General features: G+C 35.1%; 2 protein-coding genes across 4 annotated transcripts; one reads left to right on the plus strand and one right to left on the minus strand.

Moving 5' to 3' along the window:
• Positions 1–26,555: 26,555 nt before the first annotated feature.
• Positions 26,556–33,345, minus strand: LOC149776798 (uncharacterized). The gene is made up of 2 exons (XM_089941497.1): positions 33,202–33,345; positions 26,556–28,698 (listed from the first exon to the last, which is right to left on the minus strand). The coding sequence occupies exon 2, from the start codon at positions 28,653–28,655 to the stop codon at positions 27,837–27,839; it is 819 nt and encodes a 272-aa protein (XP_089797623.1). The 5' UTR covers positions 28,656–28,698; positions 33,202–33,345; the 3' UTR covers positions 26,556–27,836.
• Positions 33,346–38,116: 4,771 nt separating this feature from the next.
• Positions 38,117–120,351, plus strand: LOC149776799 (rab GTPase-binding effector protein 1-like). 3 transcript variants are annotated; one of them, XM_089941494.1, is made up of 23 exons: positions 38,117–38,240; positions 40,387–40,524; positions 44,272–44,475; positions 53,018–53,144; positions 53,709–53,817; positions 56,831–56,956; positions 60,728–60,829; positions 66,328–66,463; positions 69,333–69,491; positions 71,317–71,424; positions 77,120–77,151; positions 78,570–78,882; positions 81,327–81,454; positions 86,201–86,422; positions 91,090–91,188; positions 94,255–94,293; positions 94,634–94,735; positions 97,502–97,691; positions 101,200–101,366; positions 105,394–105,510; positions 108,210–108,320; positions 109,502–109,670; positions 111,571–120,351. In XM_089941494.1, the coding sequence occupies exons 1-22, from the start codon at positions 38,219–38,221 to the stop codon at positions 109,667–109,669; spliced, it is 2,919 nt and encodes a 972-aa protein (XP_089797620.1). In that variant the 5' UTR covers positions 38,117–38,218; the 3' UTR covers position 109,670; positions 111,571–120,351. The 3 variants fall into 3 exon arrangements, with proteins under 3 accessions (XP_089797620.1, XP_089797621.1, XP_089797622.1); XM_089941495.1 differs by having other exon boundaries at positions 111,739–120,351; XM_089941496.1 differs by lacking the exon at positions 40,387–40,524 and having other exon boundaries at positions 38,135–38,240; positions 109,502–120,351.
• Positions 120,352–131,904: the final 11,553 nt, after the last annotated feature.

Genomic DNA, 131,904 nt, shown 5'->3' on the forward strand with positions numbered 1-131,904 from the left:
CTGCGTGATAAACTAAGTTTGACAATTCGATACGATCATCAACGATCCAAACGTGTGTATATATGTATATACAACTCCTTGTGACAAAGCGTGTGCGAACGGATTCTGCTGACATCATTTACAAAGTGCACAGAGAGGGAGTTTAGGACCAAAAACATGTCTGAAGTGTGCTGTTGGAGTTAGAGGAGAAACGCAGTTGTGTGTGCAATGTGGGGGTAAAAAATACAGAGAGCTGAAAGAGGTATTGTGATAAAAAACACTGATAATAGTGACAAGGTTATAAGAAACGCTGAAGAATATCTTGCTAGATTTTCAAATTAATAATTTAGGCAAATAATCATTTAAACAAATAACATTATATATAAATGGAACAAAACGATTTTGTGAGACATCCTTTCATTAAGAATTATGAAGAATCATGTGATTGTGTAATCAAGCTCTGTGGACTAAAAAAACCTGTTGGTTTTGTTAATAGTAATTCTGGTTATCTAATGTTGGGTGTTGATGGAAAGAAAAAGTATTACTCTCATAAATTTATTTGTGATTGTTATCACGGAGTAATCGAAGACGGTCTTGTGATCGATCATATTGATTCAGATAAGGAAAATAATGATTTGTGTAATAAGCGAGCTATCACACATAGCGAGAATTGTAAATTTGGTAACACTGGCTATAATGATATAAACTCAAAAGCTGCTAAATCTTTAAATGTAGAGACAGTTGAAGAAATAATATTTCAATCGACATATGCAGCTGGCTTATATTTTGATATTTGTAGGTATTCTATATACCAGATAATATTACCAGATCTGCTTTCTCTAAGAAATATAAACAAAAGATAACTTTTCATTATTGGTTAAGGGAGATAACTCTGTCAAGTTAAAGCTCTTTCCGGTAGAGTAGTTACTTTGCTTGTTACTACGAATTGAGCTCAAGAAGGGAGATAACTCTATAGCATACCTTTCTCCTGTATAGCTTAATATTGTTATTATCGTAACTGATTATACACAAATATTTAGTAATTTTAACAATCTGTGTGATAATTAGAAACAGTGAAATAATATAATTTTGTAATAGTTCAAATTAGTAGAAGGATATTTACGGTTTCTAACTTATCGACAAAATCAAAGCAGAAACAGAGGTTATATACGCCGTTACATGTACAATACAGCCAAGCTATTTTTAGATCTTTAGGTAAGTAGTATACAGACCTACATGGGGGTTGTGCCGTCCTTATAATTAAGATTATATGTTGTGCCATCCAAAAAAGATGGATGTTGGCTTAAAAAACAGCCAACGATGACCTAATACATTTTATTTTAAATATATAGTTATTACATAATGAATTGTGATAATATTAATGATAGTATTACTGCAATAAATTTAAAATTAAACTTGATCCAGAAAAAATTATTTGTGATTTTGAATCATTGCAAACACGTAAATTTGAAGATAGATATACACTACCAGCAGAAGACAGATTTATAAAACTCATCCAAAAGGTATGTTCCAATATTTGATTGCAGTAAACGATACGGAAGTACAGGGGATCTTGATAGTGAAGGTATTGACAATATCACATATGAAAATGAAAGTTGCGGCAATGACTTGCTCGAGTAACCTCTGACTTTTATTCTACGTGAGAGATATAAAAAATTCTGTTATACATTTTTATGTTTGTTATTTGCTTTGCCTTTGTCACCCAATCATAATTATAATATCTAATTGATTTTCATTATTTTAGTACTATTTACCCCATCAAATGAGGGGAAAAATCAGTAAAAACATAAATTCTTTTATAATATTTATTTCTTATTTGCTTTGATTTTGCCAATATTTATTTTCTAATAATTTTCTTCTGCTTTTTATGAGATTTTCATTTTTTAAATGTATCTATTACTCTATCAAAATCATAAAATCTAATTGATTTTCATTATTTTAGTACCATTTAACCCATCGTTTTGATGAAATTGTTTGATGATCTGAGTTCATTTTGGTAATATATCCATCAATTTGATGAAACTGTTTGATTATCTGAAAAATGATGAGTAATATATCCGATCAAATTATAAAATCCAACTAATGATCATTAAAAAAATAATTCTGTTAATATATTTATTTATTATTTACTTTGACTTTCTGAAGGAATCAAATGTAATATTTTATGTTTCTGTTTTCAGTGGGATTTGAACAATTTTGTGTATCATATACCCCATAGAATTCCATAATCTGACATATTTGCATTATTTTAAGAAACGTATAATCTATCATTATCGATAATCGGACTGATTTTCATTATTTTAAGTACCATTTACATGAAATCTGGACGAGAATCAGTAAAAAAAAATGTTGCGTTATAATATTTTTATTTGTTTCTTGAAAAAGTCAAGAATAAATATTATATTATTTTTTATTTTTTTATTTTCCATGTTATTTTTTATTATTTTGATTATATTTACCCCAACAATTTGATGAAATTGACTGATAATCAAAACATTTACGGGTAATGTACCCATCAATTTAATGAAATTTTTTGATAAGCTGAAAAAGTATAGGTAATGTGCCCATTAATTTGATGAAATCAGATTTCTTAAATTCAGAATTAGACAATATTTGTATAAGCTGATCGAATTCATTGCAAGAATGTGCATAATTCAAAATCTGATCTCTGTCACACGTAATGATAATAATATGTTCTCGCTGCAGTTCATTTAATTGTTCCTGCGTCATCAAATATTTTTCATTGCCGTACTCGTCAAGAATTATATTAACACTAAATTGTTTTGTATTGACTGGGGGCAGTGTCATTATTGTTCTGATGGCGTTTTCATGTACCTTTTTGTCGTGTATAAAAACTCTCATTTGTTGGTACATTACATAACACCTCTTGATTAAATAATTAATTGTAAAATACTCTACAAAAAATATCTTCATAATCAAATATCGTTAAGATCTTACGTAGTGATTTATATTCAAATTAAGTGTCCGGATTGGTCAGTAAGTTTGAAATGTATTCTTGATAATAACGGATTATGACAACTTAGATAAACAGGATTAATAGGCTCTTGCACAATCATATATTCAGGAGGTACTTGCAATTTAAATGTATATAAAATATATCCTTTTTTCAGCCTGACTAGATTTTCAAAATCTATTTGAAGTCTGTCATCAATTGCATCACATACAAGATTGACTGCGATCGTTAAAGTTATGTTTACAATTCCGCCACCGTACAGATCATTGTAATATTTGAGAAGAGATGCTGGTGGGGCAATATTTCTCCATGACTCAAAAATGGTAAGAAAACTTTCATTAATAATTTTTTTAGATCATCTTTATTAAATTTTGTGAATGTAAAATCAGCTGGTCCTTTATACTCTTTTTCTGTTATTTTATAATGATTGGAATTTTAGGGCGGTGAAAGTAAATAACATGTTTATATACTTCTTCAATAAATGTTTTATTGACATGATCATAATCTGATTCTACTTGATTTAGATATTGTATTGACTCAATGATCTGTTGTTTTATATCATCATTATAGTATTGTGATAACGACGAAAACAAATTTCGTATTTTGTTGATTGATTGATTGATCTCAGAATTAATGGGATCGAAATACATTTTATAAACGTCTATTTATCTTAACTCATCACGAAAAGCATAAATACTATATATATCAGCAGTTCCATACCACGGATAAATATTTCGATAATTTGGAACGTTCATCAATTTTATGTCATGTGTAAAATCAGCGAGTTTTGGTTCTTTCGGTCATTTGTACTCTTTTTGTAATTCAGGCGATCCTAACACACTTCTGATAGATGATTGATATATATCTACAACATAATCTTGCGAATATATTTCTATCGCAGCTGATAAAGTTGGTTCGTGAACTGTTATAGCTATTTTGGATTCTTTTGCAGTTATATATTTGTTTCTGCGCTGGAATTCATCATTGATTTGTTTGATTTGATTATTACCTGTGGGAATTCTGACAACTTGTCTATTGGGAGTTCCATCAACTTTATTTTTATTTGAAAATACAAGTGAATTATTCGCCTGTTGCTATTGTTGTTGTTGTAGAGTTTAACGCCATTTTTCAGCACATGATAGCCTATACATGGCGGCCAGAATTAATGGTGGAGGAAGAACCCGAGCAAACCCTAGAAAGAACCACCGACCCACGAGAAGCTACTGACAAGCTTTCTCACATATCCACATTAGCCGAATCCGAGACTGGAACCCACGCAGAGAGAGGTGGATGGCAGTGATTCGTAACGGAGAGCGCCTTAGACCACTCGGCCACTCGGGGCCCCTATTCGCCTTTAATCCATCAAATGATTTTGATCAGGTATTTGGCAAACGATGATATAGTCGTAATTGTGCTATCACTATGTCTTTCGCTGAAATTGCAGTTGGAAAGTTAACATTACTTTCTGGATAAGGTGAGCTCACTGATATCATCTTAGATTTTGTTGGAGTTGTATTAACGGCAATCTGCAGAAGTAGCTCGTTCAGAGTTGACATTCTTATTTAAATCATGATTTTCTAAATCAGATTTGGATTCTATCAAACTTGTTCCTTCGTTGTAAATTTTAATCATATTTGCAAATTCAAACTCTAATATTTGACCATAAATAAGACTTTGTTGATAATGACGATGATAATTTGGAATATGCTACCGTCGCTGTGTGTAATTTTATTATATGATCATGCAATTTTGTGTTTTTACACGTGCATATTGTTTTGCTATGATATTAAGAATACGTACAATAGTTGTTGCAGCTGAACACACAAGTTGTTACAGCTTCTGGTGATGTCATTGTTATTGTTGATAATACTACGCTGGTTTCAGCAATAACAGCAGACGCCTAATATACAATTATGTCAACAGCAACTACACGTCTGTGATATTTCTTACTTTTATTGTATATTCGTCAACGATATTTATTAGTTTTTTTTTGCCATTCATGAACTTAATTATGTCTAAAAAGTTGAACGTTGATTGGGAGCTCATTATATTAAGTGGGTGGGAATTTTTTTTCTTCGGGTTCCACAGTAAATGTTTCCTTGTCGTTTTGCTCCAACATCACTAACAGAGATCCAGAAGATACAATTAGTGGATAACGCAGTGAAATTGTGGTACATATTTTAAATGCTGTAACAGTACTGAGTCCCTGTATATATCGGTAACCTTAGCGCGATATTTAATGGTTTTATTGACAGGTGACCATAATGCTTGATCAGATGCTACTGCATCTGCTGAACGGTCGGTAATTTTTTTAATATCAGAGAGTTTAATATCAACTACTCGTGGACTTCCCAAAAATTCATTAATTGATCTATTTATGTTTCTACGAAAATTCATAAACAATTGAACTTGATTAGAATAATCAGTTCTAAATGAAGCCATTTCATTATTAACCAAAACTAACGAGTTCATCATTGGAAGGTTTTTATTAACGATATATTTCTTCGTTACAGCGTCGTTACCTGATTCTGGTTCTCCAAGACCATTAATTTTATTAGTAGACATATTAAGAGAACCCGTCATTGTATCGCCGTTTTTTTTTGTACTCGACCACGAATTTTATCTGGTATCGTTGACATAGTAACATCGGGTTTAATTTTTCCATTACTATCAGACACAGCTACGGCATTTTCAACTACTCCGTTAAGTCTAAAGAAACGATCTTGCAATGAAAGATTGCTTGTTTTTAAGTTTCCTTGCTTATCTTGAAATGCAGCCACTTCGTTTGGCTCTATATTTGCAAGATTTAATAATTCAGATATTTCATGATTAATCTATTTACTTATATTTTGATGAGTTATTTTATGTTTTTGTTTAGATAAAGATCTTCCGTAAATATCTACCATCATACTTTAAGATCTGTTTAAAACGATTTGCGGCTACTTGTATATTCGTGCACGACTTTATGAGGTGGTAATGTTGATGAAGATGTAGCGTCGAGTACAGCAATTGCTTCACGGCCGCATATTAGCAAATCGGTTATTGTTTGTGTTGGTAATGTTGAATACCAGACTGGAATTTTTATTGTGTTTTATTGTGCTTGGTGGAGCCAACCCCATACGAAGAAACAATTCCACAGGGATCAATCGCGTATGCAACCCAATGAGTACCAGGACCAGAACTATTACCAAGATTGATGATACCGGTTTCAATATTGTTAGATTTAAAAGATAACTGATCACGCATAAAAACACCTGAATATTTTATATTCAATTTTTAGCAGCATGAAGTAAATCAAAATTTGACATTGCACGGATTAACGAACTGTTCTAGGAAGTCTCAGACCTTTCCCGTATCGATAAGGAGTTTCTGGCAATCTTTTTTATTCCTTGTCCTGTTGTTTCCTTTAATGCCATCTCAGCAGCAGTTCCAACAGCACCAAGTGCAGCTGCTTTTGCAACAGCTGAAACTGGAGCGGCAATTAACGCTGGTAGAACTGGAAATATACCGCCTGTTTAAATTGAATCTTTAATAGCACCACCAAAAAGATTGAGTATAACGCCTGTTTTTGATTATTTGGCGCTATTGAAATGTCTGAGTTGACCTTCTGACAATGATCTTTTTAGTGATATTTTTATATCGCAGTTCTTTGCTGAATTTGATTGAAGCTTTTTAATCTGACCAGGAGTCAGAGTTACGCTAACATGATGGTATAACATTATAAATATCGAGCGATTTAATTACATGTTTTCTACTGGACCATCGATAACTCTCATTCGTCCACCAATACCTTCAGGTAACATTGCTTTATCGCCGAGTTAACAGCGATTGCTCTGTAATTAACATCATCACCTGGGTTCACACGAGCTCGAAAGTGAAGATCAACAACAGACTGTTTAAATAAATGTTCCAACGAGAAAAAAAATAGATCGGATACTGATTTCTAAAATCTAACTGTGATATTTGTAAAACGGTATCTACATTTTGGTCAGGTCCCATAAATGTCATTAATCGATTATATGCACTAGGTATATAGTTATTTTCAAAATTTAAAGTTAAATCTTCAGATGGTTCCTGATGTCCATTTATCCGTAAAAAACTTCACTAACTGCAAGGTTTTCAAATATTATATGACTACGTTCTTGATTATCTAATCGTTCCGCATTTTTTAAAGCAATAAATATATACCTCGGTGCAGAAACTCCCTGTTGTGATGCGACGTAAATAACCCAGCAACATTAATCTGAATGATATCTGTTGTTACTGTTAACCACGATAACAATGATTTTTCAGTCTGAATTCATAAAACTAATTAATTTTCTTCTTCAGCAATTGATAGAGTCATCACTGGCATCCACATGGAAAGTTTGAATAATATTACTTTACCAGCAGCAGTGGTGGCGGGCCGCCAAATAGCATCATTATCATTACCCTTACTCACATATACAACTGTATGTTTCGCTCCAAAGATAAATTTTTTGGCATTTCTACAAAATCCAAATATGTGTGTTAATGGAATTGTGTAATGAAAATCTTCTACGACAATCTTTCAACATTGATGTTCGTGTTTTAAATCCGAAATTGTAATTCTCGTTGGTACTCTCTAACACCAAAACATCAGCACTCGGTCTGTCTGTCGCTCCAGTTGGCTGTGAATCAGTCGCAGTATTTCGTGGTACCCGTACTTTTTATTATGGTCTAGAATCAGAATGATCCGCGTTATCTTTGTCGAACATAATTGACGGACCAGCTGATCTTGTATAATCATCTGAATCTCTTGCTAACTTTAGTATCGTTGTAGCAACGTGAACATCTTTTTGATTTCTTCCGTCAATCATGTACGAAGCGCTATCAAATAACGCCATAGTACCATTATTAACAAAACCAACTATGTCATTAGCTATAATAAGGTGTATTAAGAGGAACATATGTTACAAACCCTCCTCTACTTTAATAAATGCCTCAGAAGTTAAGAAATATCTGCTTTTAACTTGAACTTGTAGTTCGATTCTTCCCCATGCGTTAGATACACGTGTGTCATAAAAATAATGCTGATAATCACGTATAGATTCATCTTTGAGAATTGGTGCATCCATATCAACGCTGGATCGGATATACGTTTAAACATATTATTATAACTATTTTCGTCATACACGAAGACCACTTCCTGAAATAAAACTTGTATTTGTCGATATAATTTCATTAGTCAACTTTGTAGGAACAACTTCATTGAGGGCCAACTCTGATCACTTTGTATTTGCTGCTTGATTGATTATTTTACGGACATTTGCAGACATAACGTCAGTGCTGGGTAATTTTACTGGCGGTTGAGGTTTTCTTTGTATTAATCGAGCTAATCTTTCTTTAATTGTTTAAAATGCTTTATCAGTAAGATTACCTCAGCACTGATACCTTTATCGCGAATAAAATGTCCTTCATACCTTGTTCTTTTATAAATGGTATAAATGGTATTACGTTTGGAGCCGTTCTTTACAAAACAACTTGAATAACATCACCAAGTCCATCTCCGTAAGTCGCTTTGTAAGTTGGTAATCGTGAGTTTACTACCCTAACCATTATAGGTCCACGTTGAGCATTGTGTATACTAATTTTTTAAATTATACTGATTAATTAACTATTTTTAATCGCTGTAATAATCATCGACACTTTCATTAATAAGAGAATGATAAATGTTACGATCCATGACACCTCCTGTAAATAATCTTCGACAAATAACAGAGATTTCATTATTAATTTCTGGAGATTTATTTCCTGCGCGTTTACCTCCAATCAGAATTTCTAGTCGGTCAACATCGGCAAGAACACTGTCAGGACAGATTTGTAATCCACTTCCGGTTTTTGGTTCAGGTTTTCCCAACAGTTCAGTAACAAAATCTTCATCTTTTTATTGTTGTGATCGCTGTTTTTCTATTTTGCTTACTTCACTTTTCAATTTTTGAAAATTAGTGTCATAAGCTCTGAGAGAACTTTGATTAGTAAAGATGAGATAAACATCATTAACCCAATAATTTTTTTGTCAAAGATTTAGCATGTTTCGTTCTTACTTATTTCTCTGTATCATCATAATTTTCAGCATTATTATAAGCTTGTTCTGATCCTGCATTCGCGATAGTATCAAAACCCTTAATCGTAAATTCATCTTTAAGAGCAACTTCAGTTTCTCGTTGTTTTGGTTTTTCTTGTTTAGGTTCAGATTTAGGAGACTGAGGATGTTGTGTTTTTCGTTGTTGTCGTTCTAATTATTGATACGGTGAAGGAAGTTGATATGAAGATTCCGCCAGGCAAACTTCTTGTTTTAGTGCCTTATTATAAAGTCTTTTTATTTCACTAACAAAACTTTTATATTTTAGATCATTATGTTTAGCTTGTTTTTGTTGTAATATATACGATATACCCACCTGATGAAATTATCATCAGTTACAGTAGCATAATCATCTTTCCTTAGCCAATCTAGCTGTGTGAGACTCCGTACCCTGTGTCATTATTGATTTAATAATGATTTAATTACTCATACATTTATAGCAGCAGAGATGGTGCGACCTCAATGAAACGTCTGGCGGGTAAACGAACGCGCATACTAAAAAACAAAAAACACACTAACGACAAAAATAAAGTAAAATAAATAAATAACACTGTTAGAGAAACTCTCGGTAAGTTAGAGGCTTTGGATTGACGTTATCGATTTTTTTTTCTCGTTTTAGTAGGGAGATTTATTTTTTCATAAAATGATGTTCCAGCAAAAGGTATTTTCACCCTCTCTGCTGCTCGACGCAGATTCTTGTTATAAATGAGGAAGCTCTCAGTTTTCACCTTTAATTTGCATAACATCGGAGACCCATTGGAACGACTTTCAGTAATTGCAGTATTTTTGATTCCGCAGTTTCCAATACTACCTATCTGTAGTTAATGTGTTTAGTGTAAATTTTATACTTTAAAATTACTCCCTTGCTAATTTGTTTTCTCTAGTGCTTATCGTTTTGTGTTTAACAATAGGTTTCATTTTTTTTAATTCATGCTTTTAGTTTTCTTGCTATTTATTATAGATCCATTTTCATTTGTAAACCTGTATAATTTCAATGCTGTATGTTTTCGCTGATGCATGATGGAATCTATGTTTTAGGCTGGTTCGTCGGATTTATATTTAAATCCAAGTTTATATGTACATCTATGCTATGAATTATAACATTCTACAGACTTGCCTCATTTATTTGTTTTTTTAAAGTTTAGCTTATATAACATAATCTTGTATGTGCTTGCGACTTCTGTGTCATGTCTTTTTCTGTGTCATGTCTTTTTCTGCGTCATGTCTTTTATTAATATCGTCCATCAGATCTCACGTTCTAAAATCTAAATGTTTTGTTGTTGTTTCTTGTCGGTGAAAAAGCTCATGGAGCTAATATTGACTATTATTTTTCCAATGCTGACTTCGAATAAAGGTTATTCCTTTTGTTTTTACTTTGACTTCCTTATTCGATGACTGCCATGTTCGCTGCAATGAAAGAATTGGTTTAATCGTTTCGCCAACTTCGCTTAATTATGAAAGGATCATGTTACTTTACAACGTACATCATTATATTGTTCCTGTTGCTGTTTTGTTTATTTTTTAAATTAGTGTTTAACACTTGTAGAACATGTTATCAAAAAATTACATCTTTTGATTTGCATATTTGGATCCTTAATTTGACTGTCACGTGGATAAAATCCATGCTTTCACGTCAACCCTAATAAAGAAAAATACCGGAATTAAAGAGGTACCTATAACATATGTTTGGTACAGTTCTAACGATTTTTAAATCACATAAGACATATATTATTTTCAAATTCAGATTTTGAAAAATTGTTGGATATGTAAAGACCTGCTTTAATTTACTGGATCAGTCAGACTTGAGAGAATTATTTAATAAATTTGAATAAATAATAGACCACATATTGTTGTGTATGACTATTTCCAGCAGGGATACGAGAAAACTAAAAGTCATACTAAAAATCACTAGATAATCTATATTATGGCATGCTTTGGAAAATCATTTTCAAAACGTCGCATAGCCAGACTTTGTTTTATTTTGAAACTTATTAGAGTATTTATTTCTAGACAAATCAAACTCAATGATATCATTTTGCACAAAAAAACCCGCCCCAACAAAATAACAACTACAAAAAAAAGATAACCAAAACAGTCACACTTGGGTGTGTTAAAATCGTTAAAAATATCACTAGACATATGAGACAAAGAAGACACTAAATGTCAACGTTAAGTCAGCCTGCAAGTTTCACATTGTTTCTGCATCTGCTGCCTTACAGTTTGAATATTTTGCAACGGGGTGGAACACTGGTTAGTACGTTCACCACAGCAAGACCAGTCACCGAAAATGTTCTAGTCATTCGGAGTGGCCTATTGAATATGCTCCACAAACTGGGGTAGGTACCTAATCATCCGCGGATCTGACAAGCGTGTTGGCAGATGGATATTGTCATCGCAGCATCAAAGAGTTGGTAGGAATCTTTTATCTTTATTAGGTTTTAAACTTGAAGCGCCACACAACATTACATCTATAAATTCACGAGTGGCATTCCTCCGTCATCCCCCACCAAGAAAAAGCTGATATGAGTTTAACAAGAATTAGTTAAAATCTTGAATTGCTGTCAACAACCGACACTTTAAGAATATTTCTTCGACTTATATGAGTCCATGTTACCTTCGGCTAATGCTACAATTATCACACTGAAATGATGACTGAAATGAGATAGTTTGTATGTATGTGTGTGTGGGTTTTGGACTTTAAACGTAGCTTTAACAATTTTTCAGTCATATCGCTACGATGTCTGCAGTGTGACAGTTTATAGTGATGTCTATCACTGGGGCATCATACCGCAGGCATGTAGCATGATGTCCCACCCAGTCACATTATCCTGACACCAGGCCGACCAGTCCTAACACTAACCTATTAATGCTGAGCGCCAAGGGAGGCACCTGTTAGTAACATTTTTGTAGATGACTAAAATAAAACTATAGTTTTGATGTAAACTTACTATCATAAAACGTTATATAAAACACAAGCAATGTTATGAATCAAGTAGCAGAGTGTCTAGTTCATCCAAATCATCGAAAATAGTTACATCTTAACCGACCACTCCGGTAGCCTAAATTGTTACAGCGTCCGCCTGGGAACATTGACCCTGATCTGCTATTGCATAATGCACAAGCAGATAAAAGTCTATGCTGCTCATTCTACTCATTACTCATAACAAAGTTCAAAGACAAAGATCTGTTAACGCATTATGCAATGGCATATCTGGGTCATCAATTTACAAGTGTGTATATATAGTATTTTCACCATTCTAACACACCATCACTATTGACAAGCCATCCCTCTTACAAGGTCTCTTTTACATCGCCAAAACAATGTCTATTTGCATAAGAGGCACTGCTGATGTTATGAGGTAGAGAGAAGACATGTAGCTGGATGAACTAGAAAGTTACTTGTAGGGACTGTGAAAGTTTGACAAAGTCTCGCTGGACTGCTTCACAGTTCTCCAGATCAACCTGCAAGATAGACTTGACTTTCAAGTGTTGGTTATTAGTCTCCAGAAGAGTCTAAATGCAGAAAAGTAACCATTGGTAATTACCTGATATTGCTCCCATCCAAGAGGCACATTCTGTGAAATTTTGTCCTCTTACCTATTGAGGCGAGGTCAACAAACATAAATCAGTGAACTCAGACTATGACCACTGTGTCGAAAAAAAGCAGCAGGGATGGCGAACAGACCTTTTATTTTGCTGGAAGGTCCATTTTTGAAAAATGAAGCTTCCTACGAAAACTAAACATATAAGGCCAACAACATCGAACCGAGGCCTCTAACTCACTTTTAGATTGTCTAACTGAGTTTTTTTTGTTGTTACTTTATCTTTGTCGTTCGTGTTTTTCTAAATTTATATGTACGTTCGTTTACTCACCGGACGTTTCACTGAGGTCACATTCTCTCTGCTGCTGTAATTAAATCAATACTATATCAATAATGGAATCTTACACAAGTAGATTAGCTCGAGAAAGATTAGAAGCAATTATAACATATCTCCCTGTTCGTGACGCTCTCAAATAAAGCTGCAAGAATATCAAGAAGCTCAAGTTGAATATGAAGAAGAAAAATAACGATTTTTAAAGCCTGTTACAAAGACTACTGAGAAAGTTGCAGAAGTTACTGAGAGTCTTCTTCCGGCATTGAAACAAACTGCTGAACAAACTGAAAAAAGGCAAGAAGAACTAAACAGACAAAAAAGATTTATGAGATCTTCCAGCTGAAATAGCTGCTGCCCAACCACAACCTGCCCCGCAGCCACAACCAGAACTTGAAGATGAAGAAATACTTGAAGGTCCTGTTGGTGAAGAACTTAAACCAATAAAAGAAAAAGAAAAAGTTGAAATGTTTGATAAATTTACTTAAGATGCTATTAAGGCAATAAGAAAAAAGAAGATAAGCAGATTTAGCTGCATTTGCTGCTGCGAGGTATAGTAATAGGGAAATATATTTAAAACCTGAATATACAAATAAGCCGGTTTCAAGAGACACTTGACACAACTGGATATTTCCAATAAAAAGGAGTCAACCAAGTTAGGGCAGATGATTATATTTCATACAAAACTGAAATAAATAATTATTTAGCGATAGAGCAACAACACTAAAGACAACCTAACAAAGCTAAACCTGAAATTACTCTTCAAGAAAAATTGACGAAAAAGGTTCTAATGCTATCGCGAATGCAAAAGCAGAAGAACTTTATGATATTGCTGCAAAATATCAAAATACGGGTAAATATGTAAGAACGAAATGTGCTGAATCTTGGAAAAAAGATGACTGGGTTATAAATGTATATCTTATCTCTACTAAACAAGATTCTCTCAAAGCTGATGATCCCGATTTTCAAAAATTTAAAGAAGAAGAAAAGGAAAACAAATTAAACAACTACAAATTATATGTGATCAAACTCGATCTCCTGAAGCTCAACAAGAACAATTTGATGATCCTTTAGATGAAGATTTTTATATTCGAATGGTTGGAGAACCTGAACCCCAAACCGGAAGTGGATTATGACTGTGTGCTGACAGTGTTCTTGCCGATGTTGATCGCTTGGAAATTCTGATTGGAGGAATACGTGAGGGAAATAATTCTCCAGAAATTATTAATGAAATATCTAATATTTGCCGAAGATTATATACAGGCTGTGTTATGGATCGTAATGTTTATCATTCTCTCATTAAAGATATTGTTGATGATTATTACAGCGACTGAAAACAATTAATTAATCAGTATATCATTAAAAAAATTATTATACACAATGCTCAACGTGGGTCTGTAATAGTTAGGGTAGTAAACTCACAATAGCCATCGTACAACGGCATTTACGGATTTGGAATTGGTGATGTTGTTCTATATTGATGTAAGAGAATAGCTCCAAAAGCAATACCGATTGCAAAACAATTAGGAATGAAGGCTATTGATGCTATTCGCGATAAAGGTATTGGTGATGTTGGTAATGCTGCCTGTAAAGCATTTTCATCAATTAATGAAAGATTAGCTCGATTAGTACGAAGACAACCACAGCTAGTAAAATTGCTCAGCACTGAAGTTATGCTGAAGTTATGCTTGAAAATATCAGTAAAATAATAAATCAAGCTACAAATAAAAGACTAGCAGAGTTGGCTGATATATCCCAGTCAGAAAAAGGAAAAAAGAAAACGGTAAGTTTAATAGCAGGAAGTGGTCTTCGTGTTAGACGATAATAATTATAATAAGATGTTAAAACGTGGATCCGATCCAGCGTTCGATACAGATACAGCAATTCTTAAAGATGAATCTATAAGCGATCATCAATATTATTCTAACGATGCACGACAACCAAATCGGCGTGACCGAATTGAGCTGCAAGTTCAAGATATAAGCTACTATTTCTTACCTGCTGAAGCATTTATTGAAGTAGAAATTATAAAAGCAGATGATACTAAATATGCAGCTGATGTTAGAGGTGGTTTTGTTAGTAATGGTATTATGGCGTTGTTTGACAGCGCTACGTATATTATCGATGGAAGAAATATTGAAACAATTCAAAAAGACGTTGCTACAACGATATTGGGTCTAGCAAGATACTCATATGATTATTCACAATCAGCTGGTCCGTCAGTGATGTTTGCCAGAGACACTTCTGACCACCCTGATAAGAGACAGTATAGTATAAGACGACCAAGAAACTTTGCCGACAGCAATGACGCTGATGTGTGTCCGGTGGTTCATGGTACTAATCCAGAATTTAACTTAAGATTTGCTGCACGTAAATCAATGTTAAAAGGTGAACGTAGAAGATTTTCATGAGCAATTCCACTATCACATATTTTTGGATTTTGTAGAAATGTCAGAAAAGTTATTTTTGGGTCGAAACATACAATAGTATTTGTGAGAATAGCTACTGATGATGATGCACTCTGGCGTCCGATCGATGATACTGGTAAAGTACTAATAACAAAACCTTCGTTGTGGATGCGAGAATGACCCCATCGCTTGCTGAAGAAGAAAAATTAATTACTTTTATGAATTCATGTGGAAAATCTTTGTCATCCTAGTTGACAGTGAGAACAGATAGCGTTCGAAGTAATAATAACGGTTTATTTCCATGGCATATAGCATCACATTAAGGCGTTTCTGAACCACGACATATACGTATTGCTTTACAAGATGCTGCACGAGTAAATTCACAAACACATAGCCATATGATATTTGATAAATTTAATGTTAGTGAAGTTTCTTTAAGGATAAACGTACATCACGGACCATCTGAAGATATATTGTTCAATTTTCATCTGAATCATGTAGCGCGTTCATATCATCTTTTAATGACATTCATGGAACGTTATCAAAACATAGACACTGGTTTACAAATACCACATTTAGATTTTACAACGCTGTATCCAATCTATTGCTTTTCGCTGGAACACATAGAATTATTCAAACATTCTGTCGTTGATATTCATCTTAAAGCTTGTGTAAACCTTGAATGTGTTAATTACAGAGCAATTACAGTTATACACAGCGATAAAGCAATGATGCTTGAAGGTACTGGCGGACGAATGAGGGTTATTGACTCTCCTGTAGAAAAAAACATAATTGGATCGCTCACGATATTTATAAAGTCATAGTATCATGTTAGCGTTGCTCTGACCCCTGATCAGATTAGAAAGGTTCAATCAAGTTCAGCAAAGAAGTGCGGAATGAAAATGTCACTATAAAAGATCAGATCACAGGTGGTCAAAATACATTATCATTAAGTGAACGTTAACTCGGACATTGAATAACGCCAAACAATCAAAAACAGGTGTTAGACTCAATCTCTCTGAGGGTGCGGTTAAAGACTCAATTAAAACAGGTGGAATATTTCCACTTCTTGCAGCTATATACCAGAGTTAATAGCCGCTGAAGCAGCAGCTGTTGCAAAAGCAGCAGCACTTGATGATGTTGGAACTGCTGCTGAAATGGCAACAGGACAAAGAGTTGAAAAAAGGGGAAGGGGTATAAGATTACCAGGAACCCCTTATCGATACGGAAAAGATCTGAGACTTCCAGGAACACATCGTTAATCCGTCCAATGTAAAATTTCGATTTACTTGTTGCTGCTAAAAAAATTAATATAAATATTTTTAGAGGTGTTTTTATGCGTGATCAATAACCAAAACAAACAATATTGAAATCGGTATCATTAATCTCGATAAAAGTTCTGGTCCAGGTACACATTTGGTTGCAAACGAAATTGATCCGCGTGGAATTATTTATTTTGATTCCTTTGGCTTCGCTCCTCCAAGCGAATTTATAAGTTACGTAAACACAATAAAAAACTCCAGTCTGGTATTCAACATTACCAACACAAACAATAACCGATCCGCCAATATGTGGCCGTGAAGTAGTTGCTGTTCTCAATGATATATCGTCATTAACATTACCGCCTCATAAGGTCATGCACGAGTATACAAGTAGTCGCTAATTGTTTTGAACAGATCTTACAGTATAATGGTAGATATTTACGGAAGATCTTCTCTGATTAAGACTGAAGGCAAACTTCAAGGTGACTTATCTAAATATGCGACCCTTGATGAGGTCAAGGATGTACTCGCTAATCTTTTGAGTCTTGCAAATGTGGACCAAAATGAAGTCGTTGTTTTTCAGAATAAACAAGGACGATTAAAGACGAGTAATATTCCGTTGACATATATTATTCTACGGATTCCAGATGTGACAGAAGATAACTTAGTGGTGTTTACTAAAGACGGCAAAATTAAAAATGCAGATGAATCAATTCTATAAATCATGGGAGAAATTGCCAGACGTATCAGTAGAATTGGAAATATTATGTACGGCAATTACAGCTGTTAAAATACAGTTATTAATGTGAGAAAACCAAAATCAGATGACGATGTGGTAATAAAATATATGTAGACAGCAACAACGACATGATCAGAACAGAGATCAATGCTCGTTTATTAACCACAGGTGACACAATGACTGGTTCTCTCAATATGATTAATAATAAATTACTTGTCTCGGAGAACCAGAATCAAGCCATGATGCTGCAACAAAGAAATATGTCGATGATATCAACATTCAGATGATGAACTCGTTAATGACAATCAACAAATGACCCTATTTAGATCTGACTACTCTAATCATGTACAAACGTTTTTAAATTTTCGTAGAAATATAGATGATCCATTAACGATTTTTTTGTGTTGGAAATCCACCAGACATCGACATTAATCTCTCTGACATTAAAAAGGTCACCGTCAGTGTAGTATATACGGTAACATCTGGATCAGCATTATGGTCACCACTCAATAAATGTATTAAACATCGCGTTGATGTTACCGGGTTATACAGATTTTCAATACTCGGCAATACAACTTATACAATATCTAGTACAATTTCATGGCGTTTTCCACTAACTGGATCCTTTGGATGTATGTTAGTGATGTTAGATCAAAACGACGAAGTAACATTTGTGGTCAATTCTGAAGAAATGGGAAACCAGGTGTTGTGTTTTTGGTGTCTTGAATTAGTTGCTAAACTGCAACCTACTTAAAATATATTGAGCTCCCCAATCAACATTCAACTTGATGTTGCAGCGTAACATTACAGATACAATCAAATATGTGAATGACACACAAAAATAAGAATTATCGTTGACGAATATACAGTGAAAGTAAACAAATATCGCAGACGGACAGTTGTCGTTGACATAATTGTATATTCGGCGTCTGCTGTTATTGCTGAAACCGGCGTGGTATTATCAACAATAACAATGACATCACCAGACGTTGTAACAAGTTGTGTTTCAGCTGCAAAATTTCATGACTATGCAATAAAATTACATACAGCGACGTTGGCATTCTCCAAATTATCATCGTTATTATCAATAAGCCTTAGTGATGGAAAAATATCAGATTGTGAGTGCACGGAGATGATTAAGATCTACAATAAAGTAATGACTTTGATAGACTCCACGCCTGATTTAGAAAATCAGGATTTAAATAAGAATTTCTAATCCGAACGAGCTACTTCAGCAGATTGTCGTTAATACGACTCCGTCGAAAACAACGATGATAACAGTGAGATCAACTAATCCAGAATTTAATGTTAACTTTCCAACTGCAATATAGCGCTAGCACAATTGCTAGTATATTACACTGGCCAAATAATTAGATCAAAATCATTCGGTGGATTGCCAGCAAATAATTTGCTTATCTTTGCAAATAAAAATAAAGATGATAGAACCCCCGATTGGCATGTTGTCGTAATTCCTACAGGTAATTATCAGATTGAACAAATCGATTACGAAGTCCAGCGCAGAAATAATGAAAATCAGTTATGTTTTATAATTTTGATGGTATAAATGTTACTACAAGAATGTAAATCAAAAACAGAAAAAATAAAAAATTACATAATAATAATAAGTAAAATAAAGAAAATCTGAATAAATATTGACTTTCACTTTCACAATCGTAGCCACGACAGGGACCCCAGCTGCCATTAATTTTCATTTTCGTCACTACTTTCATTTTTGAAACCCCCTTTACTATTTTCATCAATAACTCTGACATAAACATTTTTCTTTTCGTATTCCTGAGCTAATTTTGTCTAATTTTCTCAATCACGCTTGAGAAATATACGCATTTTTTAACTTCTGTATCTTTTCAAGTAGCAAAAGATTGGAACATAGACTGTTGGATGAGCTTAATAAATCTGTACTCTGCTGGTAGTGTATATCTATCTTCAAATTTAGGTACCTGTAAAAATTCAAAATCACAAATAACATTTTCTGGATCATGTTTAATTTTTATGCCATCTGTTTAAAAAAATTTAATAGCAGAAATGATTTTAATAATTTCGTAATTAATAAAATAATATAGATATATGTAAATTGTATTCCTCAACCAGGACGATATAATAAAATTTTGTAATATAGCACAAACACAACCTACAGATTACTAAATAAATATTTAACTTACCTCCGTTTACTCCAGAATTCACTACCAGAGTGACTGAAATAGAGCGATTTTGTGTGTTTTTTAGTCCACGCAGAGCAATCATTCCGGAATGTTCTAGAAAATCACGTGAGTGAGTTATTTTGGAAACCTCCAAACAGAAATATGTAGTAGCGAGATATTTTTTGAAATCCATACACAGAAATACATACTAACGAGTTATCAGTCTGCAATTGTGCATTCTGGAGTGAGCAGAGGTAAGTGAAATATTTTCTTGAATTATGTTGTACTAACTATCACGCAGATTGTTAATTTATGATATATTTGTGTAATTAATTTACGATAATATCGCGGAATGTTCATTTCTTACCAAAATATCATCTCTCTTTACTGACACTCATTACATACAGATGATTAATTATTAAATATAATTGATTAGTGAATGATGACACAAAAAAATTAAATAAATAATTATATAATATTAGTAACAACAAGCGCGGTAACTACTTAATTACTCTACCGGAGTTATCTTAGCTTGACAGTTATCTTCCTTCAACAATACTGAAAAGTTACCCTTTGTTTATATTTTTTCGTAAACGCCAATTTAGTAATATTATTTGCGACAGAATGTATTGAAACAGAATAAATATCGAAATATTTAGCAGCTGCATAAATCGATGAAAATATTATATCTTCACATGTCTTTTTATTTACAGATTGAACAACTTTTGCGATTTTATCTTTACAGCCAGTCTTCCCGAATTTACAATTTTGACTTTGTGTGATAGCGCGCAAATTACATAAGCCATTATTTTTCTTACCTGAATCAATATGATCGATCACAAGACCCTCACTTATTAATCCATTGAAACACTCGTATACGAATTTATGAGAGTAATACTTATTCTTCCATAATACAAAATTTGAGATAGACAGTATTAGTGACATAATCGACTGTTTTTTCAGTCGACAGTTCCTAATTACACAATCACGAGATGCCTCGTAAACCTTGATGATAGGAAATTTCGCAGATTCGTTTTACTTCATTTATATCATAATATCATTTGCTTAAATCATTATTTTGATAATCTTATAACTTTGTCATTATTATCATTATTATCAGTGTTATTTTTTTTATCATGCTATCTTTTGAGTTCTCTGTATTTTTTACCACCACATTGCACACACAACTGCGTGTTTCTTCTAACTCCAACATCACACTTAAAACACGGTTTAGGTCCTACACCCACGTTCCGTACACTTTATAAATGATATTCGCAGAATTAATTTATGCAATATTTGTTACTGGGATTTGTTGAACCTATCATAAGCCATCTGCAATAATACTTTGTTTGAATATCTCAAGTGCAAGGTATTGTCATAGACTCCACAGAAAATAATGATCAAGTTCAAGTTAGCTGGCAATGGCGATAATATATTAAGATTTTTTTTTAGTTAGTTATAAAAAAATATTAAAAAAAATAAACGAGACTTTGATCTCGAATGTAATTTGCGTCGATGTGCTAGCTTACAAAAGTGAATGCGGTGGTAATTGTGTGTCTTCAGGAATTACTTCTTTTTGCTCGCGTACAAATCCACGTTGATGAGTTGATGAGTAGTTAAATCTAATATGGAGATTGCAGGTCTACCCGTAGATCTTACCACGCTGAAAATTGTGTGTCGTAATACTCCAAATAGGATCAGTCGCTCTTTTTTTACCACCTTCAAGTTCACCGAGTTCATATAAATACATGACAGTCACATTACCTAATACTGGTTGTTTTGAAAACTCATGTCGTTGCATTGGTATGTGCTTTTTTGTAATCGCATTGATCGGTTCATAACAGTTATTTCAGTACTTTCATTATTTAACGCAGCTATCACACTTGGTAATCTTGCATACCATTCACGAGATCTCATATCTTTCTGAATCAATTTCGTTGCTTATTGATATCCAAATAAACGCTCAGCAAGTGTTCGATTAAATCTTTCAACAATTGCCTGATGACGATGAATTGCGGTATCTCCTCGTCTAATTTTGACTTTATGTTTCATGATTAGAGATGATACTGCACCAAGAAATTCTTTATCAGGATCAACCTGTAGCAGATGTGGCCATCGCAAGGGTCCTCGCTGTTAAATTCGTTCAAAAGCAGAAGAAACTTCAGTTACTGTTTTAGTTGATTACGTCTCTGCTTCCTTATATCTACTTCCAACGTTAACGACAGTAAATGCGTATTTATATGTATGTGATTGTCGTCTACCAATTTTAATAGTATCGTGTGGTAAAATATCTGCTTGATGAACTTTATTAGGAATGCTGACATCAAAGTGTACATGCTGAATTATTTTAGGTGGTGGTATATACATTTGCCATATTGCCTGTCGTGCTAACCAATTTTGAAGCAACAGAACGTGTAATATTTACTGCGTCAGCGATTTTACTAATCGCTGCTCTACCCCTCCAATATCCTCTTGGGCTATAATAAATCGATTCCATTTTTTAATAATCGGTTGATTAATTACCGGCTCCTAATACTAGTTTACCTTTCATCGCGTATCTTATCAACCAATTAGCTAATGATTCTCTAAAAGATTTAATTTTTATGGAATTATTACGAGTGAATCAACTTCACATCTGCAATATGTCGTTGTTGTAAATCTTTACTATAATAAGCTACATTATGAACGTGACATCCTTGATCAACAGCATTTTATTGGATGCTCGCCATGTCTTGGCTGATCTCGCTCGTCAAGTTGGATATCAAGTCGGGTTCCAGGACCACAAGAATTATATCCAGGAAGATGTTTTTCTCCTGGATATGTAGCCCATGGAGTTCCTAGTAATTTTCCTAATGAAGTAGCGATATCAACACCAATTTTATTATTAGAAATAAATAAATAAATAAATAAATAAATAAATATATATATATATATATATATATATATATATATATATATATATATATATATATATATATATATATATATATATATATATATATATATATATATATAATGTACCACATTTTACACACTCGCCTGCAAGTGCAGATCTTTTATTTTTTATTTCTGTTGTTAATCAGATTGTGGGGGTGGATGCTCTACAATATAGATCCATATTATTTATTATATTTGTACAACATGGTTGTCATTGTTTTCTCAGCGACACGAAAACAAAAGCCAGTCAAACATATTTCAGCATTACCGAATTCCATCAGATAGATAATAATAGGTCCATCTGGGTCTGGTAAAATGCAATTATTACTTAATCTGATAATGAGATGGCCCAAATGGTATAAGTTGTATTTAGTAGCACCGTCAGAGATGTTACGATGTACTTAAAGATTTTAATGAAAACGCAAAATTGTTGGGCGAGGACGGCAATGATATTATTAATTTTATAACCGATATTGATGACGACCCATCTATAGATGACCTCGATGGATTTAAGAATAATTTACGTTGATGTGATGCTGAACAAGCAATCAAATCCAGCTAGAATATTTTTCGAGGCAGACATAAAATACTGATGTGATTTATGTTACTCAACGACATACACAAATTCCTAAAGTGATCAGAGATAAATGCAATATTTTAGTTGTGTTTAATGGAGTTGATACACATACTCTGCGAAATATTCATCATAATTGGTGTAGTGGGGATGGATATGAGTAGGTTCAAAAACTTCATTTCAAAAGCACAATCTACTCCACATGGATTTATAACAATAAATTTACATGATCCTCGATCACGATATCGTATAGGTCTTGATAAAACGTTTGGATAAATAAATAAAAAACAGCAGCAGAGAGGTTGGGACCACAAATAAGTGTCCCGAGAGGTAAACACAAACGACAATAAAACCTAACCCAATTAGAGGAACTATCAGTAAGTTAGAAGCTTTGGTGTGGCGTTATTGGCCTTTTCGCCCTCTATGCATGTCAGGCACAGGCAGACATCAAGAGCAAACCAAATAGCATGGCTCCATGTCTGCGGCATGATGCCCCAGTGCAAGACATCACTATAAACTGCCTCACTCCTGAATAATAGCGATATGACTGAAAATTGTTTAAAGCTACGTTAAAAGTTTAACAAACACATCACATCTTAACCTGTCTCCACACACGTAAGATACCATGTATACCAACAGGTGTTAGGTTGAATGAGTTTATGCCATCAATATATTTACCAAATCCACACAGTCATTCATTTATTCATCAATCCATCCTACCTTCCGGGGACGAAAATAAAGTACATGCGTGACAAAATAGCCGTTATTTAATGTAATTTCTAATCCTTATTACTACAAGACATTTGTAAAACACGGTAAATGTAAAAAAATAAATATAAATAGTGTTGTATTAGATTCTAGCCCCACTATTATTTTGCTTTAGAAAGGAAAATAATAGAAAGGAGTGAATAATTATAGGTTACTGCATTTTTATGGGAAAATATGAATGAGTTTTTCGAATGGAAATACTGCAGGACCTTGGGAGTGCAGTATATCCATCCGACAAAACAAGTTCATATTTGCCCATACAAATGCAGTAACCTTTTTATTATATGCTATTTTTTTAATATTCTACCTAATGCTTAGTTATATTAACAAAATACAGAACAAGAAACAAAGTAACTGAATGTATGCCGTATTCCAAACCAAATACACAAGCGCAGATTCATCATTACATAACAACATTATTACTTCGCACTGAACTCAGCCCAGATAAATTTGAATTTAATTGCGCGCTCGACATAACTTTCGAAAGAAAATGGCGTGTCTAGTTAAAATTGAAATTTGGAGTCATATTGTGAATGAATGCTCATTCAAACAACTTTTCCATTCGATCTGGAATGACTAAATTTTGGTCTTTTTTCAATTCTACGAAATTTCGTGATTATGGACTGGATTTATATGTGACAATTCCACATGAAATACATGGGACTGAAGAAGCGAGGGAGAAGCGTGTTGACATCTGCAAATGTGTTTCTATTTCTGTCATTGAATGTTTAAAATCATAATGTGGGAAAAATATGAAGTCTTTCAATTGCAATTATCAGAAAGAAGATATGAAATTTAATGCTTATTTCATTTTGAGTGCAGTAAGGAGGATGTAATTGCACTTATATTCGAAATTACAGTACAATTTCGAAATGTGTAATCAAGATTGAGAACCTATGTACATTTTGAGGAAATTCAGGATGTAAAACTGTAAGTATATTGTTTTGCCATTCTTATCACCAGCTATAGAAGACAGTATATGACTTGTCACTTATGTTTTTTGTAAGGACCCTTTCTTGCGTCTGATGTATAGCTAGCCTAAATTTGAAACACTGTATCAACAAAGTTAACGCGGAATGTGCCAAAACAGCTGGTATGTGGCAGTCCACAAAACATCTGCTTTAATTCATTCAGAAACAAATTTAAACAACCACAACATAAAGCGCCAACTACGCGAGTGTACATGATTTGTTTACAAATCAAAAGTGCTGGTGTCTGCGTCCATTCTTTGTTGACGATAGAAAGTAGTTATTTTATGCACGTGAATGTAATGTGTATTTGCGTGCGAGTTTAGTATCGGGTAATATTGCACGATTCTGACAATGTAAAGTTAACGGAGAAAATAATGAGCATATAATAATAAGAGAACTAAGAATTAAATCTCATTAAAATCACATCTTTGCTGTCATACGTGTATAGCAGCGGAGATCTGATTTTAATCAGATCGACTAAGAATTCTGGGGCAGGCAACTACAGAGAATATGATATTCACCGATATCAACTATTAGCATACTTTGCCGGAGTTTAGCGTGCAAGATGAAGAAAACTGTGACGGCCTATTTGGTAACAATTAGAAACATTTTATCGGAGTCACATAGTGGCTTTTTGGTAACAATTAGTAACATTTTATCGGAGTCACGTAGTGGCTTTTTGGTAACAATTAGTAGTATTTAATCGGAGTCACGTAGTGGCTTTTTGGTAACAATTAGTAGTATTTAATCGGAGTCACGTAGTGGCTTTTTGGTAACAATTAGTAATATTTTAACGGAGTCACGTAGTGGCTTTTTGGTAACAATTAGTAATGTTTTATCGGAGTAACGTAGTGGCTTTTTGGTAACAATTAGTAGTATTTAATCGGAGTCACGTAGTGGCTTTTTGGTAACAATTAGTAGTATTTAATCGGAGTCACGTAGTGGCTTTTTGGTAACAATTAGTAGTATTTTATCTGAGTCACGTGGTGGGTTTTTGGTAACAATTAGTAATGTTTTATCGGAGTCACTTTTTCCAAGTACCACCAATGCTTTGTAATTGCTACGTACTGTATTCGCGATCTGTATATAAAGCATATTGTGTAGTACAGAGTATGTACACTAACTATAATATTACATATGTAGTACTGAGCCTATAATGAAAGTTGACCAAGGGAAGGCACTCGGAACAGTATAATTGTACCGCCAATATGGGTCAACACACTAAGAGATTCTTTCATTTTTTTTTAAATCTCCCTTGATTATATCACGTGCTGTTTGGTGTCAATATTTTTTATGTGAAAAGTTAAATTTTTATTATTTCCTTATGTTTTGCTTATTGTCTTCGCAGTCGGACTTGTCTTGTATATTTTTTTAAAAATAATACACTTGAACCTGCCTGGTCTGATACTTTTTAGAGCAGTGTACATTGAGAGAGTACTGGGATTAAAATGTGACGATGCATTATTTATTTATTGCGCCTCGGCTGGAAAATATAAACAAATGTGCTGGCGTATTAAAATTTTACCACCATTTAAAATACGTATATGTATACTACTTCCATGTGCCATGTTTCTGGATATTGGAGAGAGAGAGAGAGAGAGAGAGAGAGAGAGAGTATTCGTTCAAGGATTAGGACTGCCCTCAGCACGTGTGGCCCTGTTCATGTTTACCAAGATACATACTGTTTGAGGCTTTTGCGACTATGAGACATTACCAAAGAAAAACAAAATAAAGAAAAAGAAGTTTACATTTTGCTCTTGAACGACAGCATTTTAAGTAACGATATTTGTTTATTAAATCAGGCGACTGGATTTTAACTAATTTGACCTATAAAAGCCTATTTCATTTAACTAAGGTGACAATGTATATAAAATTTGTACGCAAATGATGCATATAAAAAAACAGTATGTTGTTCTCATGTGCAGAAGTTTAGCTATGAGAAGCAATTTTATCGCCGATATAAAACGTCTTATTCTCATGAAAGCATGCATCGTAAGAAAAGATTAACATGTCATGATATTACTCAGATACATCTTTTCTTTTCAAGTTGTTTTACTTCAGCTCAAACAAAATAACAAAAGTAACATATGTTTCAATAAGTGATTCACACAGGCGACAAAAGGATATCGAATATAACCAGTTCGATCAAGTTGAGCTTAAGATCTTGCCGGCTCATTACTCTGGAAACCACGCTTATGTCGTCTTCACATATATATTAAATTGTAAGCCCATATTTGTACACGTCTTTTCATCGTATCAAATGTTTGGATTTTCTTTCTTTCTTCTCAACTAGTATAAATTACCACGTGGCAGTGTAAAATTAATAAATAATACATACATGCATGCAGACATACACACACACACACATACATACATACATACATACATGCACTCACATTTGAAAGGAGACAAATCGGAAGTCGTGCTAGAAGAGTACCTTTCTGGTACAGGCTTCACAACCATTGACAAATAATTAAAAACGAAGGCTGGCTTTTAGTGTTGGATAAACTAAATGGAGTATATAAGCCCATATATTAACCTATTTCCCCCTCCCCAAAGAACAAAATCTAACGACCCTACCCAGCCTGCCACAACAATATACTAAAGATATAGCCTTCCCAGGATAAACTCAAATAGAGATAAATTTTGTTCGTCTGTGAGTGTCCGTCCTTACATCCGTGCACAATAAAATTATTCCCAGTGTTAAAATTATAATCATTAAGGTCATTCTGAGCGTTTTTATTTGTTGACTTCCCTTTTATGTCCATCTTTTGTACCTAAATAAAATGGTGGCAGTCAAAAAGGGGATCCCTTTTATTGGCAGTGGCGCACAGTCCAATTCTCTAGTCTCTCTAAAAAACCTTTTCCGCTGTAAGTAGGTCTGATTGTCATAAATTTGAGTATTGCAGCTTCCATCGGGACCGGCTCGGATAGCTATGGTGGAAGAGTACCTATCTTTTGCTAGAGACTTCCGGGTTCGGGCCCCGATCTGGCTTTGTACATATTTTCATACATGTTTAGTTTGGTTGTCTTAAGGTGTTGAAATCCATGTGGGGTCTTTGTTTATTCTAAATCTGGTTCATGTCAACTAAAGTCCCTTCTATAATATCTTTGAATACCTTCCTGGAGCGTTCTAGTAATAGTTCGTGACTACGTTTTTGCTGTTCCTGCATTTGTCTGAATCTGTCTTCGTACGTCTCGGTTTGCTCGTCTACCTCTTTTTTATACGCCTCCCTCAGCCGCCTGTACGATCTGGACAGATCCCAGTTGTCGCTCATGCCCTCAGCAAAACCTAGACTTGTTTTGGCCCTTCGTCTTCGGTAGCTGTTTCGCAACCGAAAACTGGAGAGGACAGAGTTCTTTTGCGTGACCGTTTTGTTTTCCTCATCGTCACTAGTATCGTCTCTTTGGTCAACAGACGGATCGTAAACACGTTTTGATTGCCTAAATCCCCCGTTAAAATGTTTGAACGATGTCAGTGCATCGCCAGATAGTGCCTTGGAATCCACTTTTTCGGTTGAAGCGCCCGTTTGCAACTTTTTCTCTTGTTCCCCGACCCCTTTTTCCTTTTCCGCCTTCAGGAGTCCAGGATTAGCTGAATGCGCTCTTTCCTTTTGAAAGCTGTCATCATTAAAAGGTAGAGTTTTGATTTGTATTCTTTTCTGAAAGTCCTGTACGAGCTTCATTTCATGGCTGAACCTTGAATCAAATCTGGTTTTGACACGTTCAGCACGAGCAATTTTCTTGTCTTTGATACGTGTACTCATTGCGTTAGCAGCACGGACAGGTGTGCTGTACTCGCGTGGAATCTGAGGGATGAAATTTTTGTTCCTGATAGACGAGGCCGAGCGCGTGCCATAATTTGCCCGTCGTTCAAGCTCACCCATTTTCTGCAAGGACGAGAGCTGATTTCAGAGTACGGTTGGTCTTCTGAAAATATAAAGGATGCTATTACAAGGTTATGAAGAAGCAGTTAACCCCTCCCCTCTGTGTTGTCGTATTGCGAAGTCTGATGAATATTTTACAAATTAACATACATATGTTTTCGTCAGAATAATATTCCTCAACAAAGTGTTTTTTTCGTACTGGATGGTGCGACCAACATCGAACAAACTTCCCGTTCCTAAAACATTTCTTTGGCCAGTAGCCATGAACATTGGCATTCGAAGTCAATAAAATATCTTCAGAATATTTTCTTCTTGGAGGTATTACTATTTTAAAAAAGGTATGTGCACTAAAATGATTTATGTTGATGATGTTTGAAATCGTAAAAATCATCTAATCGTAACCATATGGCTCGAATCTTTTCAAGTTGTTTGAAATAAGACAGTCATTAAATCTTTTTTTTTAAAAAAAAAAACAAGCAAGTCATCCTGCACATTTCTAAAAGTAGTTCGAAGTTTGTTTTGATAAAAGAGTCCCGACTTCCAATAAACCAACTAGAAATAGGCGAAATTTGATCCTAGTCCGTGTGGTGTGTATTTTTTTTTTTTTAATGAAATCCGGTGAAAAATCAGCGCTCACATTGTGGCAACAGCTTTGAGGGGAGAAACACGACAAAACAAATATGTAACATGACGACAAGCCTTTTTGGGCGAAGTAATTTGATCGGTGAAGGATTACAATAGGGTTACAATGAAAGACTGTAATCATAATCAAATGAAACTTTATATTTTCAAAATGTACATTTCTTAATGAAATCTCGCAAAGGGATCTGAACTGACGTACAAATACAAAGAAAGTTACTCTTATGGACCGACAAATGTGCATTCCAGACTGCGCCAAAGCTTATGTACAATGATGATATATATATATATATATATATATATATATATATATATATATATATATATATATATATATATATATTCACCATCATGTATGAAACTCCCGTTGCTACTTAATGTATGTGTGTTCAGTTATTAAAACCTTTCCATTGCTGTCACAGGGTAAGGTTTTCAAGCAGTAAAAGTTGGAGCGTGTTCTGCAGCATGAATGCTTTGTGTATTTATTTGGTGTCTGTTGATGATCTCTGCTACAGAATTTGCCAAAGGAATAAAAATGTGAATCTTGAACCTGGTGTCTGTCTGAGTGTGTTCTTTTATTTTACAACGGGTATGAAAATTTAGCAATAAATCAAACTTAAGTCTGGTATCTCCTTTTTTGTCTTTTAGTATGTTTGTATATCATGGTTCTGATGTGGCAATAACCTTAATTTTGAGCGTATCTCAGTTCCGCGTATATTGTATTTGTTTTCGATTCATAAAGACGGTGTCCATAAATAGATTTTTTTTATAGCAATGATGGGTAATGTAACCATAACAATAAGGTGTGCCTGTTGATAGTTGGATAATGTAGCCATTGTTTACAATGTACATTTCGTTTGGTTCTGTTTCATTCTGGTATATAGTAAATGTATTTCTAGTTCCAACGTTTGCTGAAGATCTGCCGCGTGTTCAGAGTTTAGATTAACTAGTGCTAGTTTTGTTTCACTAGAAAGTTATTACTTTTATTTTGGTTCCGTTCAGTTCTGCAAAGTACTATTAACCGTTTTATTTCAAAGACGAGATACAAAAATTACAAATTAGCATGATCAGTGGTATGATGACACGGAATTACACTGAGGACATACGTTGAAGATGGCATGTTGTTATTATGTGTTTTACTTATTTTACTCGTACTTTTAACATCCAGTAAATACAACTATGTATTTAGCTCAAGAGTATATTTGTCTGCTGTAATACCTGCCTTACATTTAATAAAAAAGAAAATGAACATGAAACAATAATTTTAAAACAATCCCAAATCACAAGTCCAGGTCAAAGTGTGATAAGCGCAACTTAAATGCTATTCGAGGTATATTAAATCCAGAGGCCACAGAAACACAAAATAGCTTTTCACCCAACACTCCAGGCATTTTTATAAATTAAACAAGTCTACCTCAACAATCCAGGCTGTATACCATTTAAACAAGGCTACTTCATCAAACTTTTCACACAACAATCCAAGATGTATACCAATTAAACAAGGCTAAATCATCAAGCTTTTCACAACAATCCAGGCTGTATACCAATCAAACAAGGCTACCACAACAATCCAGGCTGTATAGCAATTAAACAAGGCTACTTCATTAAGCTTTTCACACAACAATCCAGGTTGTATACCAATTAAACAAGGCTACTTCATTAAGCTTTTCACACAACAATCCAGGCTGTATACCAATTAAACAAGGCTACTTCATCAAGCTTTTCACACAACAATCCAGGCTGTATACCAATTAAACAAGGCTACTTCATTAAGCTTTTCACACAACAATCCAGGCTGTATACCAATTAAACAAGGTTACTTCATCAAACTTTTCACACAACAATCCAAGATGTATACCAATTAAACAAGGCTAAATCATCAAGCTTTTCGCAACAATCCAGGCTGTATTCCAGTCAAACAAGGCTACCACAACAATCCAGGCTGTATAGCAATTAAACAAGGCTACTTCATTAAGCTTTTCACACAACAATCCAGGCTGTATAGCAATTAAACAAGGCTACTTCATTAAGCTTTTCACACAACAATCCAGGCTGTATACCAATTAAACAAGGCTACTTCATCAAGCTTTTCACACAACAATCCAGGCTGTATACCAATTAAACAAGGCTACCACAACAATCCAGGCTGTATACCATTTAAGCAAGGCTACTTCATCAAACTTTTCACACAACAATCCAAGATGTATACCAATTAAACAAGGCTAAATCATCAAGCTTTTCACAACAATCCAGGCTGTATACCAATCAAACAAGGCTACCACAACAATCCAGGCTGTATAGCAATTAAACAAGGCTACTTCATTAAGCTTTTCACACAACAATCCAGGCTGTATACCAATTAAACAAGGCTACTTCATTAAGCTTTTCACACAACAATCCAGGCTGTATACCAATTAAACAAGGCTACTTCATCAAGCTTTTCACACAACAATCCAGGCTGTATACCAATTAAACAAAGCTACTTCATTAAGCTTTTCACACAACAATCCAGGCTGTATACCAATTAAACAAGGCTACTTCATTAAGCTTTTCACACAACAATCCAGGCTGTATACCAATTAAACAAGGCTACTTCATCAAACTTTTCACACAACAATCCAAGATGTATACCAATTAAACAAGGCTAAATCATCAAGCTTTTCACAACAATCCAGGCTGTATTCCAATCAAACAAGGCTACCACAACAATCCAGGCTGTATACCAATTAAACAAAGCTACTTCATTAAGCTTTTCACACAACAATCCAGGCTGTATACCAATTAAACAAGGCTACTTCATTAAGCTTTTCACACAACAATCCAGGCTGTATACCAATTAAACAAGGCTACTTCATCAAACTTTTCACACAACAATCCAAGATGTATACCAATTAAACAAGGCTAAATCATCAAGCTTTTCACAACAATCCAGGCTGTATTCCAATCAAACAAGGCTACCACAACAATCCAGGCTGTATAGCAATTAAACAAGGCTACTTCATTAAGCTTTTCACTCAACAATCCAGGCTGTATAGCAATTAAACAAGGCTACTTCATTAAGCTTTTCACACAACAATCCAGGCTGTATCCCAATTAGACAAGGCCTCTTCATCAAGCTAGTTGAGAACCTAAGGAACAGCGTGTCCTAATCAATAATTCAGGATTCCTCTTTAAAGGAGGAAAGTTAGGAAAAATGCAATTAATATTTATGCAGGAAATGTTACTTAAATGTTGATATACCCATTCGCCCCGAAATCTCAGAAGTACTTATCGTCGCATGGAGACCGTACGAACGAAGAGGTGACATCATGTGTCTAGTTTGATTTTATGGGTTTAAAGCGAAATTTCAACACATGATAGAATATATTGGGCGGCTAGTATAGCATATAGAGGATGAACCAGGGAAAACCTTAGGAGGAATCACCCACCCGCGGGAACCTACTGGCGAACTTTGTCACATATCCACATTGATCAACTTGAATCTCGAACCTGCTTGGACAGAGGCGAGATGTCAATGTCAATGACCTATAAAGGCGTGCGCCACACAGTGCTCGGCAACACTTGACCCCGTATGTGTCCAGTAATGATGTATCAATGTCTGTGTAGACTTAAATGAACAGACGAAAAGCTGTCAATAGTCAGAAAACATAACTGTATCTGACATACTTCGGGCGAATACTTTTAATCCAAATTAAAAGATCTAATTAATTATTTATTATCATTGAATAGGTATATGTTATTAAAGGATAAAAATGTTATTTAAAGATCTTATTTTGGGACAAAAGATATATAAGTTTAGTCAGAAACTTGTAACGTTCTAAATTCAAATGGAACTTTTGATGTCTCAGATGCAATGTTGATGCAATTTCGACAAAACATAGTATTTCTAGACCAATAACCCACTCACCTTCGTGTCTATGTCGCTCCAGGCATGTCTTCTGTTGATGGGAGGCGAAGATAACACATTCTAAGGGAAAAGTAAAATTTCTTCTAAACTTGTGAAAATATTGTCTTATTTTCCCCGCATAATTTTTGCTTTTTCTTTGACGGAGGTATTTAAACTTTGTGGTTCAAATGCGTTTTTACCAGTTAGTCAGTTCGGTTCAGTTGTTTGATTGTCATGTAACCTTGAGGAAATAATGCTCTTAATGAAGCGAAAGAGAAGGCATTTGTCTTTATGGAAATTGATCCTCATTGTGTTTTCTACAATGCTGTCATTATACTTTTAAAAGGTCTATAATTTTGAAGTCCCACAATGTATATTAAGTCTATTTTTGTACCGGTAGGCTATTGTTTGCGTGATAAATTATTGCGTGATAATATCTGCAAAAGCATGGGTGGTTACAGTACTCATTATTGAACAATTTGTACAAAGGTTAAAATTCAAAGATTATTTAATCAAGACAAATATGTTAATAAAATTGAAGAAACGTTAGTACTGTCTTTAATTAGTCTGATTTGATGTAGGACAAAACTGGCTTAAAAGCACTGCTTTTTTTATACAAGATGCTGTGAATCAAACGGGCATTGTTTATGTTTTATTTCTTTTTATGTTATATGCCATTTGATTGTCTGTTTTTTACAATATCTAAGAAGGTATAAAAAGAACGCATTGTAGGTCGTGTTTATTTGTACACACACATACACACATATGCATTTGATGCAATATTCCGAATGTAGAAAATATTTGTGTCATTATACAATATTTTGTTTAATACTTTAAAGGTACATGCATTATTTTGTTTTCAAAACGTTCGTAAGATATTTTATTTAATTAGCAAAATTTACGTAAGTAGTTGGGTTGGGGTCACCACAGTTTTGATTACCTTTTTCTAAGCTTACCATTAAAGTTGTTAATAGATAAAACAGGACTGAATTTTGGATATTGTTAATTTATTTTCCTGTGAAAAGTTCTCTGCATCATAGCGTACCTAATTTAATAATATCGTACAAAGTGGACACATAGATTGATGTACATTTGTGTTGCTATAAAATTTTTTAAAAAAAAATGCTGGACTGTGTGCGAGTTGTTTCAACTTGAAAACAAGACTCCCTTACAAGAATACTTAAATATATAAATACAGAAATGACCGGGATGCAAACGAATATGAAGATGAGCATACGTATAAACAATAGGACCTGTGAATAATTACACGAGAGACAGAAGATGATTAGACATTAAAAGTAAAGAATTTATATGCATAAAACCAAAGAACATGAATTTTTGTATTGCCAAACTTATTATCTCCTTGAAGTCATTAATTTGCTATCTCCTTGAAGGCATGCGTTAGTTTCGTTCCTTACATTTCGTACAGTCAAAATGTTTGGGTGTTTTTATATATTTTAAATTGATTAATTTCAATAAATAATAACTCTATCAGTAGGAAATATGTTGCACAATAAATAGAAAAAAATGTTAAATATTTTCACTGGAGTCTCCACATATATTGGTTACTGTATCACACAAACCGAGACGAAACCATTTCTGGTACTTTTCTTGTACCGACAGTGAAATGCAAACTTGAATAGCTTTGCAGATAAATGCACTTCGTAATAATAAAGTAAAATGTTCTCTTGGCCGTTTTAAATTTTCAGCAATAATCTCAAAATAAAGAAATTATTGATCTGCTTTTTTTCCCTTAAAAGGTGTACTAACATGATATATCTGGTAACATCAAAACCTGAACTTGTTTATCGGGGGGGGGGGGGGCTGGTACTTTCCGCTTGCCAATTCTAATTCTTTTAATTTGAATCGTCTTTCTCTATCCTCTCCGCATCTGTAGTTCCCTCTTTTTATTTTCTCTTTGCATTTGCATTTGCCTCCCTTCTTTCTGATTTTGGAAGTACGTCTCTCCCCCACTCTTTCCTTTCTGCAATTGGATCATTTTGTTCTGAAGACGAAGCTTTCTTAACTCTAATTCAGTCTGAGTGTTTTTTGAAAGCTTCATTTCTTTTAATTTCCTATCCGAACCAGTTATAAAATTACTAATCAAACCCTAGGCACTTCTTTTCCCCCATTTTCCCCCCAACAAATATTGAACCAAAATATTTTTATTTCTTGGTTCGTTAAAGAAGCATTCACCTCAGAAAAATCACATTGTCTGGCAAGCTGAAGCAATTCGTCCATTTTCATGACCCTTCATGGGTAGAATTTAAATAAAGTTCTCCACTTTAAACTACATTGTGAAAGACTGTTGGTTTCACTATAGATGTCTCAAATACGTGAAATTAAAAAACCAGGGACTTAAAAAAAGTCCGAAACAAAGCGAAGTTAAATGCAAAAAATAAATTGAAGTTTTCTGAAATATTTTAGATAAATTTCTATCCCGGATGACTGCTCCAATGTTCTCTCACGACTCTATAGTGTTGAAAGAAGTAACAGAAAAGAGCAAAAACAAATGTGTTTTGTAAATTCAACCAGTAATTTATTTCCCTAGAATACAAAGTGAAAATTAAGTCACAAATAGTCATAACAGTTATATAACAAGCCAAGTCCAGTAAGTATAGGGTATTCCAAATGAATTATAGCAAAATTTCAAATAAATTTTAATTTTTGATATGCTGAATTGCCATTAGTCTCGAATGTGCTAAATCTTTTTATTTTTATAAAAAAAATATAAATTTGTTTACTTGAAAATTTACTCGTTTTTGCCTTAACATCTTGAAGCAGAATCAGTTTTATTGTTATGTTCAGTGTGTCATTTTGGTGGAATTATTTATTCAGATATTATTCACTGTAAATACAAAGTGCTCATCAATATCATTGACAGACAGAAACATTAATTTGTAACTTTAATGAATTCAGACAAAGACTTTTTGGGATTATATTGTTGTGGTACATCAAAAGACTTTTAGCACAGCACCAAAATCAAGGCCATTTGCACCTTACCGCGTTTGAGACTATAGGCACATCAACACATCCAATACTGGAACTTATTTGGATTCGTAACACACGTTATCAACACAATTTTGGACAAGTGTCTGAGATGGCATCATAGTAACAACAGACACAATCAAAAGTTTAAAAGAACCTAATTCTTTCATTTGTAAAAGGCAACATGAATTAAAATACACAACAGACCGTCTGCAATACGTTAAACATTACATTTATTGTGGAAAAGGTTACAGAAGCAAAGAGGCACTGATGTTTAAGTGAACTATTTTGGGGGTAACAGCCAGTTCACTTTGAAACAGTCTATTGTGGTATTGGATATAGCGATGGGTTCGAGAATTTTATTTGGTGTATTTCTTCGATAGTCATTTAGACATTTGCCCCAACTTGCAACGGACTAGCTTTTGCTGTACGAAACTGTGAAAACGGTTTTTAACAATGCGATGTAAATTTTATTTGCTATGACTGTATTTGGTCTCTGACATTGAGGAAAGACGCTTGCACGTGCCACCCCCACCCACCCCGATTTCACCCCTGAACATTTTTTGTGTGCCTAAATGTGTAAAACTTCATAGCTAATCACTACATGTTTGCTGCCTCCCCCCCCCCCCAAAAAAAAGAATTATGCGTGCGGCCATTTTATGTATATAATTTCTGAACCTACATGTATATATGTGATATAGTGCAAACACCGGCTGATACTGTACTCTGGCCGCCGTAAGGTAAATACTGCCCTATGAACTCCAGTCATTTTGCTAAATACGAACGGTGAAGACTGGTGTCAACACAGTCACCCCCAGTTTCTTGTAAGAGATACAGGGTTGAAATCACATCTAGTTGCAAGGTAGATTACTACACAAGTTAAGATGGTAAAACAGCAAGTAATCTGATGTCAGCTTGTATAAAACAACACGAACGGGAGTACTGTGGACACCGAATAAGACTGCGTTTGAACTCCGTGTGTATGTGATCCAGTTATTTTATTGAGACACGCAGAGTCGGAACGAAAAACAATGCATATGATGTGTAATCTGCTATATTAAGTGCAATAAAATGTACTTGGTTTGTCGGTAGACCGCGAATTTAGAATATATCTGTGTATATAGCTTATGCTATTCCGTTTTTCATGAAGTGTTGAACAGCGTTATCGTGAATTCGATTTGAACAGTCTTCCGTCTCCCTTTGTTATCAGCTTGCTTGTCAGCAGGTTTCAACGATCGAATTTTAGTTCCTGCTCTTCAAATAGACCTATCTGATAAATACTGAGAAAATGAGTTTCCTTGTAGTATTAGCAAGCCTTCTCGTTTGTTCGTACGCTCTGCAGATTTAAAAAAAAACAACAACAAGCAAACAATATAAACATGCACAAAAGAGTTAGTCATTTCATGCATCAATTTATAATTTTTAACTTGATTGTCTACACAGGTCCGACAAGAACTAGAAGAGACCCGGGTGTTTCTTACCCCCAGGTCCCGTGATCGCTCTCTCCGGCCCTAGGGCTACACTGTGAAATTGTTTTATTTCACTAATTTTTTTTTTAGAAATATTAAAGCTAGACATTACAACTATTGGAAGTAGACGACACCGTGTTTTTATATACTGAAATTGATCTAGAAACCAGAAAAGAGCAGAGAGTAGTCTACTTGGTTACACCGAGCGCTTTCCTTAGGTTTGAAATGCCAAAAAGTTGACAGTGATATGCATTTCCTGTTGACAATCACGTTAGAAGTTCTAAATTGATAAATGAAATAATTATTTTTGTGCACTTTTATATCATTGAGGCTATTCAGGTTTAAATTCGGTGTGCGTATGTGTGTCGTACTAACAAAAGTGATGGCGTTTCTTATCTGGATACGCCTACTAGCAGACGGTATGGACTAGTACTATTCTTTCTCGAGGAGAGTTCTATGAGTATCGACTTGAAGAACAAAACAGGAAGTAGGTGGCGAAACGTTATGACGTTATCGAAGCTTGTTAGCTCACCCTAGTTAACATGTAAAATATTCGATAATTTTGCCATCAGCAACCAAAAATGTCTGATTTAGATGCTTCAGGTGAGATTATTTTAAATAGGATTTACTCTTTGGCCCTTGCATTAAATTCACATTATCCATTTACATTTCACTGGACGAACGAGAATTGTGAATGTATTATATTCCCGGGTTGTTGCTGTCAGTGTCACCGCAGGACCCTGAAGTTTAGTTACTAAAAACACGCGCACGTTTTGAAAATAAATTTACATCATACACTTGTTGTGTGGATAAGATTGTTTATGCATGGTTTTCAATGTTTGCATGTGTTTTGGGGGTTTAAAACTAAGCTACAATGTCATATGACCAAAGAGGGAGTCCTTTGGATCTCTCTTGATAAGACTCTGTACATTGCCGTACAGAGCAATGTGTGACTCTTCATCGCTTTAATGATAGCTGACTGTAAAGACTTGTTGCCTAGACGGGTTATCTTTCACTCTGGCCTTGTGTCAGATTGCACCATTTTCATATAGTACCAACGATACTTCATGTAGGACCAACAATACATCATAAGATGCCTTCTGGTGAAAACCACATGTTTATATGTTTATATTAATATGATTTTCAAGATGGCTGCCATGGTGGCCATACTGGATGTGTGTAGCAGGGTTTGCAATTTCTTCTTTTGTGTCTGTATTTTTTATATCAGTGACTCGGTAATAAATAACTGGTATCGAGCTTACAGTACAGTGTAATTTCTGCACTTTATTATATTTATGTTATACTGGAAAATACTCGTACCTACATGAACTCGAGGAGTCATTCATTTTATATGGTGTGTGTATTAGTCTGTACCTTAATTTTGAACTTATTTTATTTTATTAAGATTGTAGCCTTACCTGTTCAGATGTAGACCAGTTTAATGTGGTAATGACTTATGTTCATAAGAACATACACTGACTGGTACCTCGCTTTAAATATCCTTACTGTGTTGCTGTTCCTCTTATAATGAAGTTTTGGTTTTGTTTGCTTTTTTAAAGCTAATTTCAGCATATGATAGGCTATACATGTGGGCCAGTATATTGAGTGGAGGACAGATTTGAGAGTGACCACCAACTCAGGGAAGCTACTGGAAAGCTTTCTCACATATCTGGGGCCCCGAGTGGCTGAGTGGTCTAAAGCGCTCACCGTTACGGATCACTGCCATCTCACCTCTGTCTGCGTGAGTTCGAGTCTCAGTCTCGGCTAACGTTGGTACGTGAGAACGCCTGCCAGTAGCTTTTCGTGGGTCGGTGGTTCTTCCCGGGGTTTTCCAGGGTTCTTCCTCCACCAATTGTACTGGCCGCCATGTATAGCCTATCTTGTGCTGAAAAATGGCGTTAAACCCTACAACAACAACAATTCTCACATGTCCAAGTTGGTTGAGCTGATACTTAAACTCAAATGGATGGAGGTGAGCAGTGTGAGTGATATGTAAATGCTATTGCCTTTGACCACTTGGTCAGCCAGGGTCCCCTTATAATGCAGGTGTGATCATGGTTCCCATTAAACTGTTTGAATTTCATGTCTTGTAAATTGAATGAGCAAACCTTGAACTAGTTTTTGTAACAGATGCAACCTACAGCATTGGAGAAAATTTCTGTAGAAAGTGTCCTACTCATGGTTTACCTTTGACCCATACTCTTAGTTTGTACACTTGAATTTTATATTTGACATGTAACTGATGAATTTTGCTCTTTACATTAGTTTGATTTTGGGAAATTTTGCTTTAAATGTTTAGCACGGTTCTAAGACCATATCTATGCATCTGCATGACCTGCTAATCAATCAGCAGTATTCTCATGAGAATGTTAAGTTGTGTTGGATTGTCTGATAACTGACATCAGTGTTGACTTTGATATTTTGTTTGAGAAGATAAACATATTTAAGTGGCACAAATTGAGATAATTACAATGCAGCTTATTTTTAAAAAGTAATATGATGAATCAGTGATTATAAATTAAAAAAATGGCAGATGGAAATAGGAGAATTGATTGGGGGTATGTACCTTGTGTTTGTTTTGATGATGCTATACTCAGATTAAAATAAGAAATTATACTGTACCTGTCTGTTGATACTATCTTATTGAGACCTTTTCATCAGTTGGAAATAGTTGGGTGTATGGTATATAAGCACAGTAAAGGAGATACTGTGATTAACATGAATAAGATATGAGAAATATTTATTTCAGAAACAATCACAAGCCTGAAGGAGAGGATTACTGCCCAGGAAGCAAAAACAAAAGAATTGTTGCAAGAGAAAGAAAAAAATGAAGCAGAATTTGGACAGAAACGAGCAAAGTTTAAAGAGCTGTTTCTTCAAAAAGAGTGTACAGTAACATTTTATTTTTTTACAAAGAATTATATTAGTAGGACAGATTAGGTCAAGAATAATTCATTGAATTGCTATGTACTTATATGGATGGCTAGATAAATATACATGATCTCTTCTGTGACACATGATAGTGGACTTGTACTGATTTCTAAAACTTTCTGCAGAAAAATAACAATGCCTGACTTTTGCATCTTGTGTTTAAGGCCTGCCATTTTTTCTTCATTAAATTCCTCATATTTATAGAACTGCCACCCTGTTTTCAAAAAGGAAGGGGATCTTTTTTTTCTACTTCTCTTGAATGGAAAGTCAGTTTGACATGAGATTTTCATCAGAAGATTGCTTATTATATTTAGTTGGACTTAATGGAATGGTGCTGCTTAGATATCTTGAAGATGTAGTTATTGCTACTCCATCTGAATCGATTGGTCATATCATATAAAAGACCTTTTATGATGCCTAGTTGGTCCTAAATGAAAATGGTGCCAATATGACATCCAGTATGGCCACCATAGCAGCCATCTTGAAAATCATATTAATATAAACATATAAACATGTGGTTTTCACCAGAAGGTATCTTAAGATGTATTGTTGGTCCTACTTGAAGTATCGTTGGTCCAACATGAAAATGCTGCAATCTGATACAAGCTAATTTGAAAATCTTGTTATTGTTAAGAATATCAGTTATGGTCCAACACATGACACAACTTGGCTATCAGATCCAAACTTGTCCAAAGGGAAGTAATATGATATGGCACAGGTTGGCATACTTTTGTTGTTGTTGTAGGGTTTAACGCCATTTTTCAGCACACGAAAGGCTATACATGGTGACCAGTATTAATGGTGGAGGAAGAACCCCATACTTTTGTATTATTATGTTAGTGCATTCATGTAAAGATATGTCAGTGTAAATAGTGCCAAGAAGCACTTTGTATTAGTCATGCTTTGTCAAGACTACCCTTCTCACTCTAAAACTGAATTTTGAAATGATGACATCCGAGATTCATTTCGTTTACACCACACTTGTGAAAGTGGATACTGTCCCTCTTCTGAGTAGCTTAATTTTTGAAGACAAAGAATGAATATTGCAATTTGCAACACTTGTTCATCAAATCTTCTTTCAATGTTTTCAGCAATTTGGGTAATTTATTATGACATGAATTTTTCTTTGCTTGTGATAGACCCCAAGATCTGTGTGGACTGTCAGTCAAAGCTGCTGATTCCTCATACTTCTGTCTCAGAATGGCAATCATTTGCATCTTCATCACACACGTTTATCCTCATGAACACATCAGGTACAAACTTCTGGTTTTCTTCATTTGGTCTCCCATACATATATCACTTTACCATCACTACAGGTCTCTCATGTACCACTTTACCATGACTCACATGGTCAATTGGTCTTTCATTTACCACCTTATCATGATTTACAGATACACTACTTGCCTGTCCTATACCACTTTACTATCATTCTCAGTGGTCTTTAATATTCCTCTTGATCATTACTCTCACAGATAAACTACCAATGACTGCTCTCATTACCACATTACCAGGGGCCCCGAGTGGTCTAAAGCGCTCTCCGTTATGGATCACTGCCATCTCACCTCTGTCTGCGCCGGTTCGAGTCTCGGATTCAGCCTATGTGGGTATGTGAGAAAGTTAGCCAGTAGCTTCTCGTGGGTCGGTGGTTCTTTCCGGTGTTTTCCTGGGTTCTTCCTCAACCATTAATACTGGCCACCATGTATAGCATATCGTGTGCTGAAAAATGGCGTTAAATCCCACAACAACAACAACAACCACATTACCATCACTCTTACAGATAGACTAATGGTCTTTCTAATACCACTTTACATCACTTGCATCTCTTGTATAACCTTTTTACCATTGCTCACAGATATACTGCTGGTCTCCTATATCACTTTATCACGACTCCCACAGATAATCTGTTGGTCTCTTCTCTGACACTTTACCATTGCTTTCACAGATAAACTCATAAACTCAGTTTCATAACAAATTTTCTTTCATTCTCTCAAACTTTCAAGACTTTAATGTTAAATTTACAATGGATTTGATGATGTTATAGTCAAGTAACTCAGTTTGCTCACTGTTGTTATAAATGCATGATGTCCATCAGTTAATGGCAGTATATTTGAATTGCTTTACTTTAGCAAGCAAACCCTTTGCATTTGTGTGAGACAGCTTCATGATCTTGGGCAGTCAATATTGAAACCTTTGCAGTCGTGTGAGAGCACATATTCATGATCTTGGGCAGTCTAAATTGAAACCATTGCAGTTGTGTGAGAGACAGATTCATGTTGTGTGAGAGTACAGATTCATGCTCTAGGGCAGTCTAAATCAAACCCTTTACAGTAGTGTGAGAGACAGACTCATGCTCTGGGACAGCCAATATCAGGGTTTGACTTATTTATGAGATTTTCATCGGTACTGTTTTCTGAGCCTATCCATCATCCATCATACACAGTGTGCCTGAGCATGCATTAACAAGGAGGAAAATTCAAAAGTGCCTGTAATTTGCTAAGTCTGTTGCTCTTTAAAGCCACTGAAGTAGGAGAATACATTCGATACGTTTCTACAGTTTAGATCAACATCTATGACCTCCTTGACTGTTTTCAATTCAGCCATTGCACATGAACTTGAAACACATTATAGTTAGACAGTGTTGGCATTGAATTCCTGCATACATGCCATAACACACATTCTTGCGACTAGTCATTATGCTGGAGCCATCAATGCCCACTGCAGTTAACTTGTTAAGATCTATCCTGTGGGACTTGAGTTCATCTCGTACACATATAAATTTGGTCATGGCATCAATTGATTCACTTGTTACTTGGCAATCATATCTGAGAGAAAGTCTGTCTTAACTTGAAGCAGATGTATTTTATTCTCAAGATTGGTGCTTTCAGCTAAAGTTTGCTGTGTTTACAGTTAAAATGCATGTTCTCTCTGCCATGTCTATTTCCAAAACGATTTCATATGAATTTTTTTAGCTTTATTTTTTTGTGTGAAGACTAAACAAGAATTAAATTGTCTAAAACAACAAAAACATTAGGATTCCTAAATGGCCAAAATGAATGGTATTAAAGGTTTTCTATTTATTTTTCAATGATGATTAAAGGCATTAAAACCAAAAATTTCAAGTTACGCAACTACACTTAGGAAAGCAATGATTGTGTTGGGGGAGGGGGTAGCTGTAACTGTTTATTCTATGGACTAGGTTTAAAAATTAACCTACTGAAAGAGTAGATGGCCAGGTTATGTTGGTCAAGCTTATACGAATTTCAAAGTTTTAGCTTAATCATGATTTTGAAATTTTAGGTTGAATATCTTGTAATCTTATGAATTTTCATCTGAATAAATAGCTTTTACATTATATTAACACGTCACTTCCACTAGCCGTATCCTAATCTCGAGAATCACACCATTTAAATACAGTTTACACTGAGTATTAGTCCAATTTGGGTTAGTTCATTCTCTTGTAGTTTAGCTTTCAAGGGTCTTAAGGTAGTTTAATCATATCTGGACCATTCAATGTGGCTTCTTATTATGTCTGTTTCTTTTCATTTATCTTGCGAATATTGATTGAATTTCATCAGTAGATATTAGGAACACCTGTTCATAAAAGGTACTTTAAAATATCTGCTTTACAATTTTATTGTGTATGAAAAATTACAGTGGGATCATGGGTTGATATAGCTTGACTTGCTGTTTCCTTTTGTTATAGCTGATCTTGAAAAGGAGCGAGAATGTAGAAAGCTTGCAGAGGACAAGGCTACCTCACTTGAAGCAGAACTGAAAGGTGTCCGTGCTGAGTTTGACGATATCAAGGCAGCGATAGCTGTGTCCGAGGCAAACAAAGAAGAGGAGATTGAGAAGATACGCCAGCAGTTTCAGCAGGAAGTGGCCAGCATGCAGAGTCTCATGAAGGGTATGATTTTCTTCCTAAGTGATGTTGCCAGGTGTCAGGTGTACAGAGCTACCTAGTCTTGCTGGTTCTCATGTGATTTTTATAACTATGCCTTTTAAAAAGTATTATGAATATCATGATGCCTTCTTTTTGTCATCCAGCCATTTCCATTACTCCTATTCACAAAAAACTCCAGTGACTTTTTCAATGAAGATTTGGGATACACATGCTGGTTCAGGACCATGTGATGCAAGCAGCAACTGCAAACAGAGACCAAAAAGTATATTGCAGTAGATCATATTGCAGATATCAGCATTGCAAGCAAAGTCAGTTTCAAAAGGATTTTTTTCTTCCATTGAATTGATAAGGTAATTAAATATGTAAGAGTAGTAGCTACACAGTTTACATGCATACTTTTGACTAAACTTTCTTGAAAGAATGTGGAACTGCAGGTTTTACCCCCACAATGCCATTTATTTCCTTGTTCCAGGACAAGAATTTGAACATTGCAAACTGTGTACATCATGGCCTCTAAAACAAACCTTCTGATATTTAAATTGCTTGATGATCCCTGAAATATCTGATAACCCCTGAAATATCTGATAACCCCTTCAGCAACTGATGACCCCAAAAGTAGTGAATGAAAATTAAAGATGTCAGCAGTTGGCCAGCAAGGTAAAGTAATTGAAGGGTAATTGGACATTTAATTGCTACAGTAATGTGTTAATGTAAGAAATTATTGTATGCTCAGATTTTGTTCTGTACACTTGGCATAGGAGGTGACCAAACAACATTGTATGTATGTGCTCTATTCAAGCAGTCTATGCTGATAAGGATGCATTTACTGACATTTGGACATTTTATAGTATATTTTTCATCATGTCATCTTTCAACACACCTAATATATTAATTTATACATGCCAACCATTATGCTATTGGCATGATCATTATGATGTTTTTTTCTAACCTAATTAAATCTTTACAGTTGCCTGTATGAATTATGCTGTTTTGGTACAATACAAATACAGATAAAACAATAACAAATTGTGTTTTTCATTTCTGTTATAATCACTTTAATCCCACTCATATAAATTTTGAAAATATTCTCAAACAGGAGACTGCTACATAATAATAGTTCATGAGTAAATTTGTCCATCCTAGACCTACATATGCTTCCTAATTTTCTATTTATAGCAACTGTATATGACATAGTATCAAGAAAACAGACTGGTTTCTTCAGTTTTGAAAATTCACCTCATAAAGTCAAGGAAGTAAAAATGCATTTACAGACCGGTTTATTCTTTTATTGAAAATGGCACCAGATCTTAAGCAAAGTAGGCTTAATTGATGTGGCTCATACATGTTATGTGACTGAAAAATGTTAGTGCAGATGTTACTTTGTTAAACTTCAGAACAGGTCAGGTCAGAAAAAGGACAAATCAATAATGCTTTACAAATTTGAAAAGAATACGAGAGTGATTTAATACATCATTCTGAATGAGCACATTGTTGTGCTCATTGCAGAATTTGTGGACTTGACTTTATGATAATCTAGTGAAAGTTAGAAATGTGCACTAGTTAAAGTTAGTGTTGTATATAAATAATTTGCCAGTATGTTTTGTGTTTGTATTATATATATGGAACTAATCCACATGGATTTCGCCCATTTATGAAAGAAATTTAACCAGCAGCAGATCCAGGTTAGTAGCATAGAAATAATTCCTACAGTGACCTGCTCAGATTACATATTTCATTCCGTGTCCTGGTTAGGTTAGATATTTTTCGTCCAATGTCCTGCTTAGATTTTGCTTTTTAGTCACTTAAAATGGCAGTAATTAGGCTTTTACTTGTTTTTTGGTTGGCATGTATGTTAATGCAAGTCAGGATGAAAACTATAAATGAATTGATAAAGAATGAAATTAGGGTTGTTATCACCGGGGGCAGATGTGGGAGATAAGCACCAACTTCCCTTGGGAAACCCCCCAGTGGCTTGCATCTGATAGAGCCTCTGACAACCAAATCCAACTCCAGGCATTCACGAGTGGCTTAACTAAGCTCGGTGGAACCTGTTTAAAGTGACTGGAGAAGCGATGGCAGGCGCGTTTCTGGCACCTCAAATCAAGACGCTTTGGGCAGATGGGGCTCGTTAACCTTGGGTGGTCACCCATTTAGGAGAAGGTAAATTCTAACTTCAAACCTTTGCTGCCTTGCGACTATACCCTCTCATGGGAAAGGCTAAGGGAGTAAACCCTAACAGAAAATCCAGAGACGGAGTCCCTAAGGTGACTTGGCATTATTTTCAGTGTCATCTTGGCATCTCCTGCGACCTCGCTGGTGCCATGATGTATCGGCTTGTCCTTTCCCTTGGATCCATCATCTGCGTGGAGAGGGGGATTCAGCTGCATGGGCAACAACTGATTCTTCATATCATCCTCCCCAGGCTTGTGCCCTGGAGAGGACACTCGAGCTTCGCTTCTCAGCGTCGACACAACACATGAAGCAGCAGTTTACCAGTTATAAGTCATCACTCGATTGGTGTAGAGTCAGATGCCAGGGGTTGCTTCTGATGGTGGGAGAGACCAACAGGTCTCACTGGACAGCTACTGCCCACCCAAAGCTGGGTAGCCACCAGACAATAGGATGCTGTTCTGCCACAGTTTTTCTGCCTTACTGGGTGTGTAGGGCTTACGGTACATAAGTACCTGACAAAGTGGACTGCAACTACTGCAACAAGAAATAAAAAAAGAAAACCAACAAGGAAACCTCCAATCCTCAAGCTGGGTACCTGGAATGTCAAGAATATGCTGACTGGACTCTCAGATGATCATCAGGCAATCAGTGATGTTCGAAAGACTTCAGTCAACAACAATGAACTTGCAAGACTCCAGGATCACATCGCTGCACTACAGGAGACATGGCTACCAGATTCCGGGTCCCTCAGAGACAAGAACTACACGTTCTACTGGCAAGGAAAGAGCGCTGACGAAGCCAGAGAGTTTGGTGTTGGATTCGCCATCAGGAACTCCCTGCTGGGGATGATAGAACCCTGCCAACAAGGAAATGGAAGACTGCTATCCCTCTGCCTTCACACCACAACTGGGCCTGTCTCCCTGATAAGCATTTACGCTCACACACTAAGCGCCACTACAGATACCAAGGATGAGTTCTACGACCAGTTAAACTCGCACATCGACAAAATTCCCAAGGAGGAGAACTTGATATTACTGGGTGACTTCAACACTAGGGTGGGTGCTGACCATGACACTTGGTCTTCCTGTCTTGGCAAGTTTGGCATAGGGAAGGTGAATGAGAATGAGCAGCAACTCCTAGAAATGTGCTTGTACCATGACTTCAGCATCACCAATTCATTCTTTCAGACAAAGCCACAGCATAAAGTGTCTTGGAGGCATTCCCGGTCCAAACTCTGGTACCAACTAGACTTGATTATTACGAGATGGTCAGCCATGAAGGGTGTGCTTCTTACCCATACCTTCCACAGCACTGACTGTGACACTGACCACTCACTGGTGTGCTGCAAAATGAAGCTTCAGCCAAAGAAGATACACCGCCTTAGTCAAGAGTGTAAACCACAAATTGATGTGAGCAAGACGTCATATCCAGACAAGGTTGAGGAATTAACTTATGCCCTCTCCAATGTGTTTGATTCAGAACCTCTCGATGGCAGTGCCAAAGAGAGATGAGATCATATCAGAAAAACTGTACAGCACAGCCATATGGATCTTTTGTTGTTGTTGTTGTTGTAGGGTTTAACGCCATTTTTCAGCACACGAGAGGCTATACATGGCGGCCAGTATTAATGGTGGAGGAAGAACCCGGAAAACCCCCGGAAAGAACCACCGACCCACGAGAAGCTACTGGAAAGCCTTCTCACATAACCACATTAGCCAAATCCGAGACTTGAACCAACACAGACAGAGGTGAGATGGCAGTGATCCGTAACGATGAGCGCTTTAGACCACTCGGCCACTCGGGGCCCCGGATCTTTGGTAAGAAGCAGTCAAAGAACAATGACTGGTTTGAGGCTAACTCGTCCACACTCATGCCAGCCATAGAAGAGCGTTGCAGTCCTCACCTGGAACACAAGCGATCTCCCTGCCAGAGGACTCTACAGGTATACAGGTCTACCAGAAGCAAAGTGCAGAGGGTAGCATGGCAGTGCAACAATGAATACTGGCTTCAGCTCTGTCAGAGCATCCAGTCAGCAGCAGATATTGGAAACATCAAAGGCATGTACAAGGCATAAAGAAAGCAATGGGTCCCATGAAGAAAGTGACAGCACCACTGAAGTCTGCCACAGGTGATACCATCCACAACAAGGGCAAGCAGATGGAGCGATGGGTGGAGTACTACTCTGAACTGTACTCCAGAGAGAACCATGTGACAAACTATGCCCTCACCCTCATTGCCATTGAAAACCTCCCTCTCATGGCCGAACTGGACAAGAAACCTACTGTGGTAGAACTAAAGAAGGCCTTAGAGAAACTGTCCTTAGGTAAAACCCCAGGGAAGGATGGCATCCAAGCAGAAATCATCAAGTGCGACTGCAGCGTGCTGATCAAACACCTGCACGACCCCCTCTGCCAGTGCTGGGATGAGGGTGCAGTGTCTCAGGACATGAGAGATGCCAACATCGTAACCCTGTGCAAGAACAAAGGCAACAGAAGTGACTGCAACAACTACAGGGGCATATCCCTTCTCAGCATCATGGGTAAAGTCTTTGCATGTGTCATCCTGAACAGACTGCAGATGCTTGCTGACAGAGTGTTTCCAGAGTCACAGTGCAGGTTCCGCGCAGAGAGGTCCACAATCGACATGATCTTCTCTGTCAGGCAACTGCAGGAGAAATGCAGAGAACAACACAGTCCCCTCTTCCTGGCTTTTATAGACCTCACCAAGGTGTTCAATCTGGTCAGCAGAGATGGACTCTTCACAATCCGAGTGAAGATTGGATGCCCTCCAAAGCTGCTAAGCATGATCCAATCCTTCCACGATGACATGAAAGGCACAGTGCAGTATGATGGCTCAATGTCCAACCCCTTCAACATCCACAGCAGAGTGAAACAGGGTTATGTCCTAGCCCCCACGCTCTTCTGCATCGTCTTCGCTGTTCTGCTCAAGCATGTCTTTGGGACGTCCACAGAAGGGATCTACCTGCACAGGTGATCAGACGGCAGACTGTTCAACCTGGCATGACTAAAAGCAAAGAGCAAAGTGCGTGAAGCAACCATCAGGCACATGCTCTTCGCAGACGATACTGCCCTAGCCACTCACACAGAAGATGAGCTACAGCACCTGATGGACCACTTTGCTAATGCATGCGATGAGTTTGGGTTGACCATCAGCCTAAAGAAAACAAACGTGATGGCTCAGAACGCGACCTCCCAAGCATCATCATCAACAACTACAAACTTGAGGTAGTCTGTCAGTTCACGTACCTTGGCTTTACCATCTGAGCTCAACAAGCGGAATGGAAAGGCATCAACAACTTTCTCCAGGTTGTCGTAGAGAGTGTCGAACAACAGCATGCTGTCCCTGAACACTAAGATCTCTATGTATTATGCCTGCGTGTTAAGCACTCTCCTGTATGCCTCACAAGAGAAAAGACTGAGCGCCTTTCACATGTGATGTCTCCGACGTATACTTGGGATCACCTGGAGCGATCGAGTAACAAACGAGGTGCTTGAATGTGCCAAGATTCCCAGCATGGCCACACTCATCCGCCAACATCGCATCGGATGGGTGACGGATGGATCCCCAAAGACCTTCTTTATTCGGAACTTGCCTCTGGCAAGAAGGTCGATCGGACGGCCACATCTCTATTTCAGCATGAAAGCCCTCAACATCGATGTCAACACCTGGGAAGAGCTCGCTGGTGACATGCTCTGATCACTGGTTTGAAAGCTGGCGAGGACAAGCTACGCTTGCTAGCTGACGAAAAGTGATCTCAGAGGAAGAATCAGCTCCTACACACACCAGATCCTTCAAGAGCAGCAAGGACTGCCACTCCCATGTTGGGCTACATAGCCATAATAGATGCTGCACAACCACCAACTGGGACATCTCTCATGGGTGCACTTCCATCATCTCTTGAGACTAGTAGATGCCAACATAATAAACATCTTGTTGTGTACTATCTGGGTGGACTCAATGATTTGATATAACTAGCTGGCAAACTCATCAGGTACTGACCGCTCCGGTGGCCTAGTGAATAGAGCATCCGCCTCTGAAGCAGGAGGTTGTGGGTTCGATTCCCAGACAAGTCATACCAAAGACTTACAAATGGTACTAACAGCTGCCTTGCTTGGTGCTCAGCATTAAGAGGTTAGTGTTAGGACTGGTTGGCCTGGTGTCAGGATAATTTGACTGGGTTGGGCATCATGCTACATATCTGAGGCATGATGCCCCAGTGCTTAGACATCACTATAAACTGCCACACTGCAGACGTAGTAGCGATATGACTGAAAATTTTTAAAGTTACCTTAAAAATTCTAATCACACACACACACTTATCAAGTACTGTCAGTTGAAAAAACCTGTAATACCTGATGGAAGATAGAATTGATACTATATATAGCTAATCAGTGTGTAGTTCATCATGTTTATAAAGAACACCAAGAACTGATACAAGTTTATAGTTGATCATTGAAATAAAATGTCTAAAATGGATGCTGATAATTGATTAAAGGAAGCTTAATATATAGCTAATAAGTGTGCAATACAACCTGTTTCTAAAGGACATTGAGAATTAATAGACATTGTTTGTTTGGTTTTGTGGGGTTTAACACCATTTTTCAGCACATGATAGGCTGGCTATACATGGCAGTCAGTATATATGGTGGAGGAAGAACTAGGTGAGACCCTGGGAAGCTACTGGTAATCTTTCCCACATACCTCATACTGACAGAGGTGAGATGTGTGAGTGATCTGTAGGCTCAGATTAATTAAAGGAAGCACCCTATGTAGCTGATTAGTGTTAAATAAAACCTATCTATAATGGACACTCAGAGACCATGAAATTGTTTCTCACATTCCTATCCTACAGGAGTGCACTCATTGACTGTAGATGATGTCGTCATGTTTTTGATGCTATGAATGTCGATTATATTTATTGTGGTTTTAATTCTGAAAAGGCTAATTTTGCTGACCTATAAACTGATTTTTGTTTACAACAAATTAAATTCTTTCTTATAAAGTAAAATTTTGTATGCTGTTTCTAATGACATAAAAATTAGCTGAAAATACACAGTTGTTATAAAACTATATCAATGTAGATTATGTGCTATCTTGTTTTTCCGTAACCATTTCCTTGTGAGAAATTAGAGAAAATTACTCTTTCATATATGTTTGTGCCCACAAAATCTGATCCTTGGGTGTTATCCCAAAGAGGGCTTATGATGAATTGTATTAGTCACTTGTACTCAGGCAACCTTTACTTAGAAGTTAAGTATGTAAGACACAAAGGGGGCTGATATAAAGGTCATATATAAACAGGTGTCCTGAACATAAACAATATGTTAGACACAATTGAGGTTGATAAATAATGTCCTATATAAACAGGTGACCTTAACAAACAATTACATATGTACTATATAAAAAGGGATCATAAATAGTGTCCTAATTAAACGGAAGATGTGTATGTAAGAAACCAAAAGGGTTGATAATAGTGTCCTATATAAACAGGTGTCCATAACATAAAAGACAAGTATATAAGACAAAAGGGGTTCATAATCAATGTCCTTTATAAACAGGTGTTATTTACATAGAAGTTAAATATGTAAGAAATAAAGAGTGTTGATATTGTCCTTTATAAACTGGTGTCCTTTAAATAGAAGTGTTTAGCAAGACAGGCTTAGGTGCATTGAGATTTTCTTTAATTGCTTCAACATAGATTTGCAGAAGAGATAATAAGAAATAAACATGACAGACCTTTGAAGTCTGTTGTCCATCATAATAAATGTGTATATAGTAAATGGTCATTCAGAATTTCTTTAAAATCAATGTACTGATGGCACTCAAAAGAGAATAACCTATCCAATAAGATGAGTGTGCCCAAAGTCAGCTGCAAAATATGTTTTTGTGTTAAATTTGTGTGTTAGGTAAGTATCAGAGGTCGTAAATTTACGTAGTAGGTACTCTTGAAATTGGTACATAGGTCTTGGAAAAGTTTTGGCAAAGTCATGGGATTACATTTTCTAAAGATTGCAGGAACTCTGTTATAATTCAACAAAATGTTTTGATAGTCAGCTCAAAATTGGTTTTTGAACTTTATGTCTAGCTTGTGTGTAGAATCAACACTAAGTCTTCCCTTAAAAACATGGAGCTCAAATTGATTACACTTATTCTAAATACAAAGAAGTTCTCAAGGGAGAATAAAAATCACAAGGGTTAACTGATATTTTTTCTCTCACTGTTTCATGGTATTTAAGTTAAAATGCTATAATCCACTGCTGGTCAGTATTGATGGAACTAAGAAGCAGACAAATTTGAATAATTTAAACAAAACGTTGCTTTGTGTATATAGCACATTCAGTTTTGGTTCCAGAGGTAGCAGAAGAAGCATCCAGGTCAACTGCAGTGCAGTACCAGAATGAGAGAGCTAAGCTCCAGGAATTGAATCAAAAATATGAAGAGGAAATCCAAGCCCTAAGGAGTAAACTTTCTGAAGAGAGGTAACAACATACATAGGACAATTTATTTTTTTGTATATTTAGCTGTGACAGGATTGTTTTACATGAGTACAGCCCTAATAAAGATTGCCCTTAATTTTTAAAAATATTTGCTGTTTTATAATATTCACAAGTCTAATTAGTCGTGGATGTGTATTTTGTGCGTATTTCTTTTTTATTTGAAATATAGCAACTTGAAGGATGTTAAATTTGCATGTCAGAATCTTACTAAAGTTTAGCAGACTTGATTTGTATAGGGTTTAATGGCATATCAGCACAGTCCTGGCTATATAATGCAGACAGACCACTCTGGTGACTGGGTGGGACATGATGCTACATGTCTGCAGCATGATGCCCCAGTGCTAGACATCGCTATGAACTGTCACACTGCAGATATTGTAATGAGGTGACTGAACAGTTTTTAAAGCTATGTTAAAAATCTAATGCACACACATATAATGCAGACAAGTAATAACTTTGCAAATGGCAAATTAATTAACATCTGTTTTCATGGAAAGTTTTCAGTCTCAAATGGTTGTAATTAAGTAATCAGTATGTAATTTGCAGGGAGAGTTTTCTAAGCTCTGTGGCCAAGTCTTTTCGGATTGTTGGAGGAGGTTCCCCTACCCCCAACTCAAAAGAGGAGCAAGAGACCCTAGAAGACAGCATGAGAAAGGTGCAATAAATTTTATACAGAATGTTAAGATTTATAATTAGTATGTATATCACACTGGTGCACAACACAATTTATTAACAGGGTTCATTCAGGATGTGCCATTGACTCATATTTTTTATCTATGATGCCCATAGGGTGCATAAAATAGACCCCAGAAAAATTGTTATAGTTGATTTTAGGCTGATTGAGCTGGCCTACTGATCAGAGTGCAATTATTGCCAAAGAAGCATAAGATTATAAATATCATAGGTGAAAGAAGTGTCTTGATCACAAGGTTCCCACGCTACCAGGAAATTGGGGGGAAAAGTCGGGAGTAATGATAATTTTGTTCCAGACTGTGAAAAGTCATTTGAATTTTGCAAATATTGTTGAAGGCTGGGAACAAACCTGGAATTATCCACCACCACTTGATGCCCGAAACAATTGCGATATTGAATTATAATTGAACTGATTGCAAGTTAAGTTTATCAATTTCTGATCAGAATATTCAGAGGTTGCAGTATGGATCATTAAGGTGCTTGCCATAAACATATTTTTGAGTCGATCCAAATTCCCATTGGATTAGATTCATCTAGTAGATGTTTTTCTTTTTCGCAGACAGCTCGATATCAGCATCTTTTCTTGCATGGAAGGTATGAAAACCAGTCCAGCATCACAAGAGGTCAACATGGTGGTGGAAAAATGTAGCCACTTACCAGATAGCCTAGCAAACTTGAATGTTGTTAAATCGAGTCATACCTGCATGAAATTGATATGAAAAATAATTATTTTCTCATAAATTGTGAGTATTAAAATCTTCATGTCTTCAATCTGCTGAAAGACAAGATAAAACTACAGTGTTGATGAAATTTGACGTGGTACTCAAAATTTGCATTGCTAGTCGCACAAGTACACAAATCTTACAGCCCACATGTTCATGACATCATAGTTACATGATATTAATATTAGCCCATTACAATCGTTGTAGAAAAAGATGTAAAAATATTAAATGAAAGTCATATACTGGTTGTAATAAAAATACAAAAATGAAAGAACACAGATGTATCTATATTTATTCCGAGACCAACTACCTGGATTTTGTTGTGTCACATGACTACCAGGTTGACATGTGCTCTCTGCTTGATGAATCTGACTGGCCAGCTTGCTGCCACAGTGACAGATTTCTCGTCATCATTCTTGAAATAAATATGTTGAGAATTATGTTCATTCTGTTTTTTTACAAAAGGTATCTGACTTTCATTTAATATAATTGAATCTTTGGACAACAACATTAAAGAGGAGTTTGTTGTTGATATCATGTGACTACTGGACTGTTGATGTCATTTTTTGAGATTTGCAAAGTCATGTGACTAGTAATGCAAATGGCAAGTACCGGGTCAGATGTCATCTATGCTGTAGTTTTGTCTAGTTTGTCAGTTGATTAAAGACATAATGATTATAATACTTGCTGTTTATGAGCAAATAGTCCTTTTCCTATCGATTTCATGCAAGTATGAGTCAAATTTCAAAGTTTTGATATGCAGTTTCTCTGACCCCAGGTTAGAAAATGGACTGCTATTCATTTTAAGCCACGTATGTTGTCCAAAATTTAGAATCTGTGAGCTGAACTTTGGTGCGAAACTAATATACAATATGATGACATGGAGCTTGAAGCATTGGTTGGTTTCAGATGTTAAATAGGACACTGTTAAATTGGGAAATTAGCATCCCTTGTATTATATATTTAAAAAAACGAAATATTTCCTTTATATAACATGCATATATATTGCTTTAGAATTCTTTAGAATTCAGAGTTTGAAAGGAAACAAAGCAAATTTATGTTCATTATGTTGTTTCCATGTAGCTGCATAATGCAGGTCAGGAAGGCCAATTTTTATTCTGTAAATAGAAACTATTTTACTTGTCAATTTATAGGAATGTAGTCAGACTTGTTTTGTTTGATACATTTTTGGTTTTGTACATGATCAACTTTTCTGATGTTTTGGAGAGTCTTGAAATAGAAATATATTTGGATTTAGAAAATGCATGATTTTTAATCTAAAATATTCTTTAATTCCATTCAGTAATAGGCATATGTGAACCTTGAAAAATTTAATTTCGAGGGAAAAACCCTGGAAATTTATCTTTAGGAAAGTGGGGGAACCATTTGATTATTTTGATTAGTTTTGGCAACAGTTGATAATGCATGGTCAGTGATCATTTATAGAAAATGTAAACTAAATAAGATGAAATCATCTGCAGAAAGTCTGTTGCATAATTTCCAAACTAGCATGAAAACAGGAAAGGTATAGACTCAAATGTCCTAAATAAATTCCAGACGGAAATTGTTAATCAAGTATGAGAAAGTAAAATTCCATTATGAAAAATGGCAGGAGAGGCTGATAATGATACTTTGATTTCTCATCAATAAACAAGAAACCTGTAATAATATGTGCAGGCCATATTTCTAAGTTTCCCCATTTTTAGGACTTAGTAGGGATCTTTTGGGCTCTACAGTTTCTATTCCTGGACTGAACATTGAATCGGTGAAAAGCTCTAAATTTGGCAACAATGGTATAAACAGAATAGGGAACTCCTCAAACATGGAGTTTACAAGACTCATTGAATAATATAAGTTTGGGGCTTTTGATGGCATGACAATAAACTTGCTCAGATGTTTATTAGATTTTCAGTTCTCTCATATACCTAAGTGTGTGTGGCAAGGTTTCTTGTGAGAAAGTCATATGGAATACACTATAATTTGTACAAATGCACTCAATAACATTTTGACATTGTCATTCACATATTGATATGCAAGTCAGCTGTGTTTTTATAGTTTTAATTTACAAAATTTGAAGTCATCATCATTACTTACTGTACTTAGTTTTTCTATACAAAATTTGAAGTGATCATTTTTTCCTGTACTTACTTGCAACTGTAAGTATGAGAAATATACCAAACATATCAATATGTATTCATTTCCATATGCCAAACCAAGTGTATGATTTGTTTTATCAGTCACATGCTTTTCCAGGCTCAACATGATTCTGAGATCCTTAGAGCAGTTGTGCTTCCGCTAGAGGAGGAAATTACAGCGTTGAAGGAAAAACTCCGATATGCATTGGAAAAGAATGCAAGCTCAGAGGAGAAACCTATACAGGTGATGTATGATGCATATATTATGATGAAGGATGTGACATGAGGCTAAAAATATCTTTTCAGTGTGTAGTCAAAGGATAATTTAAAGTTGTGCAGTTTTTACTGTTGATGGCTCTTTGACTTGAAACGCAGACATCTCCATTGAAATGACCTTGCAAGCAATACCTGAAGACTCTGAGAACAATGCCAAAAGGTTTTGAGAAAGACAATTTTGATTCTGAAAAGGTATTAACTCTATTTTATGTAGAAAAGCACTATACACAGACTTGATTTTTCTCCATTTTAAAGCGGAATTCTGCTTTTCTGACTTGGATCAGATTTTTCTTGACATAGTCCGTTTTTTATATCATCTTCGATCTGGGTTTTTTAAAACAGTCTGTCTGGTCCCGTTCCACAACGACCCTTGTAAATTATTCATTCCATTTATTAGTTAGCACATGACTCTCGTAAAGAGTATTCTGATTGGTCAAAGGTTTAAATTTTACCAATGAATATTTGTGTAATGAAAACAGATGGCAATGGAAAGAAGAATCATGCTTGCAAAACATGGCACCCTGAGTTGTTGAGAGAGAGCATTACATGAAAAGTGTAGATAAAGGTTTAAAAATTTTATGGAAATGGGAAAGGCAGGAGCGAAAAGTTGACAGAAATTTAGTTGGTCAGTTATAAGAAAATTGAACGCTAGAGGACTGGCATTCTGTGACCTCTGCAAAAAAGAATTGAATTATGGTAATTGCAGTTGGAAGAGTTTGGAACAGCACTTACAAATGAAGCTCCACACTGAAAAATTAAAGCTCAGAAGGCATCTGGAAAAAGTGCAGTTAATTACTATAAGAAGTAAAAATTTTTGCACGAGATAACAGATGTATCCCTTTGTCAGAATATGCGCACTGCATGTCGCCAATACAAGCACCAGCTTGAAAGGAAAAAGGCTCTTAATGAGAAGGAAAAGAAACAATTGTGCCTTGAGCCAAAAAAGTCAGTGATGACAAAAAGAAAGGCTAAAGAAATCTTTGCCAAAGCTGCAAAAAGAGCTTGCTGGCATATCAACAGGTTGTTTCCACTGGAGAAAAAGACGAATGTATGGGAATATTTGTATAAAGATGATGTACTTAGGTGTTTTTTTTTTTACAGATTTGTTATGAAAAGAGAGAAATATAATATATTTGCTGAAAAAATTGAGAAATTATTGTGATTTAATTATGATGTGAACACTGACATGCACATGAAATAACTTAAGCATCAATAGTATTGGAGAACAAATTCATGTGACTATATATATTGTGAAATTATTGAAGTCAAGTTGAACATTTTTGGTAAGTTTATTAGTTTTTCAAATGATTATTTTATTTTATTTGATCATCATAAGTTGCACCTGGAGCAGTTTTTTTATGAGTGCAAAATGCGTTTTTTGGGTCAGGGGCTTTCATTGGGGGTGCTGCCTCTCAAGACCCCATTGGGTGATGACCCCCAATCCCCCGTTAAATTTTTTGTTGTTGTGGAAGACTAAAATCAAAAATCATGTCATACAGTGTCTCAGAGCCTTTAAAGGGAAACAACTCATAGAGCCAGAGAACCTTTGAACTGTAGCTACTACTAATATTACCATCACTGCCACTGCTATTACACCTTTGCAAGTACCATGGTTCCCTCTTAATAGAGAAATCTAAAGAAAGGTCATCACCTTATGAGAAGTTAGCTTATCTTCCACCAGGTAGGGCAGCATCAGCATTTTGTTCCTCTCCCCTGAAATATCTCCCCACTTGCCCAAGCTAATGACCAATGAGGTCACCTTTTTATGATGAGAGGGGTGACAACTGTATCATAAATTGCTATGTACTTGCAAGATAAATACCCCTAACTACTTTGTTATATGGAAGTATAACAGCAAAAGTTACAAAAAGCCTTACTGTGTAAATAATTGCTTATAAGTTGAGTCCAACTGCCTACTGCATAGAGCCAGGTCTGCAGTTTCATAATGCACTAGCAGATCTGGAAAAAGACAGTTTATTAGGAGTAATCAGTTGAACAAACAATAGAGACCCAGATCTGGTGTTGTATTATGTGAAAGCTGATTAGGGTTGATGTTTTTTTGCAGTTGGACTTGACTTGTAAATGAATATAAATAGCATGGTATGATTAGGACCTTTAATTTATCATCAGTGGTAACAATTTTGAAAATAGATTTAAGGTTTATTTTTACATTTGTGATTTTAAACATTAAAAGGATGAAAATCTTTGAAAATTGATGAAAGCAAAATTGTAAGTTTTTGATATTTAAGTCTTGAAAAAATGAACAATATACATTCAGACAAGATTCCCACTGTCCCTATCTATCTAGTGAAACCACAGCCAAAGGAACTGGCTTGGCACAAATGGCAGGGAAATTAATTAATTAAAAGCAAAAATAATAAAATAGAAAGTTCCACACATTATTAATGTATTCTCAGTTTAATCCATCATGTACATTGAATTATCACCGCTCTGCAGGCCTAGTGGTTAGAGCATCAGTCTTGGATGTGAGAGGTCATGGGTTTGATCCCTGGCCGAGTCACTTACAAAAATGGTACTGACAGCTGCCTCGCTTGGCGCTCAGCATTAAGAGGTTAGTGTTAGGACTGGTCGGCCTGATGTCAGGATAATGTGACTGGGTGGGACGTCGTGCTACATGTCTGCAGCATGATGCCCCAGTGCTAGACATCACTATAAATGGTCACACTGCAGACAATGTAGCGATATGACTGAAAAATTGTTAAAGCTACGTTAAAAAATCCGAATCACATTAAATCATCACTGACTCTCTTATCATTGTCATGTGTCTGAGTTTTGATAGGCTTTTATCATTTTTTTAAAATACGCATCCAATCATTATCTGTGATTGTGAAATGCAGGACTGACTGTTTTATAGGTCAGCTGGTATAATTAGGGATGAAAACAAATATTCACACTTCATACAGTTGATGCAATAAGCAGTTTCTCAAACTCACTGAGATCAAAACACAGCCAGGTTTTGTCTGAGACTCTTGATCACTAGGGAATGAAAAGAATCCTCCTGCGACTATTGTTAGTAGCATATAAACCATAAGGGATATTACAAGTGCAATGTGCCTCTAATTGGAGATTTTCTTCATCAGAGATAGCTTTAATTAAAAATTGTAAAATAACAATTAAAAGATTTATCCTATTAATATTGGAAAAAGAACATTTTAAATAATTTTATACAAAATGGAGTATTATACAATAAAAGCTGAAGATAATGAAAACATACATGTGATACTGGCACAAAGGCAGTGATAATTCCTTCCTTGGATCTTTTCCCCTTAGAGCAGTCTTCACCCGTGGCAATGTATGTGGGCTTAGATGTGTAATGGAAGAAAACATCAAATCACATGATAGGCCTTTATCTAAACAGTGCCTTGCTCCTCTAGCAAACGAAGTGCTTAATTGGCATATCCGGAGTGGTTACATTCTAATTTCTAAACAGTTTTGTCATTAATATGCTATTAAAGATATGCACAGGGTTAATGTTACTAAAATAGTGTGATTCACATTAATCATGAATGATTTGCTTGAACAAGCTAAATTATTGCTTTAAAAAAAAATAAAAAAAATAAATGGACTCCTGCATTTCCTGTAAATCACATAATTACCTGTTATTTTCAAGGTACTTTTATGTTAGCTTATTGTCATAGAAAACAGTGTGTTGTGATGATAGACTAGACAAAACACTGTGTACTACCTTACTGATGTTTAATTTGGTTTTATATTTAAGATGCCAGCTATTGAGGCAACTAGTCAACCATCAGCTGAAAATTCTCCATCAAAGACCGTGTCTTTACCAGCCCTTGATGATGTCAAGGATCCTGAGGAAAAGGTTATTAGATTACTTTCATCGCCTTTTTATTGATATGACATTTTGAAGTCCTCATTTTAGACTGTTAAGCAGGTTATGAAAATGGGGTGGGAATGGACTACATTTCATCATTGTGTATTCAATAGTCTTGGAATAACATCTCATGCCATTGCATATTTGGACCATTCCGGTGGCCTAGTGGTTAGAGTGTCCTGGTGGAGTCATTCCAAAGACTTATAAAAATGGTACTTGCAGCTGCCTCACTCAGCATTAAGAGGTTAGTCTTAGGACTGGTAAGCCTGCTGTCAGGATAATGTGACTGAATGGGACATCATGTTATGTGTCTTTGGCATGATGCCCCAATGCTAGACATCATTATAAATTGTGACACTGCAGACATCATTGTGATCGAACAGAATTTTGTTTAAAGCTACGTTAAATTAAAAAACACACACACACATGCTACTGCATATTCAAACAGTCATGCAATAACATTTCCTACTGTTGCATATTCTAACAGACATACAGTAACATCTCATGCCATTGCTTATTTAGACATGCAATTACATGTCTTACTGGTGCATATTCTAACAGTCATGCAATAACATCTCATGCCATTGCTTATTCAAACAGGCAGTCTCAATTGTTACTGTTGCATATTCTAACAGTCATGCATTAACATCTACACAGTTTAAATGCTGTAAATGAAAGTATAACATTGTACCAGTTTTATCTGCAGTTCCTTGCAGAAAATTACTCCTAGTGACTGCTACAAATTGTACATTTCACTGAAATTGAAATTCATTTACTAGCTTAAAAACCACCCAGAGTTCTTGTGTTGTCAATGTTTGTGGTTATCATTGTTATTATTTCATTATCTCTTTTTCAGAAAACTTCAAAAGGTATCCTTATTTGACCATGTTGAAATAGGTTTTAACATGGATCAATTTGGTCTCCCTCTATAAGACAAGGAGCTAAATAGGTATTCATCTTGCAGAATAATACCTCTTTTCGGATCTACACATTTTACTAACAGTAATGCTTTGAATGACATAACTTTCCGTCGTCTTCACAAGAGAAAACAGATAATGTGTGAGCTAGATGCTTGCATGTAGTACTATGGTGAATAGTAAATTGATGTAAACAAGCTGAATTTTGTTGAATTGTCACGTTATAATAAAAATAATAGCATTTGTTGGTGCATTTGGGAATTATTTAGCATTGCATCATTGAAAACATATTTATCTATTGAAGCCATTATTTTTTTAAGTAGATAATAATAATAATGAGGACTTTGTATACTGCCTAATCTTTAGAAGCTCTAAGTGCTTTACAACATTAGACAACACCTATAAGATAAAAAATATATAATGATATGATTACTAAAACAAACACCATGAAGTTAGAAAACATTAAAAAACATGCTGAGAATTTTTAAGGTAGGAAACATTATTAGGTCTTTAAGTTTGTTCTTGCAGTCGAAATAAGTGAGTTTTGAGAGCCCTCTTGAATGTGATCACTGTGTCTTTGTGTCTAAGTTCAGTGGGCAATTCATTCCACATTGCTGGGCCCTGGTATGCAAAAGAACGCTGTCCATATAACTTTGTTTTCATAATGGGAATAATGCGTATACGATTGTCAGAAGAGGAGCGTAAGTATCTTGCTGGTTTATACATATGGGTGAGGTCTGATAGGTATGTTGGACTAGAGTCCGACAGTGAAACGTAGCACAGAGAACAAATTTTGTGTTTGATTCTGGATCAAATGGATAGCCAGTGTAGGGTACAGAGCAGCAGGGAGGTGTGTTCTGATCGTGGTACTTTAAGTATGATCCGAGCAGCTGTGTTTTGAACTTTTTGAAGTTTCTGGAGCAGATATTGAGATGAACCAGACAGAATTGAGTTACAATAGTCCAGTCTTGAAAGTACTAATGAACACACAAGTGTTTTAGTGGCATAAGCTGAAAGATATTTGCGAATTGAGCTGATGCGTCTCAGCTTAAGATATGCAGCCTTGCATATGTTCATGACATGTTGGTGCAGTGTGAGAGTACTGTCCAGAGTATCACCTAGGTTTCATACTGATTGTGTGAATTTAATGTCGGCGTTGCTGATATTTATTGTTTGAGGTAAAGGATGTGAATGAGAAAATCTTTGTGTTGTGATCAGAATGGCCTTTTTATCATCATTCATCTGCAGCTTTTTACAAGTCATCCATGATTTCACATCAGAAATGCACCTCTATACACCTTGGATGGTAGCATCAACTTCATTTGGGTGGCTAGATTTGTATATTTGGGTGTCATCAGCGTACAATTGGTGAGACACTGGATGATGATCTATGACACTTGAGAGCGACTGAGTGTACAGAATGAAGAGAACAGGTCCAAGAACAGACCCCTGCGGAACACCACAACATAGATCAACTGGGCTGGAATTTATTCCATTTGCAGATACAATTTGTGTCCTGTTGACCAAGTAGGACTTGAACCACAGTAAGGCTGTATCATGAATGCCAAATACATGCTGGAGACGGTGAAGTAATATATCATGGTCTATTGTGTCAAATGCTGCAGACAAATCAAGGAGGGTGAGGACTGTAATCTTTCCATTATCCAACGCAGAGAGAATGTCATTAACTACTTTTAGAAGAGTAGTTTCAGTACTGTGGCAATGGCGATATGCAGATTGTACATTGCTATAAAGACTATTTGAATTTAGATGAGATAGAAGCTGGGATAGAACAACCCTTTCTAAGATTCAAACATGTCCGAATCAGGATTTAATGTTCATTCAGCTTCTTATTTGAAGTGAACATTGTAGCTGGACAGTAAGTACTTTTCTTTGTTGGGAATATCTGCTATACTGACCATAGGCTCATGTGGCTTTGTGATATCTGTGCCATATAAATTTCTGCTATAAAACACAGTGATGCCAACTATTGCGATTTTGGTGGAATTATTTATAATTTTAACTGCAAGTACAGTTTCAATCATTTCTGTTGCATTCTGGTCAGATAAACTTTTATTTAGGTAAACCACAAGTTCAATACTGTGTGTTTAGAAAACTGAAGCATTCATAATGTCTCATGATAGTTCTATAGTGAAAGCTTACTTAAGCCCTTATATCACAAAATATTGATTATTGACCTGTCAGAAATCATATCAACTTATTGCTTGGATTCACTAGAGAAGGTTCAAAGCAGATTTTACTCTGAAAATAATGCCACAAAATTTTAAACAGGATATGCATGTCATCAGCATTGTATAAATACCATACCATTGAAGTTTTTTTTTCTTCTCGACAGCCTTCAGTACGTCACATGGCATGAAAAATTAATGTAGGAAGTTCATTCAGCCACAAAAGTACTTTGAATCTGAGAGGTTTAATTCTAAAAACAAATTGTTGGATGAAAATTTGACGTATTGCAATTTTCTTGTTCAGATTTGGATTTTTAACTGTACTGATTATTGACCAGTAGAGCTTATGGGATGGCCTGTTTTCTGTCAGTCGTTGTCTAGTGTCAGTTAGTGCAAGTTTGTTATTGCTACACCTCCTAAACTAATTGGCGGATTGCCATGAAATTTTACACTGGTCTAATTGGACCGATATGAAAATGGTTCTGCCCAGACATCCAATATAGTCACCATGGCGGATTGCCATGAAATTTTACACTCACATGCTAATTGGACCGATATGAAAATGGTTCTGCCCAGACATCCAATATAGTCACCATGGCGGATTGCCATGAAATTTTACACTCACATGCTAATTGGACCGATATGAAAATGGTTCTGCCCAGACATCCAGTATAGTCACCATGGTGGCCATCTTGAAAATCTTGTTATCACTATTCCTGAATGGATGTTGATATCAACATTGGGTTTTCACTTAGACTTCTTCGGATGTCTGGTTGATCCTAAGTGAAAATGTTGCTGAAGTGAAGTTCAGTATGGCCATCATGGCAGCCATTTAGAAAATATTGTTATTGCTTCTGGTCCAGAATGCTTGGTAGTATCAACCTGTTTTCCATAAAGACTTCTTGTGATATCTAGTTGGTTCTAAATAAAATTGGTGCTGATCTGAGGTTTGATATGGTGGCCATTTGCCATCTTGAAAATCTTCTTGCTAATCCACCAAAATGAAAAGTCATATCAAAATGGGGTTTTCACCAGAAAACCTATGTTTTCTTTGTCCTAAATTAAAATGGTTCTGCTCATGCATCAGTATATCCACCATAGAAGTCATCTTCAAGATCTTGTTATCACTATTCCTTCAGAATGGATGCTCATATCAGTGTGGGATTTTGACTAAAAGTCTTTTCATGGTATCAAGTTGGTTCCAAATGAAAATGGTGATGATCATACATCCAATATGGCTGCCATTGCGAGCATCTTGAAAATCTTTTTTTAATTGCTTCTTCTGAACAGTAAGTCATATTGGCATGGTGTTTTCACTAGAAGATTTCACATAATGTCTAGTTGGTCCTTGATACAAATGGTTCCATACGCTTTCTTGAAATCTTAACATTACTTCACCAGTATGGATGGTCATATTAACATGGCGTTTTCACTAATATACTTCTTATAATGTCTGTTTGGTTCCAAATGACACTAGTGCCAATCTTACATTTAGTATAACCACAATGGCAGTCATCTTGAAAATCTTGTTTTTTTCTACTCCTTCTAGATAGAAAGCCATATCAACATTGGGTTTACACCAAGGACTAGCAAATGGTGTGATCTGATATCCAGAATGGCCACCATGGCAACTAGTTTGAAAATTGTGTTATTGCTACAACTTCTAACTGGAAAGTCATGTTGACAAGAGGTTTTCACTGATGACTAACTATATTATCTAGTTGGTCCTGAATGAATGTGGTGCCAGTATGAAGTAACAAATGGCTGTCAAAATGACCATTATGAAAATCTTATAGCAACATTGGTTTTTCGTAAAAAATGGTGTCTAGTTTATCTTAAAAATAAATTGTGCCAATCTTACAGTTAATATGGTTGCCTCAGTGGCTAATTTGAAAATTTTATTGCTTAAGAATATCAGAGATGGTTTCAGCAGTTAAAATGAAGAAATGATATCTCGAATCCTGGAAATTCATTTCAGATAATAGAGCAACATTTCCTACTAGGGCCTCTTGTTTTAAGCTTATAGTCCTATTTCACTTGTTAATGTTATCTCTGAAAATGCTTCATTGATTACTGTAACTGAAAACTTTGTAGTATTGAAACAGTTACTACAACAAAATTTTCACTGTCTAAAAACTTGTCCTCTTTGCAGTCATTCATGCCAAAGCAATTTCTTTTTATACCAGACCCTTGTTTAGCTGAAATCCACCAAGCCATGCAAGATGTCTGGTTGATTGAGGCTTTAATAAAGCAGACATGTCATTTCAAAGTCTTTTCCAATAATTGTACGATCTGGTTAATCTGGTCTTTTTGCAGAGGAATATTTTGTGTTCACTGAGTAAAATTGGACTGTATTTGGTGATTTCTTTGGTTACTTCAGTTGCACCTGCTAATAAGATACCTGAAGAATGAGAAATCGGCTCGGAAAGACTTGGAGATGTATGTAGCAGTCCTAAACACACAAAAACTTGTCCTGGAGGAAGAGACTGACAAAGTCAAGACTGAATTAAAGGAAGGTAATGCTACACAAACCACAGCTGTCAGATGACATCTTTATCATACTGTAAATCCTGTTTTGATAGACCACTGACAAAATATTACTGTATATAGTTCCGTACAAGTCTATTCCAACCGCAAACACAGTAGGCACCTGCAGATCATTGTCTGTATTCTACTTATTACTCCTAATAAACTACATATATCCAGATCTGCTTGTGCATTATGGGAAGTTAGATGTGGGAGTGCACAGTGTGTATTTGGACTTGGCTTATACATAATTATATACAGTATCTCTCTGTGCAGGTGGGCTCTCTCAATCTTAGTGATTATATTAAAAATTGATCTGTTCATTAGGAAGATGGTCTTAAATGACATTCATCTCCCAAAACTGTTTTTCAAGTAAGGGTTTATATTGTACTTCCATATAATTTTTTTCTACAAAAAATGGGGCAGAATAATTGATAAATTAGCAGCCATTTTCTAGAGCTTGCTGCCCACATTATTAATGCTAAAACAAATTATATACTGGGATGGCTATGCTTTAATGTGGTGTTTTATTTCTATAACTATATTATAAATTGGAAGTGGTGCATGTAACACTGTTACAGTTGGTTATGCTATAAGAAAGGCTTTTTTTATTATGGGGTATATTATTTCTAGAGCCATTTTATAAATAGGATAACAAAGATGTGATACATGTAAAGTTGTTAATGCTGGGTATGCTGTAAGCAAGGCTAAGTTATAATGGGGTGTATTAAGTTTTAAACCATGTTACAAATAGGCCATGATACATTTGTTATTGCAGGGCATTCTGTAAGCAATGGTAACGGAGTGTATTATTTTTAAAACCATGCTATTAATATTATGTGATACATGTAAGCAGTATTACAGTGAAGTTAAGGAAATACTCTTCTTCCCCTTGAATCCAGTCCTTCCTTAAAGATAAAAATTGCATCTTTAGGTCTATTTCAGCGTACAGACAAGGGATGAAACTCTTATCCATTACCTCCCTTTACCACCACTGGGTGGTTACCAATCATCTGGTTGTTTACCAGCATAAGCATAATTTGTCGTACAGTAAATGCCATTTATTGCAAATATTTTGGGGGTTTCTCCAATTGCACCTCCCCCTCCTAAGAGTCTTTGGATAATGACTTAAACTATTGTCACTCCAGACAGATAGTGACAGAGTTTGTCTGTGTCATGGCTGCACTGCTAGAGTCATACGTAAGGAGGTATGTGAAGTAGATGACAGTGGGATTTGCTAGCATAGTGGGAGTTTTACCCCTCTATTTCTTGTGCCCTTCAAATATTAGATTGGATTTGTTGGGAGATTGTTCTCCCAATTGCTCTTCCAAAAATTGGCACTCTGTGGGTGTAAGTCCCCCACAGACCTCAGCATAGACTTATGACTTGTATATCTGGGCATGTGGGGTATAATACTAACCTGGCTGATATTTGTTACCCGCTTTCAATCCCTCATGCCATCATTCTGAGTGCTGATCTTTCAGACCTGCTTTCAGGGTGCTGCCCTTATAATCTACCCTCCATGCAGTCCTTGCAATCTCAGCAGCAGTTGGAGATTAATTCTATCGATGACTTATACTGCATACCATCATTCTAGTTTTATATGGAACCTTATGTGGATTGGTATAACTGGTGAAATGTGGGAAACTGGTAAAACAGTGAATATGGGGGAAAACCATGATCTTTCGATTAAGGCCAGAAAAGAGGATATAAGCCCTCAAGACCTAGTGTTGTGGCTGCAGTGGGTAAGATGCTCTGCATATTCTGAAATATCAAAAAGATTAGGTACATCGCAGTGAGATTCAGCAAGCCATGAGTTTGAATGCGGAGTAGAAACCATTGGCTGGCATGCATATTCAACCCATCTCTCATTGATCTAGCATGATAGAGATGAGAATTGAATGTGGTGAGTCCAGTGACTGTGATCCAGACAACCATTTTATAAGATATGATGCATGTAAAATTACTACAGGTTTGGCGTAAGCAAGGCTATATTTTAAAGGAATGTGTTATTTCAATAGCCATGCTATAAAAGGAAGGTCATATATGTAAAACTGCATTGTGCTGTTATTTTGTTGGCCACACACTACAGTTGTTATAAAATAGAGAAAAGCCTAGTTTGATGGTATCTGTATCTGGCAATATGGGAATTGCAGTATATAAGGTACATTGTAGAGAGAATCTTTGTATGAGACGTACATGCAGGTAGGGAAATGGTTGGGAACTAATTAATGAGGGATTTGTTGAGTTGAGGATTTTGTAATGATTTTACTATTGAAAATCAACACATTGCCAGGGAAACATATATGAAACAGTAAATCCCACTAACATCATATACAAGATTATTGCCTTCTTTCTTACACGTTGGAGAAAACTTTTTTTTTTTAAATGGTGGAAGATATTTTTTTGGTGTCTCAGTGTGAAAATGTACATTATTATGTTGTTGTTGTGTTGTGGGTTTTAATGCCATTTTTCAGCACGATAGGCTATACATGGTGGCCAGTATTAATGGTGGAGGAAGAACCTGGAAAACCCCGGAAAGGACCACCGACCCACGAGAAGCTACTGGCAAGCTTTCTGACATGCCCACATTGGCTGAATCTTAGACTCGAACCGCCGCAGACAGAGGTGAGATGGCAGTGATCCATAACGAAGAGCGCTTTAGACCATTCGGCCACTCGGGGCCCCACATTATTATGTGATGGTGGTATTAAGAACTTAAGAGCTTGTCTTGTATATTATATTTATCTTGAGTTATACTGCTGCAGATTTTGATATTTTGAAATTTGAAAGCACCTTACATGAGTTAGATTGATCTATTGACAGTGTGGTGATAATTATAACTTGGAAATGTTTCAGTTTGTGACATTTTAGAGGAGGAGAAGAAGAACTACGAGGCTCTGAAACAGACATGGGAGATGGCTAATGACCAGTTCCTTCAGTCACAGCGGCTTATGATGATGGACTTGAGACGCATGGAAAATGTGCTTACTGCGGAGCAGCAGCGGCAGATAGCTGGTAATATCACAAAGTCTTACTAAGCAGTTTTGGTCTGTTTTGCATAATTTAGCAGATAATTTAATGTCATTAGTGATGACTTAATCTTTAATGACAATCTTTAGACTTTGTGTCAGAAAGGCATATAGCATATATCATCACAGATCAGTGTTCCACAAACTTTAATATACATCTTTGCAGATCAAAGAGTGTTCCACACTTATATAACGTAATCATCACAGATCAGAGTGTTCCAAACTTATATAATTTACTTCATCGTAGATCAGAGATTGCTCTGAAAATTCATTTAACATATAGCATCACATGCCAGAGTATGTTCCACAAACATTTTTAATAACAGAGAGAGAGAGAGCCTACCATCACTTCAAAATAACTGAATATTTTTATTAATTTGCCAAAATAAAAAATTGTCAGCTTCAACAATGCTGCTTGTTTTAGTTTGATCTTTTGTGTAATTAAGTTTTTGGCAAAATTATTTGCTGGTTAAAAAGGGTTTAAAAGCATGTGATTCTTAGAAGCATCTGAATTATTCAGTTTGCAAAATTTAATGTGAAATGGTATCTGAGATCATTAGTAGTGTATATTTTCATATTTAAATAGAATCCACTGAAGACCATTAACCTGGCAGAAAGTTTCAGAAGATGGTGATAAAAAGTAAATAGCTCATAAAGTTTGTTCCACCTGAATGTTTGTCTCACAATAGCAAGCGCATAAGCAACAAAGTTTGTTCCTGCCCAAGATACAGTCAGCAAATATACATTGTATGGACAAAATCAACAGCTCTGCTGTTTTCTGCATTAATTTATGTCCACTCATATTTATGTCTGATTTCTCCTAAATGGCTAGCATGGTCTTTTTTATTCGTTAGCAAAATATTGCTCTGATACTGCATATCTGAGTTGTCCTGTAATATCTCTGTTGTAATTTATACTTTGCTGTTTGATGAATGATTTAACTTTACATAGCAATTGTTATTTTTGTTCTTTCTAAGATAGGTATCAGTATTGTTTTTTTCATTGTAATTGTTTGTCGGGTGTTAGTGTTAAGTGTTTGTATTTTGCCAGTTTTTAGCTCACAGACCAGAAGAGTTTATGGGATGATCTTTTGTCAGTTTATTCCTTCATTAAAACCAGTTTGTTGTTGCAGTTTCTCCTTAAATACTTGGAGGATTGCCATATGACTTGACTCATCCCATAATCTAGTTGGTCCTAAATGAAACTGATACTGCTTGGACATCCAGTATGACCATCACAATGGCCATCTCGAAAATCTTTTTACCACTACTCCTCCTGAATGGATAATTATATCAACATGGGGTTTTCACTGAATGACTTGTTATGATGTCAGTTGATTCTGAATGAATAGCAGCTATCTTGAAAATCATCCACTTGCCACTTTCCCCACATGGATGTTGATATCAGCATGGCATTTTCACTAAAAGACTTCTTAATATTTATGTATCTACTGGAGACTATAAGCCTAATCAAAGTGAACTATTTAATAATTACTTACCCACAGGATTTTGTTCTTGTGACTATGTTAGGTTTGGTATTATGCAGCATCTAAGCAGAATTCTTGTTAATGTTGGTATGCAGTATTAGTTACAATCAAATGCCCATTCTCCAGTTTCCCTTGAGACACTGTTGGTATAAATTATTTTCCACTTTAAAGATAATTTTGTAAAGAATAATTTATATGTCTGGCAAGTAGTATCTTTATTACAGATGTAGAGAGAGTCACATTTTTGCTATACAAGTTTATAGAAAGCTTATGACTGTGCAGATGTACATGATTATTAGAATTTCAAAGTATTTTTCGCTGTCAGAGCTGCAGAAGAAGGACCATGAGCGTGAGGCGCAGGAGAAGAAGGTCCAAAAATTGGAGGAGGTGAGACGACAGCAGGAAAAGGAACAGGAGGGCCTCAAGATGGAAGGTAAATTTTGTCTGATATGCTAAGTTTAGGTATCACTTTTCCAATGGTCTCATTATTGGCATTGTTGTGGGTGGGTGGCAGCATTAAGTTCTTGGATTTGACGGCTTCATATCTCTGAAATGTTCTTGATAGAATCATTTTGAGCATTTATCAGCAATAGCAAAAGTAGGTAACATTGACATACTCTTCAGATTCCATTAATTGTTTTAGTTTACATTTCTCTGAGCCCAAGCGAGCCTTGTAATCATTATTTGATAGCGCTTGTCAATCATCTGTGAGTCAACAGTTTCTTGTTATCACTCTGGAGGTCATATTTTCAATCTCATTTTGGAATATCCGTTTGTATCATCAGAATTTTGGTCAAGTTTCATAATGATTATGATCAACAGATTTTAATGAGATGCTGCTGCATCTGATTGGCTGAGCTAGTTTGGATCCACCCTAAGGCCATATTTCTCATAAAGTTTTAATCGTATTTGGAATATGGGCTTGTATCATGATAATCTTGGACAAGTTTGATAATGATTATGATCTCGTATATTAATGAGATGATGCTGCATCTGCTTGGTTATTCCTACCCTAAAGGCCACATTTCTAATCCAGCTTAATCAAACTTCAAATACACGATTATATCATCAAAGTCTCAGACAAGTTTGATAAGAGCAAGTTTTATGCATATTAATGAGTGATCTTCCATGTGATTGGTTGAGTTTGTTACCAGGCCAAATTTCTGATCTCACTGTGATGAAATTTGAAATATAGACTTCTATTAACAAGATCTTGGATGTGTTGGAAAATGGGCAAGATCCATGAGAAGAAAAAAAGGTTTTGCATTTGATTTTCTGAGCTTGTTGCTACTGTGATAGCCATATTTCTGATCAAACTTGGAATAGAGGCTTATGCCAGGTGAAGTTTTCACTAGATTGATAATGAACAAGATCCTTGCTTGTTAATAATAGCAGCCTTCATACATATCAGTGTAAGATAAGAAAATTCCACCCGAGAGTTAGAATTTTTTGTTATACATGAAGCTTTTCTTGAGTGTCTGGTTTATAACACTGATCCCTAGAGTGGAATTTTCCAGTTATACACTGAAGCACAATGAAGGATTCTTTTTTCTTCACATTTCTGAATTTAAAAGATGACAGTTAAGTAAAAATGGCATATCGTGGATATTGATGCAAATTCAAAACAGCAAAAATTTTAAAACTTCCTTTTCTGCAGATAAAGTGTAAGAAGTTAGGAGAATTCAATGTCAGCTTTAAATGACATTTTAACACATTAAATGACATTTTAACACGTGTTAGATTTCAAAGAACAGCAATTAAAATGGCTATTATGGCAATACCCAATATGACAGTTGTTTATTGCAGGTAGTGTTTTTAAGAATACAAATGTGAACAGTTGAAAAAATGATGTCCACTACGTCGGTTAGATCATTTGAGAGAGACAGAAAATAATTAAATAATCCTTATTTCATCTTAAATATAGAATTAATTTACCATTCATACGTAATAATGAGAATATTATTTTTTAAATATTAATACTTATAACAGTGGCTTTTTCTAATCGAAATTGCACTGAACAATTCTGTACATATATTTAGGTAAATCAGTGTTTGTAGGACACTTAACTTCAACCACAGCTCACTTTAGTACGAAGATGTTTATCTTGATTATTGTGAAAGAATGTAAGTGATGATGGGAATCGGCAAGTGGGAAACGACTTGTTCATGGGACACTTAACTTCAACCACTGCCTGCGTATCCCCCAGGGGTATAAAACTGATGGTAAAAAATAAACCTTGGTGTCAGAACTGGGGGTCAAATAAAACATGTACTGACACATTTTCATCTGACTCATACTTTTTCAGCTTGAAATAGGATATTGCAACTTGCACAACATACTCTTTCTCTTTCTCTCTCGCTCTCTAAACATACAGATAAACCAACATACACAATTAACAAACATGCATTGTCCATTCAAAGAATAATTTTATTAGTTCATTTTGCTTTTAAAGTTGTACTTTTAACAGTCTCCTTATAATCTTTTTAAAGCAATATTATTGACCAACACATTACATACAAGCCAATACAAAAAGCCTAATAAATCGTTTTAAACAAATGGCAGTTCATTTACTGCCCGTCAAAAAATGTGTTCTATCATCGGTTTCATTGTGCTTTGTCTTAGAACAAATTTGTCCAAAAATCAAGGAGGTTAATGATTCATCTTGTTTCTAATAAGTTACACTTGAACTTTAAGATATTTCTTTTATTGCAGCAAAGTTAAAAACCAACAAAATCTGCAATGACCCCCAGACTTTGTAATCCAAATAACACATTTGTCTTGGCAAGTTTACTGATTTCTTTGTTGTGAAAGAATTTCTTGGGTTATAGTGTGTTCTCCAGATATCTTGTGGCGAACGAGGGCAGATTTGTAAAAATTCTTAAACCCTGTCATGAAAGGATATTTCACTTTTGCAGTCTTCGCAATCACTTGATCAGAACTTGCACCGGTAATCCTAATGGATGTGCCGTATTCCAGTTAAGGGAATTATTTTCTCCATTTTTCATTAAAGTTAGATGCACAGTTACTCTTTTGTGTTCTGCTTCTTTCACTTTCTTCGCTAATGATTTTTAGTGCACGACGTTTTAATCTGGAGATCACTTTCTAGTGCAACAAGCATTGAGGTTAAACATCTAGATAACATCTTGATGAGCTCGATGGAAATCGTGTGAGAGATCGCAAGATATGGGGAAGCTACTCCACCATAACATTGTCCATGCTAGTCTGGTTCCTTATTTTGTATGTTCCCTGTGTTGCACTCTCCTATATGAATAGAGGAGCACAACACTGGGAGCAAACAAAGCGGGAAACCAGGCAATGCTTGAGGTATACACAGTGCCATCCCTCGTCCAATGCACTGGATATTAAATAAATCCTGATCGCATTAAAATAAAATGCATGGCAACAAAATGTGTGCACCAATTTTCTAAAGCGTGCTTCTGTGACACACAAATGTGCATAAAGGGAAACGTATCTTGATTATTGTTCGAGTGATGTTAGAAATCAGGAAATGATTGTTACTTTTTGTGCACTGTGCTTGCAGTAGGTGGTCAAAATAGTCCATGGGTCGGGATAAAGTTCACATCAGAACACTGGAAAACACGGTCAGACACATATAGGAATGTGAGAGTAAGATGATCTTGCAACTGATTGTCAGCACTCTAGCAAATTTGCTTTATGATCTGATTTTAATCACATTTTTTAAATTACTTTTTATTATCAAAAGCCCCCTTAAAGAATGTACAATAGGCCTTATGTATATAGAAAATGCCTTGTGTATGTAGAATAGGCCTTATGTATATAATGGGCCATGTGTAGGTAGAATAGGCCTATGTATATAGATTGGGCTTTTTGTTTATAGAATAGGCCTTGTGTATGTAGAATAGGTCTTATGTATATAATAAGGCCATATGTAGGTAGAATAGGCCTTGTGTATATAATAGGCCTTGTTTATGTAGAATAGGCCTATGTATATGGAATAGGCTTTATCTATATAGAATAGTCCTTATGTATGTAATAGGCCTTGTGTAGGTAGAATAGGCCTTATGTATATAATAGGCCTTGTGTAGATAGAATAGGCCTATGTATGTAGAATAGGCTTTATATATGTAGAATAGGCCGTGTGTAGGTAGAATAGGCCTTATGTATATAATAGGCCCTGTGTAGATAGAATAGGCCTTATGTATATAATAGGCCTTGTGTATGTAGAATAGACCTATATATATAGCATAGGTTTTATGTATATAGAATAGACTCTTCATTATGTCATAAAAGATGACTAATGGAGGCAGCAAAATGTATCCTGTGATGATTTTCCAGCTGAGAGGATCTTGGATTTTGTTAAAGAGTGCAGTTTTTAAAAACATTTGACTTTGTATTTGAAGGATTTAGCTCTTATTTGTCTTTGTTTTGTTTGCTATCTAGTGATACTTATACTCACTTGGTACTGTGTAACTAAGATTGTGTTTATGTGCTATTTAACCCTATACATTCATAAATATCATCAGGATATGGAATGATTATAATTATGGGGTGAGATCTATGCATATTTAATGAGGTGATTTTTATCTGATTGGCTTAGCTTTTTAACACTTAAGAAATGGTATTTCTGACCCATTTTTTTAACAGTGTCAGTACACATGGTAGTATCATCAGGGTGTTGGATAAGTTTTATTATGATCAAGGCTTAAGCAAATTAATAAAGTGATTTTACATCAGATTGTCTGAATTGTTAGCAACTTTCAAAAACCCCATTTTGATAGGATTCTGGTCAGGCTTGATATATAGCATGGATTTATCATGAAGATGTTGGACTATGAGCAAGATCTATGCATATTTTTGAATTATTCTTGGATATGATTGGTTGGGCTCATTACCACTCTGGAGATCTAAATCATCAGATTTTTTTTTACAGCTTGGTAAATAAGTTTATATCATCATGGTCTTTGATAGATTCCATAATAAGCAAGGTCTGCACATACTGATGAGGTGATTTGCATCTGATTTTCTCAGCTATTAACCTTTCTAGAGACCTCAAATATATTCCAATTAAAAAGACACTAAATAGGATGGATAAGTTCACGTGTCTTTGAGGTCTTTGCAGAGTAATTATGACTTTATTCTTGATTTTTATTTATTATCAGACTATGGTACAGTATGTACAGTTGATATGATACAAAATTTGGGAGATAGGGTTGTGTTCATACAAAAATACTACATAACCATACTCAGTGAAATAGTCAGTTATTAAGTTATGTTAGCCAAGTGAGTGATACTAGGCCTACTTGGACCCCTTGTTGTTAATTTTTTTGCAGGAAAGCTCCATCTCTGAATCTGTTGCATGTAAAGTCATCAAACTATGTTAAATGCATTTATTTCCCTAAATAATATTCACACTTTTAAAAATTATTCCACAATGACCTACTATTTTGATTTCATAAACATTTTGGGTTTGAGAATCATGCAACAGCTAACCATGTTTGATATAGCATTTCCATTGAATTATCTCAGAGGAGGATGCACTGTAAGTTCTCTGCTAACTCATTTTCAGTATTGGAGATTCATTTGTTTAGTGCATTCATAAAAGATTTATGTGAGAAACAAAAATTGATACTGAAAAACTCTTGGGTCTGGTTACATTTGGGCTGAAAATTGTTTTTGACTTTATCAGTGTAAGTTCATCATTTATCGTATTTGTAGAAACTAAGTTTTAGAACATTCTTGTAATTTTTTGTCATTAATAGCGCTTGTATTATGTTTCTTCATGTTAATACTTTTTCTTTTCTAATGAAGTCAGCACTATCTTTCTACTTGGGTCAAATTATGACGTTCTTATCTTTAAATTGAAATGTATAATCACTAGTTGTATTTTTTTAAAAAAAGCACCATTAGTTTAATTAATGATGTACAAAAATTGACGTAAGTGATAATGTGAATAGCTTATGATATGATGTCATAAAGTTAAAATTCCTTGTGCTGAAAACATTAATGATCCATATGAATCAACAGTTGGCGTCTCATTCCTTGTTGATATACATAATATTCACTTAATTACATATTTTTTCAAATACTGAACAAAGACTTGTGACCTTGAATGACCTTGTATGATGTTAGTATGTATGTCTTTTCAGAAGCCTTAAGGAAAGTTGAAGAATCATCAACGGTAAGTTATTTTTTCTGCCCTGTTTTCATTCCTCTTTGTCCTCTTCTGGTACTGCTTCTTTACTTACTCTATTTGCTACATGTGGACAGGTTAGGTTATCATAATCTTTCCCTGGAAGAGTTCTTGGGGCTTCCTTCCTCCTCTTAAGTCCATTTCTACACCACAGTTGAGTAGGTGTATCCTTCCAATTTCTGGAAAATACATCACCATATAAAACTATAAACTCCAGTGTTATTTTGATCACATAAATTAATTTTAATTTCAGTTAAAAGTGTGAGTTGAAAGAGATGATGATCAGTTCAGCAGAAATTCCAGTACAAATTGGTACCTTTTTTACAAGTCATTTTTGGTAATTTATGAAAGGGTTAAAAATAGTGCAGTTATAACAATGTCTTGTTTTACCACAATGCCTTTCAAAAATTATTGATATTGACTTGAAAAAAATGGTCTTTGTGTACATGAATTTCTGTGTTTGCCATTATATGGTAGAAATCCTGCTTATAAATAAAATTGGAATTCATGTACCTGCTCAAAATAATTTGTCAGGACATGTAGTTATCAATTTTAATTTGGAAAAGATATAGTTTGGAAAACTGGAATAGAATACCAACTTGACATTTAGAAAAGACAGCTTAGATCTTCTGTCTTGATATTACTGTTGTTTAAGATTGATACACCCTGAATTTTTTATTCCCATGACAGAACTTAAATTTTCTGTGCTATCTCAGCTTTGGTCACTTTAGCCAACGTAGTTGAAGGCCAAGTGAGCTTATTGTATGGCCATGTGTCCTTTGTGCAGGAGGTCTGTGATGTTTCATGTTGTCCAGTCATAAATATTGACTATTATCTCAAAAACTTCACAGACAAATCGAACCAAACTTGAGAAGAACAATCTGGGATCAAGTCATTTGGTATGCATCAGTAATGACCACTGTTACATAAAATAATATTTAGGAATAAATTTGACATTCAGTTCTAACTCGATTCATTCAGTTTACACAAGCTACTGCATTCGTCACCTCTTGAGGACATAAGACATAAAACATAAGAAATCGAATTTTATTTCAGACAATTCATATAATGATAAATTCAGTCCTTGTAAGGGTTTTAAATAAAGAAATTATTCCTGCAGATTGGTTGCTTCATTGATTAAGGGAAGTTCCTATTGTTGAACTTACAGCCTTGTTTTAAAAAGAAGACAGTTCTTGGTATTTTTGTTGAGATCAGTGCTTGGAAATAGTTTGTAACCCAAACTGTTTTTCTTGACATAAATAAGGTGAAGGCAAAGCAGACCAGTGTAAGTGAATTGGATCACATGTTCAGTATGTGATGTCTTGAATTCTAAATAAACCATAGTTTCATTTCCAATATTATTTTTAAAAAGGATTTCAAACAAAAAACTTTTTTCCACTTTTCAGAAATTTAAGAAAAAAGAAGCCAAATTGCAAGCCAAGTTATTCAAAGGAAAAAGTGAATCTAAAAATTCTCTCAATTCAGTTGCATCTGAAGACTTGGGGAATTTTGATGACAGTACAGTTGACATTAGTTTGAAAAAATCTGCATCCAGTTCTGAGATATCTCGGTTAGATGATGAGGATTTTGCAGATAGTTCTGTTCATGAGACTCGCTCATTAAATGAGGTGGACAGTTCGTTTAGTTCTATACGGATTAGTCCTGAAAAAGTGATCAACTTGCCATTGTTGTCAGAGGCTCAATTAAAAGCTATCATGGGTAAGTTAAACTGAGGTATTTTTAATGCTTTAATTATTTGGGTTTGTGTTCTCTAGCACAACAACACAAATAGTTTATTTAGCACTGAGACAGTTGGAGCAAGCCTGGGTTGACCCGTTGGTGGAATTTGAGTCAGCATGACTATTAAACATTTAAGTTTTAAATATTTATTTTGTACCTACCCCAAGATTGTAGTATCTAGTATGTATATTTTTGGACCACTTTGTTTTAAGTTGTTTTCAGCACTTTTTACTTCTCTTTATATTTAGATATAATATCATCACATATTCTTTAGCACCGCTCCTGTCTCTGGGTAGGACCATTGGGTCAGGAATTATAATATTCAAGTTATTTCATCAAATACATTTGTTTTATCCCTAAACTAGTTAATTTTAGGTTTGGAATATAACAGTATGACATAACCTATTCTCTCATAACCGTTCCTGTCCCTGGGTTCTGCCCCTTGCTGTGGACTTGGGCATTACAATTTTTAATGGGGAGTCATTTTGGTAAATATTGTTTTCTAAAATTTAAATATTTAAAAAAAAAAAACTAATTACTACATTTGCTTCACAGTTGAAATATTGCATGATCCCATATTTCTCTTTCTCCCTGTACCTCTGTTACCCTGGGATCATATCCCAGGGTGGGGCTGTGGGATCAGGAGTTAGAATACTGAAGAATACTGTTTGATTTTTTTAAAAATTATTATTATTATTATTATTATTATTATTATTTAGTAAAACCTTATTGAATTCAGTGCAGTTTTTAAATATTACATAACCACAGTCCCACCTATTTCTTTTACCACTCCGGCTTTTGGATTATGTCCTTGAACTAGGCATTAGGTCAGTCATTGTGATGCTTTAGTTTGATAACAGTTTTTTTTTGCATCCAATTTACACCCTGTTTTGGAGTTTATAACTTCTTATACATCCCTTTCTTGCTGTAGTGTTACTGCCTTTTGGGACATTCCTTTGGTTGTGGCCAAGGGGAATTAATTGGAAATTATACCCTTTGACATGTTGACAGATTTTCTTTAGGGCATATCTTGTGTTTTATGAAAGATGGTTTTGATTCATTCTTATTTGCTGGATATAGTTGCATGCTGGGTGATACTTCATTATCCATTTAAAAGGAAAAATAAGAGATAAATCATCTCTACATGCATATTTCCATATCCACTTCAGTATTGATAAGCAAAGTCTGTACATCAGTAAGAGTTGAAAATAACTGAACAAAATATTTCACAAATGCACATTTGATACAATGTTTATAAAATAAGTTTAATAACTTTAATCTGTTACTAGCCTTTGTAAAAAAAAGAATGAAGTACCCCATTCATTTTAAAATTTCTTCAAAAACATCACTGAATCATGATACCTTAGGGAATACAACTGCCACCTCACAATTCCCATTGTCCCATCATTGAAGTTTTAGCTGTAAAAGCCCATATATTTTGCAGAGTGATATCCCCTTGATATAGGGATTGGCAACCAATCCCATCTATGTGTCATTTACTACTTCTCCTCATGCTAGGTAACACACATATGAGAAACCTCATAAACCAATGTCAAGAGTTTCTTGTAAAGCAAGATGGAAGAATTTCTTGTCTTGGGGAAGTATAGTCCATCTGTATTTCCAACGATTTCTTGCTCTTTTCTATTTGAGACAAAATTGTATGTCTATTGCAGAACTGCAACTTTGTTATAAATATGCATATTAGGTACCCATTTATTGTTACTTGCATTTGTTGCTGGTATGTGCATTCAACGCAACTTTCAGTAACAATAAATTAAAACATACTGTTCTGGATTATTCAGTGAGTGCCTAAAGTGAACTTTCCAATTGTCCAATACCAGTCTCATGACATATTGAAATCAGCATTTGGGCCTATTACTCCAGGTTTGTTCAACAGGTCTCAAATTTGCTTTTGACAATGATCGTTGAAATTTACTTGATGCATGATTGTACTGCATCAAACACAATATACAGTTCAGTTAACTATTACAAGAAATGGCATCTGACATTTTATTTGATACGTCTGACAAAAAAGCACTTGTTAACTATTACTATAGTGACCAAAAAAATGTCATGGCTTCAGTACATTAGTAATGGCTTTAGTTTTAGTGATCTGTCTGCGAAAGAACTGACATTGGATTAGAGAATTTAGTATTTTTTCAAGCCTTGATGTGTATGTGTATATTGTTTTTATTAAGAATGTAAAGGTAGCACAATTTAATATACACTTCTGTATCATAGTCCAGACAGATTAATGTTGTAAATAGTAAAAATATGAATGAACAATGATATCTTAGTGGAATTATAACCTCATGATGTGATGTTACACACATTTGATACAAAAATTTGAAATGGATTAATAATCTATCAAATCACTAAAATGTGATAAAAATATATTCCACTGTTCGATAATTTTACGACAGATCCTACTCCAGAGGTTGAGGCTCGGAGACATCTGCTGGACAATGTAAAGAAGCCTCGGCCTGATCGGATGACCCTGGATGGCAAACGACTGGTTAGTGACAAGGAATGGGAACTTTTACAAGACGAGGTAGGACACAGATTTGGATGCAGATGCCAGAGCATGTAAATTGACATTGGTATGATATCAGTAATGAGTCATTCTTACATTATCTGGCTATTTGCAGCTGATTTTAGGCATCTGATTTGGTACTGTGAGTTGCTGTCAAATATCTGAATTTCATATGCCACTTGATCAGTTACTTGTTTAACATGCTTTTTCTTAGACCATTGGCAGTACAACCACTGTTGAGATTTTCTTCATACCACCTGCCCCCTGTGTGATCCTTATACACAGATTTTGAGTTTTAATGTTGATTAAAGATCCACAAAACCAGAGATGCCAGCATCTCTGATTTCAGCAGACTTTATTCATTTTTGTTTACTGGACTCCAAATTTTGATCTCATTCCTCCCAACTTTTGCTATGCCACCTGATGCCACCTGGTGGCAAAGTAGTTTTAAGCTGTAAATATTTCCAAGGTAATGATGTATACTATCAATGGTCCATTTCTGGTAACTGGTACATGTTCTGCACTTTGTGTGTCCATTTCTACCATGTTAGACAGAAGTACATTTTATGTAATCTGCTTGAAGAAACTGAATGAGGATGTTTAACGCCATTTCTCAGCACATGATAGGCAATAAATGGCAGCAAATATTAATGGTGGAGGAAGAACCCGGGAAAACCCTGGAAAGAACCACCGACCCATGAGAAGCTACTGTCAAGCTTTCTCACATACCCACATTAGCCGAATGAGGATGTATTGCCAGAGAAAACCTTTTTAAGGGAATGTATTTTGAAAGCTTATATTCCTGATGTTAATTTGATTGGGTAAGCATTTTATGGAGAAACATAATATTTTTACATTTGCTTTCTTATTTGTGCATTTTATTTTTTACATTTTTTGAACTTAACCTTTTGTTGGTATGACATAGCCACTTTTGTGCTGAAGTGGCATGAAACCTTACTACATAGCTACATAATGTCCTTTTTGCTGCAGAAATAGTTGAGAAAAATTGGGTTCCAGTACATAAAATTAAAGTCACATGGGAAATGGCAGTTGGTGAAACACTACAGAGAGAGAGAGAGAGAGAGAGAGAGAGAGAGAGAGAGGGAGGGAGGGAGAGAGAGAGAGAGAGAAGTGGATTTCTAATCATAATGAATAAAAGTTTGAAGAAAATTCCATTGTGTCCTATGTGCTGTTTTGCTTGGAGAACATTTTGTAATGTCTGTGACATGGAGGAAATCTATATAGATATCATGTCCCATTGATATCAACCCAATAGTTTGATATTATTTTCACTTTCTGGTCTTTAGTTTAGAAATAATTTTTTTCTCTAATTTAAATTCTTGTAAAAACGGTTCCTGTGCTTTTCAGTACCTTAAGTCAAATAGTTCAGAGATGTTACAACTGTGTCCACCATCCTATAAATTTTAAAGGGGCATAGGGGAATAATATATAGTATTTTACGCTCGAGTTGTGCTAAATTTTATCATGTGCTCAAGTAAATATCCTGTTAACCTGAAATGAGCTGACCATGAATTTTCCATTCTAGATCATGCTGTCATTAACTTTACTGTTTACTCTCCATTTGTTATAATAAATTACCATTTTTTTCTGAATTACCTTTCTTTTCAAATTAATAATCATTGATTAAATGAAAAATTGCATGCGTTGATAAATTTAATTGCTTTTGTTATTAATTCAATGTCAGAATACTGTAGTATCAGAAATTCTTGTTGGGGGACCAGTTTTGGTACTTTTTGTTGCTGCCTAAAACCATGAATATAAAAGCTTAATGAAAAATTATCCATGTATGATGATGCCCCCTCCCCTTTTCTTTTTTTTTCATTCCTAGAGATTAACAAAGCTACATGTTTTTGATAAATCAACATCAATACTGTAATGTGGTAATAAAATATTAGCTTTTGCACATGTTCGTTTTTATTTAACACATTAAAAAGAATTAAAAAGCATTTTATGTTTGTTTCAATGCACAAGTACCAATAAGGTATCCAGTAGCTGTAATTTCCACTCACTGCCTTAAATTGATATGGGAAATAAAGTAAGTATAGAGAAAAACAGGAAAAGCATGAGGTATTTTAACACTAGTAATAGTGAAATTGATAGAATAATAAAAATACTTGTTTTTGAAAATTAAATTTAACACTGATTCATACTTCATTCAAGTACAGCTGTAGTTGAAAAATTGAATCGTCCTGAAATTACTTAATTTTATCCACGCATTTTTTATATATATATATAGATGCTTGTCGGATCTAGTGGTTGATGTTTGGTCTGTACATGAGGCAGGCACAAAGGAGCAATCCCACTGTTTTTCAATTTAGCTAGCACCTTTGCACTTTGGTGCATTGCCTTCCATTGATGTTAAGCACTCAGACAATAACACTGTGTTAGTGATTGATATTGACTGGTGTTTTATTTTTGTTGACAGAGGTGGTAGTGTTGTTTTTGCTGTTGTTAGCTGTGTTGGCTTTCGTTAATGTTATTCTCTTAAACAAAAACATGGTACGGTGTTTTCAACTTTCAGGTCTTTGATTTGCTCATACATGTGGTAGTTACTGTTACTGTTTTAAACATTCAGATACATTCAAATATTTCATTCTTTTGTATTCTTTATTTTGGACATTTGCAGAGGTTAAACCATGAAATTAAATACCAACTAATATGCAAAATTTGACAGGTTCAGCTTTGAATTTAAGTACCCACAAAAATGTCTTTACAAAACCACTAAAAATAAACAGAGTTAAATCTTCTTTACTTAGGTGTGACTTTAACTTCAAAAATACATCACATTTGCTGCTGTCAGACACTTTACATTGCAACTCAGCTGACTACCACAAACTATGTATGTTATAATCACCAGATATAGTGTCTTAAATGGATAATAACTGCCATCTTAAAGTTTTGAATGCCTTTAGCAACTTTGGTCATTGCTAGCACCAACATAGATATGCATGGATGTCTACTAAAGAAGAGTTGTAGGCTTATTTTTTTAATTTTCCTGATGAAAAGCATGCCTTATGTGTGTACAGGGGTAAATATTTGGGGGACTTAGAATTTTTATTTGCAGGAAACTCATGATCTCACGCTCGAGCTGCCACACTACATTTATGTTACTCTTGGTATGGAAATATAGCAAGATTAATGTTGGTTGGGGGGGCCCCGAGTGGCCAAAAGGTCTAAAGCGTTCTCCGTTACGGATCACTGCCATCTCACCTCTGTTTACATGGATTCGAGTCTCGGATTTGGCCAATGTGGGTATGTGAGAGAGCTTGCCAGTAGCTTCTCATGGGTCGGTGGTTCTTTCTGGGGTTTTCCCAGATTCTTCTTCCACCATTAATACTGGCTACCATGTATAGCCTATCATATGCTGAAAAATGGCATTAAACCCCACAAAAACAACAATTAATGTTGGTTGGAGAGTAATGAGATTCTTTCTGCTTGGCCATAATAAATATATTTGTGGTAAGTGGTTTGTCATCAAACAGTTCTTTAAATGTCTTAAAATTTAGTTGCCATAAGATGACCTACTTCAGAACTGTTGTGACTATTTTAAATTTTAGATTGCCAAACCCTAATAATTTGGATGCCATAAAATGTGAGATTAAACAAATCAGTATTGAGTGGGGAATTAACTGCAAAAAATGACACAATTGAAGTTCTTAGTTAAGACAGATTTAGGAGTTGTTATTAAAAAGAACAAGATTGTGTTTCATAATAAATTGATTTACATGACAAAATTGTCACTAGTAATCATCTGTGTTAGATTCAAGCCAGCCATTAAAATTTGCTAATTATGGTTTAATCTGAACCATCTCTTTTCTCATTGCCTGGTCTCAGATTTACTGATAAATGGCCATTGCCTTCATTTTCTTGTGACATTAATTTATATTAATAAAGTCTAAACCATGTCTGCATTTCAGCTGACATTAATTTTATTACCAACTGTAAATGACCATATTTGTTTATATGTTCTCATATAGCTGGATCTGTACCATCAGCACAAGTCATGTATTAAACTGGTTATCAGTCTTGTACAACAAACATTGTTTTTATATGATGTGGGATTTTTCACACAATGTGGAATCTGTCAAAATCAATACAAATTATACTAAATTGTACTTGCTGTTATTGTGTGCAAGACATGGTTTATACATAGTATTGGAAAGTATTGATGCCAGTTTTTAATGTGTGTGTGTGATTTGGATTTTTAACATACTTTTAACAGTTTTTCAGTCAGATTGCTTTGATATCTGCAGTGTGTCATTTTATAGTGATGTAGGCATCATGCTGCAGACATGCAGTATCACCACCCACCCAGTCACATTATCCTGACACCAGGCTGACTAGTCCTAACACAAACCTCTTAATGCAGAGCATCAAGCAAGGCAGCTGCTAATACCATTTTTATAAGTCTTTTGTGTGACTTGGCCGGAGTTCAAACCTGTGACCTCCTGCTTCCAAAGCAGATGCTCTAACCACTTAGGCCACCAGAGCGGTCCAGTTTCTAGCTGCCATGTTTTGACTTGTAAGGTTACCAGATTTCAACCATTTGAGTTTTCACACACAAATACTGATTTTTAGTTGTAAATGTAACCATTGTACACACAACTTGGGAGTGCGAAAAAAAATTGTAACTTGGTTCTAAACTGACTCCAGAGTACATGTAAAAGTCTCAGTGTCAATCTCCTTTATTTTTGAAAAGCCCATATTTGAGTAATTCATTCAGGTTTTCTGTTACTTTTGCAGCTGAAGTCCGCTCATGAGAAGCTTGGTAGGCCTTGTGACATGTGCAATAACTATGAGACTCAACTTCAGTCAGTGCAGATGACACTGGTGGAGGAGCAGACAAAAAAGAGGTCACTGGAGAGGCAGCTTTTATCCGAAAAACAGATCACAGAAAGCCAGAGAAAATACATAGAGGAGCTGGAAAACAACCTGAAAAATACAGCTGAAGATGCACACAAAGAGGTGGGAGGATACCTGTATTTGTCTTCATTATTTCTTCCTAATATTTGATGTTTGTGTCCATGTTTGTCAGTGACAATGAGCTGTGGCATAGTTACAATTGAGATAAAGAGGTCATGAAAAAAGAAAGATATATTTTAATTGACTTTATAGTTTAGTAACTGTTCTGCTTTAATTTGAACATGTTTACACTGAAAATAGAAACTTGCTTCTGTTGTCCAAAGAGTAAATTGCCTGACTGCCAGCATGATCAAAGAAGGGATATATTGATATGGAATGTTTGGAACATGTGTTCTTCCATATAATCTGACAGTAGTATTACTGTATTGTTAAACGTGTTTACCTGTTGACTAACATTGCACCTACAATACGGTCAATAGAAAACACCTTGTTAATGAAATTTTTATTAATCTGCTTTGTATGATGCTCTAATACCAATAAATTTATTGAGTGTAACTTAGGATAATGCTATAAGACCAGCAGCCTTATTGAGTGTAACTTAGGATAATGCTGTAAGACCAGCATCCTTATTGAGTGTAACTTGGTGTAATGATATAGTACCAACAGCCATATTGAGTATAAGTTAGTGCACTGCTATAAGACAAACAGCTTTATTGAGTGTAACTTAGGATAATGCTATTATACAGACAGCGTTATTGAATGTAATTTAGTGTAATGCTATAATACAGACAGCCTTATTGAATGTAATTTAGTGTAATGCTGTAATACCAACAACCTTATTGAGTGTAACTTAGGATAATGCTATAAGACCAGCAGCCTTATTGAATGTAATTTAGTGTAATGCTATAAAACCAACAGCCTTATTCAATGTAACTTTAACTATCTCTTACAAAATGATATAAATTGAGTAATACATTGAAACAGCCAATATCATGTCATAGCAAGGCAGATTTTATACAGGGCTTTGATAGGGTTTCATAAAAAGATCTATAAAGAGCTTAAAATGGGATTTTGTACAGGTTTTTTACAGGGCTGTACACAAGGCTTTATATGTTACTTTCTGTACAGTGCTTATATGGGATTTTATATACAGGAGTTTCTACTGAGCTTATATGAGACTTATAAAAGGCATTGTACAGAACTTTATATGGGGCTTTCTACAGGGTGATTTGTACCAGACTTGATATAGGGCTTTGATACAAGACTATATGGGGCTTTGATACAAGACTATATGGGGCTTTATAGTGTATTTTTTACAGGGCTTAATACTGGGTCTTTTATGGGACTTTTTACAGGGCTTTATGCATTGCTTTATATTGGGTTTTATATGGTGTTTTCTACAGAGCCTTGTATGGGACTTTATATAGGGCTTTCAACATTGCTTTATATGAGGCTGTATAATGGTATTGGTGCAGGGTTTTACATAGGTGTATTTACAGGGCCTTAAACATGGTGTTATGCACAACATTATGTGGGGTTTTATACAGTGCTTTATGCAGGGCTTTGTATAGGACTTTGTATTGGACTTTATAAATGGCTTTAAATGAGGATTTATATTTGGTTTTATCTAAGGATATCTGCATGGCTATATACATCGTTTTATATGGGACTTTTGTAAAGGGGCTTTATACAAAGATTTGTATTGAGTTTCATATAGGGATATCTACAGGGCTTTATATAGTGCCTGGCTTTATATGGGGCTTTATGTAGGGCATTGTAATGGGCTTTTGTGCCTTTAAACATGGTTTTACATGGGGCTTTATCCATGAAATTATATAGGACTTGATTTGGTAATTTATGCTGGGCTTTATATGGGGCTTATTTATAGCTTTTTACCTGGATTCATATGGGGTTTTTATATTAGGTCTAAACATCTGTATCTGCTTCATTTATAAGACGGCCATATAGGCCCAGTATAAGGACCTGTATACAGATTTACATACAATATGTATATCAGGCTAAACGCTATTTAAAGGTGTGCTGTATGAATGACATGTAATTCAGGCTGACCCTATTTAAGGATGTGCTGAATGAATAACATTTAATTCAGACAGTCCCTATTTAAGGATGTGCTGAATGAATAACATTTAATTCAGACAGTCCCTATTTAAGGATGTGCTGTATGAATGACATGCAATTCAGACATTCCCTATTTAAGGGTGTGCTGAATGAATGACATTTAATTCAGACAGTCCCTATTTAAGGATGTGCTGAATGAATAACATTTAATTCAGACAGTACCTATTTAAGGATGTGCTGTATGAATGACATGCAATTCAGACATTCCCTATTTAAGGGTGTGCTGAATGAATGACATTTAATTCAGACAGTCCCTATTTAAGGATGTGCTGAATGAATAACATTTAATTCAGACAGTCCCTATTTAAGGATGTGCTGTATGAATGACATGCAATTCAGACATTCCCTATTTAAGGGTGTGCTGAATGAATGACATTTAATTCAGACAGTCCCTATTTAAGGATGTGCTGACTGAATAACATTTAATTCAGACAGTCCCTATTTAAGGATGTGCTGTATGAATGACATGCAATTCAGACATTCCCTATTTAAGGGTGTGCTGAATGAATGACATTTAATTCAGACAATCCCTATTTAAGGATGTGCTGTATGAATGACATGTAATTCAGACAGTCCCAAATTTAGGATGTGTTCAGGGATCATGCAGGGCCTTGCCAGTGCCGCAAATTGTGATTTCTTTTCCTTATTGGTGATAAAATGTACTATCTGGTGAAATTTTGGCAACAACATTTTTGGCTGTTAAAAATTGTAGATATAGTCTTGCGTTTGAGGTGGAGAAATTCAAAGGCACCATGACAGTAAGCTGCAGACTTGGATATAAAATGCACTGGAATCTATTGTTACATGAACAAATCCTTTGTTCATATTGACAAACATCCTTACAGTTTATTGTTATAGCATAATCCACTTAGGCTGATGTCTGGCCTGAGTACTGTATGCTTTAAGATAACCCAGATAGTCATTCTGCCTTACTAGTTACAATTGACCACCTCTGACGGTGGGAATGGGATCGACTATAATCAACCAGACAAGAGCAGTTTTTTTGTTTTAAAAAATGTACCAGAAAAAATAGTTTTCCTGAAACTTCAGAGAAAACTGATTACCTTTGAAACACCAATCAAACAAATTCTGACTCAATGTTATGCAATTATTTGATGTTGCCGCAGCAATAACAAACAGCCATTTGTTTAGTCCTTCAGAGAGGTCCTTTAGTGGCATCTTCAGTAACACTCAACCTTTCTTCCTTCACAAAGTTTTCAAAGTAAAGGTTGGATACTTATGCATCTCATTCTCATCCTCATCTATTCTCCTGGTGTTAATTTGAAATGTGAATGTATTCTGTGGAGAAAGAAATCTAAAAAAATAATAATTTATGTTTATTACTTCCTCAGTAATATTAATATTAATCCCATCCTTCTAATCTTAAACTGGTAAAATCCAGTTGATGGGTAGCCACCTAGCTGTGACAAGGGAGATAATAGTAAAGAGTTTTTCTCCTTTGTTTATTTACAGTATTGATGGTGTTGTGTATTTTTTATTTAATTGTTTGTTTGTTTGTTTATTTTTTTAATATTTTTAATTACATGCTATTGTGATGTAACATTGTATGCTGGACTTAACCTTGTCCAAAATTTGTTTCTGCTTGACCTGACTGACTTTTTTAAAATTTCATTTATGTAAACAACTAATAATAGCTTCATTATTCTCCATGGGTATGAGCTTTTTATCAGGATTATTATTTAGGTAAACAAGAAGGATTAAATACGTTGATCAGGGTTAGGGTTTTGGAGATTCCTATGTGAATTTTGTAGGCTATTGTATTGTATGAATAAACAAGGTTCATGAGATCATTCTAGAATGTTATTTTCCATTAGGTAATGGTTGTTTTTTAGTAAATGCTAATTGTGACCTGAGGTCAAGCAGAGAACTATATTTTCTTGTGACTGTGAGGATTTTACCAGTCATGCTTTAACATCTAGCACTTTAAGTTGTATTATGTTCTGACCAGTTTGGGCTGAATTTTATTTTCTTTAAATTATTAAATTAAAGTGTTTTTTTTTCTCTGGAAATACAAAAGTGCTCTAAAATTCTTGGATAAAGACATTCACTAGAATTTATACTGAATTCAAACCTGGAATAATATTTCTGTGATTCAACAAGAGATTGTTGACACAACAGTCCTTCATAGGCTATAACAGACACATCATCGCCTTTAGTTTTTGATCTCTTTGGGTCTTGAACTGAATTTTATTCAGGACTTTTTATTACTAGAACTTGTGCCTTTAATTCTTGGATTATTTTTGGATTTAATTCACAATACCTTAAGTTCTTTTTTCTCATTTTTCACTTTGTATTCTAGGGAAATAAATTATTTGTTAAATTTTACAAACTTGTTGTCTTCATTCTTTTCTGTTACTTATTTTAAGAGCATAGACTTGTAGCAGTGGGAAAGACAAAGTTTTGGTCATTCTGGGATTGTTGGATCTGAGAGGTTGTAGTTTATATCTTAATGTTAATGCATTTGAGTTGGTAATTTTTGAGAAACATCATTTACAAATTTACTTTTAAGTGTATTATATTTAGTTGAATAATAATTTAACTACAGATCTCTTTTTCAAAACATGCTGGGTGATATTCAGAAGCTTAAAGACAAATAATTTATTTTTCAGATTTCTAACCTTTCCAGTCGGATACATGAGTGCGAGAAATACATCTTTGAACTGAAGCAACAAAACACTCAGACACAGATTGACTTTAATGATCAGCTGGTAAAGACTTCTATTCCCATATACATGTCTATTATTGGCTCATGTAAAATGAGGAAAGGATAAATATATATAGTACAAATATTGTTAGCTCATGCAAACAGTTATATGATAATACACTCATACAAATTCATCCACATTCTATATCACAAAAGCCACAGACCTAAACATGTTCCAGCAAATGTATAGAGAATAGCTACATTTTACGATGTATAGAGAATAGCTACATTTTACGATGTATAGAGAATAGCTACATTTTACGATGTGTAGAGAATAGCTACATTTTACGATGTATAGAGAATAGCTACATTTTACGATGTATAGAGAATAGCTACATTTTACGATGTATAGAGAATAGCTACATTTTACGATGTATAGAGAATAGCTACATTTTACGATATATAGAGAATAGCTACATTTTACGAGCAGATATAACAAAATATTTCATGAATGAAGTGGAAACACAGTTTTTTCATGAGTGATTTATCTATTTAACAAAATGTAGATTTTCTTTTTATTATGTTTTTTAAGGCAAAATCTGCATGCATTTGCTGCTCCATTCCTTATGATTGTGATAAATGGTTGCATTACTACATCAGTAAGAAGCCCAGAAACTTTGCAATAATTGTAGCACAGCAGCATTTTGCAAGTTTGTGTATTTTGTCAAATTAATGGCTGTCTTCATATGAAAATGGCAACATTTTTATTTTCGTTAACACATTTCTTGCACAGATTGACACTGCGAACATTGCGGGGTTGGAGGTAGCTGTAGATATACTTGTGCATTTACTTGTAAGGATTTTTGTTTATTCCTGAATTATTGTGCAGGGCCTGCAGTCTGTTTGGCAACAGATACAACCAAATTTAGGTTGTCAATTCCTGATTTCTCCATCATTTTCAGATATGATTATAATTGTGATGACATTTAAAATTGCTATTTACAACCTTTTATTATAGAATATACTGATGCGTTTTTCTTAAAAATGTGTACTGTAACAGGTATACGAAATGGCACAGAATATTGAATAGCAGCTGGTTATATAAGCAGACCTGCCAACTCTTATGATTTGCCTTGAGTCTTACGAAAATTACCCTAAAAATATGGACTTAACGGCATACAAGCAAAAACTACAGAAAGACGATCGTTGCCAAAAAATCCAGATTATTGGTTCATCCCTGTTTTATTTGGATCCGTGTTTCATCTTAGAATTAGTGAAATTAGTCAGGGAATCAGACTAACTTTACAGCAGCACCCCAGATGCTATCAACTGCACCTCTTTGTTCATGCGAAGCATCTGCTTGATCAAACGGTTGATTATAGAATTTTTTTAAAAGGTGTTCAGAAAGCCATGCATGTTTAAGACAAAAGGGAAAATAAGCTTCTCGAAAAGTGTTAACAATCAACACAGAAGAATAAAATGGAGTATTCAGATGCTTGTGAATAAAAGCTGGAAAGGACACAGTTACGTTTATTTTACATCACGTGCCAATTTGAGTATGTCTCGTGGTGGAAGATATGATTGCCACATCATGTGAAATGGAAAAGAATTGAGAGATAGCTACTTGTGGTAGCATAGGGTTTGGAGCTTGATTTTGTGCAACTGTACTAGTCATAAATAAAGTCTACGCGTACTTTACAAACTTTTCATTTGAACATAATGTTTATCTTCAGTGCGTCAAACTTTTAATTATGTTTCCAGTTTTAAAATAGCAGTTATTGATATTTTGTTACACCTTACTGAAAAATGGTCAATCTTACAGAGAAAAATCAACTGTCTTACTGAGATGGACTAATCAGGGTTGGCAGGTCTGTATAAGTTTGGTTTTCCAGTGTCCTTACACCAGTCCTGTCATCATTGTACTTCCGTCTTTTCACAGGATTTTAAAACCATGGAAATTCACTTTTCCACTCTTATTTAAATAGTTTTTACAACTTCAGGAGATGTATTCTCCTTCTCAGAATTGTTACTAACTTTCTGTATGTTTGGAGTTGGAGGGTCAGAATCATCATCACTAGCAGGTCTTTCTGAGACTGAGACAGAAAAGAAAAAGTACTTCTTTGAGTCGTTGTGATTGAAAAGTTTTCAAATACGTCTAGGATAACAGAATTGTTCAATCTCATTATTTAATCTCAATTAATTCTGAAGCAGAAAATCACCGAGTGTAATATCTGGGAATATCTTAATGATACATTAAATAAAACGCCCAAAGTTTTGAACTGTTTGCTGACTGAAGCAAAGTAATTGCTAAGAAAAGAAAGTTTGTCCACTTATTTTTGACAAATGGCTTAGTGAGCTACATTATTTTCCACCAGTTTTGTGTAATTGATTATAATTTGATGGACAATCAAATAAACACTTATATTTGGTGAAACGTTGATCCAGTCATCATTCTTTCTTCCGCTAACTGTCATGTCAAAGATATCTCAAAACAATCTGACCTTGATTCAGTTTTGCACACTGACCACCAGTGACCTTTATGCCGGAGGTAAATCAAGGGTATTCAAGACATGCCCAGACCCAAGTCAGTGTGCATCATAAAATGCACAGGGTTGGAATTTCCATGTGTCAAAAATGGGTCATATTTTAATTCTGAACATCAAAACTTGAGGGTACATTTTCTATTGAGAACCCTAGAAAGGAGAGAGAGAAAGAGAGAGAGATAGAGAGGAGAGAGAAAGAGAACTATATATATATATATATATATATATATATGAAATATTTGGAAATATAGGTCTGAATAACATAGGGCCAGACATACTTCCCAAATGGGAACAGAAAGTAGTTCCCAAATGATATAACCTCTGTGGTGATAAAAGTAATATCATTGGTGATATAATTTTTTCTCACACTAATACATTTAGTTATCTCACTATGAAGTATACATGTTTTTTTTAATTGTTTTTTGTAATAATGTTAATAGTACATTTACTCGTCCTTGTGTAGAGTAGATAAAAACTGCTTTTTTGGAAAGCACATCAGTTTATTGGTGTCTTTTTGCATCTAACATTCCATTGTCTTTTTAGTAGTGAATCCCAAATTTATTTAATCATTTTTTTGTACTTTGCAGGCACAGTTCGCAGAAAGAAGGGATGAAGTACAAAAAGAGGTCAGACATCGATAGTCTCTTATTGAGGATATTAAACTTATTTATAAGGAACATTAAGATAGGTAACAATCATTCCACTGGAAAGCAATGGTCATGGCAGGAATAAACTTACCTGGAAGTGAAAATGCATTTATAAGCTGGCAATATGTTTAAGGCTGATTAAAAAAAAAATCATAAATGATTGAATGTTTTATATAAATGTAAGTTAATCAGACTAAATTTCATTAATGATACATGTGTTTCACTTCATTTTCATGAATTTATGACCTCAGTAATTGTAGAGTTTTGTAAGTGTTTTATGTTCATTAGCCTCTCCAATCTAAAGTTTGAACACTTGCAGTTAACTCGTCTACAAGAGGAGAATGATATCTTGGTTGGCAAGCATTCCAAATTTGCAGAACAAATGCAGAATGATGACATCAACTTGCCTGATAATGTGGAGGTAGGTTGGAGTGTCATACATGTTTCACTTCAAACATGAGTAAGGAATTGTAGCCAATGTTTTGTTATAACTACTGGGAAGAGTTTAAGCATAAAGTTTATATATAACAATTTAAATTTTTTTGTGTCCAAAGCATGTTATAACACTAGGAGGCCAAAAACCATTTTAACACAAAGGAAAATGTCAATCCAGGGAAGAATTTTGGCCCAAAGCTTGTTTCAACACTGCTAAGAAGTTTAGCCCAACAGTTGTTATAACACTATGGAAATTTTTTAGTCCAAAGTTCATTAAAACTCAGAGGAAGAAATTTTGGTCCAAGGCTCATTATAACAATTAAAGAATATCAGTCTATTGTAACATAGAGAAGACTTTAGTCCAAAACTCATTGAAACACCAGGGATGAAAATTAATTCCAAGCTCCAAAACCATGGATGAGTTTTAGACAGATGTTCAGTATACCATTATGGAAGAAATTTAGTGAAAAAACTCGAGGCAAAATTTTGGCTCAAAGCTCATTATAACACTTGGGAAGAATTTTAGTCCAGAGTTCATTATAATACCAGACCTGCCAACTCTTCGATTTTGCCATAAGTCTTAACGAAATTTACACTTAAAATATGGACATAAGGCATACAAGCAAAAACTACAAAGAAATGATCATTGCCAAAAAATCTGGAAAATTTGTTCATCTGTGTTTGATTTGGATCTGGGTTTCATATTAGAATTAGTGAAATTGTCAGGGAACCAGACTAACTTTACAGCAGCTCATCCGACGCTTTAAACTGCACATATTTGTTCATGCGAAGTGTCTGCATGATCAAACTGTTGATCATAAAAAAAAAATTTTTTTAATGGTGTCCAGCAAGCGATGCATGTTTAAGACTAAAGGAGAAATAAGCCTCTTGAAAGGTATTAATAATTAACACAGAAAAATAAAAAGGGATATTCAGATTGTTGTGCATAAAAGCTGGACGGGACACAATTTGGAAGGGACACAATTACGTTTATTGGACATCAGGTGCCAATTTGAGTATGACTCCTGGCCGGAAATATGATTGTTGTCATCATGTGAAATGAAAAAAAGAATTTCCAAAAAGTTACGTCAGGTTGAGAGATAGCAACAAGCCATTGAGCTCTAAGGGTTCGGAACTAAAATTTATGCAACTGTACTACTGGTAAATAAAGTCTGTGCATACTTTACAAACGTTTCAGTTGAACATAATGTTTATCGTCACTGCACTTTCCGAATACCGAACTTTTAATTACATTTTCCAGCTTTACAATAACAGCTTATGGTATTTTTTTACACGTTACTGAAAACTGGTAAAACTTACAGGAAAAAATCAACTGCCTTACTGAGACGGACTTGTCAGGGTTGGCAGGTCTGTAATACTCTGGAAGAATTGTAGCCAAAGCTTGTTATAACACTGGAAGAATTGTAGTTCAAGGCTTGTTAATATACTAAGAAGAATTTATGCCTAAAGCTCATTATAACACTGGAAGAATTTTGGCCCAAAGCTTGTTTTCAAACTGCTGAAGAATTTTAACCCTAAAGTTGTTATAACACTATGGAAGAATTTTAGTCTGAAGCTCATTAAAACTTTATGGAAAAATATCAGCTCACAGCCCATTGCAATACTAGAGAAGAATTTACCCCCAAGCTCATTGTAACACTAGGGATGAGTTTTAGCTGATATTCAGTATAGCATAATGGAAAGAATTTATTGGAAAAACTCTTAACTTAGGGAAGCATTTTGGCTCAAAGTTGATTATAACAAAGAGGAAGAATTTTAGTGCAAAGTTTGTTATAACACTGGAAAAATTGTAGTCCAAAGCTTATGATAACACTGAGGAAGAATTTTGGTCTAAAGCTTATTATAACACTGAGGAAGAATTTTGGTCCAAAGCATATTATAACATGGAAATAATTTTGGTGCAAAGCTCATTACAACTCAGGAAAAGAATTTTGTTCCAAGATCATTACAACACGGGGACAGTTATGAGCCCAAAACCCATTGTGACACTAGATATGAATTTTAGCCCAAAGCACATTATCATATTTGGAAGAACTTGGACTTCAGAACTCATAATAATACTAGGGAAGAATTTAACCCCTAAGCTTGTTGCAATACTAGGGAAGAATTTTATTAAAAAACTTGTTGTAACAGTAGTGAAGAATTTTAGCCCCCCAAATATAACAACACTAGGAGAGAATTTTAGCCCAAAACTCGTTATAACACTATGGAAGAAATTTAGCCCAGAGCATATTACACACTAGGAAAGAATTTTACCCCTAAGCTCATTATAACACTTACAAAGAAATTTGCCTTAAAGACCATTATATCACTAAGGAAGAATTTTTGCCTCAAGCGTGTGATCTAACATTATTTTTCTTGAGTGTTGCAGCTGGTCTATGAGCTTGGAAAATCATATGTGATTGTTATTATTGGATGATAAATTAAGAAACAGATAAGTTGTTTATGAATTACCATCAGAGATTTTAAAAAACACAAATAGCATGTGCAATGCCAATGGCAAAGTGAAGCTGACATAACACATTTGCAACCATGCTACAAGGAACTGGTCATGTGATAATGTAATGTACACAGTGTTAAACATTCTTAACATAATGTGACAGATTGATTAGTAATTGCAAATTTACATATAGTGAAGGGACTTAAATAAGTTTTACTTAGAAATTTGTAAAACTATTGTACATTCATTGAATAATTGAGACAATTTTCATACTTTATTTTCTGCCCCTAGGAGTTGCATTTGTTGTTGCTGCGTTATCGTGAGGAAGTGATCAAAGCAAAGGTTGGTCAGGAGCACACAGAGGAGACACTGCGCAGTCAAATCATCTTTCTGAAGGATCAGGTTCATGGAGAGCAGCAAGAGAAGACAACTCTTGAGGAAACTCTCTCACAAGAAATTAGCACCCTATTGGACAAACTAGGTATGTATATTGGAGCAGGATGTTATTTATCTAATACTATTTGTAATGATTCAACTAAATTTATGATCGGTGGTGCTTCTATAGTTCATTTGGTAATTACTTTTTGTCTGTTTAGCAGGCCCTGCATCATATTTCATTCATTTTCATTTAATCACATAAGAGTAGATGAATTAAGGCAGAAAAACACCCCAGGTTTGGTGTAAAAAATTCTGGATTCTGTTAGAATTTTCGCTTTATTTATATGATAGTTATTGCCTGTTTTTGATGCAGAATTTGTAGTGAAAGAGCAGATTTCAATGGATGTTCAATAACTTTTGAAAGACTTATGTGATTAATTTTATTCATGTTATATTTCAGATGATATTATCCTTTGGGATTATAATAATGTATGGAAGACAGTATTTGAGTTTATGTTATCTCCAGGAAATGAAATGCATAGAAAATGCCTTTGAGTTAGAAGATATTATCTGGAAAGGACATCCTGATTCTCTCTGACAACTTGACTGCCATCAGTAATCTCAGAAAGCAAGGGGAGCCAAGTCTCCAGTTTTCTGGCTTGTATGGGATTTTCTTAGGTTGTGTCATTCAAGTTTGCCACATTCCATGCAGCTTAATGTCCTAGTGGATTGCTGTACAGAGAGAATCGGTAGACTAACACAGAATATTTAAAATACCCTTAGGTTTTATGCTGAACCTGTACCTGCTGGTTTAAGACTTCTTTTTTGATGAGATGAAATGCCAAGCTCCCAATCATTTGAGCCCAGCCTTAGGATGTGTGGGGCCCAAGGCAGCATGCAGGGCCCAAGGCAGAGAAAGTGACGAGTGGGGCCCCAAGCAAAAAATTGCATTGTGGAATTGATTTACTGAAAGTGTGGGGCCCAAGGCAGTTGCCTCGTTCACCTTGCCCTAGGGCCTTGTGTGCAACTATGTCTTTCTAGTCCCAGATCTGAAAGCTTGGGCAGCCAGTGACTTTTCACTGACTGGAACAGTCATGTTGCATATTTTTCATCCAAAGTCCTCTAATTACTATTGTTCTGACCACTCTGGTAGCCTAAGTGGTTAGTACGCCCGACTCAGAGGTGGGAGATCATGGGTTCAAACCCTGACCAAGTCATACCAAAGACTTACATAAATGGTGCTAGCAACTGCTTTGCTTGGCACTCAGCATTAAGAGGTTAATATTAGGGCTGGTCGGCCAGGTGTCAGAATAATGTGACTGGGTGGGACATGATGGTACATGTCTGTGGCATGATGTCACAGTGCTAGACATCACTATAAACTGCCACAATGCAGGTACCTTAGCAACATAACTGAAAACATTGTTCAAGCTACGTTAAAAATCCAAATCACACACACACATACTAATTGTTCCCCTTAAGTGCTAAAATAATGGATCAATGGCCACCTGAATCAAGTGCCTAAGATTCCTGGGAAATTCCTACTATCTTGTTTGGTGGCTGAAATAAATATGCATCTTTATATTCCATTCCAGCACAGTGATAGTCAACGTGCATGCCTGGATCATAAAAAAAAAAACCCTTACAAAGCAGAAAATTTCTGTTAACATGTATTGGACAGAATTAATTCGGCAAGAAGACCCACTATTTTGAAATCTTATGAATGGAAAATTTTCTCCCAGTGGTGCATGTGAGAAAGCTTGCCAGTAGCTTCTCGTGGGTCGGTGGTTCTTTCCGGGGTTTTCCCGGGTTCTTCCTCCACCATTAATACTGGCCGCCATATATAGCCTATCGCGTGCTGAAAAATGGCGTTAAACCCTACAACAACAACAACAATCTCCCAGTGGTGCAAACAGAGTAACATCTCCGTTGAAACGATTGATATACCAGACATCTAACTTCCTCCAATGACTTCACAATATCAGACATATTTCACTATAATAAAAAGGAGGGCATAGTCCAGACCAGAGACTTCTGTGACCTTCCTGCCAGTAAGTGCTTGTCACAACAAAAGGCCTTATCCATTTGTCCCAAATGAAACCTACCATGGGTTCTGATGTTGTTGAACAAGTCATCCTTTGAACCACTGTATTGAACCTTGCTGATTCATCTTCCATGTGAGACCTGCTGCTAATCATTCCAGCTTCATCAGGTAGATTAAGTGAAAGTTATACCTTATTGATTGACCTAAACTATTTACAGTTGTGTCACAGTGATTTGCTTCTCTCATGCCAGCATATGGTTTCACTGCTAAGAACAGGCTCCCATTCAAAGGAAATCAGTAAATTGTCTTGACATCTCTGTATTCTTTAGACCTTTCTACCCAAGGGTAAGTCGGGGCCCCCGAGTGGCCAAGTTGTCTAAAGCACTGTCTGTTACAGATCACTGCCATCTCACCTCTGTCTGCGTGGGTTCGAGTCCTGGATTTGGCTAACATGGGTATGTGAGAAAGCTTGGCAGTAGCTTCTCGTGGGTCGGTGGTTCTTCTCGGGGTTTTCCAGGGTTCTTCCTCCACCATTAATACTGGCCGCCATGCATAGCCTATCGTATGCTGAAATATGGCGTTAAACCCCACAACAACAACAACTACCCAAGGGTGTCTTCAGAGCCAGTCAGGGCATTGAAACGGTACCTGAATGATACTGAGCCAATAAGAAGCTGCTCAAAGTGGGGGGGGGGTTTGATATTTCCACTCTGGCTCTTTCATCCTTGAGCTTATGGGTTATAAGTTCAAAGTATGAGGAACTAACCAGAGAGCTGATGAATTGCTTATGCTTATTGGCTCATGAGTTGCCACCAGCATATTATTTAAACAAAACTGTTCTCAGCCTGACATCATTCAAGCTATAGAATGAGATCTGAGACAACATTTTCCAGATTTTACCTCAGACCTTTCATCACAAAGAGATTAATTTGATCTGGTGGAACCTATGTTATCAGTGCACTTCCTTGCCAGGTCACTCAGAAGTTTTATAATGATGTAGTTTCCTGTATTTCACTGGATTTGTGCAAGGAACAATTTGTTTTCTCAAGACGACTTCCTGCATGGAACTGTGCTAATCCTAACTGGTAAATGACACAGGTCTCGAAGCAGCTTTGCATTTTTAAGATCAGAGCCAAAGGAGTAAGATACCCTTCCAACAATTACTGGTTCTCTTAATATATTGAATTTGGGTAATTTATTTGAAGAAGAAATTAGTTTTTGGAGTTAAACATATTTCTTCAATAATATTTACTTGACAGTAATACAGCTATTCTCTCCTGAGCCCTCCCTACAGTTACATTACTGAAAGAGCATGCACATCTGCGCCAGTAGTAACTAACAGTAGGATTTGGCACATGACACTCAACGGAGAAACATACTCATCTGACTTCATCTATGCAAGCCGATGGCTTTAAAGTATATTTAAAACAAATTGTAGACATAATTAGCTTTATTAGCTTAAAGGGCTGGATTTGCGAGGTAGTGGATGTTCTTCTGCATGTTACAATTGGGTGAAAATTATTGACAAAACTTACTGTCCTCCAAAATTTTTTTTTTCTTCTTCCAGCTGTTCAAGAGAGCCTTAAATCAGAGTTGGACAGGGAATCAAGTGTGAGGATTGAATGTGAAGCCAAGATAAGAGAGTTGGAACAGACAATAAAGGGGAATACAGCTAAATCTAAACAGCTGATAAGTGCTTTACAGCAACAGCTCGAGGAACAATCCAGTGCCAGGGTAGTTATATTATTAATCATTGTTATAAATACCCTACAGCAACAAGTAGAGGAACATTCCAATGCCTGGGTAGTTAAATTGTTAATCATTGTTATAAATACACTACAGCAACAATAAGAGGAACATTCCAATGCCTGGGTAGTTATATTGTTAATCATCACTACACATGCCCTACAACAACAATTAAAGTACCAGTCCAATGCCTGGGTAGTTATGTTGCTAATCATTACAGCACACACCCCTAGAGCAACAATTGGAGGTCCTGAAACAATCCATTGCTAGGTAGTTGTATTGTAATTATCATTACACATACTCTACAACAGTTAGGAGAACAAGTCAGTGTCAGGTTAGATATATTATTATTTATCTCTATTGTTACAACTCTATGGTCATCAATTAAGTAACAGAAGAAGCCAAACCAATAAAGTTGTGTAAACCTTATCAAATAATTTAATTACTTAAAGTTATGTATGAAAATGTGAGAAGAACTTACAGTATTATGAAGTGAATCCAAAATAATCCTGAAGATTTGTTAAAGTAAAAAAATAATTATTATTTTTCTAAATTTTAGAATTGGAAATTTACTGGTCTGCCAAGAATTGTGACAATGTTAAAATGGCATTGTCCAGAACTCCTTTGAATAATTCACAGTAGTTCCAAAGTAATACTATTGTCCAGTGAGTACATTCTTTTACAGCTGAATAATCCAATCACACATGCAAGTGCAACAAAAAAGATGTCTGCAGTCTTGATGTTACAACAAGAACACAAGAAATAAAAATAAGAAAACTGCCCAGTCCAAACTATTTATATACAGGTGAAAAAGCTAAAACCCATATATTATCACTACTATGCGACAAATAAAAAATGTCCAACATCATAGAAGAACTCAAATGATTTAACATGTCCAATGAGAGTTAACTTAATTTTTCTAAGATAACACCTCACTGACCTGTTCAATGGGAAAAAGGCAGATTCTTGTTAACATAACTTGCTGATAATTTTATTGATTGGATTATTCAGTGGAAATGGAAAGTGCTCATTGGACTATTGTATTATTTTATTAAATTAAAAAATTTAGACAAAATCATGTACCAGGAGTTAAAGAAAATATAGATACACATAACATTATACACACTACAGCAACAGCTTATTGTTATTGTAGTTACATTATTAATCATCATTACAGACACCATACAGTAGCAGCTAGAGGATCAATTCAGTGTTGTGTACACAGTATCAGGGTACACCTCTCCGTCAATAACTTCGGCTTGGATAACTTGTGAACTTCTTTATTACATAGCCATGGGTGGATCACACTTTTTTCTTCTAGAAAATCCCCCAAAATATGGCCCCATTTTGTTGAATGTGAAGAAAATTGCAGTCAAAATTAGTAACTGAAACGTTGATATATCACTTACTTTAATTGTTGAAAACAGTTGTTAAGGCCCATAAATTGGATAAAAAATTATGAAACGTATTTTTTAATAAAGGTTAAATAAGTTTTATCAAGTGACATTTTTGTATTTTATCTTTTAATTTGGTTTCAGTGTAATCAGCATAAATATATTGTGCTCTTTTTTCAAATGTGAAGAGTATCAGTCCACAGTGACAGCGATGCCAGCAAGCAATTCTGTGAGGACCTCATTAAGTACCAACCATCTCTGACTTGCAGAAGTGATGCTTGCATTGCTACAGTAGATTAAAAGTTGACCTGTATTGTATTATCATGTTACTTAAGTCTCTTGGATCAAATCAAGTAAAGGAGAACAAGTTGAAAGCCTTGCAAATCCTACCTTCATAAGAGCTATTGGTTACAGTAGTATTGACTAACTTAACACGAGAACTCTGTTAAATACATGTAACATAATTAAAGTATCTAAAAGTAGTCAATGGTTTATCATACTCATTGGAAAATGTGATTATTGATAGTAAAGTAACCAAGCAAATAGTGTACTAGATGCATGAAAACTTAGTTTTGCAGATAGGGTTCATTATAGAAAAGTGAGTTCCAAAGATTATAGTGAGCTTAAAATTCCCAAAATGGCACTCAGAGGCATGCTCAAGGATGAAGAGAAATTTTGCTATAACTTGCAAAGAAATTACAGCATTAGTATTTCACTAATATAACAGTTATATATACATAAAAAATTGAGTTTCAATTTTGATGTTTTTTTCAAAATAAATATAACTATAACTCTTACATAAAGAATCTTGTTTTATTCTGAATTTACAATAATGTAGAATGTATCCAAAATTACATGTAAAAAGTGGTGACATAATCACAATGCTTTCCTGGTACATGTGATGTGATTGGATGTATTTAAAGGTAATTTATACAGGAAGGAGAAGAACTTGTGTGAAAAAGTTTTTTAAATGACAGTGCAATTAATAAATGAGTATCCAACCATTTACACTCCCCCCACTTCTCACTGTCAATGTCCATCCCTTTCATAATTTTTCCCTAGGTAACCTGAGCCATTGCTTAGGCTATAGACTGTTTTTGTTACTACATGGTGAGTTGCATTACACACAAGGGGCTGTAATTTCATGGGTTAATATATATATATATATATATATATATATATATATATATATATATCACTAGAACAGTTGTTATATACTACATTTAGGTCACAGCATTCAAGTTAAGAGGAACATGTACATCTGTTTTAGATTTTGTTTCTGCCTTTGATGGGTGAACCTTGGTGCACTGAAGTTTTTCATTTTCTAGGCATGTCACAGACCTCAGTCAAGGTCATATCTTTAAGATTAGGTGTGTGCATGTGATATGTATTTTTAATGTAGCTTTAACAATTTTTCAGTCATATCGTTACTATGTCTGCAGTGTGGCAGTTTATAGTGATGTCTAGCATTGGGGCATCATGATGCAAACATGTAGCATCATGTCCCACCCAGGGACATTATACTGACACCAGGCCAACCAGTCCTAACACTAACCTCTTAATGCTGAGCTCCAAGTGAGGCAGCTTTTAGTACCAGTTTTATAAGTCTTTATTTTGACTCAGATGGGGATTGAACCCACCACCTTCCACATCTGAGATGGATGCTCTAACCACCAGGCCACCGCAGCAGTCTCAGACCTGCCGACTGTTACAATTTTGCCATAAGTCTAACGAAAATTACCCTTAAAATACTGACTTACGACATGCTAGCAAAAACTATGGAAAAATGATCCTTGCCAAAAAATCCTGATAATTGGTTCATCCGTGTTTCATTTGGATCTGTGTTTCATTTTTGACTTAGTGAAATTAGTCAGGGAACCAGACTAATGGTATAGTAGCACCCCAGACGCTTTAAACTGCACCTGTTTGTTCATGTGAAGCATCTGCATGATCATACTGTTGATATATAATTTTTAAATATGGCGTCCAGAAAGCTGTGCATGTTTAAGACAAAAGAGAAAATAAGTTTCTAGAAAAGTGTTAATAATCAACAAGAATAAAAAGGAGTATTCAGATTCTTGTGAGAAAAAGCAACAAGCCGTTGAGCTACATAGGGTTTGGAACTAGAGTTTGGGCAACTCTGTTAGTGGTAAATAAAGTCTGTGCGTACTTTACAAACTTTTCAGCTGAACATAATGTTTATCGTCGGTGCATCAAATTTTTAATTACGTTTTCCAGCTTTACAGTAGCAGTTATTGCTATTTTGCTACACCTTACTGAAAACTGGTCAATCTTACGGAACAAAATCAACTGCCTTGCTGAGACAGAGTCGTTAGGGTTGGCAGGTCTGCAGTCTTTTAGATCAAGTTTACTGTTCCTGTTTTTCTTTTAGTCTGAGCCATTATTCTTGTGGTCTTTGAGACGGAGCCATGCTATTTGGTTTGCTCTTGATGTCTGTCTATAGCCTGACATCTTTTTGTGACAGTGGTCATAGTCGAGTTCAGTGATTTACTGTTTTGTTGACCTCGCCTTAATAGGCAGTGGGACAAAAATTCAGAGAATGTGTCTCTTGGATGGGAGTAATATCAGGTAATTACCAGTGGTTACTTTTCTGCATTTAGACTCTTCTGGAGACTGATAACCAAATCTTGAAAGCCAAGATACAGTCCTTACAGGTTGATCTGGAGAACAGTGAAGCAGTCCAGCGAGACTTTGTCAAACTCTCACAATCCCTACAGGTAACTTTCTAGTCCATCCAGCTACATGTCTTCTCTCTACCTCATAACATCATCAGTGCCTCTTATGTAAATAGACATTGTTTTGGTGATGTAAAAGGGGCCTTGTAAGAGTGATGGCTTGCCAGTAGTGGTGGTGTGTTAGAATGGTGAAAATGCCATATATACACACTTATAAGTTGATGACCCAGATATGCAATTGCATAATGCATTAGCAGATCTTTGTCTATGAACTTTGTTAGGAATAATGAGTAGAATGAGTAGCATAGACCTTTATCTGCTTGTGCATTATGCAATAGCAGATCAGGGTCAATATTCAACTTACAAGTGAGTATACTTGGTACATAGCTACAGCATTGACCAAGGTGGCCTCATTTAAGGGAGTGGCCGCTTAACATGGGTCTTCGTAAGCTAGTAAAATTTAGAGGTTAACTACTTATGATATTTAATGATACAGAGTGAACATGTTTATGAAAAAATACAATTTTGGATAAATTTTGGAAAATAAAAGTTTTGTAAGTCATGTGTATGTATGTATTATGTATCTGTCAGTGTAGTATTATATCTTGTAGTAGAATTGCAATTAATATTACCTCGTGGAAGTAAAAGAGGAATAAAAGAAGTAGTGGCAACAACTATTTTCTTTCAGAACTTAAACTGCCTGACAAATCAGTAAAATTTAGAACAAATTTTTAGGAAAGCATCGTAACGGAAATTCTCACCAAGTTAGACAGTTATTCTTCATGAAGACCCTTTGTAGTAATTATATTGACTTTATTTCTTTGCAACTAAGGAATGACAGAAATTTCTTTTCATGACTGTGACTTTATTTTTCTTTTTTCCCAACAGTTTTTATATTTTTGGTACCTGCACATGTAATTGAAAACCTTGTAAGCACTGTTTAAGCAAATATTACTTGAGGTGGGCAAATGAAATTGGTATGCTTAATTGCATAAATGTGTAGTTGACCTGATCAGATTTTCAGGTCCCCATTGTTATAAAGTTTATTCATGTATAAGTAGATGTTCAGTACTGAGTAACGTTTCTTACATTCCTATATTTGTATGGTTGTTTTTGAAGGTGTAGAACACTGGTGAAGGATGTCTCTTACCTTTCATCACATGATGTTGTCTTTCAGCACTTGATCTTCTACTGTGATAATAGCACACACAGATTCCCTGACTTACATTATCACCACAGCTTTTTTATACAATAAGTGAAAATAAACATCAAGTTGCAAAAACATCCGAAAACATGCAGTTGTTGAAGTTAAGTGTCCCACCAACAGGACAATATGCACTGATCAATGATACCATTGTCACAGACTATGTAGTCCACTTTTGAACAGAAAATGCCTTTGTTTTTATCATTTTTAATATTAAATTAATTTTCTCAGTATTTTTTATTTAGAAAAACCAATTCTATGATCCAAGTTCAACTGAGAACTGTCATTATTTTTTTTACTGTCTTATGAAATCATACAGTTTGCAGATTTTGGGGTCAGTTAAATAGGTGTGAACATTTGCAAATATTCAGGTATGTCACCAGCTCTGTCACAGTGTTATGTAATACTTATTACATTCAGTTATAACAAATTAGGACATATTTTTCAGATGTAGATATGTGAAAGTATTACCTTTATTACATGAGGGTATAACCTTGTGACATTTATTACATGACATTACATTAAATCCTGAATGGTATTTCTGAACTTATAGTTTGTTACAGGAGGTTATGTCAGATTATTAAAAGTGGTTATATCATATAATATGTATTGCAGGAGATTATGACAAATTGTGACAGGACATGCATTAGGTTATAACAAGGTTTAACATGATATTTATAAGATAAGAAGATAAGAATTCTTTATTTCAGACTACATAGTCCTTACATCTAAATTAAAATATAGATATAAGTAAAACACTGTAATAAACATAAAAGAATATATATATATATCATCTGTACAAGTATAAAGATACATCTACACAATTAGCTGTTCCCTGCATTGTTAAGAATGAAATTAAGTGGCATGTTTAAAGAGTATATTGTTCCATCTGCAAATAATATGAGAATTTGAATGAATGTCATAGTTCCAAAGAGATTTCAATATACATTTCTTACTACTAGATATTCTTGTCATCATTGAGAATACATACTTTCTCATTACTTCATCAAAACTGAATACATTATAATTTGCAAACATGTTGGAGGCCCTGTTAATCTTGGAAGACCTAACAGAAAATGAAGACTATTATTATAACCAATAACTAGTTTTCTTTTCATACATTCACTAAAGTTTGTCCACAAAGGAGCACAATACACAGTGCAGCAATAAGATTTGAATAATCTAATTTTGATATTCAGTGAACAGTTCTTAAATTTACTTAGAAGCATGTTTGTTCGAGTACACAAAAATCGGTAATGTCTCATCATATCTTCAATATCTGACCGATTAGATTTCAAAACATGACCCAAATACATATAACTGTTATTACAGGAGGTTATTTCCGACGTATTATATGAAATTATTTCATATAGTAACATATTTATTACATGAGGCTAAGTCACAATGTAACATGGTATTATTACAGGAAGTCATGATATTTGTTATAGGAGGTTATAACATTGTGGCGTTTTTATTACATGAGATCATGTCAGTGTGCTGTATGATATTTATTACAAAAGGTTATGCATCATTCTAGATTCAGTTGGAGAAGTTACGACAAGCAGAAACAGAAGTCAGATGGCAGTATGAAGAGGATGTGGATGAGTGCAACACTTGTAAGCAACAGTTCACAGTTACACGGAGGAAGGTAAGAGAAAGCCATGCTTCATACTAGTTTTAATGTGTCATAATGTTATTTGTAACCTAATTCTAACTCTTGGTATTGAACTCTTGCATTTCTGATCCCCAAGACTATGCAAACTGTTGTCCTAAAAAACTGATATGGTTAGAGTGTTAGGACTTTGGTGAATATGATGACGTGGTTGCTGTCATATTAGCTGAGAGTACATCGGAATTGTGTGTTGTACAGTTGTTGATTTGTGGTTAGTATCAGAGTAACATGACATTATCAGTCATTAAGGTAGAGTTGATTTATATGCAGATATGTGACAGAGGTCAGAAAATATGAGACTACAAATCTTTTTACAAAATCAGAGTAGAATATTTGTTTTGAGCTAGGTTTTTGATTAAAACTAACTCTCCTTAGATGATAGAAAACCAGTTGTTCATGGCACCTTGGTTAAAATTGTGTGTTCTATTTCCCCCATTAGCTTTTTATCATTGTATTGCGTAGCAACTGTGAACAGCACATCACTGTCACATAGCAAATGGTAAAACTTAAAAGTAGGCCACACATGCAATCTACTTAGATCAGACAGTGAATAGATGCAGTTCTTTTTTCATGAATTGATTTTCAGAATTTCTTCAAAACTTTTAACTCACTCAGCTGTCTGAGGTCAAGTCTGTTAGCTGTACATTTGTTCATACCAAGACTGTACCTAACTGTATCACAGTTTGCACCAAAATAAACCAGAAATTATAAGCTTTGCTGTTCTGCCCCTATATTCACAAAGATTCTCAACTTGAGGTCACATGCAAAGTCTGTCATTGTTTCTGTCATAACATTGGGATTGTTTGATTCACATTTAATTAACAGTTCATGTTTACTAAAATTCCTAATTTTAATACATCTACACTTTTAAACCTTTTAGTGTGTGATGCATTTTGTTCGGTCTCAATTGTAAAAGTTTGATTTTGAAGGAAGCACACGCATGTTAAGGAGTTAAAAGGCCTGGGACCTGGAACACCATCAGTTTTTGTATAGATGGTTTCCTGTCCCCATTAATTCTAGTACTTCATTGCATGTGTAGTGGACATAATCTTTTGGAATGACATAGATGATAGAAATATTGTGTACTGCAAAAAAGGAAATTCTAAATTAAACATTTTGCATGATTTATTAGATGCATTTTATTTTTCTTCTTGCAGCACCATTGCCGGCATTGCGGAAAAATATTTTGTTCAGACTGTATATCAAAGACTGTGAATAGTGGATCAAATTTAAGACCAGCTAAAGTTTGTGATGTGTGCCATACAATTCTAGTCAAAGATGCTACACCGTACTTCAGTTCAGAACCTCCCAATACTTCAGACTGAGGTGCTTGTTGATTTAGTTTTTCTTCATTAACTGTAATGTCTTTGACAGTTTATTTGTACAAGGATGCAGTAATATTCATTGAAATACATACTTTTGTTTCTTAATCCATCTACTTTTGCTGTGTTATAAATGAGATGCAGTAAACAGTGGAAATCTTATATAAAGAGCTTGAGGAAAAATCAGCATTCCTCAGGCTTAGGTGACAGACCTAGTCAGAATTAATTTTTAGCTGCATTGACAGAGAAAAGGACAATGTAACTATGCAGATATCGTCTGGTGGGAAATGCACGTTTTTCTCTTTCTAAATTTCTGGCAGCCTGTACTTGATATAAAAAGTGTATACAATGTGCCTAATATACTGTAAGTCGAGTCCAACTATAGACCTCTCAGACCCAGGTCTGCCACTGCATAATGCACAATCAGATCTGGGTCTGTGAAGTTTCTTAGGAGTAATCAGTAGAAGAAACAAAGAGACACTGATCTGCCATCACTTAATGTGCCAACAGTACATTTTGTTAGGAGTGATTCGTAGAAGGAACAACATTGACCCTGATCTGCTGATGTTTTTTGTGATATATCAGGGTCTGTGTTGTTTGCAGTTTGAATTGACTTGTGAGTATAAACTGTACACATGCCCTAGCAGGGTCAGTAGAACAATGTTTTTTTTATACAAATGTGCATTCATTGTCCTGAATGGCCACTAGGAAAATGAAAAGGAATTGATTACAAAAGAAAGGGTGTGTCACTGTCGTTGAGGATGAAAATCTCAATTCTTTTAAAGGAAAAGAACATATTTGAATTCCAAGGGAAGAGATTTTTGTGATAACAATTGTAATGGACTGAAATTCAGGAAGACAAAAAGTGTGATCCAGTAATGACTCTTATGATATAATTTGCATTAACGTTAGTATTTATTTAGTGAAGATGTAGTTTTGGTTCATTGCAGAGTGAATGTTGTGGTTCAACACTTGGGTTTCATATCAAACAACTTGCAGAGATAGTTATTTTGATTACTTGCTACAGGTAGCTTTTAAAAGAGAGTTCAGTTAACATTATCCTTTGTAAAGATAGTTGTGTTTAATTGCCTTCCACTTTTGGCTGTTAAGAGATTTCTTTGGTTAAATACATATTTAACGATGTGGCTATATACGTGGTTTCATTTCTATTAATGTTAATTAAGTACAAAAGAACTGTCAGATAGCAAGGTACCTGTGTCTGTAATAGAGATTATAGTTGGTTTTGTGCAGAGTGAACTAAGTAGATTTATACTTGAGTCTTATTTTTATTAACATTAATTAAGTGCAGGGATAATTGTGTTAGATTGTTAGCTAGTTATGGTTGCTAAAAGAGATTTCTATGCATCTTAGTCATTGAAACATTTCAGGGCAAAATGAATGACGCCGCCATAACAATTTGCTGCCAGTTTTTGTTTCTTAGGTTAGGATCTACAAGATGTGATAATCGATGTAACACCTGCACTGTGAGCTTATAAACTGTCATTTTAGTAAATTTCATTTTGTTACAGCTCATCATTATAAATTCAAATTAATGTTATAAACGTAGCCACCATCTTGTGTATGTACATAATAGGAGAGTTATCTGCTCTCATCTGTGTTGAAAATTCTATACTTAGTGTCATCTGATCTCTTTATATGCATACTGAACATTGTTAAGATATACAAAAATGATTTTAAAATACTTTTAAGAGAGATGGTTTAATAATAAATAATAAATCTATTTGATAAGTATAAAAAAAGAAGAAGAAAAAAGAAAATAAACTTCACGTACTTTAACCTATCTTACAAAAGATCTTTGCAGTGATAAAAAAATGATGTTTTGCAATATTTTTTATGTATGCAGTATTGCAATACATTTCACATAGAGACAGTTATCATTATAGATACAGAGATTCATTGGGACCCAGAGGGCCGAGTGGTCTTAAGCGTTCACTGTTACGGATCATTGCCATCTCACCTCTGTCTGCGTGGGTTCAAGTCTCCAGCTCGACCAATGTGGGTATGTTAGAAAGCTTGTCTGTAGCTTCTTATGGGTCATTGGTTCTTTCCAGTGTTTTCCAGAGTTCTTCCTCCACCATCAAGACTGGCCACCATGTATAGCCTATCTTGTGCAGGAAAATGGCATTAAACAACATTACAACAACAACAGAGATTCAGCATTGCTGGCCATACCCAATTCTACAAGATGCATGCTGTTTAAAATAGATAATTTTGACCATGTGCAAGTATAACATTGAATACAGTTGTGTTATTTAAAATCAATGAATGCAGACAATTTTGACTTGAAACAAGAAGACAGTATGTGTTTTTCTCTCACATTGCTGGATTAACACTCAACAGTTGTAAAACTTCCATGTTAAGAACAGTGTGACTTTCACAAACTTTGTTTTGAGTGTATGTCACACCTTGATTATCACTATTTATTGGCATTATAACGAAAGTATGCGCTCCTTAATTTTATTTACAATTGGTTTGATTGTAATAATAAATGTACACAATTTTTCTTATTTAAACACATACTTAAGTACTGTGGAAAGAGTTTGAATACAAATTTTATCTTCAGGCATGACTGATTTCCTCCAATAAACATTTCCTCTGAGCAAATTATAACTTGTGGATAGTTTTTATATTGGCTGATTACAGACATGATTTTTCTCTGTTTTAAAGCAAAATTCTGATTTTCTCTTAGCTTGAATCCGATTTTCTTGATATATTCCGTTTTCTTATATTATCTCCTTTCTGGTTTTTAAAATAATGGTGTGTTCTGTCCCTTTCCGCAACGACCCTTGTAACCTATTCATTCCATATATTAGTAGTTAGCCCATGACTCTCGTAAAGAGTAGTCTGTTTGGTCAAAAGTTTAAATTCATCCAATGAATCTTTGTGTGATGGAAACTGATGGCAATGGAAAGAAATGCAGCAAAAGAAATGTCATCCTGAGTTGTTGAAAGAGACCATGACACGAGAAGTTTAGATAAAGGTTTAAGAAAACGTATGGAAATGGGACTGGCTGGAGCAAAAAGTTAATGGAAATTGCAGCTCAGAAGGCATCAGGAAAAAGTGCAGTTAATTCCTATAAGAATAAAGATTTCTTGCACGAGAGAACAGATGAAGCTCTCTGTCAGAATATGTGCACTGCATGTCACCAATACAAGCACCAACTTAGAAAAAGGCTCTTATTGAGAAAGAACAAAGCCGCAAAAAGAGCTCCACTTGAGTATCAACAGGTTGTGGCCATTGGAGAAAAAGACAAGTGAATGTATGGGATTATTTGTATATAGTTGATGTACTTGGGTGTTTATTTTACAGATTTGTTATGAAAAGGGAGAAGTATAATATATTTGTTGCAAAAATTGAGAAATTATTGTGACTTAATTACAATGTGGACACTGACATAAACATGAAATATCTTAAGCACCAATATTATTGGAGAACAAATTCATGTGACAATAAATATTGTGAAATTATTCAAGTCAAGTTGAAATTTTTTTGTAAGTTTGTTAGTTTTTCAAATGATTATTTTGTTATATATTATGATCATAAGTGCACATGGAGCAATTTTTTTATGATTGTAAAATGAATTTTTGGATCTGGGGCACTGCCTCTCGAGACCTCGTTGGGGGAGCACACCCAAAACCCCCCTTTCAAATTTTCAGCTTTTTGCGGGGGAATACCAAAATCATGTCTGTGATTAGCATAATTAGTTGTACCTGTCTTTAGTCCAGGCATGTGTAATGCAATTTTTCATTGCTAAAAAGGACTTTTGTGTACCCTGACATGTCCACTACGTCATCTTGTTATACATAATTGTACAATCTGATTGTGAGGTTGGAGAGAAAACTGGAAAATTCAGTTATCCATAAGTTTTATCTGGATCTTAGATTTGGCCTCATGAGCTGCTTTGTGAAGAATTGTTTGCTGTTTGCATGGTGGTTAATTGATAATGTTATCATATGTCACCATTGTGATGCGTCATTATTAGATTCTGTATGACTCCAGTGTGATGTATCTTTATTAGATTCTGTATGACTCCGGTGTGATGTATCTTTATCAGATTCTGTGTGATGACAGTGTGATGTATCTTTATCAGATTCTGTGTGATGACAGTGTGATGTATCTTTATCAGATTCTGTGTGATGACAGTGTGATGTATCTTTATCAGATTCTGTGTGATGACAGTGTGATGTATCTTTATCAGATTCTGTGTGATGACAGTGTGATGTATCTTTATCAGATTCTGTGTGATGACAGTGTGATGTATCTTTATCAGATTCTGTGTGATGACAGTGTGATGTATCTTTATCAGATTCTGTGTGATGACAGTGTGATGTATCTTTATCAGATTTTGTGTGATGACAGTGTGATGTATCTTTATCAGATTCTGTGTGATGACAGTGTGATGTATCTTTATCAGATTCTGTGTGATGACAGTGTGATGTATCTTTATCAGATTCTGTGTGATGACAGTGTGATGTATCTTTATCAGATTCTGTGTGATGACAGTGTGATGTATCTTTATCAGATTCTGTGTGATGACAGTGTGATGTATCTTTATCAGATTCTATGTGGCAACAATGTTTGCCATAATAAGCTGTCAGCAGCATTATTACATTAAAGTCAATACATGTTGGATATAAATAACTATAATTTACAGGCATTTATCAATGGGAAAAAATAGAATTTTCTTCATGTTGTGCTGAACTTTGTGTATCCTATTTCATACATATGAAATAGCACAGAACTTTATTCATCCTATCTCATGCATGTGATGTAGTGCTGAACCTTTTTGCATCTAACGCATGTAAAAAATGCTAAACTTTGCTTTACCCATCTCACACATGTGAACAAGTACCAAATTTTGTTTTTCTTATCTCACACATGTGAAGTAGTGCTGAACTTTGTTTATACATACCTTCTAACATGTGATAATTCTATTTAAATCTGGTTTGTAATCATAATCAGCCCTTTTCTTCTACAGCATAATTTTTAAGTGTTGAACTTAAGCTTACACTGACTCAATTATATTAATATGAAACAATTTTTAATGAATTAACATATATGTAATGTAAAATTGCAGTGTTAAATGATGAAAACATTTTCTTAAGTCGATATTGCTTTTGCAAGATAATACCATTCAGTCATGTTGATATAAGCAGAAAAAAACAAGTATAAATGGAGGATATTTTATTTTAATACATTAATATTGCATAAAATTTATTGTTTGGTATATCCGGTTAGTACAAAAGAAAAGAAAATATTATTTTTACTATATACTAGACTTGCTCCAAAATCAGAACTTGAACATTAAATTTACTCTACAGTATGACACCCAACCCCCTTTTTTAAATTCACCTCATTTTCACGGGCAGATTATATAAATATCAATGACTTAATAGAGCTGCAAGATTGGTATGACTTAATCTGTAGCTGTAAATTATGATTTAGACGCTTTGTGAACTATTTGATCATATGTGATCACAAAGTAAGTCTTTAGAAATGCATCACCAGCTTTATCTTTGTTGTCAAAGAAGTAAAGGGAAACAACTTTATTGTGATATGAATGGCATCAAGTCAGATTTCTTCTGAAAAATATAATTACCAAATCTGAAAGGTAATGCTGTTTCTATTTATTTGTTCTAGCACATAAAGTGCTCATTTGTGTTGCTGCAAATATAACTTCTGTAGCAGGGCCTGAAATTTTCAATTCTGACTCCCTGATCAAGGACCAGTAGGAACCTGCACTGTTCATGTCCACTTAAGCTAAGAACTGGTCCAGCAGCTAAGTCTGACATGTGAATATTTACAACAGTGCATTAACATTAGCAAATGACTGGAAAAAATAACAAAATTAATGAAAACTACAATTTATTGTTTATGCAATCATATAAATATTTTACCAACTTTGATAGTTAAAATTTTGAACTCATGGGATTGTGCCTTCTACTGGTGGATTCGCTTTGAATGTCAATGCTGTAGTTAATTAAACATTAAAATATTAAAGTTATCATAAAATATCGAACACCTTAATAAAATAATTCAAATTTACCATTCAAAGCTCATTCAGCAAAAAAGATAGGAAAAACCCATAAAATCAATCAGAAGCCTTAATGGTAAACATTCATTCAGCAGATCACCAGAGTTTCATATCACCTTTGTTACTCAGTTTTAGATATTTTTTACTTCTTTGTTATCAAAATATCTAATATCAGATGTGAAAGGTCAGAGAAAACTCAGACTGCCTGACAGATTGCTGAACCTCTGATGAACTTGGCCTTGACCCACTGAGTGTATTTATCAAATGCTGTACTTGCTCAGACAAAAGCAGTCAGTGGACACTGGTCTTTTCAGGACAGAAATCAACTAGTTCTGGTCCCTCTGACGTAGTAAATAACTGGTTATGCATTCAGCCTTGTAAATGTTGATGCTTGAGAGGTGTACGTTTATTTACTATAAATAACCTTTCTGGTTCAAGTAATTTACTCTTTGCTTGTTTCTCGTGCTATCAGTGTGTCAGTAATAAAATTGGATGTGCCTTTGAATAAGGTGCCAGAACAAAATGCTGACTCTATATTTGCTGTACATGATGAAAGATAAATGACCTCTTGTCATTGTACTCAACTCACGGCCAAACCATTTTCTAGTAATCTTTTGAAGTTCAAATATGTTTATTTTGTCATAATTGACATCCTTTTTGGATCTGAGTTTCTAATGCCCTATGGTACAACATGTCTTGTGACAGTCAAATTATCTGGTTGATTCTTGCCTTTTGCCAGAGAATCCATACTTAAACAAACTATTAGCATCTAAAACATATGGTAATCTCATCCTGTTGATGCTTAGTTTTAGCTATGGTGTAGAAGAGACTAGTGTTTGACCAAGTTTAGACTGGTAGTCTGCATATTGTGTACTAAATTTGTAGATTTCTAGTGATATTTTACAACACCAGCTGCTCACTATGGCTCAACTTCCGCTTGCATTGATGCACTTTTATGACTCTTTTCAGATTCTTTAAGGATTAAAAAGCATGTTTTCTTTAATTTATTGGAACAAATAAGAAATGTTAATGGTCTGATGGGCTAGTGCTATTTACATGTGATTGGTCACCGTAATTTTCAGGCCCAGTGTTGGCACACAAAATGAAGAGTCCCATGGCATGATAGGAAATCATATATTTTCATGTGAAATTATAAGGATTTATATCAGTGGGAGAAAAATGATATCGACACATAGGTAATACTACTTTTATTGCTAGAGAGGCAGTATCAAAGAACTTTTTTCCCCCATTCAGGAAATATAGGTGCCATTTTATGTCATTTCTTCTGGTGATTGTTTTTCTCTCTTTCTCTCTCTTGATCCTTCCAGATCAGGAGGTACAGATCTTAAAAAGAAGCAAGCATAGATCCTTAGTTTACGCTTATGCAGTCGGTGCAGTAATGTGAAGAATGCCTAAAAAAGGAACTTCAAGAAGCAAAAGTAGACTTCATGTATTATATAATTAGATTTCTACATGTATTATTTAATTAGATTTCTACATGAATCATGGAAACTGACAGTGACTGAACTATGACGTGTTACTATGTGTCACCCATACCTGTAATACTTTACAACAAACGGTACACATTTTTGAGAAAAAAAAATAACATTGGTGCAGAATTGAGAGGTCCTCTATCTTTTTCACATGTGAAAATATGGGAATGAAGAAAAATGTGGAAGTTATTTTGCCAATATATTTCTATATTAAACATTTAAGTAGATCATATTTTGTTTTATTGAACAAAGTCTGTGAAAATTTATTTATTATTTGCAATTTATCACATAATCTTCAATGGCATCTTCCAATGTAGGTCTATGAAAAAGCTGCTAGTAACTTCCTTTGGTTTGGTAGTTCTTGCTGGGGTTTTCCCAGATTCTTCCTCCACTATTTATACTGAACATAATATATTGCCTATCTTGTGCTGGGAAATGGTGTTATGCCCCAAAAGAACATCATATATAAAATTATTTGATAATCCGTCATAATACTGTACAGTGCATCGTAGCAACATTACTTAGTAATGAAAAGCCATTAATGTTATATGATAGATAGTCTTGTAATCCATTAATTTGTCATAAAATGTTTTGGAACCTGTCCAGTAATGCAATGTGCCACTCATTGCAACTTATATAATTTTGTTTAACATGTTTAATAGGTTTTATGTGAAATAAACATTTGTAAGGTTCTATGTTTATCATGCAGTCACTTCACAGATTCTGGGAATCTGATTTCCAAGAGATAGAGCTATTTTATTTTGTAACTGTCATTTCATTTGAAATAGAAGTATCTGCCTTTTTTTCACAGGTATTTATTTAGTACCAAGTTTATCCTTTTGCTGTTCATGCTTTCAGTAAAGAAAAGCTGATGAAAGGTAATTGATTTTTTCTTTACAAATATTTGTTTGCACTTCCTGATCAGTCTCTTAAGCAATAAAGAGAAGAAAAGACTTAAAACATGTTTAATTAAGATTACATGCATTTAGTGGGATGTTGGTATTGGCTTCTGATCATCGCAAAGAAGAACGAGCTCAGTATCTCACAAGTTATGTTATCACTTTAATCAAGTTCAGCGTAGCATAAAACCTGAACCCTCCAAATCATCAGTAATCTCAATACTTTGATACATTTATTTATTACTATAGACAAGTTTCTTGTAGCAAATCATTTTAGATTCTTGTAAAGACAAGAATAGCTAGTTGTTTGATTGTTTGCTGATGAAAAACATAATTGATATGCTTATCAAGTGGAAAAAATTGACAAAATACAGGAAATATCTCCCAGCAGAGCAATTTTATTAATGAGATGATGAATGTAAATATATAATTTGGTAAGTGTATCTACAGAGTCATAAAGTGGATGGCAAAAAGTTTTCAATTTCATCTACTAAAATTCAGTTACATTGGTCTCTCTCTGATAAGACTACCCTCGTTTGCATTGAAACATGTCCTCATTAGAGGAAAACTCTTTTGTCAGAAGGACACAGTGGTAATTCTTTACAAACATTTCTGATTCCAGTAATATGAGTTTCCTTCCAAAACTGGAGAGGCATATGTTCATGCCCAATTACACCAGTGAATCCCTTGATGAAATTCATTATATGCTGTGTCATATTTTGTTCACTGGCAAATTTATTAATTTTACATGGGGAGGCAACTCACTTGTCTTGCCCATTGCTTAATCATCAAATGGGACGTGGACCAGGTGACAAGAGCTGATAAAATTAACATATATAATACATAATGATATTCATTGTGGAATCACTCTAGAAATTATTCATGTACAATCACCACAATACTATAATCATTTTGCCCAAACAATCTTATAATCTGATTGAATTCCATTGAATTGTTCTCTAGTTTTGTTTACATGCACACATACAGACCAGAGTGGTTGTAGGAGCCAGTCCAAAGTGCTGTTTGGAATAAATATCAGCATGCATATATTTTGCAGCATTCTTTCAATGATTTCAGTTTATTTTCTACTGTATTACATATTTTCATTCCTTTTTATTACAAGTGCTTAACATCTTTTGTGTGTATTCAGTTGTTGATATTCATCTAGCCATGAATGTCAATCTCTCCATTTGTTCATCTAAATCCCATAGTGGTACTAATTATTGCATTTGTAATTTTGTTGTATCTGTAAATCTTGTTTCAATAAATCATTCTACAAACATTGAATTTTCCTGAATCATGCATGAGAATTTATTATCATTGTTCATTTGGATGTGATAACTTTGTAATGCTATAAGTGTTTACTAGTTGTTTGGTTTACCATTAAAGTTGAATTACTAATAGTGTTTGATGTACATTCTTCGCAATTCTTCATATGTAAATGCTACTTTTTGATTGATTTCATAGAAATCTACAAGTATGATCGCTAGTGCACCAGGTTGTACACAGAGTTCATGGCTAGAATGTGCATCTCTTAGAAGAGCTAAATTGAAATAGTAAACTTGAACGTTTCCAAACTTTACATCCTCTTTTATAAAGCCAAGATAGCAGACTTTTTCTGTGACATTGTAAGATGGTAGTGGAGGTAGAGGTAAAAGAGGTTCAAAATTAGGAAATATTTCTTGATACTTTTATCAAATTTTTGTGATAGGCATGTGGATTAAACCCTGGTAATTAAATCAGTTGTATCTTTTTCCAGCTTGTCAATCCATGTTTATGTGTATTATTTAATATTGTCAAAATTGTATTCTTGGAAAACATAAATCTCATAGTCTCATGCAAATAGAATTTATCTTTGTTATAGAAATGTTTTGTTTCCATATTAATGCTACTTTATCTGTTATGTTGATGTTTTTTTTGTTACTTTCTGAATTTTATTTAAATTTAATTATGGATGCGTTGCTCATCACATATATGGCTGAGAATTATATTTATGTTAACTGTACAGTAAAAGATCAGGGAGAGACCTGGAATTTTCTTTTCTTTCTAAATTTGTTTAAAAGCATTTATTACAGTGGAGTTGTGTAAACTTAAGATCTTGATCTTTTCACTTGAAGTGAAAGAGTTGGGATCATTGCACGACACACACGATTGATTTAGTCTTTATCTGGTTCAATGATAGAAGGTATGTTTTACAAAAACACTCCAAATGCATGCTATTAAAGTGCTGAAAACATATTTTTAGCTTGTTGAATTTACATTCTGCACCACAAGATTTTCCATATATATTTCGACATGCACTCACATGTCTTTGTGTGGAAACATGGGCACAGCGAACTAGTTCACCTGTACTATGAATTATCTGACATGTGCCCAGCTAACTCAGTTGGCTCTTACTAAGAATCATCGGACAACATGGAAACAACTAACCCAGCTGACCCATGCTAAGTGTCAGCTAACAACATAGACATAACTAACCCAGTTAACTCTTGCTATGAGTGAGTTGACCCTTACTAAGAATCATTGGACAACACACAATTAGCACTGTTGCCCTTACTAAGAATCATCGGACAGCATGGGCACAACTCACCCAGCTGAACTTTACTTTGAATCATATGACAACATAGAAGTGTTTTGTATCAGTTGTGCTGTCAGTGATCCGATGCCTGCATTGGGCTAAATCAGTTTTCATAGCCAAGCAAAACTTCTAAACAGTATGCACACACACATATGCACACACACACACACACACACCTGTTTAGGTCTTTGGTGGAGGAATAAATTGTGATGATGATCATTCAGTCAATGAAAATCTTTGTAATTTTCAGCTAATTGGTACATTAGGTCATGTGAGAGCATGGTTTAGTTCTGTGTCCGTCATCAGGTATGTTTCTATAAATATTTGCTGAAGTTATTTGCAAAAACTCCTCTTCCATTTCCAGTCAGATCAGTCAGGTAGCATTCTGGTATAATCTTTCTTTTCAAGTTTGTTCAAATTAGGTTTATGCACCATTAAATGTGGTTTCAAATTAAAAAATACCCAAACTTGCAACTTCTTTATAAAAAGAACTTAAGACCAATTATAACAAACTTTAATAGAGTTCTGTGACATCAAAGTATTTTAATTTATACAGTTGATGTTGTTCTGCTATTGCTGCTGTTCACCGGCAAAGATTTCTTACCAGTATATTAAGTAGACTGTTCAAATCCTATACACAAGCCTACTTTGTAAATAGTTTACATTGTGAGCATACTTTTCAAGTTAGTAATCCATTCAATTAATGCTGTAAATAACAACCATCGTAGGGGATTTGTCAAGTTGGTTTTTAGATGAATGTTGATTGAATGACTTGCTATTGGACCAGCAACAATACTCAAAATGCACACTACTCAAACATTGCTAGACAAGTCAGATTTGGTAGTAGATTCAGAAATGACGACTTGACCAATCAGACTTACGAAAGATTTGTAGAAAAAATTAAAACTTCCTGTTTCAATCAAACTAAAAATAACATGCAGAGATGTGTTTTCTTGAGCAGAGTAGTGTCAGACAGTAAAGGTAATAGATCTAACTGAAATAATTTGAAATCGTTTGCACATCAAAAATAATAACAAAATAACAAGTGAGATGAACAAAGGAGATAAATCTTAAGTGTTTTGATTATGATATTATGAGTTACTTGCCAGAGTGAAAGTTAAAATATTGGTACAACATACGCATATTTACCTACACTGTGACGATAATCAGTGGTACAGGACGTGCTTTATATACAAATCACTAACATATGCAAATAACAGTAGGCAATTTCAGAACTACTTTACTTGGGAAAGATCCCAGTGAACTTGGAGCCTTTTCCCAGCCAGTAACCACAACTATACACCATTAAAATAGGAAAATGGTGCTGCTTTCCTGTTGGTTCAGTTAAATCTAAACTTTTGATTAGCGTGTTTATTATCATAAATGTTTTTTTTTTCACTGCCAATAATTACTGAGTCAACTGTTTCAGATTGAAAATAATTAGTTATTTGTCATAGCATTATGGATTACACTGGAAAAGTTCAAAATTTGGCTGGGAGTGAGAGGACTTTGAAATATCCTGCTGATTTCCAGTAAGAAAATATTGATTAAACTACGTTCCTAAATTGTACAATGTAAACAAATTTCAGTTTGATATAAGCTTGTTTCATGTGCGTTTTGATCAGCTAATGAATGCATATTACAGGAGTCGCCAATTCACCACAAATAGCACTAAGAGTAATTGCACAAAATCATCTATTATTTCATTAATCAGGAGTCTGTGTGCCCATGACTTACTTGGAAAACAAGAGTAACATATCTTATCCAAATGCATGTCTCTAACCTAGCTGATGATACATTTAGCTACAGTGAATAGTGCTCAGTGTACAGTGCAGGTTATCAGTTTGTAACCAAAACTAACAGAATAGTATGGTAAGGGATGCAACTCTTGGCATTTCGGTAATTGTTTATTACAAAAAAATTGCGTGGACTTGAGCATGGCAGAAAACAGTGGTACAGCATGCAAGATTCTTATACACAAACTGAAATCAGTTAGCATGCTGCATTATTAAACAATGACATAATAGACGTTAAAATCATTCAAGAAGAAAATAATATTGAGCGTAGAAATGTGTGCCACATGATTGGGACTTCTGACGTAATGAACAGGGTCAAAATGGATGATTTTGATACATTGAATATTTATAAGACACTTGACATTAAAAATTTGGACTGGAAATAAGGAATAGTAAAGAAGGAACTTTGTCGGGAGAGAGCATTTGAACATTGCATATATATGTTTCAATAAGATGAAATTCATACACAAATTATATGATAAAGATTGCGTTAAATTGCACAACTGATCATGTAAATGCGCGAATTGCACTTTCCTTTGGTACCTTCTTTGTGTAAGATTCTAGAATTTTTATGCCCCTATGATTGGTTAAATTTCTATGTGATTTTAACAACACTTTATTTTGTTTGAAATCTCATTGACCAGTATGTACTCGTTTTAAGTGTACTAGTACTTTTGTTTTTGTTACCATGTGTAACTTCTATATTGAACCCTTTTAAACAAATCAATATATTTTCATACCTCAGCAAAGACTGTCTGTCACTGGTCATCTACAGGATTAACGTAACCTGGTTTTTTGTGTGTGTGCATAATCTATTGTATTTCTTTTTAATTCGGTGTATATCTGTTTCATTTTGTTTGTTTAATGTGTTTGCATGATTACTTGATATTTGCCTCGTCAGGATCTTGGCAAAAAGGTCTTCTCAACTATTGTTAAATGCTCAGAGAAAGTACGGGTGCATTTATTTGCAACAAATTGCAACGCACAGAGAAAGTACGGGTGCATTTATTTGCAACAAATTGCAACGCTTCTTGATTGCTTCCAAACGCTTGAATGATTTCAGATTCTTGCCATGCTTATGATTCAGTCAGCAACACCTACTAGGTTGGTGATGTTCATCTCTGTTATCATTATTAAATGAAACGTGTGAATCTGCATCTACTAAAAATGTTGACTTCCTATTAAACTCGTGAAAGATTTAGATCACCTCACTGAAAACGGTTGAATTTATTACATTTGTAGCTTTGTGCCATTCCTTATGATGTGCAAAGGTGCACGCTACCTTCCGCGTCTGCCGCCCAACAAAAATGTATTTCGTTCTGTCACATTCATTATTTCGTTGAATCCTTGCTCAAAATAATGCGTCCTTTCGAATATCTTCTTAGTTTGACCGGTCTTGTGATTTTTTAATTTGCAAAAAAATATGTCCACGTCTGTTCGGTGTGGCAATGTTTTGTGCAGTGGACGTTAGATCACTGTTGTTGGTCTTGTAGTGAGTCATTAAATTAGGATTTATTGAAGATATAATGGAGTGAAGGTCTTATTGTGCTTGTGATTTACATAGTCCAATAATCTTCGATCAAAATGTACACTATTTTTTTTCTAGCCGTCCATGTTGCAGTTCTTACATTTGTCAGCTTAGCATCGGTAGAGTTTTCTTCACGTCAGTTTCGGAAGTTTCTGAAGGTTATTATATATTAACCATTGCCTGTTGCTACGAATATCTGACAAAACATACAAATCCCAGAAATGTACTAGCTTTGCGGATCATCATGGTTACGGTAAATATGATAGTCTATATTAGTGCTATAAATTGCTATGAATTTGAAGCGGATTTACTTCCGACGAAGGGGCCCCGAGTGGCCGAGTGGTCTAAAGCGCTCTTCGTTACGGATCACTGCCATCTCACCTCTGTCTGCGGCGGTTCGAGTCTAAGATTCAGCCAATGTGGGCATGTGAGAAAGCTTGCCAGTAGCTTCTCGTGGGTCGGTGGTTCTTTCCGGAGTTTTCCGGGTTCTTCCTCCACCATTAATACTGGCCGCCATGTATAGCCTATCGTGTGCTGAAAAATGGCGTTAAACCCCACAACAACAACAACAACTTCCGACGATTGGGGGGGGGGGGGCACCGAGTGACCGAGGGGTCTAAAGCTATCATCATTACGGGTCACTGCCTTCTCACTTTGAGTGGGTTCGAGTCTCGGGTTCGTTAAATGTGGGTATGTGAGGAATCTTGCCAGTAGCTTCTCGTGGGTCGGTGGTTCTTTCCGGGGTTTTCCCGGGTTCTTCCTCCACCATTAATACTGGCCGCCATGTATAGCCTATCGTGTGCTGAAAAATGGCGTTAAACCCTACAACAACAACAACAACAACAACATACTGACCGCCATGTATAGCCTATCTTGTACTGAAAAATGGCGTTAAACCCTACACCACCAACAACAACATCCGATGGTGTGTATGTGTGTGCTGGTTATATCTAAAAAAATATATGATATTGCCGATGCATATTTCGTTGCCTATATCGCAATCGCAACGAGTCCGAAAACGCTACATCACGTAATTCCAGAGGTCCCCGGGTCAAAGGCGCTTGCCTTTGAAGATCACTAACATATCAGCTCTGTCTGTGGGTTTGAGTATCGGCTCGACCAAAGTGAGTATGTGCGAAAGATTGCCAGTAGTAGATATTCTGAAACAAATGGCGCTACACGCACAAACGCATAATCAAAGAGTAGCGGGATCGATACCCTCCCATGCCAGCCTAAGTCGTTCGCTTTAGTGTTAATTGATAAGGCACTTAACTGACATATCCTAGGCACGGTATATTCAATAACTGCGTTTAAAATTCCGGTAAAAGCACCCCACCCCCTGCAAATAAAGCTGAACAATGTATGCACATTCAGTAAATCTTGTAATATGGAACGTTGGAACGCTAAATGTAATCCCAAACAGAGCAAAAGAAAAGAGAAAGAAAATGAAACACAGAAACAAAGAACATGTGGTCAAATATATACTGTCGTTGAGAGAGGGTCCTAAATGAGTCACATTAAAAGAACAAATGTCACATAAAGTATCTGAGACATACGAATAGAAATTCCCGACGAATAGAACCGGAAATATAACTTTCTGCTAGGTTGAATACTTTAAGTCGTCATCATCGAACAAGATTTTATGTAGATTGTGTAGGCACTTGTTATATGGATTTTTTCAGGGATCCGTGATGTTTTATAATGGATCTTTAGTATTTTGTCGATAATTTTGGAATCATCTGTTCTTTCACAGGGTCAGAGAAGTTGACAAAGTGTAAACCAAAACGTTCTGAATATCCTCGCATCCACTCAAAGTTGTCCAACAACGACTACATACTATAACCTCTAAAATCGCGACGGTCTATCTGTATAGGTAAATGATACATTTATTACAATATTTTCGTCGTGACTATAAGTTGTCCGTATCACCGACTTTGTAGTGTTGTGTAATTCATAGGATATAACACCATGCACACTGTCAAGGTTACACCGTATAAACAGCTGTAAACAGATCCATACAATGTAGGCTATTTAATTTACCGGGTAACTCTATACAGTTTCTTCACAAGGACAACAAATTACAGCCAGATCCAATTAGTTTTTGAACAACATCTTTGTAAAGTGTCACCAAGGTAAGGTATATTTATTATTGTGGAATAACATTTATATATATTGACCTTATATGCATGGAATAATACGGAAGTAGATTAGTACGGAAAGTACGTCCTATGTGAGACATGATATATAAAAGGTGAGCTTTTCTTTGTCTTTGCACAATTGGCAGGTTTCTATAACATCATTTATTGCTTTTTACCCACCATTAAGGACATTTCCAGGAAATTAATTGTTCAAACGACTTAGGATAGATAAAATTCGTTCGTTATATCGTTTTCATTGTATTCTATTTGTATGGAATTACAGCAATTATTTATACACGAAAGACAAACCTTTTAGATAAACATACATGATGAAAATAGTTATGCATTCTCTTCTATATTCAATATTTGGAACAACAATTCAAATAGCAACTGTATATTCAATATTTTCATATCTATCAGTTACAATATAGACACGTTTGGCAAAATATTAATTTGATTTTAATGAACATGCTTTCGTTTTAGATATTGACAAAATGCACCTTCAAAGATGACTCTGGACATTCCTGAGTACTGCAAAGTGGTGTCCCTTAGGCTGAATACTTCAAATGTAAATTAGCTGATGAGCATCATGGTCCAGCTGATACAGCCTTTCATAGCAAAAGTTTATCAGTTGACACTGTGCAGCGCGAATCCATACTTGGCCATACAAGGCTTCTAAGTGATTAACAAGGATCAGACGCCACAACTGGCCGTCACAAAAAATTATTGACCTCGTTCAGCAGACTGTTGCTCGGTTGGTTCCACTGGGTCATATGTTTTATACTTTTACTGTATACTCGTCAGCGATATTTTTCAGTTTGCTTTGCCATTCACGTACCTGATTGTATCTAAAACGTTGAACGTTGATTGGAATGCTCATTATATTTTAATTAGGTGGGAATTTAGCTACTAATCCAAGACACCAATAACAAATCAAGCCGAGTTTTATTTTCTTCTTCGGGTTCCACTACAAATGTTTCCTCGTCGTTTTGTTCCAACTTAACAAACATATATCTAATAGATCCACCTGATGGTGTCAGGAGTGGATAACGCCATGAAATTGTGGTAGATATCGTAAATGTTGTAACGCCAAGTACTGAGAGCCTGTATATACCGGTAATTTCAGCGCGATGTTTGATGGATTTATTGAGTGGTGACCATAATGCTTGTCCAGACGCAACTGATGTTTATGTCAGAGAGCTTAATATCAACAACTATTGGGTTTCCAAGGAAATCATCAACAACTTCATTTACTCTTTTGAGAAAATTTATAAAAATTGTACATGAGTATTATAATCAGATTTAAATGTGGTTATTGCACCAGTGACTGAAACTAAAGAGTTCATCATTGAAAGGATGAATTTCTTCGTTACAGCGTCATTGTCTGATTTTGGTTCTCCAAGATCAGTAATTTTATTATTAGACATATTGAGAGAACCAGTCATTGTATCACCGGATTTTTGTACTCGACCACGAATATTATCTTAGTTCGCTGACATAATAATACCAGGTTTAATTTTTCCATTACTATCAAACATAGCTATGCTATTTTCAGTTACTCCACTAATTGTAACGAGAATATCTTTCGATGAAAGACTGATTGATTTTAATTTTCCTTGCTTATCTTGAAATACAACCACTTCGTTTGGATATACATTTGCAAGATTTAATAATTCTGATATTTCATCACTAATCTTTTTATTCACATTTTCATGCGTTTTCCGTCGGTTTTTTCTTTTGTTTAGAAGATCTTCCGTAAATATCAACCATTATACCTTAAGGGCTGTTTGAAACGATGGACCGTCCACTTGTAATCTCGTGGTATTGTTGATGATGATACAGCGTCGAGTCCAGCCATAACTTCACGCCAACATATTGGCGGATCTGTTATTGTCTGTTTTGGCAAAGTTGACTACCATACTGGAGTTTTTATTCTGTTTACGTAATTTATAATTTTTTGTGGAGACACCCATACGAATCAAAATAAATAATTCCACGTGGATCGATTGCGCATGCCGCCCAAATGAGTACCAGGACTGGAACTTTTATCAATATTAATGATACCTGTTTCAAAATTGTTTGATTATTTCGGTAATAGATCACGCATTAAAACACCTCTAAAAGTTTTGATATCTAAGTTTTTTAGCAGCATCGGGCAAATCAAAATTTGACATAGGAAGATTGAGCGAAGTGTTCCTGGAAGTCTCGGACGTATTCCGTACCCATGAGGAGTTCCTGGCAATCTTAGACCCTTTGCTTTTTTAAAGAAGTTTTTTTTATTCCTTTCCCTGTTGCTTTCTTTAATGCCATTCTAGCAGCAGTTCCAACAGCACCAAGTACAGCTGCTTTTACAACAATAGTCTCAACGGCTATTAACGCTGGTATAGCTGCAAGAAGTGGAAATATACCGCCATTCTTGAATGAAGTAAATGGCGCTCGCAGAAAGATGAAGTTTAACGCCTGTTTTTGATTATTTGGTGTCATTGAAATGCCTGAGGTGACGTTCTGACAATGATCATTTATTTTGACCACCTGGGATCTGATCGTTTTTAAGTGATACTTTTATTCCACAGTTATTTGCTTTTTTGATTAAAGCTTTTTAATCTGATCAGGAGTCAGACTGACACTAACACGATGATATGACATTATAATATCATGAGCGATTTAACTGCATGTTTTCTACTGGGACATCAATGACCCTCATTCGTCCACCAACACCTTCAAGCAACATTGCTTAATCTGAGAGTCTAACAGCGATTGCTCTATAATCAGCAGGAATAACTGGTGGACCGTGTATATTTGGTGGTGATCGTGCTACACGAGCTCGGAAGTGTATATCAACAACAGATTGCCTGAGTAAGTCTAAATGTTCCAACGAAAAGTAATTGATTGTAACAGCGTTGTAAAATCACGCTGAGATATCTCTAAACCAGAATCAACATTCTGATCACTCCCCATGAATGTCATCAACCAATGATAAACACGTGCTACATGATTGTGATCAAAACTCAGTAATACTTCTTCGGATGGTTCCTGATGCCCATTTATCTTGAAAGAAAATTCACTAGTTCCATGCGTGTCAAATACCAATGGATTTCGTGTTTGTGTGCTTTCTCGTGCATTTTCCTGACATGCAATAAATATATGCCGTGGTACAGAAACACCCTGCTGTGATGCTATATGCCATGTAAATAAACCACAAACTTCACTTTGAACACTGTTGTCATCGTCAATCATGACAATGATGATTTACCACCTTGACTCATAAAAAAGTTGCCGTTGTTCTTCATCGATTAATGGAGTCATTACTGGCATCCACAACGAAAGTTTTGTTTGTCTTACCATACACACACCAACTGCGTCGGGTCGCCAGATTGCATCGTTGTCGTTGTCTTTTCTAACAAGTACAACTGTATGCTTTGCTCCGAAAATAACCTTTCTGACATGTCTACAAAATCCAAATTTATGTGACAGTGGAATCGCACATGAAAATTCTTCTTTATCATTTAACATAGATCTACGTGTCACAAATCCTAAGTTGTGATTTTCATTCATCATTCATCGATGCAAGTTCAGTTCCAGCTGCATACATTGTCACGTTTCTGTCTTCTGGATAATCAGATCTATCCTTCGCAGACATCACTGACGGACCAGCTGGTCTTGAGTAATCATCGCTGTATCTTGCAAGGCCAAATATCGGCAATAGTGGCAACATCAATGTGTTCCATGCATGATTCAATGGGTTTTCCATCAAACATGTAGATGGCACTTTTAAATAATGCTAGAATACTATTGTTAACAAAACCAGGTCAATCACCAATTCCGATTCCTGTACCATCTGCTTATAAAAGTCTACCTTCTACTTCAATAAATGCTTCAGCGGGTAAGATATATCTGCTTGCATCCTGAACTTGCACTCAATTATTACGCGCTGATTTGACTATTGTGTATCATAATAATAATATTGATAATCGCGCACAGATTCATCTTTGAGAACTGGCGCATCCATGTCTAATGCTGGATAAGGTACACGTTAGAACATTTTTTTTATAATTGTTATCGTCTAACACGAAGACCACTTCCTGCTATCAGACTAGCAGTTATTATTTGTTCTTTTTCTGATATGGTTACACCAGCCCCAAACTGCTAGTATTTTGATTTGTAGCTTGATTTATTATTTTACTAACAATTGCAAGCGTAACTTCGTTACTGGGTAATTTTTACTGGCTGCGGTTTTCACCGTATTAATTGTGCTAGTCTATACTTGATTGCGGAGAATGCTTTACTAACAACATCACCAACAGCACCAATACCTTTATCACGAACAACGTCAATAGCTTTCATTCCCAGTTGCTTTGCAATCGCATTGCGTTTGGGGTTATCCTTCTAAAAAGACCCTGAACAACATCGCCGAGTCTATCTCCGTAGGTAACTTTATATATTTGTAATCGCGAATTTATCACCCTGACCATTACAGGTCCATGTTGAGCATTATGTATAATTATCTTATTTTATTGTCACTGATCTAACTGTTTACCCTCAATCACTGTGGTAATCATCAACGATTTCATCGATGAGAGATCGATAAGCATTAATATCCATGATGCCTCCTGTAAGTAATCGTTGGCAAATAGCAGCTACTTTATTAATAATTTCTGGAGAATTTTTACTGGCTCGTTTTCCGCCAATCAGAAATTCTAATCGTTCAACATCAGCAAGTACGATATTACAACATGGATTAATAATGCCACGCCTCCTGGTACCTGAACCAATATTACTTCCAGTCGCTTCTTCTTCCTCAATTCGAGGTGGGCCTAATGGCAAAACTTCGGGTAAGGACGTTCTTCTAAATTCTTCGACTTGTTTCTTAAACTTTGCAAATTTATCTTTATTTTTTGTGATTTTAGGTATATAATGAGACTTTCAAAATACAAAAGGAATCCAGTTTTTTTTTTGAACACTGGTGGTGTTTGGATCTAATAAAATATCACGATCTGGATATACTGTTGCAGCAACCATTACATCATTTTCTCGAAGTAGTTTACGACCTTCTTTTGTAAATTAGGTTGGAGGTTTTGGTTTTGGTTTTGATTTTGGTTTTGGCGTAACAAGATCCCTTTAATCGCCGACCTCCTCATGGACTTTGTTATTACTCTCAAGTACTTGTTGTGTTTATTTTTGTAATTGTGGTTGAGCCGCAGCTATTTCAACTGCAAGTCCTTGCAGGATCATTTTTTTAAAATATAGTTCTTTATGCTATTTTTCCAGTTGCTTTAGCGGTTTGCTTCAACGTGAGAAGAAGACCTATGGTAGCCTTTGCAACTCCTTCGGTAGCCTTCGTAACCGGTTTAAATAATTGTTCTGCACCTTCTGCAAATTCCACCTAATACTCTTGACGAGCTTGTAGTTGCTGCTTGACAGCATCGGGAACAGGGATATATTTTTAACTGCATCTAATCGACCTCGACCTAATTTAGCTGCACGAGATTCCATTATTGATATAATAATGTCTTAATTCCTCACACACTACAGCAGCAGGGAGGGTGCGACCACAAATGAGTGTCTGACGGGTAAACAAAACACGCATACAATTTTGAAAAACACGAACGATAAAGATAGAGTAACAAAATAAACTAACCCAATTAGAGAAACTGTGCAGAATTAATGGATTCATGAATACGTTTTGTATGCGTTCCTGTACAGAATTATTATTGGATTCATGAATACGTTTTGTATGCGTTCCTGTACAGA

The sequence above is a fragment of the Sinohyriopsis cumingii genome, chromosome 18 (genome assembly GCF_028554795.1).
Source record: "Sinohyriopsis cumingii isolate HCF-2022 chromosome 18, ASM2855479v2, whole genome shotgun sequence".
Classification (NCBI taxonomy): domain Eukaryota; kingdom Metazoa; phylum Mollusca; class Bivalvia; order Unionida; family Unionidae; genus Sinohyriopsis; species Sinohyriopsis cumingii.

What these genes read in the sequence shown, in the direction of transcription:
- LOC149776798 (XM_089941497.1), bottom strand. Translation starts at nt 28,655, where the DNA reads ATGGGTGAGCTTGAACGACGGGCAAATTATGGCACGCGCTCGGCCTCG.
- LOC149776799 (XM_089941494.1), top strand. Translation starts at nt 38,219, where the DNA reads ATGTCTGATTTAGATGCTTCAG. An exon ending in TAGAAGACAGCATGAGAAAG is followed by an intron (nt 53,818 to 56,830) that starts GTGCAATAAATT and finishes ATGCTTTTCCAG; the next exon opens with GCTCAACATGATTCTGAGAT. An exon ending in ACTTGCCTGATAATGTGGAG is followed by an intron (nt 94,736 to 97,501) that starts GTAGGTTGGAGT and finishes TTCTGCCCCTAG; the next exon opens with GAGTTGCATTTGTTGTTGCT.